Source organism: Euprymna scolopes, chromosome 10 (genome assembly GCF_053919585.1).
Source record: "Euprymna scolopes isolate OS-2025 chromosome 10, ASM5391958v1, whole genome shotgun sequence".
Lineage (NCBI taxonomy): Eukaryota > Metazoa > Mollusca > Cephalopoda > Sepiida > Sepiolidae > Euprymna > Euprymna scolopes.
Window position 1 is genome coordinate 67,409,874 of NC_136491.1, and position 136,925 is coordinate 67,546,798.

The 136,925-nt window shown below is 34.4% G+C and overlaps 1 protein-coding gene across 1 annotated transcript; it reads right to left on the reverse strand.

Moving 5' to 3' along the window:
* Positions 1-47,938: 47,938 nt before the first annotated feature.
* Positions 47,939-107,674, reverse strand: LOC145286044 (plancitoxin-1-like). Its single transcript, XM_080134674.1, has 8 exons — positions 107,252-107,674; positions 88,237-88,417; positions 76,424-76,496; positions 75,844-76,005; positions 65,457-65,663; positions 56,178-56,284; positions 52,787-52,927; positions 47,939-48,101 (listed from the first exon to the last, which is right to left on the reverse strand). Exons 1-8 carry the CDS (start codon positions 107,389-107,391, stop codon positions 48,003-48,005), a joined length of 1,110 nt encoding a protein of 369 aa, XP_079990800.1. The 5' UTR covers positions 107,392-107,674; the 3' UTR covers positions 47,939-48,002.
* Between the last annotated feature and the right edge of the window lie 29,251 nt (positions 107,675-136,925).

Genomic DNA, 136,925 nt, shown 5'->3' on the forward strand with positions numbered 1-136,925 from the left:
CCTGCACGTTATAACGAATGAACAATCCATCCTTCTCCACATGGCCACGCCATTCAAACCCTCTCCCTACCCCTCAACCTAAGAAGAAAACAAAAGGAACAACACCCTCCTTGACGGCGAGGTGGGGATGATGCGTGTAACCAAACCCCCACTACTGCCCTCTTTAGATAATTATCGTACAAAAGATTACTTTTACTGTAAGATGGCCGCTCAGTGATGTAGCTGTTTCACTTACCTCTGTGTCGTTCTCATTCCAATACTAACCTAATAAAGAAACGTTAATTCTGAAGTTTAACTGATTGTGCTAAGGAAGTTCGAATTGAATTGTTTTCTCTAACAATTCAGAAGTTTAACTAATTGTTCTTAGAGGGGTAATTATTTTACTTCGAGATTTGTTCATTTTTTTTCATACGATAATTTGGGGCGCTAAACTATTCGAGAAATTACAATTTCTCGAATAATTTAGCGTCAAAGAGAGATAAGACTATTTTTCTAATAAAAATATTTTCCCTTTGTTTTTTATTATTATTTTTTTATTTTTTGTTTTGTTTTTCAACTACTTTATTTTTATAACAAAGTTAATAACAAAAATATAAGCGTTAACATTACAAAAACGCAGGAAAATGTAACGATAATTGCTGGGAATTGTAAAAAGTTTTTTTCTTTCTTTTTTTTTGGGGGGGGGGCTTTGTAATGTCAAGTTAATGTTTTGGTAACAAATTAATAATAATGTTATAATAAATAGTTGGAAAAAACATTTTTTCTTACAAAATTCCAATATCGTTGCATTTTACATTTATATTAGTGTTATAAACTTTGTTACATTTAATAAATTAATTTTAAAAAAAAACATTTTGTCTGAAAAAAAAATAGTCGTATCTTTCTTTTCTTACAATTCCTCGGATGTTTTGGCGTCCCAAATTATCGTATGAAAAACTGAACGAATTTCTTAATAAAATAGTTACCTCCCTTAGAACAAACAATTATACTTCCGAATTACCAGAGGAAACAACACAATTCGAACTATCGCGATCAAAATCAGCCTTGTAATATCTACAATATATTATTATATTGCAAAAAAAATCGTAAAAAAAAATTATTTTCTTTATAAAAACAACTACTCGATAAATTTACGCGATGTTTTTAATATGAAATTTTCGTTTATTAATGGGCCCGTACATCATAAAGATCTGTATTTTTTAATAATTAGGTTGAACTCTGGGCTTGTACCGAATGTAACCCATTAAATCTATTATACTAGTTACGTTTATTAACTTTTAAAGCATTAAAATGAAAACTTAGCAAACTTCCTTTTACACGCTTAAAGTGCTAATGTTGATAATTGCTATTTATAAAACGCACACACTCCGAATGAAAATATTAATATAAAGTTCAGGGATAGGATCAGAAGTTTATTTGTTTCTTTCATTTTCCCGGACAACGCTAGTTTGTAAAAAATTAAAGAAGTCACTCATCTCTCACTATCTATTTCTCGTGTCCATCTCACTCTGTGTTTGCTCACCCACTCTCTAATATTCCGTAATATTTCTCAGAGCATTTACATAAAGAGTGACTCTTTTTTCAGTGCTGCAATCTAATTTACATATGCATGTTTGTACACACCACAAACACATATGTAAATTAAATGGCAAAATAATAAGTCGTTTTGCTTTTATATTATTCAGCAAGATAATATGAAAGTAAATATGTTTATTTTTCTAGTTTTGCAGGAAGAATGTCTGAACAGATATATCATAGTTTATGAATTTTGGAATGACATCAAAGGAATGATTGTGCCCCAACGGGTCATGGGTATCGCAATAATGTTGTTTTATCGACGCTTGGTAACAGAGACATCATTATATAATTAACTGGGCTGGGTGCCTGGTGTTGCCCGGGTGTTTGGAGGTGTGTGTTCGGCTAAATTGTCATGAAGGAACGATTTTTACTACCCCTCCCTGTAGAAAAGTGCCCAGTTGAGGATGAAGGAATCAATGTTTTTAGCCAATTTTTCGCGTCTGAATGGTCGAGCTTAAAAATGATACCGATCTTGTGAAAATCCATCGCTTTTGTGGAAAGTTTTAGGCATACATACATACATTCATACATACATTTAAGCAGATTTTTGTCCTTTATATTATAGACTAGCGGGGACGCCCGGTGTTGCCCGGGTGTTTGGAGGTGTAAAAGAAAAAAACGTTCTGATCTAGGTAGGTAGGTTCGAACTTGAACCCTTGAGGACAATAGCCTCATAACTTACCGTCACGCTACGCGAGCAGAGAACTGAGAATGGAAGACATTAAACGATTAAAGAGTTAATTGACAGGTGCGTAAATTTAATGAAGTCAAATATCACGCCATAGGGAATGAAATGCACTTAACTTTGGCTGCAAGCCAGTTTCTGTGTATGTTGTTTGTTTCGCCCAAGATGTTGGGGAAAACCAGCTCCCCATAAAATGGGAAGTGTCCAAATGAATAGCAATTGTCTGATATACGGGTGTTTTCTCCGCATTGATCAAACCTCATTGCTTTTCTGGACGTCTCTGCACGGAAGGCCGATAACTCGACTTTGCTTTCACAGTTTCGCTGTTTTATATGGAAAAGCCAAAGCAACATGCGGAGAGTAAAAAATATCGCGAAATTAAAGATACACACGAGTTCGTTTCGTAAATCTTAGTTATTATAATCTAGGCAGCATATAAAAAGTTCTACGAAACAGTAACCGGCCCGAGCGCCCCCTTAAAAATGCCTTTGTCGGACATACACAAAAAATGCACACACATTCAAACATACACACATTTTCGCTTTTATATTATAGAAGAAGATGATTTATTTAGCATATATATATATATATATATATATATATATATATATATATATATATATATATATATATATATAAAGAGGACACATGCGGACAAGTACAATCGTCCTGTTTTTCTCAACTCCATTTATTGTGTATATGAAAATAACTCCATGATATTACTACATCCCCCTGTTGAGATCGGAATTAGCGATCTGTAGAGAGCGTGTTCAATATTTCGTAGAGGCTGTTGTTTGGAAGGTCGTAGGTGGCCACTTGTTGAGATATGCGTTTTGCATGTTCCACAAAACCATCAACAATAAAGACCAAGTTTCCTGAGTACATTTAAAGAATTAAAAGAGAGGAGTTACAATATATACAAATAAGAAGTTTTATTTAACTTGAAATATGTAAGAACAATAAGGGAGTATATATATATATATATATATATATATATATATATATATATATATATATATATATATATATATATATATATGAGAGAGAGAGAGAGAGAGAAATAAATACCTGTTCACATATACTTTTCCATGATAAAGCTAGAACCCAGAATTAGATAGAATCGAGCAATTGCATCGACAACGGACAACACCAGACAAAAAGTGGGTTTCGATGTACTGCATCTCATCAGTGACGTGCTCCGACATAGGCGCGAACCCAGGTCGTTGCACGCATGAAGTGTGCAATACTTCTAAATGTTTTTCCTGTATTTATTTTATCTAAGATTTTCGTGATCATAGTGATATTTTTATCTATATTTTTCACTTGTGTCTACAACAGAGAAGTACCATAAATATTAATTATTTCAAAAGAAACCGATGACAGACACTGACAGGATCCAGACAGCGCCAACAAAATTACAGAAACTTTGTCCAGAGCATTTAAAATCTTTTAATAACCAAGTGTGAACTTCCTAAGCGAATACATGCAAAAAAGCTTACAAAGGGAATAAGAAAGTTAACTCTTAAATGTTTACTTTGTTTTCAGTAATGTGCAAGTAAAAGAAATAAATTACACTCTGAAAATCAATATTAAATCTGGGAATGAAAAATCGTGGCATAATTTTATGTTGTAAATGGAAGGCTTCTAATTAATAAATAAATTCGTACTTGTTTAATTGTTTTTAATTGGCAAGAAAAAATTTAAAGAATCGTTTTGGAATTGGAATTTTTTTCTGATTCCGATTATGATTCTGATTTCCCAAAAGTTTTAATTTTTCCGATTCTGATTGATCATCCCAACACATAAATATATATACAGGGTGGCGCAAACCTCACGCATTGGTTTGCTTAGGTGATAAAAGCTTGAACATTTACATTAATTTATTACTTATAAAAAATACATTTATCTGGTATTTTTTTACATTAGTTTTTTAAAATTATATCCTTTAAACGGCCGCCAATTTCGGCTTCACAACGGCGGGCATTTTCCATTACACTTTTTAAAATAACAGGTTCTAGTTTTCAGATTTCATGTCTGATGTTGTTTTGAAGTTCTTGAATTGTTCTTGGGTTCTTCACATAAACCCTTTCTTTAAGATAAACCCAAAGGAAAATGTCAAAGGCTATCAAATCCGGTAAACATGAAGGTCAGTTAAAATCAGAAAATCTGCTAATTAAACGTTTGCCAAACAATCTCCTTAGGAGCGCCTTACTTTGATGGTCAGTGTGAACAGTCGTTCCATCTTGTTGGAATCACATTTCCCGATTGTCCTGAATAGCTGGCCTTAAACAGTTTTCAATCATTTGTTGATAGTACTGTGCAGTTATCGTCATCACAACCCCTTCTTCGTCTTCGAAGAAATAAGAAGCTATCACTCTTTCCTAGGTTAAACCACACCATACGGTATATTTTATTGGATGCAATTCATGCTGATGAATGGCTCCTGGGGTTTCAATTGCTCATATTCAGCAGTTTTGCTTATTCACGAACCTGTTCAGATGAAAATGGGAATCGCTTATTGTCAGCTTATGAATGAACTCTGTGGATTGTAATGCTTATACCATTTGGATTTTGTATGGAAACAGGTGCAATTCCCTCAGAGTGGCCCGTCTTCTAGTTCATGAAAGATCAGTGACTGAGCCCTGCTGCCAAAACCGTTTTACAAAACGATCAATTGTGCTCTGATTGGAAACACGTCTGACATTATAATGCTGACAATAGACTCTTTGAGTCAAGATTATGGAACAACAATTTTCGAAATAAAATTCAATAATTTTGGTTCTTGATTAGTGCTAAATTTTTTCATGATCAATTGTCAATGTTTTATCTGCAAAATTCTGAAAAAAAATAGAAAAGTTATTAAATGTTGAAGTTATTACTGATTCAAAATAATGTGTGACTTATGGCAAGAGAAAAATAAAAATAAAAAATGACAATATAAAAATATATGCATATAAATTTAATTGTTGATTCAATAAGGAGAATTATTATTCAATTAAGGGTGTAGAATTCATATGCTCTTAGGTATTTTGAAGCTTAACGTTATCACATTAATCACTGTAGTTCTCCTATCTCCCTCCCTCCACATTTGCAATGTTTTACCCTCTTCTTCTCACATCCATTATTTCGTTCCTAATGTTGTGTATCGCTAGACGTCACATCTTTAATATGTTACCTAGCATCTTTTCTCCTCTTCTGATGAGAAGCATTAGGCCTCAAAATACCTAGGTATAAAAAACATATTCATCCTACACCCCTAATTGATGTAATTCTCCCTTTTGAATCAACGGCTAAATTTACATGCATTAGTATATATTTTTATATATTTTTCTCTTTTATATAAACTCCACCTCAATTGTTGAGATTTGCATTATCCCAATAAGTCTTTTTTAAATAATTTCTCCAATTCTTTTTAACATATACCTCATTTGATTCGCCTTTTATTCCCCTATAATTTTACCTCTTTATATTTGACTTTTAATTGAAGTATCCTAGTGTTCACGTCAATTTAAAAAATCAACTTCAAATCGAGAAGGTAAAAAGAAATACCGCAGCAAGAAATAAGCTTAAAACCAGCTTAAAATATCCCCCTTTTAGGCAACAAAGCATCTCTAATCGGAATTCTTGTTATTCCAGGTTATACAACGTGACATTTAGTTCATATGCCTCGACTTTCTCTTATTGATCTTATTGATCATCAGGCTCTCATTAATCTCCACCTGTCTAGTTTATCCAATTGAGAAATCGGCTACAGATTGAAATGTGATGAGAAAACGGTACGAATGACTGTGCAAAGGCACCAGAACAGCAGTAGTGTTCGTGATGCCCCTAAAGCTGGTCGTCCAAGAGTTACTTCCTACAGGGAAGACTAAATCCAACAATCTTATTAAAAAGTACTCTCTTTCTACAGGGAAGAATAGATTGAAGGAACTTAATTTGCAAGGCTGTCTTTCAAGATGCAAGGCAATGATTTCTGTAAAGACCAGAAAGTGCCATCTGACTTCATCAGATGCAATGAAGATCATGACTCTTCATATTCGTCAAAAATGATTTTTAGCAACGAAAGCAAGTTCAATAGACTAGGCACTGATGGTAGGTAGTACGTCTGTTGAACAAAGGACGAAAACTTTATTCCTAGGTGCGCAGTTTCAATGTTACAAGGTGGTGGAGGTTCAGTTTTGGTGAGGGTATTATTAGTGCCAATGTTCCAGGGCCTATAGTTTGCTTGCAAATTAATTCGACCAAGTACATTAATATGTTGACTGAGCATTTTCTACCCTACTTTGGCCAGAATTTGGATGATAATCCCATCCCATCTTCCCATGTTCTAAAGTTAAATTTAAATAACAATTTTCTATTGTGCAGAGTTTCTTTTTGCGTTCTCAATTAGAAGTTGATTTTTTAAATTGGCGTGAACACTGGGATACTTCAATTAAAAGTCAAATATGAACAGGTAAAATTATAGGGGAATAAAAGGCAAATCAAATGAGATATAGGTTATTTAAACAGTTAGATTAAATTTAGCTTAAATTTGTGGTTTTTGAAAAAATTACAAGTGCTGACTTTCTTTTTGGTGCCACTATATATATATATATATATATATATATATATATATATATATATATATATATATATATATATATGGCTTAACGTTCACAGGGAACATGAATTGGAGCAGATACATCGATAGCATTGCCAAGGCTGCTGCAAAGAAGGTGGGCTCTCTCTACCATGCTAGAAATACATACACCTGAAAGTATCCTGTTCATTTACAAGGTCACCATTCACCCATGTATGCAGTATTGTTGTCACATATGGGCTGGTACGTCTGCTACTAGTCTCTCACTTCTGGTCAAGGTTCAAAAGAGAGTCGTTAAACTGATATGTCCTGAACTGAGTTTATATTTTGGTGTAGTCTTCGATAAATGAGGCCATTTTCTTTCTCTTTATTTTCTTGTTTGCCAACTTCTTTTCCCTCCTCATCTACTGCTGTTGACATGTTCCCTTGGACAGCTTTTCATCAACAGATTTTTCTGGGTATAATAAAAATGTTCAGGGAAGGACCAACCCAGAAAGCGATGAATCTTTTGTTCCCTTTAAAAAACTCCTTGCCCCCCCACTTCTTCATACACTTAAAAATATATCTGAAATATTTTTCTCAAGCGCTTTCAGCTAAAATAGATTTGAATGAAATGGTATTTCCTAATGCTCGTGTGGGGGGAGGGAATTAAATTGGCCTTTAATATTCTAACTTGCTTACTAGTCATATGTGACACCTCCCCACTAAAAGAATGAAAAAAGATTGCTTGTAATTCTTTTACAAAATACTGGGAAATGGTTTAATATTCTAATTTGCCTATTTCTAATCTCATCATCATCATCATCATCATCATCATCATCATCATCATCGGCGGTCACTTGTGTCCGAGTAAGACTGTCCTCCGTTGTGGCTTCTGTGGGTCCTCAGGTGAGCATAGGGCCCAATCCTAGACCCAATTTGTCTTGTGCAATTTGGGCAGATAAAGGTAGTGGTGGTGGGGTGGGGTTGGGTGTGTCTGGTTAATAATCTGTCCTTTCTGTGCTTGCGTTTATCCTCAGCAGCTTGATTTAGGTCACTACTATAAAGCGCAGCACCTTTGTGGACAGCGCTTCTCCATGCCAACCTGTTCCCAGCCACGTCCTCCCATGTCTCAAGGTCCATGTGAAACCGCTTTAGATTTGCTTTGATGTTGTCCTTATACCTCATCTTTTGGCCACCCTGGGCACGCTTTCCCTCAACAAGCTGAGAGTAGAAAATCTGTTTTGGGAGGCGGAGATCCGGCATTCGGACAACATGACCAGTCCATCTGAGCTGGCGTTGAGCAACAGTAGCGGTGATAGTGGGAATGTCAGCCTCACTCAGGACGCTGGTGTTGGTGCGTCGGTCCTTCCAACTAATTCTGAGGATTTTTCGGAGGCATCTTTGGTGGTACGTCTCCAGGGTTTTTACGTGCCTCCTGTATGTGGTCCAGGTCTCCGATCCATAGAGAAGAGTGGGCAGCAAGACAGCTTTATATACCATGATTTTGGTCTTTGCCAGAAGGTCACGGTTCTCAAATACTCTCTTCCTTAGCCTTGAGAAAGCCCCACTGGCACAGCTAATCTATGTTTTTACTAAAAGGAATCCTATTCGGTCATATCTGGCATGAGATAAGTGGTCGGTACAGACTTGTCAGTGCCTCAGATATGTTGGATATCAAGGAATAGACAACCTCCACCTTAATTGCCTTCTGTTTTTCAATGTAGAAAAGTTGGAGGTTGTGGTCGGTGTATATAATGGTAAGTTGATGTAACAATGATAAATATACATCAAAGTGCTGTAGACTGAGGATAGGGGCTACGGTCGCCTTCACTGCAGTAGAGTAGTCCTTCTAACATGCATTGAATTTTCGAGAGAAATAACTGACATGGTGATCAATATCAGTTGTATCGGCTTGAATAAGGACTGAACTAATGCCATGGTCACTGGCTTCAACAGCTAAATGTAAAGTTTGATAAATTCAGGAGCTCTCAGGATAGGATTAGAGCATAACAGCGATCTGATCTGTTCAAAAGATTTTTGGCAAGAAGGGGTCCAAATAAATTTGGACTTTTTAGACAAAAGTCGGGTGAGGGGTGACACAACATCAGAAAAATTCCAGCAAAACTTTCGATAGTAGCCTACCATACTGAGGAATCATTTCAGGCTTCTAACACTGGTCGGGTCAGTAGTCTAATATGCTTTGGATCTTGCCATCTATAGGGGATATCTTTCTGTATCCAATAGTATGACCCTGATAGGTTACATCGATTTTCCCAAATTCACTTTTTGAAAAGTGGATAATAAGGTTAGCCTGTAAGAACCAGTCGAACAATTTTGATGTGATATGGTCGAGCCAATTGTCGTTATATATGACAATGCCGTCAATGTAGGTTTCCATGTAAGGTAAATCCTTCAAACAATTGTTCATCATCCCTTGGAATGTAGCTTGGAATTTTTCATATCAAACGGCATAACCCAATATTGATAAAGCCTTTGCATACTCGGTGAGGAGTACACACCAGTATCCTTTTAACTTGATGCACATTGCCCTGCCTACTCTATCAATCCTCGGAATAGGATAGGAATTTATCAAGCTGACGAAATGCACTTTAAAGTCATCTGTATAAAACTGGATTAAGCCGTAGATGACCAGCTATTTGGGCTCAATTCTATAATTCCATGGTCGAGCATGTACTCTTGGTATATCACTTCCGCCTTTTGTGGATTGATACGATAGGGACGCTGTACGATGGGGATAGTATTTTCAACATCCACGTCGTATTGAATGATGATTATTTGTTTAGGCGTATCTGGGAACAACTTGTCGAAATTCCAAATGTCATCTCTTCTTTCTTCTTGTGAGGTCGGCCAGAATTTCTGAATTCTGCAATCTCATAAGGTGGTTAGATTTTCCTACAGATTCTTCAGAGATATTTGTCTGGCTGTGCCCATAGTCATATCTAGTAGTAGTCAAGACACAGTTCCCCTCTTATCTTTTGTGGTAAAGCTTCATCGTATTTATGTGGCACATCTGTGTCGCTTTGCAGCAATCTTGCATTTTTATAACATAATTGAGATCACTAACTTTTTGCACAATCTCATACAGACTGTGGAATCTGGCTTTTAGAGGTTGACCAAGTATGAATAACAAAACTAAGATCTTGTCACCTTACTTCAAATGTTCAAGGGATGGTGACCTGATCATACTGCCTCTTCATCTTGCCTTGGATTGATTTGAGCTTTTCTTGAGCAACCTCACTCATTTTCTGCAATTATGTCTGGAAATGTGATACATAGTCGGGCAGAGATTTATCCTCATGACTCTCTTGCATTCATTTATCCTTCAGTAGAAACATAGTAGGGCCATGCACCAAATGACCAAAAACAATCTCAAATGGGCTCTTGGATAGAATTACATGTAGCAAACCTTAAACGCAAGGGATTTTATATAATGGTCGAAGCAATATGTCCGCACTATGTTTTTCAAGCGCAAATGAAAGTTTTATAGGACTTTCTGGGATTGGGGATGATATGCACTGGATTTTATGGTGAGGATACACAGATTGCTCATGGCTTGCAGGAACACTTTGGACATTTGCAATTTTTCAAGTCAGTATCTTCATAAGGGAAATCAGATTGATGCACACATAATTGTTAATACATTGTGTATCAAATTATTAATGAGTTTACATTTTTTAAATTATTTCAGGAACTAGTGAATAAAAATCCATGAAACTTTGAGAAAGTGCTTACAATACTATTCAGCTACTTCAGTCATAAAATATAATTATTTAAAGCAGTATTAGCGAAACTATGGCAGAAGATACGAGTTTATGTTGATTTCAGTGTGTTCAGTTATTAGCGAGGTTGAGAAAAAAACACAATACACCCATAACTTGTTTATTGAAATAATTTTCAAACATAAAATGAACTAGGAAAAATGCTTAGAACACAATAACTACATAGAAATTTCTACGTTGGCATAATTAGTAGGGGATATGAGATCCTTTTTTATAAATGACTTGTAAAAGACGTTGGTCCACAGAATTAGTCAAATTTGTGATTTTGTCAACAGTTATTCCTCGCGATACCTCTTGAAGAGCGTCCCACAACATCTTTGCTCTTAAATTGGCGTCTACTTGCATACAGGTGTCTCTTCATGATACTCCAAAGGTTCTCAATTGGGTTCAAATCTGGTGAATTCGCAAGCCACTCCATCTTCCGTAACCCAGAGAACCCCAGTTGTTGCAAATACTCTTTGCTTTTGTTTGTTGCATGCGAGGGAGCATTATCCTGCATAAAAATAATGGTTCTTCTGAATGTCAACCTTTGCTTCTTCAGCCATGGTTCAAAGTGCTCCTTCAGAAAAGCTATGTAAGCATTTGGCGTCATTTCTACGCCTTCTGGGATTCTCCATGGGCCAACTAAAGTACCTCCGATAATCCCAGTTCAAATCATTATCCCACTACCACCTTGTTGGCACCTTAAACGCTGATGACGACGTCGTTCATCTAGGACCCACCCATTGCTCCAGCAATCTGGGCCATCAAGAGTGACACACACTTCATTCGTGAACAAAACTTTGGAAAAATCCGTTTTCATGTTGTCCTCTGGCCATTTCAATCCGTTTTGTATGTGATGTTGCTTTAATGGAGGCTTTGTCACAAGCTTAACAGACTTTGCTACTTCTTTCAGAAGGCGAGTTTGAGTACTTTTTTAGACATTCTTCAATCTGGCTTATTCAAAGACTTCTCGACTTGTCTGCCCAAGGTTCTTAACAATTTCACGTTTAATTTGGAGTAGAGAACGGCATGAAACAACTCTAGATTTACTTTTACCAGCTCTCTTATGTACCTTTGTAGGGTTCTTGACAAAGTTCTTCATAGTTTGATGGTACCTTCCTATCATTTTCGATATTTCGAAGGTAGTTTTACCTTTTGCTAGCTGTTCCGTAATAGTACTCAAACCACCTTTACGGCCTATTTTATTAATGAAACAAACTGCCTTGTTAATAATTTGGCACACCTCAAATGCCGGGGATTCAGCAATTACGATGGCAAGTTGTTTACATTGTGTGGAACAGTACAAAATTTTGTAGTACACGCAGCTAAGCATTGCCAACATTTCTGAAGCTTTTGATACGAAACTACTGGCAAGTTTCTGAAACTGGTAAAAAAAATGTCATCTCATTAATAATTTTAAACGCAGTGTATGTGTTCATTCCCATGTTTAATATTTGGAAGTAGGCCAACACAACAACGAGGATCCAGCAGAATGGTTTCTCAAATGCAGGAACTGGATGGAGGATGCAATTGGGGATTCACTGATTTGACATGTATGGCAAGTTTTACAGTATTTCACCACACCCATACAAATTTATGGCCAATAGAAGTGTTTGGTAATCCAGTCATTCAGATACTCGTATGGCCACCCATGAGTGTCTTATGGGCTGTCCTTAATACTTCCTCCCTGTATCCAAAAGGTAAGACCAACTCGTGTATGGTTGACCAGTCCTCAAAGGCAGATGGATGTGAGGGTCTCCACTTTCTCACCAATGTACCATCTTTGACAAAATACACGAATGGCATTTTGTTCAGCTCCTTATCGTCCAGTGCTTCTCTGAAAAACGGGGTAATATTAGCGTTTTTTCTCTGCTCATGGGCGATTGATGTCTATGAGATTGAACTTGTTCTTCCCTACTGCTGGGATGTTTGTTTGGGGTGGTGGGTGGGTCTCTTTAAGTATAGGACCATAAGTGCTTATGACGTCATAACATTTCAAAATAAGCATTTTAAACAGTTTTAATTTAATACGCTTATATGACTTGCAAAAAGAGAGACGTGAAAAAGTTGACGCCTACAGAATAAATATTTTGTTCTAATTTTTACACATGCATCTGGGGCATTGCCATTTAAGATGGTACCAGTTTCGTGCCGGTCCGATGTGGATGACAAAAGTTTTTAGCAAACATACACACACTAACACACAGACATCTCTTCTTTATATATTAGATACTAGCATGGAAACCTGGCGTTGCCCAGGTCGACATGAAATTTCTTTTGGACAGAGCTGCTCTACTAAGGATATTGAGTACTTTCATCGTGGGCAACGTCGATACTCCCACAACAGTTTCAAAAATAAATGAGCAGGTAAAAACACGAAAATGTAATCATTCAAAAAAAAGAAGTACATGACAACCTCCCCAGTAGATATTTCGGCAGAAGGGATACGAAGAGAAGAAGCTATTCTCTGGATATTGAGCATTATTGTTGTCCGTGTGTTTGAAAAATATTACCCCCTCAAAAAAATAAATGAATCAAAACAACTTTTCTTTCAATCAAAATAGCAGGAAGTGCCTGTGCAACCATAAAAAAGAAAATGAGCCACGGTAGCCAGGCTTGAACGTGAAACACAAAAGAGAGGAAGAAAGCAAAAGTTACGCGCAAGCACTTTAGCCCACATGGCCACGAATGCTTATGACGTCATGACGTTGCAAAATAAGCTTTTTAAGCATAGTTTTAGTTAATTACGTGTGCATGACTTGCAAAAACAGCGACGCAAAAACGGGACCTCCCTTCCAAAATGTGATCCAGTTGACCACCACAGAATTGATTTTTTTTTTCACATATTATGCATCCGAGACATTATTCTTTCAGATGGTATCAGTTTCGACCTGGTCAGATGCGGATGACAAAAGGTTTTAGCAGAGATACAAACAAACACACAAAAAGACAGGTGAGACTTATATAATACATTGGAGAATCTTATATTTTTGTCAATGTGGGGAAATTGATTCTTACTGGCCAAGACAACGAATCAACAAGCAATATTCATCCTCAGTCATCAAATTTGTTATGTTCATTTAAGTGACAAACTTTCAAAAAGTTCCTCTTTAATAAATCATTTGCAACAGGTGGTTGTACTTTATCTTCAACTTCAATGGTTCATAATTTCTAACAAACAAATAACAAATCTAACAAATAACACTAAGTCATCTTTTTTTTCCATTCTTTTTTTTTCTAATGACCAAAGTTATTATGGATTCTTTATTGATGCAAAAGTTTTTGCCATTTTTTTTTTCCTTTCTGCACATTCTTAAATTACAGCACCATTATTTCCTATGACAAGTAGCAAAACAAATAAGAATAACAAGTTTTCTAAGTTTTCAAAACGTCCTCCTTATCTGTGACTTATCAAATTGCTGAATCATTAGTCATCGACAGATTCTAAAAACCAACAAAGAAATTTTCCATCATCTAAACTCTGTTCACTTTGAGATAATGAGGACATGTATGCAAATAGGATTTCTTCATTTGAAATTTGTAGAAAAAAAATCGATTTTAGTTTATTATCTTCTAAAAATACGATACTGGTACAGTTGCAACTTGTGCTGAAACTGACTTTCCGTTGAATTCTTCCGGCTGTTTATGTAAATAACTAGAAAATATACTGAAACTAATGTTAAAATTTATGTTTTTATATTTATTTAAAGTTAGAGGTCAGCGTGAAAAACCAATAGATTTTTACATTTCTTTAGTCCTCCGAGAAACTGAATCGCATGTCCTTTAGATTCTTGAAATTCATTATCGATTTAATCAATTGTCGTAACTTGTCTGCTGCAACCTGTTTTGCTAAGCACGTCAGCGTGGGTAACAAACTATACCAGCATCGAAAATACAATAAGAATGGTTAGTTTCTTAATTCTTTTTACAAATAAAATACATCAACAAAAAACAAAGAACTAAAAACTTACTTTTAAAATACTAGCACGGATATCTGGCGTTGCCTGGGGCCACAAAAAAACAAAAACAAATAGAAGCAATGACGTTGCGCTTGGACACACCTGCTATACGTAGGATATTGAGCACTTGTAAATTTTACGGCAGTTTTACCCCGTCCCCATCAGATTATAGAGAAGGTTTTTGGGGTGTTTTTAACTATTCTGTATTTGAATGTACCAATATACCAAAAATACGGTAAAAAAATGAATTCAACTAAACTGCAGAAGTACTAAACTGATAAAAACACGAAAATGTAATCGCCTTAAAAAAGCAAAATCTGCATTTTTAAGGGATAGCAGTAGAGCCCTCACCACCACCATTAATTATTTAAATGCTTTGTTTTTTAAAGCAGGAATAAACGCACATTGGATATTTTTTTTAAATACCTCTTCCTTCAAAAAAAAATATATATTATCAACTAAATTAACCCACCCATCACATACAAAATAAAATTTCGGTATTTACGGCTTTGTTTTATTTGTTTAGTATTAACTTTGTATTTATTTTAGCATGCTTCGCAAACTGCAGAAGTTTTTCTTTAACAATAATGAACGTTTTTAAGTATCCAAACATTTTATAGTCTTAAAAAGTAATAAAAAAAAATTCAAACTAATGACGTCAGCTGGGATAAAAACTAAAATTTCAAGGTCTTCAGTCTATTATGACTGTGCAGTCACACACACACACACACACACACACACACACACACACACACACACGTGCGCAAATAAACGAACCTTCTTTCAATTTTTCCCGCGCATTTTGTACAAAAAAATAGGGTTTTGTCAGCAACGGCACAAGTTCAAATACGCCTACACACTTTTCTCAAAACAACAAAAGTAAAATGAACATATTTTTGGCGGACGCAGTTGAAGACAGTATCATGTGACACAAGTAACCAATGAAAAAATTAAGAAGATTGATTTCTAATGCTTTTCCAAAAGCCAAAATATCAGCAGGAGTAATCGTGTTCTGGAGCCGACCAAAAATGTATAAAACGTATCAAACAGTCTTCTATGAAAAGTTCAGCTATTTTTTTTTTTTTTTTTTTTTTTACTTTCTTCTCGCTTCGACAACACAACGAGAACATGCCTCTCGTGTTCACAACATCGTCGCTGCCAACACCGCCAACACCATGATTACACACGCCACGCGGACACTCAAAAATCACTTATGCACACACGCATTCATTTCGCACATTTTTTAAATTAATAACAGCAAATCATTTTCTTCACGAATTACTTTCCTCATGGGACTTTTTAAGTAAGGCGAATTTCGCCAGATGAACACAAACTTAAAAATAATCTCATTATTTTCACACAGGACTTTAATCTTCAAAACTCATTAATTGCACGCAGGACTTTCATCTAACATTTTAATCATAATGACTTTGAAAGAACTTTCACCAATTGGACCTTTGCTTATTTACCTTATTGTTTTTGTTAAAAAAATAAATGCGGTGCATTTAAATCAGAAGGAGGTGTCGTTTTGTTTCATTCCTTTTTTTATTATTTTGTTTGGGGCAAGGAAATCTAATTTTACTTAAACTTCTGCGCCCCTACATGACCTAACTAGAACGATCATGAGAAGACGCTAGAAATTAATCTAGTTAAAGGAAGGAAAGTTTAAAACAACTACGCATGCGCAGATTATAAAGATACAATTATACCTGCTTCTTCCCTGTCAGATTCTGAATCAGTTCTATGCCAAGAAATTAACTAATTTTTCTCAATGTTAGATATTATTTGCCCTATTCAATTGGTGCTTAGACAATAAATAACATTATTTTACATTTTAGATATTATCCATCCGGGGCCACACCAATCAAGAATATACAAACTTTGTGCTTAGACAATAAATAACATTATTTTACATTTTAGATATTATCCATCCGGGGCCACACCAATCAAGAATATACAAACTTTGTGCTTAGACAATAAATAACATTATTTTACATTTTAGATATTATCCATCCGGGGCCACACCAATCAAGAATATACAAACTTTGTGCTTAGACAATAAATAACATTATTTTACATTTTAGATATTATCCATCCGGGGCCACACCAATCAAGAATATACAAACTTTGTGCTTAGACAATAAATAACATTATTTTACATTTTAGATATTATCCATCCGGGGCCACACCAATCAAGAATATACAAACTTTGTGCTTAGACAATAAATAACATTATTTTACATTTTAGATATTATCCATCCGGGGCCACACCAATCAAGAATATACAAACTTTGTGCTTAGACAATAAATAACATTATTTTACATTTTAGATATTATCCATCCGGGGCCACACCAATCAAGAATATACAAACTTTGTGCTTAGACAATAAATAACATTATTTTACATTTTAGATATTATCCATCCGGGGCCACACCAATCAAGAATATACAAACTTTGTGCTTAGACAATAAATAACATTATTTTACATTTTAGATATTATCCATCCGGGGCCACACCAATCAAGAATATACAAACTTTGTGGCTGTATGTTTTGTAGGGTTTTTTATTTTACTTTTATCTGGACATACAAACGCACATAAACACAAGCAACTGTTGTTTATATAATAGACTAGCACAGCCACCTGGCATTGCCCATGCAATATATAGCAAATAGAAGAAATGAAGTTGCATTTGAACACACCTACTATTCTTAGAATATTGAGCAACCAACAAAACACAGTGACATCGTTTGTAAAATGGATAACAGAATGTATTTGTGCTTACAAGTAATGCATTGAATATGTTAAAGTATTTTTTATATGAAAAGATAGACTGGCCAGGATGTTGACAGAATTTATCTGTTTTGGTGAGGAGACTAACCATATGTCACACAACTGGACGAAGTAGGACGATGTTATCACTTCATTAAATGGAAAAAGAGAAAGATAAGGTTCCTATTTACAATGCCTCCCCACGGGACAGAGTTAGACACCAGGGTCGTTTTTTCTCCTCCACTGACAGAGAATAAGAAATTGAAGGTTTGGTAAACATGTTGTCATCTTAATATTCAGACCAAAAAGGTAGAAAAGGGGAAGTAAGCTTCTGATTCACATTTATGAGCATGCAGCTAAATCAATGATTGATCTTGAACTTCACACGTTAGGGAAAAAAAATACCAAAAAACCGATTTCCAAACAAAATGAGCGGCATGTAACCATTTTCTATTACATTGAATTTTCATCTTAAACTTAAAGAATCAAATCAAATTCTGATCAGGAAAAAAAAACTCTACCATGAAAATTGTTTGTTGCTTTTTTATCAGTACATCAAGTTCGTCCGCTCTTACTTTTGTTCAGCTATTTGAACTGTTACTTCACAAACTGATGGGCAGAATATTTTTTTTTTTTTGATGGGTGTATGCCAGCCTTACTACATTCACTGATATCATAATTGCTGTGTCATACTTAAGAGATATTCACGCAGTAATAGATGTTCTTATACATTTACGTGTTCACTGTTTAAACATGACGCCTGCGGTTCTGGACCTTTTGAAACTAAGGTAGCTTGTTAGTTGTCTAAGTGAGTCCTGTTAACCTTTTTTAATTATTTTTTTGGTAATAGAATTCCTACCTGACGCCATCTCTCCACTTTTATTTTGGTCTTGACCTTCCCAATTGTTTCTTATCTTAGGACACTATCAACTATCAAACACAATATGATTTTGAAATGTTTGAACTGTGCGTAGGTAACGCGAGAATAACGTCAAGAACGAGCATGAAAAAGAAAAGAAACAAACAACACACTGAAGTTGGAGTCTACCTCGCCTCCAAGCTAAGAAAGCTAAGAAACTTTTCTGTTCGTAACTTTTGCAGCCAACTAATCTAAAAGCACTAACATGTCTAGTTTTTATTTTTTATTTTTCCTTATTATAGGTTTGACTTTAATCCTGAATATTTGTCTAGTTTTCTTATCTTTCTCCTAAATCTTTTTTATCAAAAATACTATTATTAACCAATACTTTTTCTTATATTTAAAACGAAAAAAAAAAAATAAAAAGTCTCCCATGAAATTGAACATTTCCCAAATTATATTTGCATATTATCTGAACTCAAAAACACGCGGCTTTTTTGTATTTTTTATTTTATTTTTATTTTTTCTGCATTACTTCTAGCTAAAGTTAATACATAACCTTAAAGGTATTACTTCTTAACCAGCTTTTTAAACGCGTTAAAAATAACCAGACTTTTTCAATTTGATAAAAGTTCCATTATAGCATATTTATTATGGGGTGGAGCTGGAACTGTTTAATATCCCAGCTCGACCTAGATAAAGACAAAAAGTATTCATGCATTAACATGGGAGGGAAGACTATCTTCAAGTACTATTCTAAGCCGTGAATGGGGCAACAGACTTATACTAAGTGGATATTAATAAGTCGTTCTCACCTTTTTTTAAATTTTATTTTAGTCTATTTATTTATTTATTTTCAATGGAGAGTAGATAATGCATGCGGATGTGCTATCGGCAGCTCCAGTAACTCTCACTTCTCCTTTTTTGTCCTTCTCATTTCCAATGAGTAATTTTTCTGACAAAGGGTGAAGAAAAAGCTGCTTTCCAGGTCGGTAGTACTTTGTAAAGAGCAGCCTGAGATGTCGGAAAATTTCTGTTTCTATGTCTATCCTTGTGGTCATGTCACTAGTAAGGGTGCTGGAGGTAAACGTTTCATATGGGCTGACGTTACCCGCCTGATAGTCAGGGACCCGAACCTAAGGAAGCTGTCCTATCAGCAGGTGCAAAGTACTGGGGCTGCTGTATTGCCATTTGGTGAATACCATACAGTAGTTTCTGGTACGGCTTCTCGATGCCATACTAGTGGGTAATTGTTACGGCTTTACCTTCTCATGTGCCACAAAAAAAAATTCTTGTCTTTTTCTCTCTTATTTTCCCTCTCTGTCCTGCTCCAACCAAGTCACCGACCTACTCCACAAACCCCAAAACCTCAATCATGACAAATCTCCAAAAAAGAAACACGAATAAACCTAGAACCCTATCCACGAACGTAGACCCCTACTACCAGGTCTCCTTCTCCAGCATCAGGGGTCTATGTTCCAACCTTCCAGAAGTTGAAATACAATTACAGGAGACGAAATCGGACATATTCTTTCTAAGTGAAACTGGCATAGGGCCAACCACTTCTCTAGATGAATTCATAATTAAAAGATACTCTAACTTAACGTCTAAATATGACCCCCAAGATCGCCATGGGCATGGAATATGTGCCTACATCAAATATGGCTTTCCATGTGGTAGGGATATCTCCAGAGAAGACCCTAATTTACCTTATATGTGCTTTCGGGTTGCACTAGCTTACACCACTGCATTTATATTTGCTTCTATCGCCCCCACAACAGTGGGGTTACTAGCTTTTAAGAGCATATCTCATTTTAACGGTTAATTAAAAAAAAAGTCTTTTGGGACGCTGATATTAAAGCTAAAAGTCTTCTCAAATCAGTTTGCACTCTGGAGACGAATGCGTGTTCGAAATAAGTGTATTTTAATTTTTATGTTTAATTTCAAATATTAATAACTACATTCTATTTCAGTACTTAATTTATATTTTTATCTCCTGATTGTTTTATTTAATGATAGCGTTTTCTCGTCATAAATGTTTATTATATCTACCAAGTTGATCTTAAGGATAGCATACTCAACCATTTTATATTTCTTTCAGACCCCCCCCCACTCAATTTCTGTTTTTTTTTGTTTTTTTTCATTTTATGTTGAATTTACTTATAACGGCACTAGTTGAATTTCAGGAGACCCCCCCCCCTCACTGTTCTCCTGTATCGCAATTTCTTAAACGCCACTCGCAAAAATTCAGAAAGCGATCACGTTTTTGTTTTAACGGTTAATTAAAAAAAAAAGTCTTTTGGGACGCTGATATTAAAGCTAAAAGTCTTCTCAAATCAGTTTGCACTCTGGAGAAGAATGCATGTTCAAGATAAGTGTATTTTAATTTTTATGTTTAATTTCTAATATTAATAACTACATTCTATTTCAGTATTTAATTTATATTTTTATCTCCTGATTGTTTTATTTAATGATAGCGTTTTCTCGTCATAAATGTTTATTATATCTACCATGTTGATTGCATGAACAGATTAGGAAATTGTATTCATTGTTAATTCGTGAGAGGTGAATCTATCACCATACGTTCCCTTTAAAAAAACCCGCCAGTTGGACTTTTATTAAGTACAATACTTAATAGATTTTTTTTTTTAAAGGAGAGTAGAGAACGTTTTGTGGAAGCGTTGTTGGCAGCTCCCGTTACTCTCGCTTCTCTTTATTTGTCACTCAGTCCTCATTTTTTTAATGAGTGATTTTTCTGACAAAGGGAGAAGAAAAAGTTGTATTCTAAGTTGGCAGTATTTTGCATGAACAGTCGACAGAGATGGCGGAAATTTCTGTTCTATGTCTATCCTTGTAGCCATGTCACTAGTAAGGGTGCTGGAGGTAAACGTTTTATCTGGGCTGATGTTATCCGCCTGATAGTCAGGGACCCGAACCTTGGATTAACCACTAAGGAGGCTGTCCTATCAGCAGGCGCAAAGTACTGGGGCTGCTGTATTGCCATTTGGTGAATGGATTCTGGACCATGCAGTAGTCTCTGGTGGGGCCTCTCGATGCCATACTAGTGGGTAATTGTTACGGCTTTACCTTATCATGTGCTACAAAAAAAAAAAAAATTCTTTGTTACTTTTCTCTCTTTGTTTCCCCTCTCTGTCCTGCTCTAAGCAAGTCTGACGACCTAGTCCACAAACTCCAAAATTCCATCATGACAAGTTTCAATAAAAAATACACGATTAAACCCGGATCTGAAACTACCATGTCTCCTTCTCCAACATCAGGGGTCTACGTTCTAACCTTCCAGAGGTTGAAGCCCAATTACAGGAGACTATTTATTTTTAAGCAAAACTGGAATTGGACAGACTATTTCCCTAAATGAGTTCGTAATTAAAGGATACTCTAACCTAACTCCCAAATCTGACCCACAAGATCGCCATGGGCATGGAATATGTGCCTATATAAAAGATGGCTTTCCATGTGGTAGGGACATCTCCAGAAAAGATTCTAACTTACCCTATATGTGCTTCCGAGTAGCACTAGCTCACACTACGGCATTAATATTTACTCTCTATCGCCCCCATAACAGCGGAGTTACTATCTTTAAAAGCATATCTGAGAAAATTGACCAAGTTCTATCAGCATATCCTTCAGCTAACATTCACGTATGTGGAGACTTCAATGTTCATAATGTGGAATGGTTGACCCACTCAAACAAGACCGATGATGAGGGGAGATTCTGTCATGATTTCTTCATTGCTTATGACCTCACTCAGATTGTTCACGAACCCACCCGTGTGCCCGACAATGACAGCCAGTATGCAAGTCTCCTAGACCTTTTTCTCACAACTTGCCTTGAACTATGTTCAGTTTCCGTTCTGTCTCCTCTTGGATCTTCCGACCACTCAGTTGTATCAATTAAGATGTAATAAGTCCTCAGACGTACCTCTCTATCATACAGTATATCGATACACTATGGCTGACTGGGATAGTTTCTGTACATTTATATCGGATCTTCCTCTGCGTTCAGTGTTTAAAAAGGATGTGTCGTCTATAGTATCAGACCTGACAGAATGGTTAATTGTAGGTATAGACAATTTCATACCCTCGAAAAAGTTTCAGCAAAAACCTAACAGCCAGCCATGGTTTTCTCCAGAATGTGCTGCTGCTATTGCGCACAGAAATCACTTTTTCCACTGCCTCCAATGTAATAGATGTATGGAAACTAAAGCCGCTTTCAGGACTGCCAGCAACCATTGTAAGAAAGTAATAAAGAACGCAAGAGAGTTGTATGCTCAGTCCGTCAAGTCCAAAGTAGCTGAGCAGCGGCTTGGTTCCCACCAGTTTTGGCAAATTGCAAACAGAATCGTGAACAGAAGCGTGTGCTCTATCCCAACTATCATCAATGGACCTGAGTTAATCTCGTCAGCATCAGACAAAGCCAAACTCTTTACCAAGAACTTTGCAGCTAATTCTACCCTTTGCGACAATGGCTGCCAACCCCCAATATTTACTCCTGTATCAGAAAACACACTGTGATATACAAATATCTGTATGTGATGTTGCCAAGCTAATCAAGAACCTTGATTCCAGTAAAGCAACCGGCCCTGACGGTATTCCAATTATAGTACTCAAAAAACTTCAACCAGAACTAGCACCCATACTTACAAAACTGTTTAAACGTTGTCTTAAGGAAAATTGCTTCCCATCACCCTGGAAAAACTCATCAGTATGCCCTGTATTTAAGAATTCAGGTGATCGTTCATCCCCCTCTCAGTACAGGCCAATAAGTCTCCTGTGCGTCATGAGTAAGTTGCTGGAATCTGTGTTAAATAGAGAAGTAATCAACCATCTCAGCAAAAATAACCTTCTTAGTGACACACAATATGGTTTCCATTCTGCTAGATCTACAGCAGATGTGCTTACAGTTATATCTCATAGGATTAGCGAATCTCTCGACAGAGGCAACCTTTCTAGGGCAATTGCTCTTGACATATCAAAGGCCTTTGATAGGGTATGGCATAAAGGTTTACTTCACAAGATCTCCAGCTATGGTATAGCTGGAAATGTCTTCTCAATTATTAAATCATTTCTCTCTGATAGGTTCATAAGAGTAGTAGTTGATGGGCAAAAATCAGAAGCTCACAGTATAAATGCTGGAGTCCCTCAGGGGTCCATCCTGGGCCCAACTCTCTTCCTGATCTACATTAATGATCTTCCAAATCACATCCTTACATCATTCGTAGACATTTTTGCTGACGACACTACCATCTATGGTAGCACATCTAAGAGAGTAAACGACCAAGGTCTCTCCGATTTTCTCTCCTCTGATCTTGATCATGTTGTACAATGGGGAAAGGAGTGGCTGGTTACTTTTAATGCATCTAAAACCAAGCTTCTATCTTTACATCATCAACGCTCTGATCCCCATCTGGCATCAATTAAAATGAATGGCTCTCGTCTTGGGGAGGCCTCAAGTTTTGACAAGCTTCTGGGCTTGACCTTTACTCCTAATTTTAAATGGAATACGTACATCAAATCTGTTGCCAAGGCCGCTGGAAAAATGATCAGATCCTTCTATCGATCCAGTAGATATCTCACTGCTGATGCAATTCTCTATCTATATAAGAGCCAGATACGTCCAAGGATGTAATACTGTTGCCACATATGGGCAGGAGTTGCTAGAAAAGACTTGTCCTGCCTTGATAGGGTTCAAAATAGACTTTGTGGCCTGGTGGGAGATGTCCTTTTCTCTTCGCTGCAATCTCTATCTCACAGAAGAGATGTTACGAGTTTGTCTCTGCTTTATCGTTACTTTCATGGAAAGTGTTCAACTGAGCTTCAATCTATGGTCCCCCCTCGCCAAACTTTCACAAGAAACACTAGACTAGCTGAAAACATTATCAATAATTTTCCCCACTCTTTATCTGTGCCTAAACCTAAACATAGATTCCATGATCAAAGCTTCTTTCTTAGAACTGCACGCCTGTAGAATTGTCTTCCGTTTTCCTGCTTTCCAGCTTTCTATAATATGGTTGTCTTCAAGTCCAACGTGAACAAGTTTCTGATGAGCCGTTCCACTTAAGTTAACAAATTTACCGAACTTCCATTACTATCGATTACTATATTGTCCATTTGACTACTCTACACTCTTTAACCCTTATCCTTGAGTGGCCTATCGGCCTTGATAAGTGGTGACGCTTATATAAAAAAAAAAAAAATCTGAGAAAATTGACCACATCCTGTCTGCTCATCCTTCGGCTAACATTCACATTTGCGGTGACTTCAATGTCCATAATGTGAAATGGCTGACTCACTCAAATAAAACTGATGACGAGGGGATGTTTTGTCATGATTTTGCCATTGCCTATGACCTCACTCAGATTGTTCACGAACCCACCCATGTGCCCGATACACTCGGTCAATATGCAAGCCTTCTAGACCTTTTCCTCACAACTTCCCCTGAGCTGTGTTCATGTTCTGTTCTATCTCCTCTAGGATCCTCCGACCACTCTGTTGTAGCAGTTAAGATAAAAATGAAATGTAATAAGTCTTCAGACGTACCTCTCCACCGTACTGTATATCGATACTCTATGGCTGACTGGGATAGCTTCTGTACATTCATATCTGACCTACCTCTGCATTCCATGTTTAAAAAGGATGTGTCCTCTATAGTATCAGACCTGACCAAATGGTTAATTGTAGGTATAGACCGATTCATACCATCGAAAAAATTCCAACAAAAACCTAACAGCCAGCCATGGTTCTTCCCTGAATGTGCTGCTGCCATCGCGTACAGAAATCACTTTTTCCACAGCTACCAACGTAATAGATGTACTGAGACTAAAGCTGCTTTCAGGACTGCCCGCAACTACTGTAAAATAGTAATAAAACATGCAAGAGAGCTATATGCTCAGTCTGTTAAATCCAAAGTAGCTGAGCAGCGGCTTGGTTCCCACTAGTTTTGGCAAATAGCAAACAGGATCTTGAACAGAAGCGTGTGTACTATTCCAACTATTATCAATGGACCTGAGTTAATCTCGTCAGCATCAGACAAGGCCAGACTATTTGCCAAGAACTTTGCAGCTAATTCTACCCTATGCGACAATGACTATCAACTCCCTGTATTTCCTCCTATAACAGACAACACGCTATGCAACATACAAATATCTGTGCATGAGTTTGCCAAGCTAATCAAGAACCTTGATTCCAGTAAAGCCACTGGCCCTAATGGCATTCCAGTTATAGTGCTGAAAAAGCTCCAACCAGAACTTGCCCCCATACTTACAAAACTGTTTAAGCGTTGCCTTAAGGAGAAGTGCTTCCCAACACCCTGGAAAACCTCATCAGTATGCCCTGTATTTAAGAATTCAGGTGAAAAGTCATCTCCCTCTCCAGTACAGACCAATAAGTCTCCTGTGTGTCATGAGTAAGTTGTTGGAATCTACAATAAATAGAGAAGTAGTCAACCACGTCAACAGAAACAACCTTCTTAGTGACATGCAATATGGTTTCCGCTCTGCAAGATCTACAGCAGATGTGCTAAAGGTTATATCTCATAGGATTAGTGATAGGATTTCCAGGGCAATTGCTCTTGACATATTGAAGGCCTTCGATAAGGTATGGCATAAGGGCCTACTTCACAAGATTTCCAGCTACGGTATTACTGGAAATGTTTTCTCAATCATTAAATCATTTCTCTCTGATAGGTTCATAAGAGTAGTGGTTGATGGGCAGAAATCAGAGGCCCACAGTATTAATGCTGGAGTCCCCCAGGGGTCCATCCTGGGTCCAACTCTCTTCCTGATCTACATCAATGATCTCCCAAAACACATACTTAAATCATTCGTTGACATCTATGCTGATGACACGACCATCTATGGCAACACATCAAAGGCTGTAAATAACAAAGTTCTCTCTAATTCTCTCTCCTCTGATCTTGAGCATGTGGTACAATGGGGGAAGAGGTGGCTGGTCACTTTTAATGCATCCAAAACCAAGCTTCTATCTTTACATCATCAACGCTCTGATCCCCATCTGGCATTAATTGAAATGAATGGCTCTCGTCTTGGGGAAGCTCAATGTTTTGACAAGCTTCTGGGTTTGACCTTTCCTCCTCATATGAAATGGAACACGTACATCAAATCTGTTGCCAGGGACACTGGGAAAATGGTGGGATTCTTCTACCGTTCCAGAAGATATCTCACTACTAATGCAATTCTCTATCTGTATAAAAGCCAAGTACGTCCAAGGATGGAGTACTGCTGCCACATCTGGGCAGGAGCTGCTAAAAACAGCCTATCCTGCCTTGACAAAGTACAAAATAGACTTCGTGGTTTAGTGGGGGATGCCCTTTTCTCTTCCCTGCAGCCTCTCTCCCACAGAAGAGACGTTTCGAGCCTGTCTTTGTTTTATCATTATTTCCATGGCAGGTGCTCGTCTGAGCTCCAATCCCTCATCCCCCCTTGCCAATCTTTCATGAGAAACACCCGTCTGGCTTAAACTACTGTCAATAATTTTCCCCACTCTTTATCTGTGCCTAAATCCAAACGTAAATTCCATGAGCAAAGCTCCTTTCTTAGAACTGCACGCCAGTGGAACTCTCTGCCGCTTGACTGTTTCCCACCTGACTACAACTTGGACGTCTTCAAGTCCAACATGAACAAACTCCTGACAAACCGCCCCTTAAGTAAGACACTCTATCAAAACCCCCAATACTAATGATTACTACAATACTATCTCATTGATTACTGTACATGCAATAACCCTTATCCCTGAGTGGCCGTCGGGCCTTGATAAGTGGTGATTCCCATGTAAAAGAAAAAAAAAATTTGTGATAAATTTCAAACAAGTAAAATATTTGTTTATTTTTTAATATTACGTTGTGATTTGGTTTCAAGTGCACTTGATGCATATTTTATTTTATACAATATGATTTTATTTTCTTCCACTCCCATTTATAGAACGTGCTTGTTTTTTATTCTCAACAAACCAGAAAACTGTGAGGAGTCTATTTTGAGGAAGGGTTACCAACTCTTTTTTTTTTTTTGTCTCATTCCCGTTTTTATTCTAATGAGCCTAATTTGTAAAATCTCACTCGTTTAATTTTTGCAAATAAATAATTCAAAGTGTAGTATCTGTTCTTACCCATGTTACTGCACCCCAAAACAGTTTTATGTCATCTGCATATTTAAGTACTGTGCCACTTAAGTGGGCATTTATAAAAAGAATGGAGTTAGCGAAAAAAGGAGTTCATTATGGCACACAGTGAGTGAAAAATGTGGTCTTGAAACTTCTTTTCAACAAAGAATGAAGAATTTCAATCAATTAAAAAGATCATTTTCCATGCAGAGAATTTTGCACCAAGTCTTTTGTGTGACACAGAATTAAAATTCTTAGCAATGTCAAAGTAAACAACATCTTCAGAGTTATGTCCTCAAGAAACTTGAGAAGCTGATTACGAAAACTGAAGTTATGAATAAATCTGAATTCTGAAAGTGATATGAGGCTATGAGAGCTCCAAAAGTTCTACAGTGTTTCTCTGACACAGAATTCCATCAGTTTAACAATGTTTTAATTATATGGTAACTAGCGTTTGATGATTAACTCTTTGACTAGAGGCTCATCATCTTCAATGAATGTGCACCAACAACAGGGCAGACTCACTTGCACTGATCACATCAAGCAGCGCAGACTCGCTCACATCACTAATTCCGTGAATGGTGTGCACACACTTGCACGATCACTTCAACCAGCAGATTCGCTTAAAAATCACTCACAAACACTAATTTTGTAGGACTGCTTACAAAAAGACTCACCTGGTAAAAATGGTCCACTGCAACTAACATGACATACTTGCTTGTAAAAGAAATAAACACGACCAATTTTGCAAATGTGCTTTTAAAACTTGGACCAGCTTTATAAGTTCGTTTTGAACACCTTTGTCTATTAAATTGCAAATAACTTGCAAAAGCATAAACACATATGCATACATGCATATGTGTTTATGTCCAATTTCTCTGTATGGTTTTCCAATTGATATATTCGATTGTTTAGAAGGAGGGCATTATCCTAAGGTGTTTAAAATCGGTATTTCCATGGTAGCAAACCAGATATTCTTAATTGTGATGACCTTCATTTCTTATTTCTGGTTGACTCATGGAGGGTGTCAACTTAATAAAGTATAAATTCAACAACAACAAAAATAGAAAAATACCTGCATGTCACCCTACAAAGGCAGAGGTGGACATTAGTTCGGTTTTTAATGCAAGGAAAACTCAAGCTTGAAAAAAACAGGTCTACTCTAGATTGAGACAGACATTAAAATTGCCTCAATCTAGAAGTATTTCTCCTTTATTGACCTGATGACAGAAAAGAGAGACTGTGCTATCAAAACAGATACTATACTTTGCCACAAGCCAAAAAGTTTCTCCAAAGTTGTTAAATGTTACAAAATTTATCGATTAAAAGTGTGCATTCTATAAATATTTTTCTATTTTATTTGTACATAAATAGTGAATATTGCAAGTAATTTCTCTTCATCTGGAAAATTCCTAAATTTACTGTTGTGAATAAGTGAAGAAAATTTTTACCCGTGGACGGTATTTCTTTTCAGCTTGATACCTGCAATAAAGAAAAAAGAATAGGAACAAAACCAACTTGAAAGAAATGATTTTTATGAAAGTGAAAATCCTGATAGGAAAAAGTCTGTAATCTATTGGCTGCCAAGAAGAGTTGTCCATTTTCCTTACAAGTGAAATCCTTGTATCGTAACATTTTCGAAAGGGCGGATAAGGGAGAGACGGAAAGAGAGAGAAAGAGAGAGAGAAAGAGAGAGAGAGAGAGAGAAGAGAGAGAGAGAGAGAGAGAGAGAGAGAGAGAGAGAAAGGGGATTTACTTACTGAAGTCAATTCAAAGTTCATATAAATCCTTTTTAGAATGTGTATTAGTATCTTTTTTTTATTATTCTGCGTCCTCTTTAGAATAATCCTTGTTTTAAATGGTAATCCTTTCTTCAATAAAACTGTGTTTGCTTTTTTTTTTGCCAAAGTTTTTTGCAGGAGGTATTTTAATGCACCCAACAACAACACATCCAAGTGATCCTGGCTAAGGTAACGCCGACCAAATGACGAATAATCATTTTTTAATCTTCTCCTCATAGAAGAAAGTCCGAAACAGGCTTTCTGGTAACTTAGAAACTGCCACAACGAATTCTGTGTTTTCTCTTTATCCTTGGATAATTAATATCTTCATAATTCGTCGCATATTTCCAACTATTTTAATGTCTAATTAAGACAGGGAAGCTGTTTCCCTCACAATTTTCCTGGTTTCAAATCCGCCTGAAACTCGTTCCAACATGTCAGGTAAATTTGACAGAGAGGTCCTTTATCTTTCAGAGGTAAATCAGCAATTCCTTTCTTTTCAACTATTTTAATGTCTAGTTAAGAATGAGAAGCTATTCATGAAGTTTTCAAGTCTCTTTTTCCTTGCCTGAAATCTCGACATAATATGTCAAATAACTTGGACATCTTTAATCAGTTTTATCGGTAAAACAACCTATCAGCATCGCTCCTTTCTTCGTGGAATAGAATCAGCAACTGATATTTCTCTTTCAAAAATGTCCCACGTGGAAAATTTAGATGTACAAAGAGAGGCTCGCTCAATCAGTTAGCAGAATGGAATCATGTGACGTAGAAGAGGAGGAGAAAGAACGAGACAAAGAGAGGGGGGAGGAAGAAGAAAAAAATAGTGAAAATAGTTTTTCACACTCTCCCAAAAAGAAAAGAAAAAAGAGAAAATCCTCAAAAAACAAATCAGACAAATATTGGATTTCTTTCAGTTGATGATTTAATAGACTTTACAGGTCTAGATCTAACATTTTCCCTTTCAAGCAGCGAAAATTATCTGCCTCATCATCGTCATCATCATCATCAGAAGAAGAAGAAGAAGAAGCCTGATATGAGTGGGCTATCAAAAACTCCATAGGGCACAAAATCTTCAGAGAATGTTCCTGAGTGCTGCCATGACTCTTTCGTATCAAGGCAGATCAAACCATGCCATCCAATCCAGAGGTTAGGTTAACCACCCTTCCCAGCGACCAATAAGGATGCAGCTTTATGGGATTTTTTATTAAAACAACATCTCCCAACTGTATAGTATTTTCAAAATCAGACTAAAAATAATCCTGAGACAATTCTCTTAAACTTCAAAAATATTACTCATACCACAGCCTATTAAAACAATTCAGGAATTCATCTTTATTCCAAACTCTCTACAAGATCTTCCCTGCTAAGGGGATTATCCTAGAAACAATCATTTTCCAAATTCAAAAACACAGAGTTCTTATGGAAAGGACGCACAAATGCATTTGGGGTAATCACCTCCAAACATGAATTATCAGAGCAAAGATAAGTCATGGGCTAATCATTAACAGATCCCTGTATATCTGACAAAACTATTAAGAGTTTGAAATAATTCAACTTCTTACATCCTATAATCTTGAAACCATACCAAGCCGAATACAAAGGTATTGTCTGGTATTTAATTAGATGAATATCAAAACTTCCCTTAAATTTATCAAAGAAATAAACTTGTTTAACAATATCGAAACTTGCAACAAAGGGCAGCGCATTATCTGAATAAATGTGAGATGGAACTTCATAGACATTGAAAAATCTCACAAATGCTAAAACCACAGACTGAGTGGTCATATCAGACAAAAGTTCCAAGTGTATAGCTCTCACACTAAAACAAGTGAAGATATACATTTTTTATTTTTATTTTACTTCATCACCCTCATGCACCCACAAATGACCAGTAAAATCAATCCCGGTATGCAGGAAGGGTTTTACAAGATTAATACAATGTTTAGGTAAATTTGTAACCTTGGGATATTTAAAGGAAAAAGAGTTGTATTTTTTGCAAATGACACAATTAGATATTACCGTTTTAATAGCTTGTCTAGCTTTGGGTATCCAAAATCCCCAAATGCTGAATTTGCTAAGGGTAGCAGCAATTCCCAGGTGTTTATACTTAACATGATAATCCATTATCATTAAACAGGTAACATGCCAAGACTTAAGAAGCAGAATAGGATGAAGGACGTCGTCAGAAAAATAAGTAGATTTATCAATTCAACCTCACAATTGAATTGATCCCTCTTTTTCCAAAACCAAATTAAATTTAGAAACCAAAGGGAGGATCTCACCACCATTAGATTCTAATAAATAATCCTTTCCTGAGTTTGCATCATTCTGAGCAAATACAATCTTGTCTTAAGACCAGAGTCGATATCAACACCTTAACTTTGATATAATCAGAAAACTACTGTTAAAATTCCAACAAGCTTATTCAACAAAGAGAATATCTACTTCGATTATAGAACTACCTTGAATAATAGATTCACAATCAATCAACATCTTACTAGCAGTATTAAGGCAATTCAAATTATAATTAGGCCAGGCCAGATTATCTCCCCCTCATCCATTCCGGTCCAAATAACCATCGCTCGAAACCTGTTTTACATTTGTTCAAGGATATATATCTTGTGATAAGCTCAGCAGAATTATCTCTTATGTTGATATATTTAAACTTTACAGTAAAACCTTTATCACAAAAACTTTGGACCATCGTTTTTATGTCCATTAAATAGTTACGAGTGAACTAACATTTTGTGTTGATAGAGTCCTATAAGACCCAAGACAAGACTATTTGGGCATCAACTGCGATAATCCCAGAATCGAGCATTTTTAAAGGAAATATTTTCACCAAAAACGGAAATATGCTTTATACACAAATGCAAAGCTAACAGCTCCAAGGTAGGCAAAATCCTCTTAACAGGAGGTACCACTTTTGCTTTAGCAAATATCAACCTGGCTTCAGCAGACTGATATAAATTACCGCTATTCCATCAGCCAGGTTTGCGGCATCACAAAAACTATCAAGGTGGCCAAAGAATCAGAATCCACTGAAAATCGGTCAAATGCAAAATCACCAATATTGATTAAATTCTTATACAACTTATTCAAAATATCAGGAATGATACTTTTAACTTCCACAATTTAATAAGGATTCTACCTTTAATAGTAACAGCAAAAGTCAATCCAAGGGGATAAAAGACAGGAATTCAGAGACAAAATATCTCTTTTAGAAGATACAAATCTTCCCTCAATACAAGGACTTACTTGCATTTTATGTGTATAGGGCTTGTATAAATAACCCAACACTTTCTCCACGTGTGAACCGTGAGAAGAAAGGTTGTCATCTTGCAACATGCGTTTAGCAAGCATATCATTGTTGCTACAGTAATTCTTCAACAAAAATCCAGTCTCTCCCATGACGGAAACAGCATCCAAATACAACTGCAACAGAATATTGGCAGATTTAGTTGTTTTATCAAATTGTCCACGTAAAAGTTGCCAAGTAGCATCTCCTTGCAAGGACTAGGAGGATATTTTCCCACATGATACCGAATTATGTAACTCAGTATGAAAGGACTTGACACAAACCCAAATATCAGAATATTGTGTCTAAAATATATCAACTCATCATCCAGCTTTAAAAAGAAGCAGGATTGATTTTTATCACATTCATCATTCAATCGAATCATCAGAAAGGCTTTTCGGATATCAGCCAGTAGAACATATGGGTCCATCCAGAACCAAAAAAGTCATTTCAGTGTACATATCAGTGTACAGATTAACACCTCAATCTACGTAATTATTTAATAAAGGCTTTCCACCGGTTCTCAATTGAACCAGTCTGATCTTGGTGGTATATTGCAAATCTTGTTTGAGGACAGGTCGATGAGGAGTCCCTAGGTAGTTGCCAAAATCAGGAGGATTAACGAGAATTCTCTCAATTATTCCTTCTCTTTCCTGGTCTAAGAAGACCTGACAATAATCATCATATAACCCTGTTCAGTCAGCTTCTTTTATACATGATTCAAGACTGACAACAAAACCTGATTATTAGAAGGCACCGATTTCAATTTATCATCATTCCAAGGTAAACTAACATAACTGTTATTTACGAAGCGGATTGAGAAACAGAAAGATTCTATCTTATGTTTATCAAAATCACTGAATTCTTTCTCAACAATACTGATAGTTTCCAAATTATAGTTTTTTTACAGTTCTTTCACCGAAAACTCCTCAAAACAACTCAATCGATCTGTACATACCGACTTAGAATCCAGTACAAAGTATACATGCGTGAAGTCGCAAGCAGAATGTTTATTAATGACTTGGGCATAATTTAACCCCAGCTTTTCTGTTTTGTTTATGGCTTGAGGAGACATAAAATCTGATATGTACCCCAAATAGGACAATTCCTTGAGGAAACTCCCACACCTGGCCTTCCCTAAAAGTATTTAGGTTCTTAGATCCCAGAAATCAAAGCAAATCCACACCTAATAGACCATACACTGGCAACGTGTCATTTCTCAATTCAGAGAAATTAGCTGCCAATTTGACATTTTGATTCATTAGATCACCGATCACAGAATCCATCAACCTGAAAAGAAAGGTCCATGCAATCATCCACCAAAAATCGCACAAAATGATAGGAATCTGAAAATCTCACTCGAAGGTTTACTTCAAGTGTTTTATTTCTTTCCCCCGAAATAGTTTTGATGAAGAATTTACAATCTCTCATGGGAACATTAAGACTTGAAAATCTATCTAACATTTCACTAGATAAATAAGACCGTTCACTGCCAGTGTCGATTAGGCAGTTGGAGGACACTTTCACCAGATCCAGTGTTGACTGTAACCGCGATTACAAGAAGTAGTGACGAGCTGTTCAAATGCCAACAAGCATTAGAAGCTGTCTTGCAGAGCCCTCTCTTGTTACACAGCCAACACATGCCAAATATTATTTAATTGGAATTCATTATTGAGATGAGTATTATTTAATGAATTTATTTATTATGGCCGAAACGTTGTGAAACAACAACTAAGAAAGATGAGGATAATAAATAAATAACATGCTAAATTCTTTATTATTACAGTAACAGGTATTTTCTTTATGAAATGGACTCGTGCATTTACTACATGACCCAATCTCCTTGCACCTTCTCAGCCAATCTGCATGAAAAGGAAAGGATTTACACAAATAACATTTGTGATTATTGTTTCTGCAAAAATTATACTTATAAACAACCTTAGAAGGCTTAACATAGAAGTTTTCCAGGGGAGAAAGTTCCTTAACTTAGACGAATGCTTAAACTTCAAAGAAAATGTTTACTTAGGAATGCTTACCACTTCCGGAGGGAGTCATGTTTTGATATATACTGAGTATGTGGTTGGACATCCTTTTTTTTTTCTCTTTAAGTAAATAATTTTTTGGATGTATACTTTACTTTCCTGATGTATGCTACACCCATTCATCTATGTTTTTAGAATTGCGTTTCATGCTTAAAACCCTTTAGCAATCATTTGCAAGTCTCTGTAGAGTGAGATTAGTTCACTTTCAAGTTTTGCTAGTACTTTTTGTCGGTTGCGTGACACTGCTGTCCGAACTTTCACTTTCTGGTCACCACTTGACGCGTCTTCTCTCCACTCCAAAACGAACTTCTGCAACTTTAGCTTTTCTCTCCCCGAATCCGACTTTTCTCTTCTACAAATACAACTTCTCTGCTCGCAATCTAACTTCAGAATGCCTTCCTTCCCCAAATCACTCCTCTTTTATCTCCAATCAGGAGCATCTCATTTGCATACCTCGTGGTCACCCTGTAGGCATATAAAGAAACAGGGCAGCCATTTTTGTTTCTTTCTTCTTCATTATGAACACGAGGTAAGCCACACAACAACGCGGTCGGTCGTTCTTGTTTCTTTTTTCTTCATTTACACCACACGCCCCCCTGATCTTCGAGATCAATAGGATACTTCGTAATCCTCCATCCAAGCAGGCCGCCTCCTCTCACGTCGAGGCCTCTGGGGGACAACTTCTCGGGGTTAACGTTTTCAGGTTCACTACAACGCGGGCCTAAGTCAGGTTGAGCAGCATCATTTGCTTCTCGGTGGCCCTCGATTTCCTCTTCTTCACTGCCCTCACTGCATACCGGCAATGTCACGCGACGCAGGTCTAAGATATGCCGGGGAACGCCATTAACCATCACATTGTTCTTCGACTGCAATCCTGTTATGACCCCTCTTTTCCAACGAGTGGTACACTGTGCATTGGGGGGTTTCACCCACACCTCTTCACCTACTTTGATAGTGGCTTCTTCACTCTCAATTCCTGCTGTTTTGTTGCACGGATGCCGCCACTTATATGTGAAAACGGCCCTATAAGGCACAGTTGTCTCATCTTGTTTGGTCTTCGGCGAGATGTTATACCAAAACACCGCCTCTATGGGTGATACGTTGCTTTTTTCCGCAGCGGCTTTAATGGTGCGATGATTCCTCTCCACTATTCCGTTGCCACTCAGCCGATACACTGCTCTGAAAAATTGCCTTACTCCCCACTTATCGCACACGCCTTTAAAGGCTTCTGATCGGAAAGCGGGGCCATTGTCCATTAAGAGTTCCTCAACCGGCCCTCTCTCCAAAAATATCTCCTCGATGACCCCTCCGATCGCCCATGCAGCTTCTGCCCTGATCTCTCTCCAGATGGCAAACCTTCCCGGTCCACAGTCGACCATCGACAGATACAATTTGTGGCGATAGTGTGTCACATCAATGGCCAATCGCTTCCAGTCCTCCGCAACGTGTAGCTCTCCTGCTTCGTGTCTGGACGGTCCAGGGTCAATTGATTGGCACTCTCGACAGTTCTCCACCACCTCCCTAACCTCCTCCTCGGTGGTCTCCGGGTAAACCTCTCTGGCTAGGAATAACGTTCGTTCTCGACCAAAGTGGTGCATTTCGTGTGACTCTTTGACTTCTTCCCCTGCACAGCATACCGAGGAGACCTCCTTTCCCTCCTGCAGCCAGGCCTTCTTCACGCGTGTCATTGAACGCCTTGTTTTTTTCTGACGGGACCAACACAACAGATACTCTCAACTGGAATTCCGCTATCAGGTCGGTGAGCGCTCCGAGTCTGCGCTTGATCAGCATTTCCGCAGCACCCCTGGTCTTAACTCTCTTATCGCCAGTTACTGCCGACCGAATCCACGACGCTACCGTTGCCGAATCGGTTTTGACTTCAATTATTTTCAATCCCCATTTCAGGGCCAGATTGATTCCTTTTATAGCGGCATCTAGTTCTGCTACGTTGATATGGGAGAAGTCGTTGTTTTTTCTTAGCCACGCCGCATCCTCCACAGTTACACCTCCTATCTCTAGTACGACGCCCAACGCCAGGTTACTGGCATCGCACCAAACCACACCTGCATCTTCGCCGCTGACATACCATTTCCCTTTCACTGGGTCCTCATTCCTCACTCTCGCAATGACTTCTTGCAGCATGTTCATGACCTCCTTCGTCACACGGCCCTCCCAGCCATCAGTGCCTGTTTGTCGTTTAATGAAGCTGCATGCTATCCTAAGCCAGCCAGCGATAGGATAGTGCCCGACCAGCCTCCCGCAGACTGAGAAGAGTTCTCGCCTCGTCGGCTCAGATCCGACTTCGGGTATTGCAGTCCCTCGTTCGAAGACAAGGCTTTCTTTTCCATCTCGCCTTAGTTTCAACCCCAGCACCGCTCCTCCATCTAGGGCCTCCGCCGGTTTTGCAGTTAACCCATACTTCTCGACATAGCTTCTTACTTTCTCTGCTGTCACCTCCGCCTCCTCCACCAGGATGTCGTCAATGTACGAACTAGTGGCCTCCTCCACTGTACAGTCTTTGCTCAGCACTGTCTTCAGCACAGCAGTCATAATTTGGGGGGCTGAACTCAGCCCAAAGCCTGACCTCGTCAGACAATACACCCGCCCCTTGTACCGGACCAGTTGGTACTGCCAGAGTTTTTCATCTACATGGATCTGCAGATATGCCGATTTCAGATCGACAATCTTAGTGGCCCGCCCCATTCTTCTCCATTTCCTCATGACCTCCTCACATACGTCGATCCCCGTTCCAGTGTGGCAGGCTACGTGTCTGTTCAATTCCCTAAAATCCAGCACAGGCCTAATCTTGTTTTTGGTAGGCTGAACAACCGCCAGTAGTGGCAACACTCCTTTTTCTTCCCCTGTCCACGGTTTCAGAATTCCTTCTTTTATCCACCTCTCCACTTCTTCCTCGAATCCTTTTCTTATTTCTCCTCGCAGGGTGTTTTCGTAGCAGCCCACCTTATTCTGTAGTTCTGGGGGCCCGGAGATCCATTTCCATTCCACCGTCCACCTCACGCCATCAAACTTCGCCAGGAAATCTTTGTCCTCAATGCAGCAAACCTCCAGTTTTGGGGTTCTGACGGTTCTATCACCTTCCACTCCTGCCATCCCCACTGCGCCGAGACGTCCAAACGTCACTTGGCCCCCTCTTAACGTAGCGCCCCCCAGTCGGTTAATTGCACTCATACCTATAATCACGTCGACACCACCGACCAGATGATTCAACACTAGGGCTTGCAGGCCAATGGGCACCCCTTGCACCATTACTTCCGCTGTCGTCTCTCCTAGGCATTTCACATCCCTGCCATCCATGGTCCTAATAATCCTGGTTCCGCTCCATGACCTCGCGACATTCCTTGCTAACAACGTTGTAGTGTAGCCTGTGTCGACAAGGGCTATGGCTCTCTTCCCATTGACTACCACCGGTAACCGAGGCAATGTTCCATCATGCGCCATTTCCACACAGAAGGGGTAACCACTGGCGCAATAGCTCCCCTTCACTCGTTTCCCTGGTCCCGTGCAGCAACACAATAGCGGCTAATATGCTCCACTTGTCCATATCGGTAGCACGTGATCCCCGGTCTCGGCTCTTTGCAGTCCTTGATCAGATGAGGACCCTGGCACCGGAAACACTTGATGGCAGGTCTCCCCTCCTGTCGCCTCGCTGGCTGCCTCTCATTCAAGTGAGGCCTCATGCACATATTTCCACTCACAGCTGCAGCCACGATTGGGCTTTTAACATTTTTCACTAGGACTCTGGCGTGGACCAAGAGATCGTTCACTTCCATAGAATGGATCCCCGTGATTCTCTGCATGTTCGCAGAGATGTCCTCTGGGAAGCCGTTCACTAGGTACAGCTTTACCGTCATCTCCAGGCTCCTCCCCACATAACCAACCAACCCTGCCAGTCTCCTGATCTCTGCCGCAAAGACGTCAATGGACTCGCCGGTCCACCTCAAACTTGACAGCTTGCCAAGTGCTTCAAATGGGCCCTCAGCGAAGGCCAATTTCAGCCTTTGCTCCACTAAGGCAAGGTCTTCCTTGTCTTCATCTCGCATCTGCTGGTAAATCGTGAGGGCTTCCCCCTCTAAGTATAGCGGCAGCAGGGTGACCACATCTTCTATCTTTTGCAGCTTCGCCACCATTTTTAATTTCTCCAGCCACTTAATCAGGTCACCCTCCCCAGTAAAGGGTCTCAATATCTGAGTGCTCAGTCTCCACTCAGCCATGTTAATTTGCTTGATGTGCCGAAATAGCTTGTCGGTTGCGTGACACTGCTGTCCGAACTTTCACTTTCTGGTCACCACTTGACGCATCTTCTCTCCACTCCAAAACGAACTTCTGCAACTTTAGCTTTTCTCTCCCCGAATCCGACTTTTCTCTTCTACAAATACAACTTCTCTGCTCGCAATCTAACTTCAGAATGCCTTCCTTCCCCTGATCACTCCTCTTTTATCTCCAATCAGGAGCATCTCATTTGCATACCTCGTGGTCACCCTGTAGGCATATAAAGAAACAGGGCAGCCATTTTTGTTTCTTTCTTCTTCATTATGAACACGAGGTAAGCCACACAAAAACGCGGTCGGTCGTTCTTGTTTCTTTTTTCTTCATTTACACCACATTTGTCAAATTTTAGCAGTCTTCACCAACACTAGTCCTTGAGTGAAAATAAGACATTCAAAATCATCTGCCGATAATTCTGCTAATGTAGTTTCAGTACTTGTTTATGATTGATACGAATGCTAAATAATTTTCGTAGCCAAATTAAAACATGTTTACTTATTTGGGAACAGTGAAGTATTGCTGCTGAAAAGTTTGATAATAACTACGGGGTTTCTACAAACTCCAAATCTATGATTATTTTTAGGTAGAATATAGTCTCTGAATCTGCTGTGTTTGTAGTTCCTAACTTTTGTAAAAGTAATCAAACTTTTTTTGCAATCAACATTGACAAGTTCTTTATTTTAAAAAAAAAGGAAGGTATTGAATGTTTTGTTATCATTGGGAAAATAGGTAAAGGTTTTTATAGTGTTGCACAAAAACACTGTGTTTCTCTCAATAGGCTGTTTATTTTTCAGATTTCTTAGAATTCTTAGTTTTTCTGTAGTTGCTCTTCCATTTTTTTGTTGCTCCTGTTGACGTTATTCTATGTTTTTGTATTGTTGGATCAACCTTTCTTCAGTTTTCTGTTGTTGAATGCGCTGCTTTTGTAGTTCTTATTGTTTTTGGAACCACCTTTTTTGTTTTCTGCTGGTGATCAATTTGAGCTTTCATCATCTGAGCTCCTCCATCCTCCATCTACAGATTTTTTTTATTTTTACAACAACATTTACTTACTTGAAAAAAAAAAAACTTTATTTTCCTTTTTGACTAATAGCCACTGCAATTTTATTAATTATAGCTTAATGCTCTATGTTGAACAAAGTTTACTTTCTTTTCTCTGAGGGGGAGAAAAAACTATCTGCTTCGAGAAAATCTTACAAATTTATCATCTTAGTTTTAATTGAAATGTTTTTCAAGTACAATTTTGAGAACTTTTTTATCTGGTGTCCAACAAAAGCGATTTCTTTTTAAAGTTTAGGAAAGGTATATTTGTATTTACAACGGGACAAAATACATAGAGAACAAGAGTTGTAGCACTTAATGCCAATATGGCATACTACAAGTGACATCGCTTGGCATGTTTATACCGTTAGGAGAGTTCATATATTGAGTATGGGTAAGTCCCCACAACACTCTGAGGTATTTTTAAAGAACGAGACAAAAGACTATCTTGTTAGTTGTGTATGTCACTTCATTATCAGATATTTTCGATGTTAGTAAAAATACTAGATTATCTTTTTTGTTTGATGTTGGTAGTAATGCTATGGTGTAGGTATCCCTTTTATGAATTTGAGTTCCTTGTCACTAGATTTATTATGGCCTGAAAAAAATCACTGAGAAAGACTCAGACACAGATATAGTTTAGAAAAGTTATTTATATTTACAACAAAACTAAATACATAGAGAACCAGAGGTGTAGTACGTAATACCAGTATGGCATATTACGAGTGACCCTCTATAGTGGTAACTCTCAGTATCTTTATACTGTTAGGAGAATTCATATATTGGATATGGGTGAGTCCCCACAATAGATTCCTAATTTTATTGAACAATGGCTGAGAAATAACTCTAGCAATGAAAATGTATTTAAGAAGTAAAACAACATTTAAACACAGCTCTAAAAATAATGAGTACAATCAAAATAAAATATCAGCTACAGGACACCAATAATTATAATAAATTTGAAAATAGAAGAAAAGGAAATATAATCTGGTATACACCACCTTATAATCAGTTGATAAAAACTAAATTTAGCAAAAATTATCCTAAATCTCATCAAAAACACTTTTCAGTAACCAATCCTTTGCACAAAATATTTAACAAAAATAACCTAAAACTGTGCTATGGTGACTGTGAAAATTATAATTAAAGCCTGTGAAAACAAAATACTAAATGAGAGCAGTAGAGAAAAAAATAAGAAAATGTGTAAAAAAGTGACCAATATATTAACAATAAAAAGAAATAATAAATCCTAATAATCGTAAATAGAAATAAGAAAGTTAATATCAAACAGGAAAGCTGTAACTGTACATGTATGCAGAATAAATGTCTAATGGAAAGCATTATCAAGCTACAATATTAGTTGAAGAAGTAGTACATGAGTATTGTTAAGTTGTCTCCCTTTACATTGGCATTAATATGCATATAATTTGTTAAGTTATCTCCCTTATAAAAAGGCAGAGTTAACGAACTTTTCTTTTCAATATGGCGTCATAATGTTTATGTGTTTGTTAACCGTTAAACTCTAATCGTGAGTGTGTTGCATATTTATTCAATTAATGTATTAGCTGCCGTAATAAATTATATATATAGTGTTTATATATATACCGTCGGTGTTGGATTATTTTACTGGTTTTTCATGGTAGCAGAGCGTAGTTGCGAGCGAAAATGATCTACAGAACAATAATTGAAGTTTTTTTTAACGAACGACCACAAAGAGGAAATCGCCGTTAACTACAAAAATCCTCCCCCTAGATTTGATGAGAACGACTACCCATGTTGGAAAAATGAAATAAAGATTTGGACAATGATGATGGATTTACCAAAGAACGAACAGGCATTGGCTGTTAGCCTTTCACTTAACAGAAATGCAAAACGGGCAGCTATGGGAATTGAAGTGGAAGAACTCAACACAGACGAAGGTATGTCGAATCTTATTAATGTATTAGACAATTTGTTTTTAAAGGATTCTCTAGACTCTATGTACGAGGCTTACCAAAACTTTGATGAATTCCAGCGGCCTGAAAACATGAGTATCTCTGAATATATTATAGAATTCGACCAGAGATATCTCAAAAGTACCAAGTTTGAAATGACTTTGCCGGATGCCGTCCTAGCTTTTAAACTATTAGATAAGTCAGGCCTGGATTATCAAAGCGCCAACTCGCATTGACAGCGTGTGCTTTGTCAGAATTGAAATATAAAAACATGAAGTTCGCATTTAAACGTATATTTGGAGAATCAAATGTTATACCTTCTAATGAGGAGCCTATTGTAAAGCAGGAAACCGCTTTATATGCAACAACATCAAGGAAACAAAAATCCTGTAACTTTCCTAGATCAGATACGGGAAAATCTAATAGATTTAGAAACGGGAACCCTACTAACTAGTTACTAAATGTTCTATTTGCCAGAGCGTTTTGCATTAGTGGAGAGAGTGCCCCCACAAAAGTGAAGCTGTTAGGTTAACCGAAACAGACGAATTGGAGCATAAAGAAACAGAAATGGAAGAGTGTAACATCACACTTCTCTCACACGATGAATATTCTCCAAGTAAAATTTTTTTAGTTGAATCATTGAACATGGCAGTGATTGACACAGCTTGTACTCGGACCGTTTGTGGCCAAAGATGGTTGGATGAATATAAAAAGAATATTAACCAAGAAGATATTATTAATAAGGGAAGTAATAGACCCTTCCGATTTGGCGACGGAAAAATTATAAACTCCTCTACCCAGGTAACTCTACCGGCGATAATAGGTTCCGCTAGGTGTAATATAAGTGCTGAGGTAATTCAAGCTGATATTCCTCTGCTTTTGAGTAAAGCTTCGTTGAATAGGGCTGGAGCTGTTCTGGATCTTAATTCAGACAAAGCTGTCATGTTTGGGAAGCCAGTGGACCTACAATTCACATCTAGTGGAGATTACTGTGTAGATATTCTTGGTAGTGGTCATCATACAAGAAACTCCCATTCCGATGTGCTAATTGTTGATAACATGACCAATAAAGAAAAAATAAAAAGTTTAGAAAAACTGCACAGGCAGTTTGGACATGCCTCAGCTGAGAAATTAAAACTGCTATTAAAGTCTGCTGGCTCAGATGTTGTGGAGGTCACTAAAATTTTGGAAAAAATTGTAGCCAATTGTGAAATATGTAGGAAGTATAGAAAACCTGCACCAAGACCAGTTGTTGGTTTTTCCTTAGCTAATGACTACAACCATATTGTAGCCATGGATCTTCATCAACTCGAACCTAACCTATGGTATTTGCATATCATAGATGAATTTTCCCGATTCAGTGCGGGTTGCATCACTAACACTAAACAGTCATCTAAAATTGTAAAAAAATTCATTCAATGCTGGATTAGTATCCATGGAGCACCTAAACGAATGTTCAGTGATCTGGGAGGTGAGTTCGACAATGCTGAAATGAAAGATATGGCTGAAAATTTTAACATAGACATCTCTACCACTGCTGCATATTCACCCTGGAGTAATGGTCTATTGGAACGACACAATCAGATACTAACTGAAATATTATTGAAGTTGAGGTCCGGCTACACTCTGGATTGGGAAACGGCACTAAATTAGGCCATTATGGCAAAGAATTCGTTACAAAACGTACATGGATATAGCCCTTATCAGATAGTTTTTGGAAGAAATCCAAACATTCCCACGATCCTTATTGATAAATCACCTGCACTAGAAGGGACCACCACAAGTGAAGTTGTAAAAAAACAACATAAATGGATTGCATGCTGCAAGACAGGCTTTTATCAAAGCCGAATCATCTGAGAAAATTAGGAGGGCCTTAAGGAAACAAACGTGCCCCACACCTGATCTCTGCTCACCGGGGATAAAGTTTATTACAAAAGACCAGACAATCAAGAATGGAAGGGTCCAGGTGTTGTCATTGGTCAGGATGGTCCTGTGGTATTTGTCAGACACGGTGGAATGCTTGTGAGAGTACATAAATGCAGATTGCGTTTGTGTAACTCACTACTTGCGGATGCAAACTCTAATGAAATTTCAGTAGCATCAAAACCCTCTGATAGCCAGGACTATAATTATGAAAAATCTGATGAGGAATATACTGAAACAGCTGAGGTTGGGACAAAAAAAGACCCGCAACCCGATCTTATAGCCAAGATAAAGCCTAGTAACATCATCACATACAACCAAAGGGAAGCAATGGGCAAATACAGGCGGAAATAATAAGTTGGGCTGGAAAAGCCACCGGCAGAATCAAACATTGGTTTAATGTGAAAATCCAAAGGCCAGTAAACTTGGAGAATGAAGAGATGTTGGTAGATTTAAGTAAAGTCACGGATCTTAATGTGGCAGAACCACTGATAGGACCCACAGAAGGAGACACTATAATTATGGTGGCAGGTAGAGAATTCGATGAGGCCAAGAAAAGAACTTGACAGCTGGAAACAAAACAATGATTTTACTGAAATAGATGATGCAGGACAGAAATGCATATCTACGCACTGGGTGTGTAGTTTAAAAAACACACCTAATGGGGTTATGCAAAAAGCAAGGCTGGTCGCTAGAGATTTTGAAGAACCCAAGAATGACATTCAAAAGGATTCACCAACCTGTGCTCATGAATCCTTAAGACTTATTATGGCATTAACAGCCCAAAATCAATGGAGTCTACACTCCATAAACATAAAAACTGCCTTTTTGCAGGGTCACACTATGGATAGGGAAGTATACATCAGACCACCCAAAGAAGCTTTCAGTGACAAGATATGGCGGCTAAATAAGTGCGTCTATGGACTGAGTGATGCTTCTCTGCAGTGGTATAATAAAGTGAAATCAGTTATGATTGAAAATGGCGGTGTAATGTCCCAAATGGACCCTACAGTTTTCTACTGTATTAGTAAATCTGGTAACCTAGCGGGAGTTTTGGCGTGTCATGTAGATGACTTCATTTGGTCAGGGGACCAGATATTCAACAATACCATCAGCAAAATACGCAGTGCATTTAAAATTGGAAAAGAGGATAGTAAGGCCTTCAAATACTGTGGAATTGAGCTTAATTGCTACGGTCCAGAAATATTAATAAACCAAAACAAATATACCGACAGTATATCATCCATTCCAATAGATTGTTCAAGGACCATGGAAAAAGAATCACCGCTAACAGAAATTGAGATAAATTCACTCAGATCCAAGCCAACCGGACTTATTATTTGATGGCTGTAGTCTAGTGACTAATATTAACCATAGCACCATAAAGGACCTGATAACTGCCAACAAGATTATTGGAAAAGCTAAGGCATCCAAGCTATCATTGAAGTATCAACATCTTGGTGACAATGATCAGTTACGTTTGATGATATTTAGTGATGCCGCTTTGAGAAATCTTCCTGATGGTGGAAGTCAGGGGGGTTATGTCATATTCCTCACTGGGACATCTGGGAAAGTCTCACCAATCTAGTGGAACTCAAAGAAAATCAGACGGATTGTCCACAGTACCTTAGCTGCAGAAACAATTTCAATGTCTGAAGCTATTGATATGGCTCTCTTCATCTCCACCCTGTTTGGTGAATTGACAACAGGAAGAACAAATCCCAAGAGTCTACCTATAAGATGTGTCACTGATTGTAAATCTCTCTATGAAGCGGTCAAATCAACAAAATCTCTCAAAGAAAAACGATTACGATTGAAATCAGTGGTATTAAGGAACTTGTGGAAAATGGACAGATTGAAGAGTTCCAAAGGCAAGAGACAGGAAGACAATTGGCAGACTGCCTCACTAAACGGGGTGCATCCCCTTGGTTATTGAGAAGCGTCTTACAACAAGGCAGTTTGAATGATTGAAATTAAAAAACAAAAAAGAAAAAAAAACTTTTAAAGATGAATTTGTTAAGTTGTCTCCCTTTACATTGGCATTAATATGCATATAATTTGTTAAGTTATCTCCCTTATAAAAAGGCAGAGTTAACGAACTTTTCTTTTCAATATGGCGTCGTAATGTTTATGTGTTTGTTAACCGTTAAACTCTAATCGTGAGTGCGTTGCATATTTATTCAATTAATGTATTAGCTGCCATAATAAATTATATATATAGTGTTTATATATATACCGTCAGAGTTGAATTATTTTACTGGTTTTTCAGTATGACTTCCCTAAGTTTAAAACCAGATAATTCAACCATAAAAGCACATTAGATAACAAAAAATGCTGAATAAAAATTTATTACTGGGGAATAAAAGAAAGTGAAACAAATAAGAAAATTTCATCAATATTATGCCATGTTTTTCATCCATGTGGGGAAAAATGAACAAAAAAAAGTCACATAACATCATCTTTGTGAGCATGTGGATGAAAATAATAAAAACCAAATAAACAAAAAAACAACGCTGAACATTTAAAAGCAATGCCGCAAAACAATACTCTCAAATCACCAGAACAAACAAATCAAATTTGAATTATTAATAGCAACTAATATTTTTCTTTGTTCATGTGTACAGAAAAAGTTTCATTTTTATATTTTCGCAAAATTCAGTAATTTCATTTTTTGTAGATTTTCTCAATTTTGATATGGTTGATGCAACAGTATTCTTTTTTTGTTTCGGTTCTCTGAAAAAAGGAGGGTGGACCTGTAAATTCACCCTTGTCCATTTGTCTGTTCGTCTGTCTGCACTTTTCTCAATAACTACACCTTGGAATTTTTTGAAATTTTGCACAAACATTAAACATGATATGAGTAAAAAAGTAACAGAACGGATTTTCCGGTAAAACTCCGGTTGCCCCCCTCCCCCCAGGGGTGCCTTTCAGGTTAAAATGGCTAAATTGACACTTTTGTGTTTATTACAAAAAAATTTATATCTTGGATTTTTATAAAACTTTCTAAAAAGTTGCAACTAACTGATTTCTATATAATTTTGTGTGTCTATACTTTGCAATAACTCTTGGATGTGCCCCAGGGGTTCTTTTAGGGCTAATAAAAACACTTCATTTTGGCGACTATTTTACCATATTTGTCCAAAATTTTCTGTGTATGTCTAATTAGCAGTTTTGCATGGTGTTAAACTCAAATTTCAATATGTTAAGGCCTTGGGGACTTTTGGAGCTAAATGAGAGGGGGGGGCAAATGATAGGCTTAATCATTTCTTTTTTTGCATAGTGCAGAACTCAAATTTATGTATGTTAAGGCATAAAATTGCACCGTTTGTTCATTTCACCAGGATTTGATGTCCCCTGGGAACTTTTGGGGTTAGCTGAGGGGTAAATGCAAATGCTGAACTTAGTCATTTTTTTATGACTCGTTCGCTGTGGACTCAAGGGGGACCATCATGCTTCGATTGTTTCTTCTTTGAAATAATAAAGAATTTGTCTGGTCTTTTGAAAACTTTAGCATTGTAACATGGTTGAAGTGATGTTTTTTCTTGTGTCTTAACAATATATTGAGATGAAGAAGTAAATAAGTTAAAAGCAAAATGTACCTGCATTGTTGAAAGAAAGAAACTTTTATCAGTTGTTTCAAAGACCAAAATTTAAAGATAAAGATTTTAACATTCTTCTTTTTGCTGATGGCATTAAGATAATTGTTCCCAAAAGTGACTACTTGAAGATTTCCATAAACGTTTACATCATGTCTATGAGATTTATCTCTTTATTTCTCAATGTCAACAAAGACAACCACCTGTCAGTCAGTTTTTCACCAATATGGCATTTGACTAATAACCTGACCACTTGATTTTGGCTAAGACAACACAGTCCAGGGACTTGGATGTTCTAGTTGATTCTTCCTTTACTCTCACTGCTCATTGGATTCAAACATTATTCCACAAGGAATTCAAGGCTAACACTAATAGTTAAGCAGTCATGAGTAATCAGAAAAAAATCAACAGTTGAGAGAAAGAAAAACAAACAATAACTTGATTTTTATGAAAATTAACAGATGGGATACACTTTTGAAAAGTAAACTTATTTCATGTACTCTCACCACTACACCACCACCACCACCACCACCACCACTACCACCACAGATGTGTTTATTGAATAAATACAGTGTTGATGCTGAATTCAAACACAAATGTTGGTAATGCAAATTTGCAAAATATCAGAAAATTTGATGTAGATTTGTGTTTTATCTCTAAATTTTTATTTCTAGAATAAGAAGGGAATATAAAACCAGAAAAAAAGAGTCAAAATTGTTTATTTTCTAAAAATAATATCCAAATATAAAACTGAAGTGCTATTTTTCTAACAATTTTCATATTTTGTAATAATCTTATTAAACTCTTCCCAAACCGCCTCATTTTGGAAACAAACAGTGCCTCCTGCACGATACATCTGGTGCTCCTGAAATAAAAAATAAAAACGAATAAAAATATGTAAAACTTTTAGTCCAAAAAGATTTTGATCATATCTGAATATATATATATATTTATAATATATCCTAGTAAGAAAGTGCATCTTTGTTTTGGTATTATTCTCAAAGCTTAAACTTTATCCCAACAAAAATATCTTAAGAAAAGATTAAAAAATTACAAAAACAGACACACAAAACAGGTATTTTAAGTTACAGATGATATTTTTTTTTAATTATTGTCACTCCAGACAAGACATATTGCCACTGGAACCTAAATTAGGGGCAAGATTCATTCGAGCATCCTCATTCGGGAATTATGCAACAAGATATTTGTTCACATTATATTTAAATTTCTGCATGATGGTACAGTTAAGGAAACAAGGAGCAAGGAAGCAATTCCAAAGGAAAGTAGTTCAAGAAAAGAAGCTTTTAGAGTAGAAAGCTTTTCAGCATGTAAATGGAGTGGAATTTTGCTGATTGTCAGGTTGACCGAGGGTATTACGCTAATAGCTGTAATGAAGACAAAACACTCCAAAAAACATCAAATTTTAAACTCCAATGCTCTCTCTCTCTCTCACTCTCTCTCTCTCTCTCTCTCTCTCTCTCTCTCTCTCTCTCTCTCTCTCAGCTGTCCAAAATTCAATTCATTGTTTTTCACTAATTCTTAAAATTATTAATGTAATTGTTCTCTACATATGCCAATTAATGCTACTATATAAAAAATTTGCAACTATGAACAAAAGTTTGTTTGTTTGGGGGTTTTTTTTTTCAGTAAAAAATGAGTGCTTGATATGAGAAACAACCTTCATTTTTGACTTTGTTGTTACAGTAAGTAATATTTTATTCTTTTTAATTTTTACATTAAGTAATATTTTATTCTTTTTAATTTTTACAGTAAGTAATATTTTATTCTTTTTAATTTTTACAGTAATATTTTATTCTTTTTAATTTTTACAGTAAGTAATATTTTATTCTTTTTAATTTTTACAGTAAGTAATATTTTATTCTTTTTAATTTTTACAGTAAGTAATATTTTATTCTTTTTAATTTTTACAGTAAGTAATATTTTATTCTTTTTAATTTTTACAGTAAGTAATATTTTATTCTTTTTAATTTTTACAGTAAGTAATATTTTATTCTTTTTAATTTTTACAGTAAGTAATATTTTATTCTTTTTAATTTTTACAGTAAGTAATATTTTATTCTTTTTAATTTTTACAGTAAGTAATATTTTATTCTTTTTAATTTTTACAGTAAGTAATATTTTATTCTTTTTAATTTTTACAGTAAGTAATATTTTATTCTTTTTAATTTTTACAGTAAGTAATATTTTATTCTTTTTAATTTTTACAGTAAGTAATATTTTATTCTTTTTAATTTTTACAGTAAGTAATATTTTATTCTTTTTAATTTTTACAGTAAGTAATATTTTATTCTTTTTAATTTTTACAGTAATATTTTATTCTTTTTAATTTTTACAGTAAGTAATATTTTATTCTTTTTAATTTTTACAGTAAGTAATATTTTATTCTTTTTAATTTTTACAGTAAGTAATATTTTATTCTTTTTAATTTTTACAGTAAGTAATATTTTATTCTTTTTAATTTTTACAGTAAGTAATATTTTATTCTTTTTAATTTTCAACCAACAATGTTAATCAGAAAGGATTTATGCTTTGTGATCTTTTGATTTTAACAAAATTGCTTCATTGCTTTTATGATTGAATTTGCATAAAATTATGTATTCAGCTGTGTTTTTCATATTACTGTTCATATGAATATCAAATTATATGTAGAAAAATGAGCTGAATTTTCCAGGTAATCTCTGAATTTATCTTCTAAGAGGAACTAAAATCTCCCAGACAACAAATCTGAAGCAAACATGTAAAATTCCTATTATTATTAGATTTTGCTCAAAAGTTAGAATTAATGGTTATACAAACGCATAAAATAATGGTGACCCGCAGGAAAACAATAGTTTGCCATTTAGGAGGATTCAAAATGCTTTCTTGGTAAAAACTGAACTTTGTCACAAACATGTAAAATGATGCTTATTAAATGTGTGGTTGATTTTATTCAAGTATTGGTAACTCTCAGCAAAAATTACAATTTCTTCCAATTCTATAAAAAGATCTTCCACAAAATTCACAAAAATAAATTGTAATCAATATCACATAAATATAAATATATAAAGAAGAGTCCATTTAATTGTCATAGTTAGATTGCTAAAACATTGCATCTGACAAATCGAGATAATTTTACATAATACTTTATCTGTTACACCACAGGTCCTTGCAGACAGATGTCCACAAGGATCCGTGGCATAATGGATAAGTTAAATTCAATTCTAAGTAACACTCTGTTCATCCTCATTGCAGGTGATACTTAGAATACAAGTGCAAATTACTGAAGATTTCTACCCAATTATGGCTGATAGAATGAGAGCATGAGACCTCCATGAATCAAATAAAAGGTTCCGTTCGAAAATCCATGCAGATTCCTGAGTTTGACATTGGCTGAAACATTGCAAGAATAATGCTCAAGATGAGAGCAGCAGATTGAATAATCCAAATTACGAAATCTCATCTGAAAATCTGACAAACATAATATGGTGCGTATTTATTCAGATCTTTTTATTTACATTATGTCTTTATGTTTTAAGAATGAATTTTGAATACTTATTATATATATACTTATATATATATTATATATAATTTAGTTGTTTACAATTTCCTTATTCCCTGATAGAAATAATATAAACCTACATGCATATATGGATTGCTACAGTCTTCTTAAACAAAAGAATTATTTCATGTATAATCTTTAATAATTAATAAACAAATAAACAATGATATTTGTATAGTTATTTAATTCATTAAAATTAACATTTGCAAAAGGAGATAAAGACAACAGACAATTTGAAGAATGGTAGCCATCTTGATCTTGATTTTTTTTATACTTGCTCGACCAGATATTGTGTGTATGTGTATAAATACATATATTAACTATTGATTACTAAATAATTGATTTAAAAAAAAACTTCATTTAAAACTAAAATGTCATGAATATATTTCAGTTTGAACATCAGATTTAATAAAAAAAAATCTACAAGAATGAGATATAGTGAAATGAGAGTTTCAATTTGTTTATAAAACCATATTAGTTTATATCACTAGAGAGATGTTTTGGGATGTTCAAGGTAATTTGTTCATCAATTACCTTAAGCATTATTGATACACTTGAAAAAGAAATTGCCAAATATACAATCACAAACAAATAGCTCTCTCTCACCAAGAAAATGCACCAAATTACAAGTTGATCACAACAATGTCAAAAGTACATCAATTTCACTTTGAATTACTACCACACTCATCTTATTCACCAGATGTGGCCCCTAGTGATTACTGGTTATTTGCAGACCTAAAAATGCTCCAGAGAAAGAGATTTGAAGAAGTGATATAAAAAATTAAAATATCAAAATGACATTGAAATGTTAGAGAAGGATACTATTGATGAATAAAGTTGAATTTTGCCTATAAGTTGTTTTATTAGTTAGGTTTGAGACTTATTATGTTAAAATAGATATATTTATGTATGAAAAGAAGTCACTGAGTTACGTACCTGGGTAGCAACATAGGTTCCATGGACAGAGATATCAAAATTTGTATCTCAAAAGTATGGGATGCATTAGGGAAGCTGCAGTCAGTATGGACTTCAAGGTTAACTGACAAATTGAAAAGGCAGTTCTTCAGAGCAGTGGTGGAATCTGTCCTTGTTTACGGTACTACAACCTGAACACTCGCCAAAAGATTGGAAAAAAGCTAGACGTCATGTACACCCATATGCTGTGAACAGTGTTAAATATATCTTGGCAAGATGTCTACGGTTTGCCAGTCGCTGCCAAAGGAGCAATCAAGAGCTGGTGAGAAATACATTGTTGTGGACTCCACAACATGGGTGCACGAGCATAAGATTCACGTACATCCAACAAATTGCACATTTGCCAACTTGTGATTCTGAAGATCTGAGGCAGCTGATGGAAGACAGAGAAATCTGGAGAAAGAGAGTCACATTGGGCCGGGCAAGGAGTCCGACCAGATAGATAGATAGATGGCTAGATTCTGTCAAACATTTGATAAAGCCTTTTCCACTACACATACATATAGACTCTGGATTTGATAAACTACTGCCAATTTGTAATAATAAAGAAGTCAATTTTACTCAAGCCATTGTACAGTGTTGACTTGCTTTACAATGCTCTTGATATCATTAGAACTCACAAAAAGATGATGATAAGAATTGGATATCTACCCGATTCATAAATGATATCATTCTTCATTATAATTATGACACTGAACTTTATATAGGAATACATTTTATTTGTACTGAAAAGGAATTAAAATAGCTAAGAATCGATTTTTATAGATTTTTATAATTTGGTAGATTTGCATTTCATTGATAATTTAAAAAACAAAAAACAATGAAATTCATCTTGTCTAAATGGCATCCTCACTACCACTTGACAAGTGGGAAACGAAACTTCATACATGCTGTAAGAAGTAAACCAATGATTCTTGCATTTTTGGGGTTTTGGTTGGCAAGTGGACCAATCACTCAGCAGCAGACCTCTCTATTTACAACAAAGGAAAATCGTACATGCGTTCGCTACAACTTACTTGTCTGTTGATGTCTCCAATGCACACCCATTTATTTTCACTTTGATAAGTGATGGCCCATTTCGAATGGTCTCTTGTTTCTTTGAAACTCATTTTAATTTGATTCTCAGAAGGCATATTTATATATTTCACATTGTACACCTGTGATAAAAAAAGAAAATTTCACAGATTAGCATTATTTTAAATGTCATAAACTATAAGAAATTTTCAAAAATATTTACATATTTTTCTTTAAAAAAACAAAATAACATTTTGTATTTTTATTGATTTTTTTTTTTTCCAGAAAATACTGGTAGATTTTTCAATGCATTAAAAGGTTTTCCTTGACCTTAGGGAATAATCAAAAGTCACAGGCAACAAGGTCTAGACTATAGAGAGGGTGAGAAACTGTGTCTAAGGATGGAGTTGTGGACTGGTACATTTGTGCAAATCTTCCGCATCTTCAGTTCCTCACGAATAATTGTGTATACAGTTCCCACACTGACATCAAACTGTGCACTTATTGTATCTATAGACACATGATGGTCATTATCCATGAAATACTTTCTTTGGCCAATCAACTGGTGTTCTGATATCCTTACTCCTTTCACACCTTTCATCATCCCTCGCATCCTACCCTCCTTGAATCTCTTATACAACTACAAAACTGATGCTCAATTTGTGCAAAGAAATCTGAAACATTGCATACATTTCTGTGGAATTTTTCCCAAGTTTTAAACAGAATTTTATTTCATATCATTTTTCTAAAGCGTCCTTACATCTAAATTGCATTTTTGAAATTCACCAGCAGTGACAATCAGGCTTTAGTAGAGTGTATTCCAATTCCTGTTGTAGCTGTTCATTTGAACATAAGTCATAAAAATTGGCCAGTCATCTCATAAGATGTATAGCAATAACATACTGAATTTTCCAAAGTCTATGACAATTTTAAATGCCTGTATAAAAATGTCTGGAAACTTACTGAAGGCACTTTGTATTTTTGTAATGTTTTATGCACAATTTTATATGCTTAATAACTGATAATCTTGTGCACTATATAATTTAACGTTAATGTTTTATGCACAATTTTATATGCTATAATCTTGTGCACTATATAATTTAACGTTACCATTTCATTTTTTTTCTTTACTATTTTCATTGTGAACTTAAAAAAATATATTTTATCAGATTTTCAGTCAAACTCAAATAGCAATGCATCTGATATATCACTATCTGGTTCAATAAATCATAATTAATGGATGGATCATATATAAATTCAGATTGGGTTGGAAAAGAAAAAACTATAACTACAGAGCTCCAGTTTTTGTACACAACTCTTTGGTTTTACTCATTGGAGAGCTTTAAATGTAATCATCTTTTATAGAATATTTAAACTGGTTAATGGGATAAGTGATAATCTTGTGCACTATATAATTTAAAATTTCATAAAGATAAATTAAAAATGCTTTATTTCAAAAGTTTCATTTTTCTGTGGATGAGTCCACAGTAATTTTCATTTTTGTTATATATAAATTAACAAAATGTTTTTGATTTTCTTTGGGAAAAACGGTTGTCTTAACTAATGAATTGAGCATTATGAATTTTAGAACACAACTGCTAGGTATAAGGGGTTCATATATGTAGTATATTTAGCTTAATTTGATTTCATACAAACAAGATCAAAGTCTTTTGTGAAAATTCAGATATCTCTGATTTTTGTGAAAATTTTAAAATAGATATTAGAGATCAATTTCTCCAAATTTCAGGGGGTTTTTTATCTAAAGAGTATAATAATCTCCCATTTGAATATTCAAATTAATCAGATCTGCATTACATTTGATCTACAGTCATACAATGCCAATTAAGCAAGACTTTTTGAATTTCAATTTTTTTAAACTCCTTGAAACTTAAGCCTTATATTTTAGACATTTTCTAGAATCAAAATCATGTAATTGATTTTGATCAAAATTAGAATAAGGATTCTAAACATAAGGTTTAGTATGATTATATGTTGATTTTAATTGTCATACAGAGACATAAGAGTGGTACAAAACTGTTCTGTTTGGGGTAATTTATTTTATCTATATTTATATAATTTATTTATATTTATATTATTTTATGGAGATTCTTCTAATATATGAAAACCGATTGTGCATTATATTGTAAAAATAAAAAAAAAATGATGATTTCAATTCAATTAAAACTTTCTAACCAATTTTAATACTAAAGTTGGTTATTTTGTAAGATGAAGAATTGTTTGTTCCTCTACTGTAGGAATTCATATGAGTTCTTACACTAATGAAAAGATGTAAAAATCGAAAAATACTGATGCAATATTAAAAATTATTCATTCAGCATTGTTATTTTCAAAACATATTCTCAAAGCATTTGTATCATTAATAGCATTATAAAAAGTAGTAAAATGTTTTGAAAGCCATTGATTCAGATTATTAATAGATTTGCCTTTGAATAAGTAAATTCTTTTGGAATATTTCATATAAAAAATACAGTTCCAGAAATGACCAAAACTAACAATGAAACTTGAATGAGATAGTAATATCTTAAATATTCTCCCAGAACATGATTGTTAAAATCTGAAATATTTTCCCACAACATAATTGTCAATATTTTAAATATTCTCCAGCAAGTTGATTGTCAATATTTTAAATATTCTCCAGCAAGTTGATTGTCAATATTTTAAATATTCTCCAGCAAGTTGATTGTCAATATTTTAAACATTCTCCAGCAAGTTGATTGTCAATATTTTAAATATTCTCCCACAACATGATTGTTAATATTTTAAATAGTTTTGCAAATTTAAGGTTGAGGAATTCTCTACCTATACAAGAGCCAAATACATCTTAAGCTAGAGCACTGTTGCTCCATTTGGGGAGGAGCTGCTAACAGTATCCTTTCTTGTCTTGACAGGGTATAAAACACTCTTTGTGCCTCCTTATTTTATTTTTCTCACAGAGGGGACGCTGCAGACCTATCTCTGCTCTATCATTATTTTCATTGTAAGTGCTCAAATGGTAAGAGCTGAAATCTATGCCCCCCTCCCCATAAAACATTCGCAAAAATACTTGTCTAGCTCCAACAACTGTCAACAACTTCCCTCACTCTTTATCTGTCTAAAACTAATGGAAATTTCCATGAGCAAAGTTTCTTTCCTATATCTGTCTGTAGAACAAAATACCATGGGGCTGCTTCTCAACTGACTATAACATTGTCGTTTTCAAGTCAAATGTAAATAAGTTCTAGGCTGAGCCGTCCTCTTATATAATTAAACCCTACCCAAGTTCCACCATTACTGATCATCATAATGTTGTCTCACGATCTACCTAACACTCATTCACCTTGAGTGACATCCGGGCCTTGATAAGCAATGAACACCAAATAAAAAAAAACTCACTGAATAACTTCCTGAACAATTGGAGTACAATTTATGGGCGCCATTTTGCCAAGTCTCTGTCAAAAGGTTGCTGCCTAAATCTGATGCGATCCAATCATGGTAAAGATCTGAAAATAAAAGAACAATCCGCAAGATTGAACGATTGATTTTAAAGACCGACAAATAACTAGTTTCAGTTAATCAGAAGTTTAGATTTGGAATATTTTTCCTTAACCTGAGATTTTTTGCTCTTTATTGTGACAATTGTCATTGAAGTTTACCGGTTTAAATGTAACTTATTTCTTACTATTTATATACTATAATATATTGAGATGAGGTTGAAAGCAGAAAGTAAACGAAAATGTGAAATTCACCCCAAAACTGAACACTATCAAGGATGAAAAATCCTTGTTTCTATTTCTGGAATGATGTCAATGAAGAGTTCTAATAAAGAGGGATAAATTATATGTAACTATCACATACACTACTTACAAAATTCAATCCGGTGAATGGGTGACAAATTACTAAAACAACAACACAACTAAATGCAAATTAAACTCAACATGATATTTTCAGGCTAATTTTTGTTAAAACATAGTTAAATTATTCTGAACGTTTTTATAATCATATCTTTCATCAAGCATTAAGTATAATAATGAATATTTAACACATTTAATTTTTAGTATTTCTATTTACAATGGATTTTTAGAGTTTGTAACTATGTGAAAGTTGAAATTATCAAACATTCTCATAGCCAAAGTAGTACCAAACATATGAATTGTGTATCAACTTCTGATATTAAAAAATGTTATTCAATTTTATAAACCATCCATGTATATACTATTAACATGTTTTGGAATTTAGTCTGTACACAAATAGTAATATGAGTGGTTGATAAAAAAGAATACATTACTACGGAATTAGTTTTCTGATGTCATTAGAGACGAATCTCATATATCTGTGTACATGTTTTATAAATTTAAAGAAATTAACATAGATTAACATAAGATTAAAAAGGAGTTTAAGTGTTAAGGAGTTTCCTTGGCCTTTAGTATCTGTTCTGATGCTACACTTCACCTTTTCTGTCCTCAGTCAGTGGAGGAGAAATCCTTCATGACTGAGACAATTTTAATTTTTGTTCATATCCAGAGTGCCCCTTTTTACAGAACTGTATTTTTCCCACATTAAAAACCCACCTTGTGTCTAACTCGCCCTCGTGGGGAAGCAAGTAAATCGGAATATAAGATTAAAAAATATATATTTTTAAAAAAGTAAGTGAGCTTTTTTATGTTAAAAATCTGTCAAAAACGTGGACATAAACGGAATTGCTTCAACATGAATTATTTTTGATTAAAACAATTTTCAATGTTTTTTTATTAAAACAATATGTAAAATACATTAATCATAGTTACTTACTCTCTTATGCAGATACTAACGAACATTGTTTTTTAATCAAGTGGTATACAAAATGTGTTTTAGTTGGTATAAAATCATTTCAAATATTGTGTAATTTGTGCCAGCTGGTATATTAATCAGATGATGTAATTTATGCAAGTCCAATATATTAAAACAATATAGATGCAGCATTCTCCTTAGATACCAGTGCCCAAGTACATGTATTTGGTGACTTTAATGTCCACCACAGTAATTGGTTTGGTTTCTGTAGTTACAGGCACAGCTGGTAGCATCATACATAATTTTTCTATATCTCATTCTCTAGCAGAGACAGTAACGTTTCCAACAGATCGACAGGAAACTTCACTTCTTGACCTATTTCTAACCATAAGTCCAGTACAAATAGACAAAAGCATACAGAAATTAGAAATAATCGTAAGAGCAAAATAGCTGTAGCTAAGAGAAGATATACCAAAACCATCAGAAAACACATTGAGTCACAGAAATTAGGAATTCGTGATTTCTGGAAATTTTATAGCAGTGTAATAAATAATGGACAATCAAAAATTTCCCCACTATCCAACAATCTTGAGGTTGTTTGCATGGCAACCAGGAAGGTTAACTTGCTTACCAGACGGTTTGCCTCCAACTCTACTTTGGATCTAGCAATTTTCCAGATTTTGTGCACATAAACCACACTCGATGATCTGAAAATCACCCCTTTCCTAAGTTCTTGATATAAAAATCCTCAAAGACTTGATCTCATCTCAACTATAATATTAAAAAAATGCTCCATTGAGGTTGCCTCAGTTCTTTCCAAACTCTTCAACAAATGCTTTACTGAATCTTGCATTTCTGACTGCTGGAAAATTGCTTCTATTGTACCAGTTTACAAGAATTATGGTGAAATCAGTTAGCCTCCTCCCTCTCTTTGCCAAAATCTTTGAGTCCTTAATTAATCAAGCACTAATTCGCCACCTCACAGATAATAACCTTCTTTCTGACCAACGGTATGGATTTAGGCAAGCCTGTTTGACTGCAAATATCCTAACTGTAATCTCTGAACATATATACCATGCATTAGATAAAGCAGGGGGGGCTAGATATATCTAGAGCCTTTGACAAGGTATGGTACGATGGCCTTCTCATGAAAATTAGATCCTATGGTATTACTTGACGAATACTTAACATAATTAAATCTTTCTTAAATAAGAAAAGAATCCAAGTTGCCCTCAATGGTCGTATGTCAAAACAATATCATATAAATAGAGGTGTACCTCAGAGGTCGGTCCTTGGACCTTTATTATTCCTGATATTCATAAATAACTGAAAAACGACACACAAAGCTGATGAAAATGGATATTTTTTTTTTTTTAATTACATTTTCACCCCAAACAAGGCATATTGCCACTTTGGTGTAGGGGGCTACTATCAGGGGAAACATCTACTGGGGTACTATGTAGGGATTAGGGCAGCGAGATGTTGGTTCACGTTGCACTTGAACATGCATGTCAGTACAGTTGGGGAAGCAGTGACCTGGAATGGAATTCCAAAGTCTAGCAGTTCTGGGGAAGAAACTACTGGAGTAGAAAGATCTTTTACATCTAGGGATCTCTACAGTGTGGGGGTGGGATTTTGCAGCTTGTCGGGTCTGTCGAGGGTGTTCACGTCGTGGGGGCACAAGTGCTTGCAGTTCTTCAGAGCATTCACCATTATAATACTTGTAGAACAGGCAGAGGGATGCAACGTTTCGACGATGGGACAGAGGCTGAAGTTTAGATGCCAGTTTAGGGCCTATCAGATTTGCGACTCTCTTTTGAACCCTGTCAAGGAGCGAGAGACTAGTAGCCGATGCACCGGCCCAAATATGACAGCAATACTCCATACATGGGCGAATAGTGGCCTTATAGAGGTACAGGATACTTTCGGGTGTTAGAAGTTTTCTAGCACGGTAGAGAGAGCCCACCTTCCTTGCAGCGGCCCTGGCAATGCCCTCGATGTAATTGTTCCAACTCATGTTTCCTGTGAACGTTAGGCCAAGGAGCTTGAGAGACGTACTCTCAGATAAAGAGTCGTTGGCCATTGCTATAGGTGGTAGAGAAGGTTTCTTGTAATTATTGAATGAAACCAGTTTTGTCTTGGTGGCATTGAATGTTACCATCCATTTTTGTCCCCATTCCACTACTGATTGGAGGTCATCCTCTTGTGTTTCTGCCATTACTTTAGATACATGTTCGTTTGTTTCCCTGTCGTGCCTGCTATAGAGTGTGGTGTCATCAGCATATATACCCATCTCAGAGGCAATCTTGTCGGGGAGGTCATTTATGAATATCAGGAACAGCAGAGGTCCAAGGATAGATCCTTGGGGCACTCCCGCATTTATATCATATTGTTTAGATGTATGACCGTCGAGGACAACCTGGATTTTTCTCTTATCTAAGAAGGATTTAATTATGTTAAGTATTCTACCAGTGATGCCGTAAGATCTAATCCTCCTGAGGAGACCCTCATGCCATACCCTGTCAAAAGCCTTAGATATATCTAGAGCTACCGCTCTGCCCTCTCCCGCTTTGTCCAATGAATGGTATATGCGTTCAGAGATTACAGTGAGGATGTCTGCCGTGGAACGGGCTTGTCTAAATCCATATTGATGGTCGGTCAGAAGTTTAGCATCTGTAAGGTGCTGGACTAGAGCATGGTTAATTAAGGTCTCAAATATTTTGGCAAAAAGAGGGAAGACGCTAATAGGGCGATAATTTAATGGGTCAGTTCTTTCGCCAGAATTCTTGAATACTGGTACTACAGAAGCAGTTTTCCAACAGCTCGGAAAGCAAGCTTCATTAAGGCATTTGTTGTAGAGTTTGGAGAGAACTGGAGCTACTTCAGCTTAGCACTTTTTTAATAGCACAGCTGGGATGAGGTCGGGTCCATATGCTTTGGAAGTGTCAAGGTTTTTTATGATAGCATGCACCTGAGCAGGGGTGATTTTCAGATCGATATAAAATTGATACTTTATTCAGCACGTGTGGCCGGTAAGAAAACTATCAATAACAACCAAAACAAAGATGGCTGACTGATATTTATACTGCAAAAATGAAGTCTCGTAAAGTCTCATAAAATCACGTTATCAAAGGGAGGCAACTTAATTTGATCGGTCTAAGGGTTATAACTCTATTTAATCTTAACAAATCTCATAAGTATTTTTTTTTTTTTTTTAATTAATAGAATAAAGTATCGTTTTAAAATTTAAGTCACAGGGTTAATTGTTCTTGTATATTGATCATACCTTCCTGCAGCACATTCCTTAGAAGAAAGAGTGATGTGCCCCTCTTTGTTAGGCAGTCCGCCAATTGTGCTTTCACTGGAATTCTTTTATTAATCTATTTGACATCATTTCCTTGATTCCACTAATTTCAATTCTGAGTCGTTTCTCTTTAACTGATTTTACAAGTTGATTTTACAGCGTCAAAGAGAGATTTGCAGTCTGTGACACATATTATAGGTAGCTCATGTGGATTGGACTTACCTGTAGTGAGTTCAGAAAATAATGTAGCAATAAAAATTGCCATGTCAATTCCTTCAGACATAGCAATAGTTTCAGCAGCCAAGGTGCTATGTACAATGCGTCAAATCTTTTTTGAACTCCACCAAATTGGGGAGAATTTAACAGATTCACCCACAAGTAGGATTATATAGCCACCCTAACTACCACCATCTGGTAGATTACCCATAGCAGCATCACTAAATACCATCAAGTGTAGTCCTTCATCTCTTCCAAGGGGTTGAAATTTTAGTGATAGCTTAGATGATTTGGCTCTGGTAATGATTCTGTTTACCTGTAGTAGATCAGACACAGTGCCATTTTTAATGTTTGTTGCTAATATACAAGTATCGAACAGCAAGTCTGGCCGACTCTGGTGTGCCAACCATAACAGCTGTCCTACTTTTGATCGCAACGATTTTCTTTCATTTTCTGAGAGTTGAGAGTCTTTCTGCATAGCTCTCAGAGAATCCACAACAACTGGTGATATTTCTTTGGAGTAATTCTCCTGGATCAAATGTATTGTATCATTAATACAGCTAAGATCAATTCCACAATACTTAAAGATTTCACTGTCCTCCTTTCCAACATTGAAGACCTTCCGCACTTTATCCATGATGTTATTAAATTGTTGATCACCTGACCGAACGAAGTCATCAACATGGCAAGCCAGTATACCAGTCATATGACCAGTCAGAGATCCAATAGAAAACTGTGGGGTCCATTTTTGACATAACCCCATCATTCTCGATCATGACAGATTTCACCTTGTTATACCAGTGGAGAGAGGCATCACTCAACCCATAGACACATTTATTCAACCATCATATTTTATTACATTCGGCTTCTTTGGACGGTATTATGTATACCTCCCTGTCCATAGTTTGTCCCTGAAGAAATGCAGTCTTGATATCCATAGAATGTAACTTCCATTGACGTTGAGCTGACACTGTCATTATTAGTCTTACAGATTCATGAGCACAAGTAGGAGAATCGTTTTGTATATCCTGTATTTCTTCAAATCCCTGTGCAACCAATCTTGCTTTGAGTATTATACCGTCCATGGTCGATTTCAAGGTACAGACCCACCGAGTGGATAGGCATTTTTGTCCATTGTCATTTACCTCTGTGTAGACCTTGTTTTACTTCCAACTGTCGAGCTCTTTCATTTTTGCTTCAAAGAACTGAGTGTTGTCTACGACCATGACATTATTATCATCAGCAGGCGCTCTGGTGGTTACATTCTTATTGAGATTACTGACTTGGCCTAAGTCTACAGATAATTCCTCACCTGTCAGGTCAGCTGGTTCCATAATTTTTATGTTATACCAGTTTTTATTTTTTCCATTAGCCTTTCCTGCTTGGCTAATTACCTTAGCCTGAATTTGCTGTAAACTCTTCTTGTGAGTGTAACTTATGGTGTGACCTGGTTTTATGTGAATCTTATCCTGTATTGTCTCATTGTCATCGTGTGAAGTTGGTGAGGTCTGGGTGTATTGCTCATCATCAGAATTCTCTGATGCATCAAAAGTTTTGCTCGGTTTGCTCTTTGGTCCTTTGACTGCTTGGTGTATCCGACCGTAGGTCGGAGTTTCCATTTTCATCCGTGGGGTGGACCAGTCGTAGTCTACATTTATGCACCCTCACTAATATCCCTCCATGTCGGACAAACACTACAAGCCCATCTTGGCCAATCACCACACCAGGTCCCCTCCATTCTTTATTATCTGGTCTCTTATAGTAGACCTTGTCACCAGCCATACAAGCATCTGGTGTGGGTCGTACTTGCTTACGTAGGGCTCTTCTGATTTTTTCACATGATTCGGCTTTGACGAAGGCCTGTCTCGCAGAGTATAACGCATTTATGTGGTTTTTCACCACTTCACTGGTGGTGGTGCCTTCCAAAGCTGGTGGTTCATCGGTGAGTGCTGATGGAATATTTGGATTCCTCCCAAAGACCAGTTGATATGGACTATATCCATGTACATTGTGTAGGGAATTTTTTGCCATCAGTGCCCAGTTCAAAGCCGTTTCCCAGTCAAGATTCTGTTCATATTTAATTTTTAATAAAATTTCTGTCAATGTTTGGTTGTGTCTTTCTAATAAGCCATTACTCCAAGGCGAATAACCAGCAGTAGTGATTACAAATATGATGAAGTTCTCAGCCATGTCTCATACTTCTGCACTGTCAAATTCACCGCCAAGATCACTGAGAAGTTGCTGTGGTGTCCCATGAATGTTTATCCAGTATTTTATAAAATTCTGAACAGACATAGATGATTGTTTGTTATTTGTTATGCACCCAGCACTGAACCGAGAGAATTCGTCAATTATATGCAGGTACCAAAGGTTAGTGTCCAACTGATGCAGATCCACTGCTACTGTTTGGTTGTGATCATTAGCCCAAGAAAAACCAACAATAGGTTTGGTTGTGATCGTTAGCACAAGAAAAACCAACAATAGGTTTGGTTGTGATCGTTAGCCCAAGAAAAACCAACAATAGGTTTGGTTGTGATCGTTAGCCCAAGAAAAACCAACAATAGGTTTGGTTGTGATCGTTAGCCCAAGAAAAACCAACAATAGGTTTGGTTGTGATCGTTAGCCCAAGAAAAACCAACAATAGGTTTGGTTGTGATCGTTAGCCCAAGAAAAACCAACAATAGGTTTGGTTGTGATCGTTAGCCCAAGAAAAACCAACAATAGGTTTGGTTGTGATCGTTAGCCCAAGAAAAACCAACAATAGGTTTGGTTGTGATCGTTAGCCCAAGAAAAACCAACAATAGGTTTGGTTGTGATCGTTAGCCCAAGAAAAACCAACAATAGGTTTGGTTGTGATCGTTAGCCCAAGAAAAACCAACAATAGGTTTGGTTGTGATCGTTAGCCCAAGAAAAACCAACAATAGGTTTGGTTGTGATCGTTAGCCCAAGAAAAACCAACAATAGGTTTGGTTGTGATCGTTAGCCCAAGAAAAACCAACAATAGGTTTGGTTGTGATCGTTAGCCCAAGAAAAACCAACAATAGGTTTGGTTGTGATCATTAGCCCAAGAAAAACCAACAATAGGTTTGGTTGTGATCGTTAGCCCAAGAAAAACCAACAATAGGTTTGGTTGTGATCGTTAGCCCAAGAAAAACCAACAATAGGTTTGGTTGTGATCGTTAGCCCAAGAAAAACCAACAATAGGTTTGGTTGTGATCGTTAGCCCAAGAAAAACCAACAATAGGTTTGGTTGTGATCGTTAGCCCAAGAAAAACCAACAATAGGTTTGGGTGATGGTTAAGCATGTTTTCTGCATGTGTCACATTTTAATACAACATCTTCCAATTTGCTGATAATCTTAGAGTCATCTTTACCTGCAGATTTCAGTAGTTGTTTAAGTTTCTCTGCAGATGCATGTCCAAATTGTTGGTGCAGTATAGTGAGCCTCTTAAATTTAGTGCTGCCATCCAGGTTTTCATTTATCATTAACACTTTAGAAACAGAATTGTCAGTGATGTCAATGCAGTAGTGGCCAGTAGATGTAAATTGTAATTCTACTAGGCTTCCAAACATCTCAGCCCTGTCAGAATTCAAGTCCAGGATAGTTCTCTCCTTTTTCAATGAAGTTTTACTTAATAGAAGTGGAATATCTACATCGACAACTTCTACCTCTATTTTACATCTTGTGTTACCTATTTTGGCTGGTAAGATAACTTTTTTGAATGAGTTTATAATCCTACCGTCACCAAAACGAAAAGGCTTGTGACTTTTTGTCTCTGAGATGGGTATACTTCCTGACAACACCACGCTCTATAACAGGTATGAGAGGGAAACAAATAAACAAAGATAATAGCAGCAACACTAGAGGAAGACCATGTATGGAGTATTGTTCCTACATTTGAGCTGGTGTATCTGTTACTATTCTCTCCCTATTAGACAGGGTTCAAAAGAGAGTTGCCTACCCAATAGGTTTTGAACTATCAACTAGACTTCAATCGCTGTTCCATCGATGAAATGTTACTTTTTTACAAGTATTTTAATGGTAGGTGCTCCGACATACAACAAGCCCTTGTTCCTCCTCGACATAAACCCGAAAAGCAGCAAAATCCCACCCCTACACAGTAGAAATCCCTAATAGTTTTTTTCGCTAGGACTGCTAGACTTTGACATTCCCTTCTGGGTTCCTGCTTCCCTGACTGTACTAACATACAGGAGTTCAAGTATAATACAAATGGACATCTTGCTGTTCAACTTCCTACATAGTATCCCTGAAAACTATGTCCCAGAGAATAGCTCCCTGCATCAAAGTGGCAATGTGCCTTGCTGGGGTGAAAATGTAATTGAAAAATATATATATAGTGAAAAATATTGTGAGAAAAAAGTACCTTTTCCAAACTTGCTAAATTTAGCATAGCTGACAAATTTGTTGCCAGCTTCAGACACAAGAGTCAATTTGTTAAACCAAGGGGGACTTTGAATAAGTGGGTCATCACCATGTTGCATTACATCAGCCATATTAGGACTTTTGCAAGCCATTCCATCGGGAAAATTCTTATCGTAGATTTGTGGAAAATTGTACTTCAATTGTTTTCCTGAAAAGAAATGAAATGTTAATTAAAAACAGATATAAAATGCTTTATGTTTTCGGTCTTTGGAGACCAATTTTCAAATGAGTACATTGTAATGGCATTCCTTTCAGGTAGAGATGGCAGAGCAGGTTCCAAATAAGTTCACTGCATCCCACATCAAGGTGGTCCACCCTATATACTTCAGTTATTCGTTGTTCCAGTGACGAATACTAGCTCCGTCACCATTTTAATCCCTGTCATCAGTTGGATGCCTTTGTGCTTTTCCCAGCCAACAGGTACAATTGGGACCATCACGTTGTAGGTGAAAGGCATCAAAGAAAGTGTCCAAATGAGCAAAAATTTTCATTTCAGAATAGTCTCTGTGATGTTGCAACTTGCACAGATGATGCTGTTTGGGATTTGATAAGAAACGTGGATGCATAGGATGAATCATAGGCGATACATGTCAAAAACATGGAGTGTGGGAAGATCTTTTTGCAAGGACCAGGTCTTACAGCTATACAACAGTATTGTGCATATACATGCTTGGTATATTCTCAATATTATCGAGAATTTCATATAGGTAATTGTTAGCAACTTTGAATGTCAACAATAATCCAAACCATCTGTCATATGTCAGGAGCACAAGTAAATAAAGAAATTAAAAATATATACACTTAAAAAAAATATCTGAACAATAAAGAAAAAATTGCTAAGAATAAATTAATGAAACAAACAATTATAAATAAGTATAGTAAGTATATATAAAAAAAATACTGAAAAAATATTTAAGCTTTTAGCAACACGTATTGGAGAAGAGACTGCAACATGAGCACCATCATTTTGTGGGTTGTGTTTTCTAGAGTATATATAGAGTCAATATAAAAAGATGAAAAAGGAAAAAGTAAAGGAATGGTTGCACTTACACACACACATACACATTACATATATATATATATATATATATATATATATATATATATATATATATATATATATATTCCTTTTCGTCTTGTTTCTTCTTTTTTCTCAAGTAATGAATAATTGAATATTACTTGAAACTCTGAAAATGAAAATATTTGTCTCCTAACCTAATAATATATATTTCCCCAAAACTTGTTGCTTTGATGGAGGGGAGATTAAAACTTGCTATTATGGTTTCAAATGATTTGAAATAACAGCAAGGGAAGACTTGATTCCAAATATTTCTCATATGTTATATCTCCTCTCTTTTGGAAATTAGGGTACGATTATGAAGATCTCCAGTATCAAATAATCCTTATACACTGTGAAACTTACTTTATGTATGAAAACCAAAGAGGGGAGATATAAAACATATGAGAAATATTTGGAATCAAGACTCCCCTTGCTGTTATTTCAGATCATTTGAAACCATAACAGAAAGTTTTAGTTTCTTGTCCATCAACGCCAGAGGTTTTGGGGAAATATTGTAATTCATATGCAAAACTATGAAAACAAATGACTATGATTGAAACATTTTATAGGCTCTGGATGATGGATGATCCCCTTAATGTGTGACGTAAAGGACAACTATCACATAACCAACTACACAATTCAGGTCATTATCTTTCCAACGAGGCTTCATTTGTTAAATTCTGATGAATAGTCGCTGAGATTTGGAACTTATAAAATTGCAAAAAGAGGTGGTATATATCATTCAAACACGGTAGTATTTGAATATATGGTTAAGTGGCAGTTTTAGTCATTTAGAACTGCTTTAAAGCTTCATCGCTCACTCATTTTTCGACCAAATTTCAAACAATTATCACAGTTTATAGATCACCTTCTCAGCTATATTGTGAAAAAAAAATGTTCAATTTTCGTTCAGTAAAACAAAAGTTATGATAAATTTTCTGGTGTCAAAATCATAAAAACATGTAAGGAGGTAAGCGATGCTTTTTATTACTGGTTTCCATAGCAACCACATCGCTTCAGCGACTACTGTTGCTACTAATTCACTGCTGTCTTGAAAAGCAAAGTAACAAGTGAAACAGAGACAATGAAAGCATGAAAGGGAGATAATTGGGGGGGATTTTATTGAAAGGAGACGAGTGCTGTACATTATTATTTATGTTTGTGGGGCAAAAACTTAGACTGAAATTAAACAAAAAACAACTGAATTTATTGGAAGCCTGGAAAAATCATGGATTACAATAGAAAAATGCGAGCATGAAAAGTAATATGATTAAGCTTAAACATGGAAAAGTAAAGGACTAGTTGTTAAAACTAGAAAAGAAAAGGACAAGATATTCTAGTAAAAAATATAATAAATTTATAACTTAAAATATTGCAACATTAAGATTTTTTTTTAATTCAATTTATAACATTATATAATCAATTCTTAATGCTGCAATATTTTAAGTTATAAATTTATTAAAATACCTTGTCCTTTTCTTTTCCAGTTTTAACAACTAGTCCTTTACTTTTCCATGTTTAAGCTCGCATTTTTCTATAGCCAAATTGAATATTGAAATGCTCATATCTTTGGTTCTATGAAACAAAACTACATGAAAATTTGTAGGTTTTTTGAAAATTATAATACTATTCTATGATTAAAATTTTATGACAATTGATTAAAAAGAAACTATATTTTCAAACCAATAAAATATGCCCAAATTTGCCTACATTTGTATATATGTAGTGATATGGTGTCCTGACAAGCCAGCTTTATTTTTTCTGCTTTGGGATGACCTTTGCTTAGGATTTTTTACTTCGCTGTCTTCCCCTGTGGCCTTGCCAGTCCACTAGTATATATATATATATATATATAAATAAATGTGAATGTGTCTGTGAGTCTGTCTGTATGTCTGTGTACATTTCTCTACGCAATAACTCTGTCAATTTTTAGTCTACAGACTCGAAATTTGATATACAGGGTACTGAGATTTGGGAAAATCTATGTGATCGGTTTCCGGCCAGAAATTTGGCTGTTAAGGGGTCAAAGTTCAACAATTTGACCTTTGAGAACTCTACCAAACTCCTCCGACAATTTTCAAGCTAAACACTTGAAATTTTAGATATAGATTCCTTGGAGATGGATCTAACTTAATAACTTGATTTGAGCCCAAAACAATAAATGTTAAGGGGTCATGATAGGGGTCAAATTTAAAAAAATTGACCTTTTTTTTTTTTTTTGCTCAGCATACACCTCCAAACACCCGGCCAACGCCGGGCACCCATGCTAGTATATATATATACAGATAACTAAAAGTGAACGTGTCTGTGTATCTATATGTACATTTTCCTACACAATAACTCTGTCAATTTAAAGTCTACAGACTCGAAATTTGATATACAGGGTACTGAGATTTAGGAAAATCTTTGTAATCCGTTTTCGGCCAAAAATTTGGCTGTTAAGGTTCAACGATTTGACCTTTGAGAACTCTACCAAACTCCTCTGCCAATTTTGGGTATAAACACTAGAAATTTTAGATATAGGTTCCTTGGACAGATCTAACTTAATAACTTGATTTTAGCCCAAAAAATAAATGTTAAGGGGTAATAATAGGGGTCAAAGTTAAAAAAAAAAAATTGACCTCTGCGGTCTCTACTAAATTACTCAGACAATTTCTGGTCTAATCTTTTTAAATTTTACATAAAGGATATTCAGAGATAGGGCAGGCTTTTTAATCGGCTTGAGTCGAAAATGTTTAGTTTCCAATATATAAATGTATGTATGTATGCATGTTTGCATGTCTGCCTAAAACTTTCGACAGAGGTAAGGGATTTTTACAAGATCAGTATCGTTTTGAAGTTTGACCTTTCCGAGGACAAACATCAAAAAAATTGGCTAAAAACATTAATATCTTAACCTTCAACTAGGCACTTTTCTACAGGGGGGAAGCGGCGCTTTTTTCGCCGATATTTTTGAAAGTCATCCTCTCCTTTCAATTGTCTAGCCTTAATTTAAATATGTCATTTCCGGTTTGCCTGTGGTCGTTCTTTTCCTCCTTCGTGGTACGGGTTCGAGCCTGCCTTCATACTACCACTTTTTTTTTTTTTTTTGCTCAACGCCGGCTGAAATACTAGTATATATATATATATATATATATATACATATATATATATATATATATATATGTATGTATATTTATATATGTATATATATACTTTTTATTAGTTTTACATAAGCATTTATATGTTGCTATACATTCATGTTTCGGTCAGCCAGTTACAAGTAACTAGATCCCTCTTCAGTAATCTTATGGACTTTACTTTTTTTATAAGCAGCGTCGCTTGAAGATGTCTCTAGTGACTAGTATATGGCTGAGCGAAACAATTCATGAATCTGTAGCAACATATAAATGCTTATGTAATACAAATAAAAAGTATATCTTGCCCTCCTTTGCATGAACTCGTTAAATTCATTGGTTGTTTCAGCTCTGAAAAATATTTACCTGGTATAATTTACACACACGGATATATTTATATATATATATATATATAAGCCTGACGAATTCTAACGTGAATGAAACGCGGAATATTCCGTGTAGCTTAATTGCCATATATATTTTTATAAGTTACTATATATCTATCTATGCGCCTATAAATTCGTTTTTCTTTTGTGTGTATTGATATTCATATTAAAAACCCTCTTTTCTATTCATTTAAAAAGAAAATACAATGTTGTTATATATGGGTTGTGGCAATGCATTCACTAGCAAAAGATCTAGCTAATTTACATATTCTTTTAAACATTCATTTTAATTAATTCCCTATTAGTTTTTTCGATTTGCTTATGGGATGATCATCTTTAGTTAACTATTACGTGTAATTATATTCATGCAGATATTCTACATGATTTATACTTGCATAATATTTGCGTAAAAAGTTTATAGTAAACAAAAAATTATTTCCATATATATTTATGTATATGTATATATTTTTGTTTAATCTATTAATCTGTCTATCTATCTATCTATCTATCTATCTACCTATCTATCCATAAAAGTGAACGTGTCTGTGTGTCTGTCTGTGTATCTGTCTGTGTACATTTCCCTACGCAATAACTCTGTCAATTTTTCAAAATTCGACTCGAAATTTGATATACAGGGTACTGAGATTTGGGAAAATCTTTGCGATCAGTTTTCGCCCAAAAATTTGGCTGTTAAGGAGTCAAAGTTCAACGACTGGACCTTTGAGAACTCTACCAAATTCCTCCAATAATTTTGTCTCTAAACACTTGAAATTTTAGGTATAGGTTCCTTGGACATGGATCTAACTTAATAACTTTATTTGAGCCCAAAACAATAAATTTTAAGGGGTCATAATAGGGGTCAAATTTTAAAAAATTTACCGTTTTTCTTTTTTTGCTCCACATACATCTCCAAACACCCAGGCAACGCTGGGCACCCATGCTAGTATATCTATCAAACTGAACATGTCTGTGTGTCTGTTTGTATACATTTCCCTATGCAATAACTCTGTCATTTTTTAGTCTACAGACTCGAAATTTGATATACGGGATACTGAGATTTGGGAAAATCTTTGTAATCCGTTTTCGGCCAGGAATTTGGCTTTTAAGTGGTCAAAGTTTAACAATTTGACCTTTGAGAACTCTACCAAACTCCTCCGCCAATTTTGGGTATAAACACTAGAAATTTTAGATATAGGTTCCTTGGACATGGATCTAACTTAATAACTCTATTTGAGCCTAAAACAATAGATGTTAAGGGGTCAGAATAAGAGTCAAAGTTTTAAAAAATTTGACCTCTGCGGTCTCTACTAAATTACTCAGACAATTTCTGGTCTAAACATTTGAAATTTTACATAAAGGGCATTCAGAGATACGGCAAGCTTTTTAATCGGTTTGAGTTGAAAATTTTTAGTCACCAATATATAAATGTATGTATGTTTGCATGTTTGCCTAAAACTTTCGACAGAGGCGACGGATTTTTACAAGATCAGTATCGTTTTGAAGTTTGACCTTTCCGATGACAAACATTGAAAAATTGGCTAAAAACATTAATATCTTAACTTTCAACTGGGCACTTTTCTACAGGGGGGAAGCGGCGCCTTTTTCGCCGATATTTTTGAAAGTCATCCTCTCCTTTCGATTGTCTAGCCTTAATTTAAACATAAGTCACTTCCGGTTTGGCGGTGGTCGTAACAGTAAAGACGTCAGGGTTTTTCCCCGTTCTTTTCCTCCTTTGCAGTACGGGTCCGAGCCTGCCTTCATACTACCACTTTTTTTTTTCTTTGCTCAACATACACATCCAAACACCCGGGCAACGCCGCTAGTATATATATATATATATATATATATATTTTAACTACATTTTTTAATATACAGAGAGAGAGAGCGAATATCTGGTCTGGTGGAGTATCTATTTAAGTGCTGTTACTAGTGGTAACATCACTTTAGAGAAAATGAATCACTCCTCATGTATAGCCATATCAAGAGTGATATTATTTTCTGCTTCAAACACTATGTTATTTTATATTTTGGGTCAGGGTTTACTTGTAGGAGGAAGTAATCTCATGCCAATTTATCTTGATAAATCCCTTTTATAGGGAAACCTTAGACACTCAAACTCATTGCCTAGTAGGCATTCAAATTTTACCAAATTTATTTATGTGCTTGTGTGTATGAGTGTGTGTAAAATGTTGATGGTTTTCTTTCTCATTTGAAGAGATTGAATAAAAATTTGTTTGAGAAATGTAGATGCATTAAAACTTTGTTAATGTTGACTTTTTTCAACTTGTATATGTAATGATGAATATTTCATAATTTTGTATTTTTCTAAGTTTTTATATAAAATCTCTGGTTGACCTAAAATTTAATATCTGCAGTTTTGATTTACTTCATCTTTCATCCATATAATTTTGAAGTGTTGTTTTCTTTGTCTAGTTAGCATACTATCCATCATTTTACTTTAATTATCTATCTCATACATATATATATATATATATATATATATATATATATATATATATATATATGTATATATATATATATCTCACAGACAAAGTTTTTCAAAGACATTATATATATATATATATATATATATATATATATATATATATATATATATATATATAGAGAGAGAGAGAGAGAGAGAGAGAGAAATAAAAAGGAACAAACCGTATTATGTGTTCATCAACGTTTCGTCTTTATTTCGAGACTTCCTCTGGACGAAATAAAGACGAAACGTTGATGAACACATAATACGGTTTGTTCCTTTTTATTTCTCTATTTTGTCGGAATACTATTTCCATTATTTTCATCATATATATATATATATATATATATATATATATATATATATATCACAGGCAAGGTTTTTCAAAGACATTGTAAAATAAAAAATATGATTTACTTTAGGGAATATATTTGCAACCAGTAAATAAAAAGGATGTGCAAAGACGATAACTGTGACCAGAATAAAGGATGTCTAACAGGAACTGTGTCAGAATCATGAAAACGTTTAACTAACTTTAAAGCCAGTTAAGAAAGAAGCTGAATTTGGTTTCTAAATATCCAACATAGGGGTAGAATTTAATTTGATTTATTGAAACTTAAAGAGTCTATTCTCTTAGTGACAAACAATAATCAAGGAAGATACGTTAGATCTGGTCCAAGGGAGATAATCCTGAATATTCTAGGCCAACACTATTATCTATTACTTATCTCAATAGAAACACATGCACAAGTCTGAAAATCCTATATAAAGCTCCAAACACGTTATGTCAATCACATGACTATTGTTCATTCCGTTTTATAGAAACTCCCAAAGAAATCTGAGGTTTTCTCAGTGACATCTTTGTGGAGATTTGATAACTTAACTGCAACTGCAACAAAAGTATTTAACCATATTTTCTCACACTTCAAATACAAAATATTGTTTGAGTTAAACCATTCTTCTCTTTGTTAACCACTGTGGCCTCCAAGGATTTCTCTTTCTATATATTTCTACTGTCTCTGGATTCTACTTGCATTTGCTTAAGTGGACATGTGTGATTTGTCTTTCTTTAGAGATAAACCACTGTAATGGGAATGGAAACTTGACAATAATTCAATGTTTAACATTACAGACAACATTCTTCTCCATCAAACCGTGTGATCCAACTCTGGACACATACTACAAACTAAAGTTCTCCAAGTACTTCGATCTAAGACGAACTTCTCCAACTGTTACCATGTCTGATTGATCTACTTTACACTTGTCTCGAATTGCTTTTTTTGTAATGCTTCTTTGCTCATCTTCTAAATTCAACTGATTATTTATCAGAGTCAAAGGCAACATTGAAATCAACAAAGTAGTAAAGATACTTTAAATTATACTTTAATAGCATCAGAATTTTGTTTTCTTACTTAAAATTTTGTTATTTGATAAATTATATACATTTATATCTGAAAATTGTTTTATCACGCTTTCTTCAGTAAGCTATGCCATTCAAATTTGCCACAAACTAAGGTTCTCTAAGCACTTTGGTTATGGCTAAGCGAATCTATGTCTTATCAGTCCTTTTCACATCTGTATCTAGTTCATAATCTGCTAGATGTTTCTTGGTTTGCCTCGCTTTTCTTTTCCTGTGTGGGTTAGGGTTAGGTACTAAAAGAAAGAAGATCTTAGTGAAGGCAATTTTTCTTCATGTTTCTGCTCTATAAAAACAATTGATTTTATTGTTGCATTTTCCCATATGTTTGTAAGAAATATATTCCTTATCAATTTAAATTAAAAATCATGTTTTCATTATATAAAAAATTTATTTATATAAAAAAGATTGATATTGACTGCCAATATTGATTCACTAAAATTTATTATAGAAGTAACGGCAGATGATGCTTATGATTTTATGATTTTATCAATGAACTTATCAGTAGCAACAAGTTCCCATGATCTCTATCGTTATTTAGAGAGGAGAAAGGATGAAGATTCAACAATAAAGAAATCTAGAACCAATGACTTTCTCAGTATATGCATGGGCCAGTGGGTAGAACTGTCAATTATAAACACATTGGTTGTAGGTTTAATCCTCGGCTAGGGAAAGGTGCTAGTCTAGCCACACTGATGAGTTGTGATACAACGAAACAGTACTGTATATGGATGAGTATATATTGCATATGCTATATAATAAATATCAAAGTGCAATACAATGAAATTTCTTTTAAAATATATATCTCTGCATTGCCAAATAATTAGATGTGAGAGCTAAGCAAATAATAGATATGAAGTCTGAGCAACTAATTAAATGTGTGATGTGCGCAAATAACTAAATTTAAGATGTGTACAAATAATGTAAGATGTGTACAAATAATGTGAGATGTGTACAAATAATGTAAGATGTGTACAAATAATGTGAGATGTACAAATAATGTGAGATATACAAATAATGTGAGACGTGTACAAATAATGTGAGATATACAAATAATGTGAGACATGTACAAATAATCTGAGATGTACAAATAATGTGAGACGTGTACAAATAATGTGAGATGTAAAAATAATGTGAGGCGTGTACAAATAATCTGAGATGTACAAATAATGTGAGACGTGTACAAATAATGTGAGATGTACAAATAATGTGAGATGTGTACAAATAATGTGAGACGTGTACAAATGTGAGATATACAAATAATGTGAGACATGTACAAATAATCTGAGATGTACAAATAATGTGAGACGTGTACAAATAATGTGAGATGTAAAAATAATGTGAGGCATGTACAAATAATCTGAGATGTACAAATAATGTGAGACGTGTACAAATAATGTGAGATGTACAAATAATGTGAGATGTGTACAAATAATGTGAGATGTACAAATAATCTGAGATGTGTACAAATAATCTGAGATGTGTACAAATAATGTGAGACATGTACAAATAATCTGAGATGTACAAATAATGTGAGGTGTACAAATAATGTGAGACGTGTACAAATAATCTGAGATGTACAAATAATGTGAGACGTGTACAAATAATCTTGGACGTGCAGAATTAATCTGAGATGTGTACAAATAATCTGAAATGTGTACAAAGAATCTGAGACGTGTACAAAGAATCTGAGATGTGTACAAATAATATGAGATGTACAAATAATATGAGACGTGTACGAATAATCTGAGATGTGTACAAATAATCTGAGACGTGTACAAATAATGTGAGACGTGTACAAATAATCGGAGACGTGTACAAGTAATGTTTAATCATTATCCAAAAAATAAGTGAACAAAGTTACCAATGTCATCCATTGCCGAATAAGGGAAAGAAATGCAGAGGAAAGATTGGCCATACGTATGTCCAGTTTTAGGCCAATTGTAGCCCTGACTGCGGTCAAAAGTGAAATGTGGTGTGCTATGGATCAACCAGAATCCATGCTCATAATCAAAAGACACAACACCTGCAAAAGATAAAGATTAGATGAATTTGAAATTGTAATAAAAAAGATAAAAGAAAGTAAAGAGAAACAAAAGAAAACAATAAGAATTAATGAAACAAAGAATATGGATGACAAAAGTAAAATGAATAAAAGAGTGAAGAAATGAAAGGCAAATTCTTTGGTGGCGATTGAAACAAAAATATAGAAAAAAAAAAGTGCAACAAAACTATAAAGGGATTTATGAAAAGAGAACTGTATAATAAATAAGGGTGAGAAAGAAAGAGAGAGAATAAGTAATCAGAAAGAGAAGAGGAGAAAAAATGAATAAGAAAATAGTAAGGAGATAAAAGAAATGAAAAGTAATTGAGAAAAAAAATGAGAAAATAAGAAAAGTGTAACTATGTCTCAAAATCAGAAACTAAAAGGTGAGTATTCATACCTTTTGTGTGTCCATAATATTCAGTCGTACTGCCACCAGGAATTTCGTCATTATACATTAAATACATGAAATCCTGTTCCAAAAGAAAATGAATAAAAATTTTAGGAAAAAATACAACATAAAATGATCAGTTTTATAGAGAACTAGAATTCCTGTCCCAGGACAAGTAAAATTAATTCCCTGACTTGCATAATTTTATGAAGATTAAAATCAATATATTATGTCTAGAATTATTGAATTATTATTACTCGATTTTGATTCTAGAAAATGTTTAAAATTTAAGGCATAAACTTAAGAAGTTTTAATAAGAAATTGAAATTCAGGAAATCTTGTTTAATTGGTGTCTTTTTTTTTTTTTTTTACTAGCAATTCAGCCCGGCTTTGCTCGGGCCCTATGTACCATACATAACTTTATGTGCATATGTGTATATATATTAAAATATGTGTATATATATTAAAATATGTGTATATATATTAAAAAGTTTGACTCATGTCTAGGTAATCTACATCTAAAATTTCAAGTGTTTAGATCAAAAATTAGCAGAGGAGTTTGGTAAAGTCTGCAAAGGTCAACTCTTTCAACTTTGACCTCTTGGCAGCCAAATTTTCGGCCAACAACTGATTAAAAAGCTTGCTGCATGTCTGATTACCCTTTATGTAAAATTTCAAATGCTTAGACCAAAAATTGGCTGAATAGTTTGCTAGAAACCGCAAAGGTCAAATCTTTTGAATTTTTTACCTCTTGGCAGCCAAATTTTCATCCAAAAACCGATTAAAAAGCTTGCCCTATGTCTGAATACATTTTCTGTAAAATTTCAAATGTTTATATCAAAAATTGGCTGAGTAATTTGATATAAAACGCAGAGGTTACATTTTTGTTAACTTTGACCCCAATTTTGACGCCTTAGCATTTACTGTTTTGGGCTCAAATCAAATTAAAAAGTTTGATCCATGTCCAAGTAACCTAAATCTAAAATTTTAAGTTTTTAGACCCAAAATTGGCAGAGGAGTTTGGTAGAGTTTTCAAAGGTCAAATCGTTGAACTTTGACCCCTTGATAACCAAATTTCTGGCCAAAAGCCAATTAAAAAGATTTCCCCAGATCTCAATACCCCTTATGTCAAATCTCGAGTCTGTAGACTGAAAATTGACAGAGTAGTTTGGTAGAGAAATGTACACACACGCACATAAACAGACAGACAATTTTACTTTTATAGATATACTAGCATTTCGGTCCGGTGTTGCCCGGGTGTTTGAAGGTGTATGCTGAGCCAAAAAAAGGGTCAATTTTTTAAAATTTGACCCCTATTATTACCCCTTAACATTTATTGTTTTGGGCTCAAATCAAGTTAAGTTAGCTCCATGTCCAAGGAACCTATACCTAAAATATCAAGTGTTTAGACCCAAAATTGTTGGAGGAGTTTGGTAGAGTTCTCAAAGGTCAAATCGTTGAACTTTGACTCCTTAACAGCCAAATTTCCGGCCGAAAACCGAACACATCGATTTTCCCAAATCTCAGTACCCTATATATCAAATTTCGAGTCTGTAGACTAAAAATTGACAGAGTTATTGCGTAGGGAAATGTACACAGACACGCAGACAGACACAAACACAGACATACAGACACGTTCACTTTTATAGATATATAAATAGAATTAATGAGTACCATAATGGAAATTTGACAATTTATTTTAGCAGATAGCTTTTCAAGAACTTGTTCCCATTGGACTTGAAAACAACCATGTCAGAGTCTGTTGAGAAGCTCATGGTATTGTGTTCCACAGATGGGTAGTTCCATGAAAAAATTCAACTCATAGAATTTTTGCTTAGATTTAGACGCAGACATAGAGTAAGAGCAATTACTGACAGTTGTTGCAGCTAGTTGGGTGTTTGTTGCAAAAGACTTATTGAGAAGAACCATAGAGTGGAGCTCAGTCAAGCACCTGCCATGAAAATGTAATGTCTCTTCTATGAGAAAGAGAATGCAGTGAGAAGAATATTTCAAAGTTGTTTTGTACCCTGTTGAGGCAGGATAGGATGCTCTGAGCAGCTCCTCCCCAAATGTGGCAACTTATATTTGCCTCTTATACAATTAGAAGATTGCATTAACAGTGAGATGCAGTAGGATTTATTTTTTCTGCCAATCTTGGTAATAGATTTGATGTGTGTGTTCCATTTCAGATCAAGAGAGAAGGTCAGTTCCAGAAGCTTGTCAAGACATTCATTCTCTAAGACAAGACATCTATTTCAGTTAGGGTTAGACGGAGGTCAGAGTACCGATGATGGAAAGAGAGAAGCTTCATTTTAAATGCATTAAAATTAATCAGTCACCTCTTTCCCCATTGTACCATGTGCTAAAGGTCAGATGAAAGAGAATCAGAAAGATTTTGGTCATTGCCAGAGATGGTAGTGTCGTCCGCATTAATGTCTACAAATGATCTAAGAATGTGATTTGGGAGATCATTGATGAAGATCAGGAAGAGAGTTGGACCCAGGATGAAACCGTGAAGGATGCCAACATTGATACTGTGAGCTTCTGATTTCTGCCCATCGACTACTACTCTAATAAACCTATCAGAGAGAAATGATTTTAATAATTGAGAGAATATTTCCAGCTATCCCATAGCTGGAAATATTGTGAAGTAGACCTTTATGCCATACCCTAAACAAAAGCCTTTGATATGTCTAGAAATGAAGCTCCTGTCAAGAGATTCACTAATCCTGTGTGATCTTACAGTTAACACATCAGCTGTAGATCTAGCAGGATGGAAACCATATTGCATGTCACTGAATAAATTATTTTTGCTGAGGTGGTTGACCACTTCTCTAATTATCACAGATTCCAGCAACTCATGACACACAGGAGACTGATTAGTCTGTACTGAGAGGCAGATGACTAATCTCCAGAATTTTTTATTGCAGGGAAGACTGAAGTTTTCCAAGGTGTTGGGAAGCATTTCTCCTTAAGGCAATGTTTAAATAGCTGTGTAAGTATGGGAGCTGGTTCTGATTGAATCTTGGTTGAAATGCTGTCAGGATAAGTTGCTTTACTGGAATCGAGGTTTTTGATACGGTTGGAACATCACACAGATATTTGTCTGTTGCATAGTTTGTTCTCAGTTACAGGAGGAAATACAAGATGTAAGAGGCCCTAATTGCAAAGGATAGAATTTGCTGGAAAGTTCTTAACAAAAGGTTTGGCTTTGTCAGATGCAGACGAAATTAACGCAGATCCAATAATGATGGTTGGGATAGAGGACACACCTTTGTTCAGGATCTTGTTTATTATTCACCAAAACTCATGGGAACCAAGCCACTGCTCAATTACTTTAGTCTTGACGGACTAAGCATATGACTCTAACATTCTTTATTACTCTTTTGCCTTTGTTGCTGTCAGTCTTAAAGGCAGCTTTATTTCAGAAATCTATTTCGATGACAGCCCACCCACCCCTCCAAATTGTTAAAATTATCTTGATTTCAGCTTTTTCTTACTACTGGCCATTCACATCTCTGTAAGTTAGAAAAAAAATTAAAAAGTCGTTTCATTTAATGTCAGTACTAATTGATGATTTGGTCATTTCTGATCTGTTTTATAAATCATAATCAGAAATATTTGTGCCAATATGAATCCCCAGATGGAGAAATGTCAATGGCCCAAAACTAGTTGATATACCATAAAGTAATACAACCAAACCAAACTAACCAAATAAAAAGAGTATGTTGTAACTTTTTTGGCCTTTTGGCAACAAAGTTATTATGGGTGAAACTATTTCAGAAATAATAGATTTACTCACAAACTACAAATATAGTTACATCTAACACATCATAGAGTAGTGATTCATACCATTCATTTGGTGTCAGATTGCACTTGTGATTGCTTTAGTTCTGACCTCAACAATGAGTTTGGTAGCCATTTATCTGTCAGGCTGAGGCATTCGTTATGGACAGAATAAGTTTATGGCTTACTGCCTAAGGCACCCTGACTGAAGAATGCCAATGAGGCTGCCCAGGCAATTTTTAAAAAGCTAGAGTGCTCCTCATTTAGAGGTGCTGACAAAATTCCCCACTTTCTGATCTTGTGTCACATCTTCTTGCAGTGGAACGGAAGTAAATACCAGTAACGATTTGTGGCAGTTATGGTCCTCAAAATCGTGATGTGTACTTCTGCAACATACTTCTGCAACATACTTCTGCAACATACTTCTGCAACATACTTCTGCAACATACTTCTGCAACATACTTCTGCAACATACTTCTGCAACATACTTCTGCAACATACTTCTGCAACATACTTCTGCAACATACTTCTGCAACATACTTCTGCAACATACTTCTGCAACATACTTCTGCAACATACTTCTGCAACATACTTCTGCAACATACTTCTGCAACATACTTCTGCAACATACTTCTGCAACATACTTCTGCAACATACTTCTGCAACATACTTCTGCAACATACTTCTGCAACATACTTCTGCAACATACTTCTGCAACATACTTCTGCAACATACTTCTGCAACATACTTCTGCAACATACTTCTGCAACATACTTCTGCAACATACTTCTGCAACATACTTCTGCAACATACTTCTGCAACATACTTCTGCAACATACTTCTGCAACATACTTCTGCAACATACTTCTGCAACATACTTCTGCAACATACTTCTGCAACATACTTCTGCAACATACTTCTGCAACATACTTCTGCAACATACTTCTGCAACATACTTCTGCAACATACTTCTGCAACATACTTCTGCAACATACTTCTGCAACATACTTCTGCAACATACTTCTGCAACATACTTCTGCAACATACTTCTGCAACATACTTCTGCAACATACTTCTGCAACATACTTCTGCAACATACTTCTGCAACATACTTCTGCAACATACTTCTGCAACATACTTCTGCAACATACTTCTGCAACATACTTCTGCAACATACTTCTGCAACATACTTCTGCAACATACTTCTGCAACATACTTCTGCAACATACTTCTGCAACATACTTCTGCAACATACTTCTGCAACATACTTCTGCAACATACTTCTGCAACATACTTCTGCAACATACTTCTGCAACATACTTCTGCAACATACTTCTGCAACATACTTCTGCAACATACTTCTGCAACATACTTCTGCAACATACTTCTGCAACATACTTCTGCAACATACTTCTGCAACATACTTCTGCAACATACTTCTGCAACATACTTCTGCAACATACTTCTGCAACATACTTCTGCAACATACTTCTGCAACATACTTCTGCAACATACTTCTGCAACATACTTCTGCAACATACTTCTGCAACATACTTCTGCAACATACTTCTGCAACATACTTCTGCAACATACTTCTGCAACATACTTCTGCAACATACTTCTGCAACATACTTCTGCAACATACTTCTGCAACATACTTCTGCAACATACTTCTGCAACATACTTCTGCAACATACTTCTGCAACATACTTCTGCAACATACTTCTGCAACATACTTCTGCAACATACTTCTGCAACATACTTCTGCAACATACTTCTGCAACATACTTCTGCAACATACTTCTGCAACATACTTCTGCAACATACTTCTGCAACATACTTCTGCAACATACTTCTGCAACATACTTCTGCAACATACTTCTGCAACATACTTCTGCAACATACTTCTGCAACATACTTCTGCAACATACTTCTGCAACATACTTCTGCAACATACTTCTGCAACATACTTCTGCAACATACTTCTGCAACATACTTCTGCAACATACTTCTGCAACATACTTCTGCAACATACTTCTGCAACATACTTCTGCAACATACTTCTGCAACATACTTCTGCAACATACTTCTGCAACATACTTCTGCAACATACTTCTGCAACATACTTCTGCAACATACTTCTGCAACATACTTCTGCAACATACTTCTGCAACATACTTCTGCAACATACTTCTGCAACATACTTCTGCAACATACTTCTGCAACATACTTCTGCAACATACTTCTGCAACATACTTCTGCAACATACTTCTGCAACATACTTCTGCAACATACTTCTGCAACATACTTCTGCAACATACTTCTGCAACATACTTCTGCAACATACTTCTGCAACATACTTCTGCAACATACTTCTGCAACATACTTCTGCAACATACTTCTGCAACATACTTCTGCAACATACTTCTGCAACATACTTCTGCAACATACTTCTGCAACATACTTCTGCAACATACTTCTGCAACATACTTCTGCAACATACTTCTGCAACATACTTCTGCAACATACTTCTGCAACATACTTCTGCAACATACTTCTGCAACATACTTCTGCAACATACTTCTGCAACATACTTCTGCAACATACTTCTGCAACATACTTCTGCAACATACTTCTGCAACATACACATTTTTGTTAATGTCATTGTGTTGATTATTACCAGCCTGAGTAAGACTGCAACAAAAATGTAGTATCTGTTTTAATACAACACACCACATCTTTTCTGTCTTCAGTCAGTGAATGAAAAATCCTTCTGGACTGAAGCAAGTTTTATTTTTGTCCCAATCCAGAATGCTCCCCTCCACCTACACACATTAAAAGCCGATCTTGTGTTTATTTAATTTTCTCCCTGTTGGAAGGCAAGTGAATAGGGACTGTTACTTTAAAAACAGATTTTTTGCTAAGAATCCAATTTCTACCAGTGGTTATTATTATATAAACTCAATTTAAGGATTATTGAAATATAACAGATGCAATAAAGAGTTTTTCATGCACAGAAAAAAATTTCCTTTTTTCATTGTATAATTTTCAAAAATAATTTTAAGGCATGTCAACATTCGAAGCATCTGCCTCAAAATTTAAAAAAGGATGTAGCAATTTATCTTTTGTTATTTGTGTGCTCTGCAACATCAAACAATGATTAGCAGAGTTTTGTTTCTAGATCTTCTGCTGCTGATGAGAAGTTTATGATTGTCGATTTTATTGATATTATTAGTATTGATATCATTTTATTGCTATTATTAGTATTGATATCATTTTATTGATATTATTAGTTTGATATCATTTTATTGATATTATTAGTATTGATATCATTTTATTGATATTATTAGTATTGATATCATTTTATTGCTATTATTAGTATTGATATCATTTTATTGATATTATTAGTTTGATATCATTTTATTGATATTATTAGTATCGATATCATTTTATTGATATTATTAGTATTGATATCATTTTATTGATATTATTAGTATCGATATCATTTTATTGATATTATTAGTATCGATATCATTTTATTGATATTATTAGTATTGATATCATTTTATTGATATTATTAGTATTGATATCATTTTATTGATATTATTAGTATCGATATCATTTTATTGATATTATTAGTATTGATATCATTTTATTGATATTATTAGTATTGATATCATTTTATTGATATTATTAGTATTGATATCATTTTATTGATATTATTAGTATCGATATCATTTTATTGATATTATTAGTATTGATATCATTTTATTGATATTATTAGTATTGATATCATTTTATTGCTATTATTAGTATTGATATCATTTTATTGATATTATTAGTATCGATATCATTTGATTGATATTATTAGTATTGATATCATTTTATTGATATTATTAGTATTGATATCATTTTATTGATATTATTAGTATCGATATCATTTTATTGATATTATTAGTATTGATATCATTTTATTGATATTATTAGTATCGATATCATTTTATTGATATTATTAGTATCGATATCATTTTATTGATATTATTAGTATTGATATCATTTTATTGATATTATTAGTATCGATATCATTTTATTGATATTATTAGTATCGATATCATTTTATTGATATTATTAGTATGGTAGTTTGAAATGTCTGTAAAAAGAGAAGAAGAATTATCGACATGAATACTATATTTTACAAACTGAAACCTTTTGGCCAGGATCAAAATCTATTATCTGTTCGATCTCAGGAGGCTATTTTCCCAAGCATTACCTCTCCTTTCGAAGATAACAAAAGGTTTAATTGCTGAGAGGCCCTCATTCATGAAGGAGTGTAGCTGGAACTGTAAAAGCATTTTTTTGTTCCCAATTCAAAGTGACCTTTTTTAGGGAATTGAATTTTTTCACATTAAAACCTGGCCTTGTTTCTAAATTTTTCCCGTCATGAAAGGAGAAATAAAAATGGGATACGAGATGAACAAAATAAAAATAAAGGCAGGAATTAGGCAAAAATAAAACGATTTAACAATGACTCCTTTCTCATGAAACATCTTTGAGATATGAAGTATAAAACTGATATCTTTATCAAACAAAACTCAAAATCCCCTCTTTTTCACTTTGCCCCTCCCCCATGAAACGAATTAAACTAAATCATCTAACTTTAGTTTTATCTCTCTCTTAACTATTCACCCATAAGACATCACACTTCATCTCGTTACCCAATAAATACTCCTTCCTATTCATTAGTCTTTTCCTTTCTTTTTGTTTATACAAAAGTAGAGTCCATACATGTACTTTTGTATAAGCAGTATCACCTGAAGAGGTCTCTAATTATTTGTAACTGGCTGACCGAAACATGCTCATGAATATGTAGTGACATATAAATGCTTATGTAAAACAAAAAGTATATCTTGCCCTATTTTTGTACTGAGCACTCTTGCATTAACTTTGTTAAAATTTCATTGGTTGCTTCACCTCTGGAAAATATTAACCTGGAATTATATATATATATATATATATATATATATATATATATAATACAAGAGTGGTCAATACAAAAATAGGGCCAGGTATATTTTTTATTTGTTTTACATAAACATTTATATGTCACTACGTATTCATGAGCATGTTTCAGTCAGCCAGTTACAACTAAGTAGAGACCTCTTCAGATGACATTGCTTATATATATATATATATATATATATATATATATATATATATATATATATATAGTAAGTCATAAAAATATATATTGCAATTAATCTATACAAAATATTCCACGTTCCATCCACGCTAGGATTCGTCAGCCTTATGCATAAGCCTGATGAATCCTAGCATGGATGAAACGTAGATGCTTATGCATAATCCTGACGAATCCTAGCATGGATGAAACCCAGAATAGTCTGTGTAGCTTAATTGCCATATATATTTTTATAACTTACTATCGAGCGCTACCTATGTATTAAGCACTGTTGAAGTAAATACTTAAAGTTTACACATAAAATTATACTTTCATATATTAATTTATGTGATTAAATGAAGTAGTCTTATATATATATATATATATATATATATATATATATATAATTAGATGTGAGTGATAATTGAAAAATGAGAACTATGTGGTATCAACATATAAAATTGTGTTTGATTACTTATGGAGTGATTTATAACAAGAATTATTTAAATTCTTGCAGCACCCCTTTTTCAAATTGTATTAGATAACAATTAATCTTTGAAAAGCAAAAGCAAAAAAAACTCCAGCTGAAGATACTGTCATATTTCCCACAATTATGAAAGATAGAAAGATTATGTTACGCAATCATTAGAATTATTGATAAAGAATATAAATGGCAGAATTTTAGAAATTAATTTCTCTTTAAAAAATCAACATTTTTTTTTTCTATTTTAACTCTTGGCCAAGATAAAAAAAAAAAACGATTTTAAAGAGATTAATAAATTTTCAAAATCTTGTTTCATATATTTATTTTTAATAATTATAATAATTTAAGCAACACATTCCTTCTATCTCCATTCCAATCTTTTGTAACTGCACTGAAATTGAAAGTTAAACTTATAACACAAATTTATTATTTAAGGAAAAACAAATGAGCGTATTTCTCTTTTTTTAGACAAGGTTAGCTTAGTTTAACATAGGACTGCTGTGAACAGAAGGAAAGTATTATATTGCTAGTTTCTCTCTATTTTCTTGTTATTTTCATAGAAGGTGCTCGACTGAACTCAGATCTTTGGTTTCACTTTGTCAGACATTCACAACAAAATCTTAACTTATTACCACAATGGCAAAAGATCTTTCTTACTACCTTTTATGTGTCTAACATCAAGTAGAGCTTCTTTGCAAGGGTTTCCCATCTGTAGAACATATTACTACAGTACTGTTTCCCTACAGATTATAACATAGTCGTCTTTAAATCCAACATCAATAAATACTTATCATAAAACAACCTGTTATGTAATCAGATTTCTCCACTTAAATTCCACTCAAATTCTTCCTCGTCTTTCAAATCTCTCTCATCCTTATCCTGGAGTGGCTCTTAGCCTTGATAATTGGTGCTTCAATAGTAAATAAAACAAAAAAATAAGAAAGACCAATTTTACATTTTACTTCATTCTACAACTGGTAGATCGGTGGAAGCAGCACTAAATTTGTCTACCAGATATCAAAAATGAAAAACTGCTGAAATAGCTTGAAATCAAATGAATTTCTTCAATAATGAAAAGCAACAACGCCAGTTAACAATCACTTTAAAACTCACAGTTTCTCATATTTTTGTATACTCGATCAATTCACTATGAGAAGTGTGAAAAATCAACTTTCTTACAATCTGTTATTATGACACATCGCAGTTGACTAAGCAATCAATGCATATGGCGTTCTTTACAAGTAAAAACCGGATTATTTTCACCTGATTTTAGAAAAAAGCTGTTGCCTTATATTGTGTATTCTAATGAAAAAAAAAACGTTTTGTTTTTTTCAGTGCATTTTACAATAGACACAAGACACTCTAACGTGTTTTAAATCCGGAGGCAATTCTGCCAACTAAATTTTTAAATTGTATTTAAAATATTTTTCAATTTTACATTCTTGGGATTATAAAATAGTGTATGGTAAAACATATTGTTTGATGAGGAAGTCTTACAAACATAAGTCGATCAAGTAATTTAAAAAAAAGGGTCCCATGACATTCACCTCCTCTTTTTATGATTTTAATTGTTAATCATTTACAGTTACAAATCTTTGGGCTTTCTTGTCCTACTTATATAAGGCATAATCATGTTGATACACCAGTTCCCGTTAAATCACCAGAGTTAAGCAACATTGAGCCTGGTCAGTACTAAAGTGGGTGACCATTTGGGAATCCCAGATGCTGTATGTGCTCTCTGCTTATCTTGGCATTGTTTCCAGTTGTCTAGCACTTCTACTTGCCACTGGACTCAAGCAGTGCTGATTCAGGAAAGGTGTGGTTGGAGACTGCGCAACCCTTGTCTCACAATTACTCATGCAGCTACCCATACAGGGGGTATCCTTTGTCTTTCGAGACTGAATGGAGGCATCAACATGGAAATGTCTTAAAATGGACACTATGCATTGCTTATCAAATGAAATCTACTTTTAACAAATCCATATACAAATTCATGTGACTATTTTGATTGCCATCTAGATAAGGTGAAGCTGAATTAAGAGACCTGAACAAAACTGAATTATGAGGCAAAGCAAACCCACTATAATATATTTTAATATTTATTGATTAATTTGTCTTTTAGGTAAGATTTTATATAATTACTAAATTCTTTTTAAACCATATAACAAGTAACTCCACAGCCGACAAAGTACCAGGTCAGAGTAGACAGCATTTGTGTAGTTCATAAAGTTGGGAAATAAGGTAGACAGAAAAAAAAATGTGATTTAAAATTATTAAAATGTACAAAAGAAAAGTGAATTTCAGGTGAGGATGAACACCTTGTCCACGGCAGATTGATATTAAGATAGGAATAATAATTTAAAAAGATGAACTCACACTATCATTTCGGTTGTAAATTTGTTGCATTGTGTAATAAACAGCCTGACCAGGTTTGCCAATTGAATGCTCAGCAGAAGTCGTCCATGATGGATTATTGCTGTCCAAGTAATACAGACCAAGTCCTTGTTCATAAACAGCTGGAACCTTACGAAGCTTTGGAATTTTGTAGACAACAAACCTTTCAAAAGAAAATTACTTTTTTATAATAATTCATTGAAGTTTTTAATAAATAACATTAAATCAAAAGTTTTACAACTTTGCCATTGTGCAAGCTGCAACTTTAATATACATTTTAACTATCAAGTTTTTAATGCTTTGAATATGGATAATAGATGAGTTTTAATTCTACTGTATTATTATTATTATTATTATTATTATTATTATTATTATTATTATTATTATTATTAAAAATATATATATATATATAAATTTAAAAGATTTGCTTAAAAATGCAGTCCAATAGGAATTGTAGCATGTAAACATTTTTTAAAATTAAAAATAAATATTAAATTAATTTCTTTAAACTTTTGATAGATGATGACATGAAAATATAAAAAGAAAAATAGTTTCTGTGGATCTGACGTGAATGAATATAAAACATTGGATAAACTACTCTCTTTCTTTTTTCCATCCATTTAAATTCTTTCCTTTTTGCCCCCCCCCTCCCCAAATTTCAATTTAACATAAATTTATGAACTCAAAGTTTTTGATGAATGAAAATGATTCTTTCTCATTCAAAATGCTAAATTTAACAAGCCAATGTGGAATGTGTTGCAATATATTGAACTTGTAATAGAGTATGATCCCACACAGTCGGACGATCCTATTTATAAACGATGCTGTTAGGAACTGACGAATCGAATTAATTCACGTTCTGCTACCAACCAATCAGAAACCAGAATTGCTTCATAAATATTAAACCTTTTCTGGAGCAATTTCACATTTTTTTTTCCATCTCGACATGGTAAGAATATTTTGCTCTGTGGAACTGTTTACTGCAAGCAAGTCACCTCTCAGGACTTGTGTGTAACAACGAACCATCGGAAACTGTTCTGTCTACTGCAAACCAGTCACCTCTCAAGACTTGTTTAGAACAACGAACCATCTGAAACGTTTCTGAAACTAAATATGGCTTACACTTCTAGAGGTTATGGGCCCAGTAGAGAGAACAGTTTCCGATGGTTCGTTGTTCTAAACAAGTTTTGAGAGTTGACTGGTTTGCAGTAGACAGAACAGTTTCCGATGGTTCATTGTTCTAAACAAGTCTTGAGAGGTGACTGGTTTGCAGTAGACAGAACAGTTTCCGTTGGTTCGTTGTTACACACAAGTCCTGAGAGGTGACTTGTTTGCAGTAGACAGTTCCACAGAGCAAAATATTCTTACTGTGTCGAGATGGAAAAAAACATGTGAAATTGCTCCAGAAAAGGTTTAATATTTATGAAACAATTCTGGTTTCTGATTGGTTGGTAGCAGAACGTGAATTAATTCGATTTGTCAGTTCCTAGCAGCATTGTTTATAAATATAAAGAGTGTCCATGATGATGATGATAAAGTCGAAAGATTTCCCAAAAGAAATAGAAGGCGACCCGATTTTTTTGTGGTCAACATTATAAAAGATTATCAAATCGACTATTGCTATTCAATGGAAAATGCGCCAAAAACTTTAACGAAGCAATTAATTCAGAACATTGTGATGAATGGAAAATTGCCATGAAAAAAGAAATAGATGCCTTAACCGAAAATGATACCTATACGGTAGTGCCTCTCCCAAAAGATAAACATGGCTTACACTTCTAGAGAATGCCAAATCCTAATTTTTTTTATATAGAAATCTATCAAGACAAGGCATGAAGCCACTTGACGTAAGGAGCTAATAAGAACGAAAGATGATTATTGCAAAGACAGGAGATGCTTATTTGCCTTAGTCTTGAAAAGGCTGTAGGTAGAAGGAAAACAGTGAGCAGGAAGAGAGTTCCACAACCTTGTACTCATTGGAAAGAAGCTACTGGAATAAGAAGCTGTACTACGATGAGGTATTAAAACAATGAATTGATGGATACCTCTAGATCAATGAATCAAACAAGCTGAAACAAAGGAAGCAGGAAATAGATCAGACAATTTTGATGAACACATGCCATAATAGTATTTGTAGAAAAGACTGAAACTAGAAACATCACGTCTGCAGTGAAGAATACACATACATTTCTGCAATTTATTAAGAATCTTGAAATTGGTCACAAATTCATCATCAATAGATTTGTAGAGATAGAGAATAGCCTCAAGTGTGAGAAATCACTTAGAGAGAACTGATTTTACAAGAAGCAGAAAGAGCAATGGATTTAATATATGGACAAAAAGTTTCAGAGTCGATTTCTCCTCAAGAGCAAAGCCATCCATAAAAATCTCACAAAGAAAATGGATACACCTGCGATTGAAGGACAATAGCTGAGTCTTAACAGGTTAAACAAAATAACTCAACCCCTAATAGAACCTTCAAGATCAACTGCTTATTTCAACTGACCCAAGAAACATGAGTGAGAAGCAATACCAGAATAGAGGATGGTATCATCAGCATAAATGTTGATTCTCTGAATAATATTCTCTGGAAGGTTATTAATATAGAGAAGAAAGAGTGTTGGACCTAGAATAGAGTCCCGAGGAACACTAGTATTAATAGGAAATGAAAATGAAGATACTCTATCATGAGTTACTCACAAGCTTTGTTCAGAAAGAAAAGACCAAACAATATCAAGAACTTTACCATCAATACTTAACCCCAAAGTTTATGTAGAAGACCAGGATGCCACACTTTATCAAACGACTTTGAAATGTAAAATGCAATGACCCTACACTCAGATGGATTACCCATAAACCGACAGATCAGTTCAGTTGAACGAAAACCACGAAAGCCATACTAAACGTCACTAAAGAGGCCCAGACTTTCCAGAAAAATAAACAAGACTACTGTTAACTCAAAAACTTTGCTAATAACGGAGAGAAAACTAACAGGATGATATTTAGTTAGATCAGATCGATCGCCAGTATTTTTAAAGATAGGGACAACAGATGACTCCTTCCAACAAGAGAAACAGAACTGAGACAAACAGAGATTGAATAATTTTGAGAGGATAGAAGAAAGTTCAGATGCACATTTGAGAACAACAATAGGAATCAAATCAGGACCAGAAGCTTTACATTGATCAAGATCAGAAAGACTTCTAGCAACTATCTTTGGAGTGATAAGTATGGAATCAAGAGTCTGATCAGTTTTCAAAGGTAAATCCAGAAGAACAGCACCAGAATCATCGATAGAAGAATTATCAGCAAAAACACAAGCAAAGAGATCAGCCTGATCCTTAAATGAAATGACTTGGAGATTATTAAAAATAGGAGGAATAGCACACTTGCCACTTAATAACACTTGAGATAGTCACAAATTCTTTGAGAATAGCTAAACTTAGTCTCAGAAATTGCTCTCAATCTCAGAAATTGCTAGTTCTTCTGTAGGATTAGAATCATCCCGATGATACTGATTGAAAAATGATTATGATGGGCAATGGCAGAAGCACAAATAAATGAAAACCAGTGAAGAATGAGGTTTAGTTTGAAACTGGCGATGAGGAATGAAGGTGCCAATTCCAACAAGAAGCCAGTCAGTAATCTCCTAAGCAGCATTTGGAGACATACCAAAAATATGACCTCATGGAACGTCACATAGGAAGCTGCGAACCCATCTCAATCAGCCTTTCAGTAGTTAAACTTCTTCCTTTGGAAAGGACAATCAAATGAAGACTTAACAGCAAAATTAATCTCAACATCAACAACAGCATGATCAGAAGAATGTAATGGAGGAAAATAAGAAACAGAATAAGATTCAAGAACAGACGTGAGAAAACGATCAAGTAAAGATGAAGTTGATGAAGGTTATTATCAGGAAAACATGCAGGGAAGATGACAATTTGGAACAAGTCATGAGACAAAGAAAAGTTAAGACAGATTTCACCAACAAGATCTGCACGATTACAGCGAGAAAGCCAGTTAGGATGGTGAACATTAAAGTCACCAAAGACAAAGATAGAGCTTGACGGATGAAGTTGTAATGCATTATCAATATTGTTGGATGTAGCATCAACAACAGAATAGTCACTGTCAGAAAGGGAACGGTATAACAAGATCAAATAACAAGTGGAGTGTAGCAAAAATACCTCAAACAGTTAAAAAGATATCCATGGTATCCTAGATGGGGGCACATAAAATGGGGAGATCCTTGCGAAGAAAAACAGCAAGACCATGCAAATGCATGGAAGAGTCTAAATGGACAAGAGGCAAATAACCCTCCACGTGTAGATTGTTGCTATCTTTCTCTTTATATGTTTGTAATGTTGTCACATGACATGCAAATGAGATGCTTCTGGTTGAATATAAAAAACTTGACTTTTCAGTGACAGGATCATTATTGATTTGGATGCCAGAGGAGCAAGTTTTGATAGCAGAGCGTCGTGATTTGGAGTTGAGTTTTGACAGCAGAATGTTGAGATTCGGAGTAGTGCAGTTTTGGCAGCAGTATATTAGTTAACATTCTTTATCCATGCAATTAAAGAAAAGAAAAGGAGGCATTATCTCCTCTTTCATTTATTAATCACTTATGACAAGAGTTCTTTCCATCAAGGAAATGTTTTTTTAAAAAGAACCCTGAGCAATGTTTATCAAAAAAACATATTTTTAACATTCAGATATGAATTTATACCCATGAGCATTTTGACTGCCATCAAATCTGTACATAAGGTGAAGCCAAATTTAGGAACCTAAATATAACTAAATTATGAAGCAAGATCAAATTCAATATTTTAACAACCACTAAATTATGTGGTGACACCGAATTTAGGGTCTTCACCTCGATCCATACAATCTCGATTGCCACACCTGACTTAAGGTTAGTGCTTGGATTAATGAGAGTCACATTTTTGTTTTCATATTGTCAAGTAAATTTAAGTGGCAGAACCTCAATTATCTTTTTGTTATTCAAATTTTTTACATTGCCAAAACATGAATTCTATGAACTCCAGTCTGACAAATTTCTTTAGTAGAGAAAGATCTTCTGAATGTTAAGAAAAGTTAGGCAGGGAAAAACAGCGATCATTGGTTATTGGTACATGTCATAGGTAAATATGGAAATAACTTTTTTTTCAGAATGTTTTCATCCTTTCTGCTTTCATTGTGTACAAAGATTTTGATGGTAAAATTAAGTGTTATGCATCTTTCAAAAGCTTATTTCTATAAATTAAGATAAGAATTAAAAAAAGAAAAAGTTTAATTATTTGTTAATACAGAAGTTAAAAATCAGTGAAAACAATTTGTTTAACCTGTCAGATCACCACTTTCCTCCAAAAGTGGAAGTCGACATATCGAAGATCCAAGTCAAATACAGATAAAATGCAATACCTATTACAATTAAAAATGCACAAGTAGCCTCAAAACTAATCAAATCATTTGGTGCCTATTTCACGTTTGAGAATGTTTCATAATGATGATTGTATAATAAGGTGAACCAAATTCTCTTTATATATATCTTTATCCATCTATCTATCTATCTATCTATCTGTCTATCTATCTATCTATATTTGTTTATCCTGACATACAGATTTCCCCATCTATCGTTTTTAAAACTCTAATATAACAACATCACCTTCATCATCACGATTGCAACCAACAATGAAATCAATACTGTAAGACTATGAGTTTATTAACTAACCTGTGTCACTGTTTATCTCAAAATGATTATTCATTTTGTGGAGTAACCGTCCTTTTTGGATGGAGGTTTTTGTTGCCAGAACAAGCCTATTATAGCATTGTCAGTTAAAATTATTCAACAAAAGATCTTAATTTTGCATAACAATTTTTGTGAGATATTATTTGTCTATTAAAAGTGCCTCTTCATACCATCAAATGAAAAATACTTTTCATAATTTTTTTCATAATGAATCCATTGTTTTCTTTGAATATAATGTTCATTAAAGATACAATTTTTGTCAAATTCTTTGTTTTGAACCTGAACTGTTTTATTATTATGTGTAAAGATGAAATAAAGTCTTGTTTTACATATGAATGTGTTTTTTTTCTGTTGATACAAATATTCTGAGATTGCCTTTACTTGAACTTAGCTACTTATGAATAATTTTGTTTGGGTAAAAATGGTTGGAAATAGATTAGCCTCATTTAGATGGTGGGGGGAATGTAGCACTGACCATGTTGTTAGTAAACATTAGTGTTTGGTTCTTTGGACTATTATTTTTATTTTGAGTGTTCTATTCATAACTTTTCGGCGAAGGTAATCTCCGACCATCTTCAGGTGTGCTATTTCAAAATTAATAATCTAATAGTGAAACTTGACAATTTTTATGTCAACCCTATATTTAATTTCAAACTGAACACTTTATTTAATCATCAGGGATAGATTATTTTCATTCTATCAGCTATGACAGAGTAGAACTGTGCCTGATCAATTGCAAGATGCAGTAATTTTATCAAGGCCCTAAAAGACTTCTTCAGACTCTTTGGGAAATCACATCAGTCAGTAGAGAGTTTCCTGGAAGCCATGAGTAAAAATGCCCCCTTTCCCTCTCTTCCTTTATCTTCTGGATTGCCAAGCACCGACTATGTTTGCCTAAAAATAGACTTTTTGCAATCATCTGAACTTTCTTACTTTTTTTGACTTAGACACTGTCCTAAATTCGTCAACACACATAAATAACTACTTGTTCATTGTTTGTTTGTTTTTTATAAAAAGGTTTAGTTTCCCTTTCATGTGATATTTTTGTTGTAAATATTATAAGATTTGGTTTTAAAAATCTGTGCCAACATCAGCAATTACAGAAATGTTAATTATTAATTATTGCCTGTAGTAAGAATTGATCCTTCAAGACTGTTATTTAAATCTGATTGTCACGAAACATGTCTATGTAGATAGTAGAACAATTTGGGAATGTTAAACATAATTTTCTCTAGATGTGTAGGATTACGATGTATTACTAATATATATATATATATATATATATATATATATATATATATATATATATACACACACACACACACACACACACAGTGCCGCCCAAAAGAAAGTCCACACTTGTCATTTTTTCAAAAACCGCAAATTTAAGCTAAATTGAATGTAACTGTTTAAACAACCTATACCTCATTTAATTCGCCTTTTATTCCTCTATAATTTTACATGTTCATATTTGACTGTTAACTGAAGTATCCTAGTGTTCACATCAATTTAAAAAATTAACTTCAAATCAAGAAGGCAAAAAGAAAGTCTGCACAATGAAAATTGTTATTTAACTTTAGAATATTAATGTAACAAAAATACAACAGGAACACAATGAACTAGTTAATATTTAGTAGCATGGGCCTTATGCAATTTGACAGCCTGCAAATTTTGAGGCATTCTCTTGAATTAGTCTGCAGCAATACTCCAGTGAAAGGGAATCCCACTTTTCCTTAATTTTTTGTCTAAAGTTCTTCTAGATTTGAAATTTTATCATTGCATAGCTGTTGCTTGATGTAATGGCATACGTTTTCAATAGGATTGAGATCTGGAGATTGTGCAGGCCAATCCAAACTCTTCAAGGAACCTCTTGACATTGCCAACTGTGTGAATGGGAGCATTCCTACATGAAGATTCCGACCAAAGTAGGGTAGAAAATGCTCAGTCAACATATTAATGTACTTGGTCGAATTAATTCGATCTTGCAAGCGATTTATAGGCCCTGGACCATTGGTACTAATAATGCCCCACACCAAAACTGAACCTCCACCACCTTGCAGCGTTGAAACTGTGCACCTAGGATTAAATTCTTTGTCCTTCCTGCGATGGATGTACTGTCTACCATCACTGCCTAGCCTATCAAACTTGCTTTCATTGCGAAAAATCACTTTCAACCAATATGAAGAGTCATGATCTTCATTGCATCTGACGAAGTCCAGACGGCGCTTTCTGTTCTTTACAGAAATCATTGGCTTGTGTCTTGGAACATAGCTTTGCAAATTAAATTCCTTCAATCTGTTCTTAATTGTCGAAAGAGAACACTTTTTTACAAGATTAGACTGTTATTGGATTTTGGGAGCTATTTCAAATCTGTTTCTGAGGTGACAGATCTGGATAGCATTGTCTTCTCTGTAAGAAGTAACTCTAGGACAACCAAATCTAGGGGCATCACAAACATTGCTGGTGTTTTGGTGCTTTTGCACAGTCATTCATACCATTTTCTCATTACATTTCAATCTGCGGCCAATTTCTTGATTGGATAAACCAGAAAGGAGGAGATTAATGAGCTCCTGGCGATCACTAAGAGACTATGGACTAAATGTTATGCTGCATAATCTAGGAATAACAATTACAATTAGAGATGCTAAAAGGTGGATATTTTAAGCTGGTTTTAAGCTCATTTGTTGTTGCAGAGTTTCTTTTTGCCTTCTTGCTGTGAAGCTAATTTTTTAAATTGACGTGAACACTAGAATACTTCAATTAAAAGTCAAATATGAACGGGTAAAATTATAGAGAAATAAAGGGCAAATCAAATAAGGTATAACTTGTTTAAACAATTACGTTCGATTTAGCTTAAATTTGCGGTTTTTGAAAAGATGACAAGTGCGGACTTTCTTCTTAGCGGCACTGTATATATATATATCATCATCATCATCATCATCATCATCATCATCATCATCATCATCATCATCATGCACTGTATATATCATCATCATCATCATCATCATCATTATGCACTGTATATATATATCATCATCATCATCATCATCATCATACACTGTATATATCATCATCATCATCATCATCATCATCATGCACTGTATATATATACATATATATATATCATCATCATCATCATGCACTGTATATATATATATATATATATATATATATATATATATATATATATCATCATCATCATCATCATGCACTGTATATATATATATATATATATATATATATATATATATATATCATCATCATCATCATCATCATCATGCAGCCCGTCAGTCTGGACGATGACTAGTCGGGACCTCAGTGCTTTATCCCTCAGTGTTGGTGTAGTTTCACTCCATCACCACAGGACTTTCCACCTTGGCTCCAAACTTGCTTGTGCAGTTTAGGTGCAGTATCTGTTGTGCATCAGATAGGCACCCTCTGAATCTCCAATGCTCATGTCCAGTGGAGTGAACCTGTGATGACTGGCAGCAGAGGAGGCCGCAGTTTCTGGCCGAAAGTAATCTCAGTGAGGTAAACAGTCACCCTATCGTGTCCACTACTTCGCCTTTTCTTTCTGGATGAGGTTCCATAGCCTTTTAAGGAAAACTGCAAGGCAGCAATAGAATTTGAAGTCAGAGTTCCTATCTCTTAGCCTTTTGCTGTGATAACGCCCACAAGGCAGTGGTGTTTGATTTTGGGGTTGGTTCCCCTAGTCTTCGCCCAACCAAGGGCACCCAACAGAAAGTGCGGTAGGGGTTGTCCACACATCGGTGGGCCATAACGTACTACCTCTGGGGTCCCTACTACTCCGAAATCTCCTACAAGTTTAGCCTGGGGCCGCAAGGCACCCAGTTACCGTGTGTGGCCAACATGGAGGCACTGTAGGAGTCTTGATGATGGAGAGGGTATGTACTGGCAGGGAAGGCTTATGCATAGCTGCTCCCTTTTCACCACGAGGTTAGCCAGCGGTGTTAGCTGGAAGCAAGAAGGCATGCAAGCATGAACTTAACACTAACTTGTACCTAACACACTAGACGCATCACATCCCCCTGCCGGATTAAGAATCCAAACGCACACACACACACACACACACACACACAACCACACACACATATATATAAGTGAAAGTGTCTGTCTGTCTGACTGTCTGTGTACATTTCCCGACACAATAACTCTGTCAATGTTCAGTCTACAGACACGAAATTTGATATAAAGGGTATGGAGATTTGGGAAAATCTTTGTAATCAGTTTTCGGTCAGAAATTTTGCTGTTAAGAGGTCAAAGTTCAACGATTTGACCTTTGAGAACTCTACCAAACTCCACCGCCAATTTTGGGTATAAACACTTGAAATTTTAGATATAGGTTCCTTGGACATGGATCTAACTTAATAACTTTATTTGAGCCCAAACAATAAATGTTAAGGGGTCATAATAGGGATCAAAGTTTAAAAAATATTTGACCTCTGCAGTCTCTACCAAATTACTCAGACAATTGCTGGTCTAAACATTTGAAATTTTACATAAAGGGTATTCAGAGATAGGATAAGCTTTTTAATCGGTTTGGGTCAAAAATTTGAGCTACCAATATATAAATGTATGTATGTACGTTTGCATGTCTGCCTAAAACTTTCGACAGAGGCGACGACTTTTCACAAGATCAGTATCGTTTTGAAGCTCGACCCTTCAGATGACAAATACCAAAAAATTGGCTAAAAACATTAATTTCTTCACTCTCAACTAGGCAATTTTCTACAGGGAGAGATCGCTTTTTTCACTGATATTTTCGAAAGTCATCCCCTCTTTTCGATTGTCTAGCTTTAATTTAAACCTACATCACTTCCGGTTTGATGGTGGTCAAAACAGCAAAGATGTCACGTTTTTTCCCCCGTTCTTTTCCTCCTTCGCGGTACAGGTTCGGGGCTGCCTTTCTACTACCACTTTTTTTTTTTTTGCTTTTTTGCTCAACACACACCTCCAAACACCCAGGCAATGCCGGGCACTCATGCTAGTGTGTGTGTGTGTGTGTGTGTGTGTGTGTGTGTGTGTGTGTGTGTGTGTGTGTGTGTGTGTGTGTGTGTGTGCTTGTACATTTCCCTACCAAATTACTCTGTCAATTTTCAGTCTACAGACTCAAGATTTGACACAAGGGGTATTGAGATTTGGAAAATCTTTTTAATCGGTTTTCTGCCAAAAATTTGGCTGTCAGGGGCTCAAAGTTCAACGATTTGACTTTTGAAAACTCTACAAAACTCGTCTACCAATTTTGGGTCTAAATACTTGAAATTTTAGATGTAGGTTACTTGGACATGGATCAAACTTTTTGATTTGATTTGAGCCCAAAACAATAAATGTTAGGGATCAAAGTTTTAAAAAATTTGACCTCCAATTTTTCGTCTAAACATTTGGAATTTTACATAAAGTGTATTCAGACATAGAGCAGGCTTTTTAATTGCTTTTTGGCCACAAATTTGGCTGCCAAGGGGAGAAAGTTCAATAGATTTTACTTTTACGGTCTCTAGCAAACTATTCAGCGAATTTGGAGTGTAAACATTTGAAATTTTACATAAAGGATATTCAGACATGCAGCAAGCTTTTTTAATCAGTTTTTAGGCGACAGTTTGGCTGCCAAGAAGTCAAAGTTGAAAGACTTTGCAGACTCTATCGAACTTCTCTGCCAATTTGGGGCGTAAACACTTGAAATTTTAGATGTAGGTTACCTGGACATGAGTCAAGCCTTTTAATATATATATATATATATATATATATATATATATATATATATATATATATATACACACACACACATACCTAAAGTTATGAACAGCATATAGGACCTGAGCAAAGCCAGGCTGAACTGCTAGTATATATATATATATATATATATATATATATATATATATATATATATATATATATTATATACTGATGTTCTAATCAAGTAGTTATCACTGTTAGTTCCCATATAGTATTCAGTCCCATATTAGGTGTACCTAGAAGCCCATTGTCAGCCAACATATATGTTGCCTCTTTGAGATGTCTTATTCTCTACCATTCTTGTCTATAATTTTTGCTCTGTCCACAAAGATAAATGGTTTTCAGTAAAAGGTTTCTCTTGGCTTTTCCATCTCCTCTTGATTATTGTTGTTACTATATATTGCATCTGCTATTGCATCTATATATTATATCTATATATTGTATCTATATATTATATCTATATATTGTATTTATATATTATATCTATATATTGCATCTATATATTATATCTATATATTGTATCTATATATTATATCTATATATTGTATTTATATATTATATCTATATATTATATCTATATATTATATCTAGATATTATATCTATATATTATATCTATATATTATATCTATATATTATATCTATATATTGCATCTATATATTATATCTATATATTATATCTATATATTATATCTATATATTGTATTTATATATTGCATCTATATATTATATCTATATATTATATCTATATATTATATCTATATATTGTATTTATATATTGCATCTATATATTATATCTATATATTGTATTTATATATTGCATCTATATATTGTATCTATATATTATATCTATATATTGTATCTATATATTATATCTATATATTATATCTATATATTGCATCTATATATTATATCTATATATTATATATATATATTATATCTATATATTGTATTTATATATTGTATCTATATATTGTATCTATATATTATATCTATATATTGTATCTATATATTGTATCTATATATTATATCTATATATTGTATCTATATATTGTATCTATATATTATATCTAGATATTATATCTATATATTATATCTATATATTATATCTATATATTATATCTATATATTGCATCTATATATTATATCTATATATTATATCTATATATTGTATCTATATATTGTATCTATATATTATATCTATATATTGTATCTATATATTGTATCTATATATTATATCTATATATTATATCTATATATTGCATCTATATATTATATCTATATATTATATCTATATATTATATCTATATATTGTATTTATATATTGTATCTATATACTGTATCTATATATTATATCTATATATTGTATGTATATATTGTATCTATATATTATATCTATATATTGTATTTATATATTATATCTATATATTATATCTATATATTATATCTAGATATTATATCTATATATTATATCTATATATTATATCTATATATTGCATCTATATATTATATCTATATATTATATCTATATATTATATCTATATATTGTATCTATATATTATATCTATATATTGTATCTATATATTGTATCTATATATTATATCTATATATTATATCTATATATTGCATCTATATATTATATCTATATATTGTACTTATATATTGCATCTATATATTGTATCTATATATCTATATATTGTATCTATATATTGTATCTATATATTATATCTATATATTGTATCTATATATTGTATCTATATATTATATCTATATATTGTATCTATATATTGCATCTATATATTGTATCTATATATTGTATTTATATATTATATCTATATATTATATCTATATATTGCATCTATATATTATATCTATATATTATATCTATATATTATATCTATATATTATATCTATATATTGTATCTATATATTGCATCTATATATTGTATCTATATATTATATCTATATATTGTATCTATATATTGTATCTATATATTGTATCTATATATTATATCTATATATTGTATCTATATATTGTATTTATATATTATATCTATATATTATATCTATATATTGCATCTATATATTATATCTATATATTATATCTATATATTATATCTATATATTATATCTATATATTGTATCTATATATTGTATCTATATATTGTATCTATATATTATATCTATATATTGTATCTATATATTATATCTATATATTATATCTATATATTGTATCTATATATTATATCTATATATTGCATCTATATATTATATCTATATATTGTATTTATATATTATATCTATATATTATATCTATATATTATATCTATATATTGTATTTATATATTATATCTATATATTGTATCTATATATTATATCTATATATTGCATCTATATATTATATCTAGATATTATATCTATATATTATATCTATATATTATATCTATATATTATATCTATATATTGCATCTATATAATGTACACAGACACACAGACAGACACTTTCACTTTTATATATATATATATACTAGCATGAGTGCCCGGCGTTGCCCGGGTGTTTGGAGGTGTGTGCTGAGCAAAAAAAAAAAAAAAACGATCAATTTTTTAAACTTTGACCCCTATTATGACTCCTTAACATTTATTGTTTGGGCTCAAATTAAGTTATTAAGTTAGATCCATGTCCAATGAACCTATACCTAAAATTTCAAGTGTTTAGACCTCAAATTGTCGGAGGAGTTTGGTAGACTTCTCAAAGGTCAAATCGTTGAACTTTGACCCCTTAACAGCTAAATTTCTGGCCAAAACCGATCACATCGATTTTCCCAAATCTCAGTACCTTGTATATCAAATTTCGTATCTAGACTAAAAATTGACAGAGTTATTGCATAGGGAAATGTACACAAACACACAGACAGACAGACACACAGGCACGTTCACTTTTATAGATATATATATATTGTATCTATATATTGCATCTATATATTGTATCTATATATTGCATCGATATATTGTATCTGCTCTATGATGCAGACAATAGATGGCCCCTTTCTTTACATTGTATGAATGGTGACAGTTGAAATTGGGTTATTGTTCAGTGAAAATTGGCTTTTAAAATATAGATGACCTGAACTCTTATTTAGTGGGAGTTATCAATACATCAGGAATAAATAAAGTTTTGTTTGGATTCTTTGTGTTAAAGTGGCTTGGAAAGATTAAAGTGTAGGTCAGGAAATGTTTGTTTAGCCCTAGATTGGTTGTGTCTTATTTTGATAACATAGGCTTGTTCAATTCAACTACTTTATCGTTTTTGTTTAAAAAAAAAAGGAAAAAAAATGCCTTTCTGATTGTTTTTTGACACTCCCTGGCCGCATCCCCTCTAAAAATAATCCTATTCCTTGTTCCTAGCTTGATTCAATGGAGGGTGGTCGGGAAATAAAAATAAATGAGTTGAATGTCATATTTTCTATGTTTATCTGTTTGAGATGCAATTGAAAACAAAGCACTATACCAAAGTCAAATACAAATTTTATTAAGTAAAATTTTAGGAAGAATTCAATGGTTGTATTAATTTTACATTTCTTTTTCTTTTTTTTTTTTTTTTTAACAATTTTATCACCAGATTGACATTTTTGCAATAATTTATTTTATATGATTTTTAAACTTGGAAAGTGCAAATTCAAAAAATAAGAATAAACATGAGAATATGTGGTTCAGGGCTGGGAGCAGGAATGCACAGTGGTCCTCAATAATCCTCAGGTAACTATAATGTGTCTTATGTCTGTTTCAATATATAAATAAAAGGATCAACAAGGTTTCAAGAACGTCAGGAAAAATAAATCTTTCCATATATCCAAAATCGACTTTGTGATGAATAAACAATTTGAGTTTATTATTTGTTTGTTTACAGATGTCGTGTGTGTCAAATATCAACCGGTCTCTTTCATTTTGCTGATTTTTAAGGGTCGTTAAAACCTAATTGATCAAAATAAAATATTTTGATTTTGATTTAGCAATGCTATCGTTAATTAAAATTACTTTTTGAGATACGTCAGTTCATCTTCAAACAAATCTGTGTACTTCCAATAAAAGATCCCAGTCTAAAAATATCAATTTCAGTCAGTCGTGCACTGAAATCTAAAAGTATTTGGTTACTGGAGAATTTGATCTCAAATCTTTTCACCTTGAGGAGTTTGATCAAATTATGTTTAGGGGGAAAATTTTTAGGGGGAAAAATCAATATTTTTCAACACTTAAAGTTTGGGCCAAATATTTTTATGTGAAATTGTAGGACTGGATATTCAGATATGTTTATTGACAATTTATTGATATTTTGTGACAATCTTAGCGAACATAATCTTTAAATATGCACAATCGATTTTTTGTTTGTTACACACAAAGTAAATTTAGGAGAATACCTCACATCACACCTGAGATGGAGTCAATAATTTAGCTCTACAAGAAAAAGGCAGTTCAAAGAATGCTCCTGCATACTACCATCAGATTTCTTAATCAATACAGATCTCACATGTGTATCATCTCAAAGATAAGTGATTACTTGGGCCAGAGATCAATAAAGCCAAGCTTTAGGTGAGTTCTTAATGGGCACAGAAGATTGAATTAATCAGTTTAGGGAGGCTGCATCTTTTGACAAGTTTCTGGGTCTGAACTTTACTCCTGATCTGAAATGGAGTATGTCAATCTGGTGATAAAATTGGTTGCCAAGGCTGCTGGAAAAATGGTGAGATCATTCTACCGTTCCAGTAGATATCTCACTGCTGATGCAATTCTCTACTTGTATAAGAGCCAAGTACGTCCAAGGATGGAGTACTGTTGCCACATCTGGACAAGAAGCTGCTAGAAGCAGCTTATCTTGCCTTGACAGAGTTCAAAATAGACTTTGTTACCCAGTGGGGGATGCCTTTTTCTCTTCCTTACAACCTCTTTCCCACAGAAGAGACGTTGCAAGCCTGTTTCTGTGTTATTATTATTTTCATGGCAAGTGCTCGTTTGAGCTCCAATCTATGGTCCCCGCTGTCCTGACTTTCACGAAAAACACTCATCTAGCTGAAACCACTATCAATAATTTCTCCCACTCTTTATCTGTGTCCAAACCTAAAGATAGATTCCATGAACAAAGCTTCTTTCTTAGAACTGCACGTTGCTTTCAAACTGACTACAATATGGTTGTCTTCAAGTCCAACGTGCACAAATTCTTGATGAGTCATCCCTTTATGTAATCCAATTTACCAAATTTCCACTACTAAAGATGACCACGACGTGTTCCTCTTGACCACTGTACACTCATTAACCCTTATCCTCGAGTAGCCTCCGGGCCTTGATAAGTGGTGACTCCTTTGTAATAAAAAAAAAGTTTAATGTAAAATGATCACTCGCATTTCGGCCAGATAGCGTTTGAATGATATCTAATCATTCTAGATGTAAAGTATTCTTTTTTTTTTTTTTGGAGGGGGGGGAGCACCTGAATTTAATGTTAATGATAGGATTAAGGGAGAGATTGGTGAGGTATTGAAAAAAAAGACAATCGACCTGAAATGACTGATAAATTTACGTTAGATTTATATGCAAAATTAATCCCTTACTCTAAATTCTGAAATATTTTTTTCCAACACGTAATCACCTAAAAAAAGAAGAATCTCATTTTGGGTGAGTGGAATTTAGCCAAGGGTACTGATCTACAAATTTCTCAGCAATTATTTAAAGATAATATTTTCAAATAGTTTTTAAAGTCCTCTACTTCGCTTTAAAATATTTAAACTATAGAAGTGTAACATTTATTTCCCCCAAAAAGCTAAGGAAATAATACGAAACTAATAAAATTTGGGAGTTAACATCTTCAATATAGCCTAAAGTTAACCTTTTCAACATAGCCATTTTTCTTTATATTAATAATGAAAAATTTTATTTAACCTTTTATATTTTTGTTTGTCGCCCCACCCCAAAGTGTGATTTCAGTTTTCAATTTTCTGTTCCTGAAATAAGTTAAGTTTTAAAGATACTTCCCTTCTTATCGGATGAATGTGTCCTCCTCCTCCTCATAAGCAGGAGACGAATAACAATCAGATCCGTTACTCTTGAATTGATCATTTTTATCATCTTGAATTACATAAACTTTTGTACATAAATTACTCAAAAAGTGAAGATTCGAGTCAATCAATTACAAACACGCACATGCAAATAACGTAAAGTTGAACATTTATAAAAAGACAATGAAAGAAGAAGAAAAAACGTATAGATGTCAATAACGTTAAAAAAAAATAAATAAATAACTAAAACTTTGTTTTGTAATACCAACAAATGAAATCTTACACATGGATTTAATTTCGGTAAATTTTATAAGAGAAAAACAAGTTTTTAAAAACGGAAATTCGTGTTTCTGTGTTAATTTTTAACAATAAAAAATAAAGCATTTATAAATAAATAAATAAATAAATAAAAGCAAATTCCAATGACAAAGTTGTCAAAAAGACTTTCAAAATGTATTAATAAATGGAAATGACAATTTTATTTTATTTTTTTTTAAATATCGAATTACGGGTGTAAGAGAATAGTTAACATAATCTCCGCGATAAGAAATGGCTTTTTAATTGATAACTTTACTGCATAATATTTAGAAACTGATTTTTAACGTGAGGAAAACAGAGGTACTTGTTAACTATTCTGTACGTTTACCGAAATTCGTTATATTCGCTCTTCGTATTTGTTCTGATACTACATTTCATCTTTTCTGTCTTAGGTCACGGTCAGTGAAAAAGACATCCCTCTGGACTGAGGCAATTTTTTTTTTTTTTTTTTTTTTTTTTTTACAACCCAGAGTACAGAGTAACCCTGTTTAGGGAGCTGAATTTTTACCCATATTAAAACCGACCTCGTGATAGAAACACGAAAGAAAAAAAACTCAAGTGAAAAAGAAACTTTCAACTCCTTTCAAACTTTGTTTACATTTTTACGTCATCTATTATATTAGACTAAAACTGAGTGACTCAACATTCGTTTCCTAAAAGCTTTTTTTCTGATATACTTAAATGACACAAAATACATGTCAAAATATTTTTTAGTTCTGGGATTGAGTTATATTCGGAAATTTTCTAATTAACCGCAATTAATAATCAACTAAACAAATCAGCCATCTCTCACTACGTACTCCTCTTGATTCAATTACTTTAATATTCTTCATAAGTCTCTGTGATCATTTAAGAGAACTGCGTTATTTTACCATCTCATTTACATGGTGTGTTCGTACACATAAGAACGTACATATCATAACAACATAGTATGCCTCTTTACTTATGTATATAAGAATAATATAGAAGTAATGAGACTTGTGGAATAAATAGTACTAGTGGTAGTGACCCAATGGGTGGGTCTGGGTCACTGGGTCACTCGTATCTTTTTTTTAAATTGTCATTAATATTGTCATATAGCTCCCGTGAAATGTGATCGAAGAGAAAGAGAAATAATATGAAACTCACCAATCAACTGATTTCCCTTCCATATCAAGGCAACCCATAGATTGTTTGGCAGCAAAGACAGGATTATTGTTTAAAAAACAAACAATAATACTTAAAATAATGAACAGAGTCGTAATAGAAAACATCTTCAAAGTCGACATTGTGTCAAGTGTCACAAAAATAGATGTTACTCTGCTTTATATATAGGAGGAAAGCGAAAGAAAGAGTCACAATCAATTACGACCATAATTTCATATGCGAGAGACGGAGGAAGGGGTTATAATCCAGATTGCACGGAAAAATTCTCGGTAATTGTGTACTTTAAAATTCTCGGCTGAATGAATCACCTTTCCTTTCCCCCATAAATAAAATTCTACTTCTTTTTAAAGATGATAATGTGTGAATATCGTGAAAAGCCTGGTGGAAATAAGAAATTTTTTTTTTAATTTAGAGTGGAAGCAGTTTCATACATAAATGTAACATAAAATGATCCGATTCTGGGCGATTTTAGCTTTTTAGGCCAGTTAACCGATTTGTTTCTCCTAAGTCCACCTGGTGTGGCCATAAAACCATAAAAAAATTTCACACGCAAAAAAAAAAAAAAAAAAAAAAAATATCGCACAGGATTTAGATCCCACACCCAAAATTTTTTTTTTTAATTGGTTAACTGCCTGAAAATGAAAGATAGTTTTACATCAAATATATATACACGAAACCGATGTCCTACTCTAAATTCTAAAATATTATTTTGTCTTTTTTCCACTAAGTTTCCAGTGTGTTCACACAATCGCCTAAAGAAAACATATATTGGGGAGGTGATTAATCTACAATAATACCAAAAAGAATAACATGTTCTATAATGACAGTTTATTTTAGTTTAAGTTCTTGTTTTATTTATAGTACATTTTCATCAATGAATATCTGTTTGTTTGTTTTTTGTTTTTTTTTAGAAATCGCTCGAGATAAGGCATGAAACCACTTGATGTAAGGAGCTAACAAGAATAAAAGACGATTATTGCAAAGACAGAAGATGCCTATTGATCTTAGTCTTGAAAAGACCAAGGCTGTAGGTAGAAGTTTAAAGCTATTAAAACTATAATAATTGTTACGGTTCTAGCAGAAGAAGAATGCAAAAAAAAAAATAATAATAATATTGATAAATAACAGTATCCACCCACGCAAATTCTGTAGAAGTTCGCGCGGGCGTAGGACAAGGCAATACTACGTGACAGGGTGTCGACACCGTACATGCATATAAAAAAATACACTAAAAAATTATGTTTCCTTCAATAAATTTCTATATTAAATGTTGAAACCGGTCTTCATATTACTAATTACTGACACCTTTTAGTTATTTTATTTTTTATTTTTTTCTGTTAAGGGTTGGGAGAAATTTACCTAGGCTCGCGCCACGGCTGTGATAGCAGGCATCGGTGAATATCAATCAATCCCCTACACTTTTAATTAAAAATTTTTTTTTTTTTTTTTTTTACAGAACTACTAGTGTGTGTGTGTTTGGTAATTGAGGGGGGGCATAAAAATGATTGTCTTGGTGTTAGCTATATATCTATAAAAGTGAGAATGCGTATGAGGACACTTCCCAACCTATATACGCAACAAATTTTTGATCTACAGACTTCAAATATGGTATGTAGGGTATTCAAACACGTGAAAAACTTTGGTATTTTTTTATGACCTGCCCCAGCGTAGTATAAACACTCCTACCCACCTCATGTTAAGAACAGCTTTCGGAATAAACATCCCCCTACCAACCTCTCCATGTTAAGAACGGCTTTCGAGTTGGGGGAAATTCCGAAAACCGTGGTTGGGGGTGTTTATAATACGCTGGGGAGTGGGGCAGGGGCACGTCGTAAAAAATTACCAAAACTTTTTAATCAGTTTTTATCAGGAAAAAAGGGCTTAGGGTTAGGGGTGCAAATTGAAAAATTGGTACAAATGAGGCAGCATCAATTATTTGTTAGTATATAACAAAATTATTTCCAATTATTTGTTAGTATATAACAAAATTATTTCCAATTATTTGTTAGTATATAATAAAATTATTTCCAATTATTTGTTAGTATATAATAAAATTATTTCCAATTATTTGTTAGTATATAATAAAATTATTTCCAATTATTTGTTAGTATATAACAAAATTATTTCCAATTATTTGTTAGTATATAACAAAATTATTTCCAATTATTTGTTAGTATATAATAAAATTATTTCCAATTATTTGTTAGTATATAACAAAATTATTTCCAATTATTTGTTAGTATACAATAAAATTATTTCCAATTATTTGTTAGTATATAACAAAATTATTTCCAATTATTTGTTAGTATATAACAAAATTATTTCCAATTATTTGTTAGTATACAATAAAATTATTTCCAATTATTTGTTAGTATATAACAAAATTATTTCCAATTATTTGTTAGTATATAACAAAATTATTTCCAATTATTTGTTAGTATACAATAAAATTATTTCCAATTATTTGTTAGTATATAACAAAATTATTTCCAATTATTTGTTAGTATATAACAAAATTATTTCCAATTATTTGTTAGTATATAACAAAATTATTTCCAATTATTTGTTAGTATATAACAAAATTATTTCCAATTATTTGTTAGTATACAATAAAATTATTTCCAATTATTTGTTAGTATATAACAAAATTATTTCCAATTATTTGTTAGTATATAACAAAATTATTTCCAATTATTTGTTAGTATACAATAAAATTATTTCCAATTATTTGTTAGTATATAACAAAATTATTTCCAATTATTTGTTAGTATATAACAAAATTATTTCCAATTATTTGTTAGTATATAACAAAATTATTTCCAATTATTTGTTAGTATATAACAAAATTATTTCCAATTATTTGTTAGTATACAATAAAATTATTTCCAATTATTTGTTAGTATATAACAAAATTATTTCCAATTATTTGTTAGTATATAACAAAATTATTTCCAATTATTTGTTAGTATATAACAAAATTATTTCCAATTATTTGTTAGTATATAACAAAATTATTTCCAATTATTTGTTAGTATATAACAAAATTATTTCCAATTATTTGTTAGTATATAACAAAATTATTTCCAATTATTTGTTAGTATATAACAAAATTATTTCCAATTATTTGTTAGTATATAACAAAATTATTTCCAATTATTTGTTAGTATATAACAAAATTATTTCCAATTATTTGTTAGTATATAACAAAATTATTTCCAATTATTTGTTAGTATATAACAAAATTATTTCCAATTATTTGTTAGTATATAATAAAATTATTTCCAATTATTTGTTAGTATATAACAAAATTATTTCCAATTATTTGTTAGTATATAACAAAATTATTTCCAATTATTTGTTAGTATATAACAAAATTATTTCCAATTATTTGTTAGTATATAATAAAATTATTTCCAATTATTTGTTAGTATATAACAAAATTATTTCCAATTATTTGTTAGTATATAACAAAATTATTTCCAATTATTTGTTAGTATATAACAAAATTATTTCCAATTATTTGTTAGTATATAGCAAAATTATTTCCAATTATTTGTTAGTATATAACAAAATTATTTCCAATTATTTTTTAGTATATAATAAAATTTTTTTCCAATTATTTGTTAGTATATAATAAAATTATTTCCAATTATTTGTTAATATATAATAAAATTATTTCCAATTATTTGTTAGTATATAATAAAATTATTTCCAATTATTTGTTAGTATATAATAAAATTATTTCCAATTATTTGTTAGTATATAACAAAATTATTTCCAATTATTTGTTAGTATATAACAAAATTATTTCCAATTATTTGTTAGTATATAACAAAATTATTTCCAATTATTTGTTAGTATATAACAAAATTATTTCCAATTATTTGTTAGTATATAACAAAATTATTTCCAATTATTTGTTAGTATATAACAAAATTATTTCCAATTATTTGTTAGTATATAATAAAATTATTTCCAATTATTTGTTAGTATATAACAAAATTATTTCCAATTATTTGTTAGTATATAATAAAATTATTTCCAATTATTTGTTAGTATATAATAAAATTATTTCCAATTATTTGTTAGTATATAACAAAATTATTTCCAATTATTTGTTAGTATATAACAAAATTATTTCCAATTATTTGTTAGTATATAACAAAATTATTTCCAATTATTTGTTAGTATATAATAAAATTATTTCCAATTATTTGTTAGTATATAACAAAATTATTTCCAATTATTTGTTAGTATATAATAAAATTATTTCCAATTATTTGTTAGTATATAATAAAATTATTTCCAATTATTTGTTAGTATATAATAAAATTATTTCCAATTATTTGTTAGTATATAACAAAATTATTTCCAATTATTTGTTAGTATATAATAAAATTATTTCCAATTATTTGTTAGTATATAATAAAATTATTTCCAATTATTTGTTAGTATATAATAAAATTATTTCCAATTATTTGTTAGTATATAACAAAATTATTTCCAATTATTTGTTAGTATACAATAAAATTATTTCCAATTATTTGTTAGTATATAATAAAATTATTTCCAATTATTTTTTAGTATATAACAAAATTATTTCCAATTATTTGTTAGTATATAACAAAATTATTTCCAATTATTTGTTAGTATATAACAAAATTATTTCCAATTATTTGTTAGTATATAACAAAATTATTTCCAATTATTTTTTAGTATATAACAAAATTGTGAAATCATTTATAAATGAATCCTACAGAATATAAATCTATTAAACACTGTTTAAGAAATAAATGACTTTGTTTTCGAAGTATATTTTTAAATATTTTATTGTATCATTGAATTAAGTAAAACTAAAGTGTTTCGATATAAATATACAAAAACGTTCCAAAAAGTAATGCCTCCTATTTTTTTATTCTGCCCGAATGGATCAGAGGGGATTTTTTTTTTTTAAATAGGCATCACCACTTATCAAGGCCAAGAGGCCACTCAAGGATAAGGGTTAAAGAGTGTACAGTAGAAATTGGACAATATAGTAATCATTAGTAATGGAAATTTGGTAAATTTGATAACTTATATAGAACGGCTCATCAAGAACTTATTTACGTTAGACTTGAAGACAACCATATTGTAGTCAGCCGGAAAGCAGGAAAACGGAAGACAATTCCACAGGCGTGCAGTTCTAAGAAAGAAGCTTTGTTCATGGAATCTACGTTTAGGTTTAGGCACAGATAAAGAGTGGGGAGAATTATTGATAGTGTGTACAGCTAGACGAGTGTCTCTTGTGAAAGTTTGGCGAGGGGGGACCATAGATTGAAGCTCAGTTGAACACCTTCCATGAAAATAACGATACATCAGAGACAAACTCGCAACATTTCTTCTGTGAGATAGAGGTTGCAAGGAAGAGAAAAGGACATCTCCTACGAGGCTACGAAGTCTATTTTGAACTCTATCAAGGCAGAACAAGTCCTTTCTAGCAGCTCCTGCCCATATGTGGCAACAATATTCCATCCTTGGACGTACCTGGCTCTTATATAGATAGAGAATAGCATCAGCTGTGAGATATTTACCGGATCGATAGAAAGATCCCACCATTTTTCCAGCGGCCTTGGCAACAGATTTGATGTACAAGTTCCATTTAAGATCAGGAGTAAAGGTCAAGCCCAGAAGCTTGTCAAAACTTGAGGCCTCCTGAAGACGAGAGCCATTCATTTCAATTGATGCCAAATGTGGATCAGAATGCTGATGATGTAAAGAGAGAAGCTTGGTTTTAGATGCATTAAAAGTAACCAGCCACTCCTCTCCCCATTGTACTACGTGCTCAAGATCAGAGGAGAGAGAATGGGAGAGAACTTGGTCGTTTACTGTCTTAGACGTGCTACCATAAATGGTAGTGTCGTCAGCATAAATGTCTAGAAATGATGTAAGGATGTGATTTGGAAGATCATTAATGTAGATCAGGAAAAGAGTTGGGCCCAGGATGCATTGTTATGATGATTGAATTTATACATTTATAACCTGAAAGTTTCATCTCTTTGTTGCAGATATTGAATGTGTGAAATTCTAAAAAAGCAACTGCTGTCATGGACATGCATCAGAAGTAGACATGCATCACTGAATTCCTGACAAAAGTGAATTAAGAATGTTGGTGACTATGTGGAAAATAAATTTTGAAGCATAGAAGGTCGATTGTTTTAATGGTATCACTCCTGTCTTCATAGCTCTTCAACTTTTTGAGTTAATAGAAGGCTTTACTTATGGAACAACACTTGTATGATAAAACATGCTCTGGACATCCACGTACAGCCACCATTCATCACTGGCAAAAGTGAATTGAGAATGACTATGTGGAAAAATAAATTCAGAGGAACAAAACATATCAATTGATTTTAATGGCACCACTCCTGTATCTGTAGCTTTTCAACTTTTTAAGTTAAAAACAAAAAATAGGAGGCTTTACTTTTGGAATAACTCATAGTTTGGATGAATGAAAAAAACTTTCGCATTTATTTAGTTGGAAGACAAAAAAAGGAATTTATTCTTTTTTTTTTCTGTTTTTTTTTTTTGTAATTTAGTTGTCGTCATGACAGAATGGTTAATTATAGAATTATAGGTATAGACCGCTTCATATCCTCAAAAAAATTCCAGCAAAAAGCTAACAGCCAGCCATGGTTCTCACCAGAATGTGCGTACAGAAATCACTTTTTCCATTGCTTCAAATGTAAGAGATGTACTGAGACTAAAATAGCTTTCAGGACTGCCAGCAACCACTGTAAAAAAGTAATAAAAAACACGAGAGTTGTCTGCTCAGTCCGTTAAGTCCAAAGTAGCTGAGCAGCAGCTTGGTTCCCACCAGTTTTGGCAAATAGCAAACAGAATCCTGAACAGAATTATGTGCTCTATCCCAACCATCATCAATGGGCCTGAGGTAATCTCGTCAGCATCAGACAAAGCCAAACTCTTTGCCAAGAACTTTGCAGCTAATTCTACCCTATGTGACTAAGGCCGTCAACCCCTCATATTTCTTTCTGTATCAGAAAACATGTTATGCGACATACAAATATCTGTACATGTTATGCTAAGCTAATAAAAAATCTTGATTCCAGTAAAGCAACAGTCCCTGATGGCATTCCAATTATAGTGTTGAAAAGCTTCTACCAGAACTAGCTTCCATGCTTACAAAGTTGTTTAAGCGTTGTCTTAAGGAAAATTGCTTCCCAACACCCTGGAAAACCTCATCAGTATGCCCGGTATTTAAGAATTCAGGTAATCGCTCATCTTCCTCTCAGTACAAACCAATAAGTCTGCAGTGTGTCATGAGTAAGTTGCTGGAATCTGTGTTAAATAAAGAAGTAGTCAACCACCTCAGCAAAAATAACCTTTTTAGTGACATGCAATATTGTTTCCGTTCTGCTAGATCTACAGCAGATGTGCAAACAGTTATATTCTATAGGATTAGCGAATTTCTTGATGGAGGCTTCTTTTCTGGGGCAATTGATCTTGACATATCAAAGGCCTTTGATAGGGTATGGCATAAGGGTCTACTTCACAAGATCTCCAGCTACGGCATAGCTGGAAATGTCTTCTCAATTATTAAATCATTTCTCTTTGATAGGTTCATAAGTGTAGTGATTGATGGGCAAAAATCAGAAGCTCAGAGTATTAATGCTGGAGTCCCTGAGGGGTCCATCCTGGGCCCAACTCTTCCTGATCTACATCATGATATCCCAAATTACATCCTAAGATCATTCTTAAATATTTATGCTGATGACACTGCTATCTATGGTAGCACATCAAAGACTGTAAACAACTAAGTTCTCTCTGATTCTCTCTCCTCTGAGCATGTGGTACAATGGGGAAAGAGGTGGCTGGTTATTTTTAACCAAACTTCTATCTTTACATCATCAACGCTCTGATCCCTATCTGGCATCAATTGAAATGAATGGTTCTTATCTTGGGGGAGGTTCCATGTTTTGACTAGCTTCTGGGCTTAACCATTACTCCTGATCTGAAATGGAACACATACATCAAATCTGTTGCTAAAATTGCTGGAAAAATGGTAGGATCCTTCTACCACTCCAGTAGATATCTCACTCCTGATGCAATTCTCTATCTATATAAAAACCAGGTACATCCAAGGATAGAGTACTATTACCACATCTTGGCAGGAGCTGCTAGAAAGACTTTATCCTGCCTTGACAGAGTTTAAAATAGACTTTGTAACCTAGTGAGGGATGCCCTTTTCTCTTTCTTGCAACCTCTTTCCCACAGAAGAGACGTTGCAAGCCTGTCTCTGCTTTATAATTGTTTTCTTGGTGAATGCTCATCTGAGCTCCAATCTATGGTCCCCCTTCGCTAAAGATTCACGTGAAACACTCATCTAGCTGAAACCACTATCAATAATTTCCCTCATTCTTTATCTGTGTCTAAACCATTAACGTAGATCCTATGAACAAAGCTTCTTTCTTAAAACTGCACACTTGTGGAACTCTCTTCCGATTGCCTGTTTTCTAGCTGACTACAATTTGGTAGTCTTCAAGTCCAACATAAACAAATTCTTGATGAACCGTCCTCTTGTCATTCAATTTATCAAATTTCTACTTCTAACAATTACTACGATAATATCCCATTGCCTACTGTACACTCAATACCCCTTATTCTGGTGTGGCCTCCGGGCCTTGATAAGTGGTTACTCCTCTGTAAAAAAAAAAAAAAGAAAATCATCATGATCCTCATCATCCTTATCACAACAACAGCATAAATTTAGTTTTAAAAATAAGATTAGATATACTGAGATGACTAGAAATCATATTGTATCTCAGAAAAAAAAATTTATGATTCCTAGAACGTTCATAGTAGTGTGATAAAAAATGGGCAATCAACGATTCCTCCGCTATCCAATCATCATGAAGTTGTTTCCATAGATACAACTGAACTACTTGTGCAGTGGTTCACACAAAACTCCACTCTGAATGCCACAAATCAACCCCTTCTCAATTTTCCACGATGGACAGAACCCCCATCCCTGCACTAGATGATCTTCCCATGTTTTGGCTATCATAAAAACCCTTGACATTTTCAATCAGAGTTTATCCTTGCCCTTTCAAGACAATTTCTCTTTTAGTCTGACAATCTGTTTTCAACATCAGTGAAACCTCCATATTTAAACTATCAATATAAAGAAATAAGCCAACCAGGAACTTAACATCAACTTTCCTGTGATACAGGAAATTGAACAGTTTGTATATTATACCTTTTTGGCCAAAAAAACCCTATAATTTTTATATAAAACTCCTGCGTTTGTCATTATTCTTTGCCCATTGTCATAATATTGTTGGATCTGCAAGTCATTAAACAATTCCAAACAAGTGTAAATGCAACAACAAATTAAATAAAACAAAAAACCCTGACCACAAACAACCAACTTTGTCTCTTTTAAAGAAAATCTTTAGGCTAGCACTAAATAGAAATAATATAAAATAAATATAGATATGCTTGTCAGCAATAACTGCATATGTATCGATTGCCAACCATTTGTAATGCATATGACAATTTTAAGCATATTTTGGTATTTTCTCTATTCTTTCTTTCTATCTATCTTCTATCTCTATCTTCTTCTATCTATCTATCTTCTATCTATCTATCTTCTTCTTTTATCTATCTATCTATCTATCTATATATCTATATAAATAAAATGAACTCTTTTTTCTCATGTTAGTTTGACCTTAATAGGATTAAAAATCAAGAGATTTCATGCAGATGTGATATGCACAAACTGCGCCACATTATCTGAGGTGTGCTCTACACTTGCTTGATAATCGTCCATTCCTATATTTGTTCTGGTGAGAGTCCACTGCCAAAATCGGTTAGATTTAATGGAAGTTATAAAATCTTTTCTCTCTATTAAATTCCTCCTTTTCCCGCTCCCCATTTACACTGCTGCTTGATCGTTCACGAGGAACTTTTACGGACGCCCACCAGGTTTATTAGTTGCTTACAAAAACTGCTTCCTATTGGGAAAAACGCACCACTCTTATTTATACGTTGTTCACATTTATACACTAGGAAATATAAATACATTACTTACATGTTTTACACATTTTTACACTGATACACACAAATTACAAACAGATTCTTTCCATTTTAATTTTTATTTATTTTTGTTTATAACATATAATACATGATTTCCATGATATTTCATTCCGTTCAGTTCTATTTTTCTGTTTACATTTTTCCTGTCTTTCTGGAAAGTTTGACATCGTTATTTTTTCCATTTTTTTGTACCATTTACTAATTCATTTCTGTTTTATTTTGTTTCGTTACGTTCTATTTTTCTTTTTTCTGTTTACATTTTTCCGAGCGTTCTAGAAAGTTTGACATCGTTATTCCCTTTTCTTTTTTTTTTGGGGGGGGGCAAAGTTTCCAATTTTAACATTGTTATTTTTTGTTTTTTGTTTTTTTTGGGGGGGGTACCAACAGTTAAACATTTATTTTCCGGTCAAAATAATTATACCATCGTGATTATCGCATTTAAGACATGTAAAATATCAAATTTTCACGAAAATCGATTTGGAACAAATCAAACTATCATATATTTACCGACGGAGATCATAATTACTCGATTTCAAAATGTAAACAATGCACACGAAATGTGAACGGATTTGCTGACTTTCTTCTATTAATATAAGGAGGCTGTGCTGAAATAAAAACATTTGAAAACATTGTTATTTACAATGCTATTCTTAATATTTGCAGAGGATCTTTTTTAAATCAAAGGTCATTATCAGATGATAACTACTTAAGGCTCGAAATACCAAATACTACATAGCCATTAAAAATTCCCTTCTACTAATATTAACAAATAGATTCAAAATCAAATTAGATTTTCTCATTGTTTATACGATCCCGAGCAATACCGGGTAGCCCCGCTAGTATTATATATTATTATTTTTTTTTTTTTTTTTAATCCTTTGAGATAAGATTTCATAATTTGTGTATCTTCATTTTCATAGTTATTGTTTCACACACTCATCCTCTGACCTTCTTCAGATGGTTAACCGTGATGGGATAGGGATGCTGAGTTTTGTAACTGTATCCCCAGTACAACAACTATAAAGATGAGGATAACAGTCAGCATAAAAATGAATACACAATTTTTGCAGCTTCATCTCAAAGGATTCCAAAAAATTTATAAAATATATATATATATATATATATATATATATATATATATATATATATATATATATATATATATATATATAGTGTTATAGAATAGATCTATAAGAGCAAGGAGTGTTGCAGTTATGAAAAGCTCCCCACCCATCCACGGGGAGACGATATCCGGAAATATTTTAATTATTTCCGGATGCTTTTATTTTTATTTGTAAATATCGAGTAAATAAAAGAATATTGTCTCTGAAACGATTGTACATGAAAAAATTGGATTTTGTTATGTTTCCTCCTATGTAAACTTGATAATTTCACAATTATTAACCCCTCACAGTTTATATATATATATATATATATATATATATATATATATATATATATATACAAAACCATATATATATATATATATATATATATATATATATATATATATATATATATATATATATACACACACACACACACGATTCGATACAGACCCGGCAATGGAAGACCAGATAGGAACACAAAAGTGACAACAATACTCCATACATGGGCGAATGGTGGCTTTATAGAAGTACAGGACTCTTTCAGATGTAAGTAGCTTTCTAGCACGGTAGAGAGCCCACCTTTCTTGCAGCAGCCCAGTGTACGATGGACAAATTTATGGTATAGGAGTCCCCAAGATCCTTTAGAGAGGTCGTGAAAGACAGGGCTTCTAGTAACATTACTAGGTGTTTCTCAACCCATTTTCTTTGGGATTCATAATTCAAGTTGAAATTGATTGCATCACACTTATTTTTAATTGGAAAAATTAATTCAAGAATCCAACTCTGTGATGCTGACAAAGCTTCTTAAGTGCTTCATGAATCTAAATATAATTTCTCTAATGAGAAAAGATTTAATAATTGAGAGGACCTTTCCAATTTTTCCGTAGCTGCAAATCTTGTGAAATAAACTTGTATGCCATACCCTATCAAAAGCCTTTGATATGTCAAGAGCAATTGCTTTAGAAACAAAATCCCTATCAAGAGATTCACTAATCCTGTGTTATATTACAGTTAGCATATCAGCTGTAGATCTAACAGAACAGAAACCATATTACATGATATTAATGAGTTGTTTTTGTTGACCGCTTCTCTATTTATCACAGATTTCAGCAACTTACTCATGACACACAGGAGACTGATTGGTCTGTATTGAGAGATAGATGACCGATCTCCAGAATTTTGAAATATGAGGCATACTGATGAAGTTTTCCAAGATGTTGGGAAGCATTTCTTCTTAAAACAACTTTTAAACAGCTTTGTAAGTATGGGAGCTAGTAATAAAATAATTTACAATCTATTTTTAAAATAATAAGATTATTTGGAATAGTTGCATGCTATGGCAGCCTTTGGTCAGAAATGTCTGCATTTATCGACATGGAAATCCACCATGTTTTGTTTCTTTTTACTCATTTCAAAGGTTCAACAAAAAAATGGCATAAACTAATCATCTAATTCCACAATTAATGTCCATTTTTTATTCATGACCCTGTGAATAAGTCTATCAGTTTGCTTTGAAAGGATAATATAATAAGAATATAATAATAGTAATGAGGTATGTTAATTACTAAGAATAGACAATTAGGGACCCTTTTATGAGGAGTGGAGGGATATTACCCTTCCTGCTCCCTAGAAATTACTTTTCCAGTAGAATTTTTGGTATTTTTTTTATAATTTTAGATGAAAGGAATGTTTACCCAAACAATGTTCATGATAAAAAATATTATCACTGTAAAGATTACGTTTATTATGGTAAAAAATAGGATTTTATTATGTGTTAAACTTTGAATGTTAATGCAACGTTAATATTTGTTAAAATTGAATTTTTTTCAAATAAAATTAGAACCTTTAAAAATGCTAACAAATTTGATAAAAAAAAATCTTATTAATTTTATTTAAAATGCAATTTTTTTACGATATCTTTAAACTTGTAGAATAACTGAAAGCAGAACATTTGATTTGTGTGTAAAAATAGGCAAAGTCAAAAGTAATGACAAATTTTATTCATATAAAATATATCGACTTTACATCTTGTTGAACAACCAAAAGTAAAGAGTTAAGAAATGTTGAAAGGGTCAAGATGAAGAAAGTGTTGTTTTGTTAAGAAGAGTTTAAAGGGGCATAATCTAAACTATGTTCATGCATCAATGCGATCAAATAAGTAACCAAAACTGAACCAATAACCGAAATGGAAAAGTTTGTTGCAGAGGAAGAAGAGGCATGAAGATGCCAATCGATCATACAACTAATAATGTAGACACAAGACAAAGAATTAACAGCAATAGCAAAGAAGGGTGACAAACACAGATGTCTGGTTAAAAACGATATGTTTCATGTTGTATTTACCAAGAAATAAATGGTAAAATGTATGGCAATGGATCCAGGATCAGCCAGAGCAAAAACTGGCATCTTGCAGGGTTGAGATTCTGAGTCCATGAGGTAGGAAGTGAGCCCTGGAACAGATAGCTGGACGTCAGTAGACACTGGTATGGGTAGCTAGATGTCAGTGGGCACTGGAATGGGTAGCTGGACATTGGTGGGCACTGGTACAGGTAGCTGGTCATTGGTGGACACTGGTACAGGTAGCTGGTTATCAGTGGGCACTAAAATGGGTAGCTGGACGTCAGTGGGCCACAGGAGCTGGTGGCAGGAAGCATTAGAGCGACAAGGGTGAACTGGAGTTGCTGCAGGAGTATACTGGAGTTGCTGAAAACTGATGTGGCAGGCTGTAAGAGGGACTTCCAGAGCAGCAGCTGTATAGAGTAGAATGTGTATGCCTTATGTATCGCATAATTAGTTTGTTGAGTAGCCCTGAGAAGAGCTGTTTCTGTCCCTGATTCCCACGGCAACTGGCTTTCGGGCTATGTGGAAGATTTTTGCTGTAAAAGTCACTAGCTTTAGGAAGCTGTTCGTGCTATAGGCTCCACAGCCAGTGATGGTGTTGTTAAACAACAAATGACTATAATTAATTTCACACCATATTACTTACAGTTAAAAGTGTCTTTGGTTTTTTAACTGTATTTGTTTTAATCTAGGTTTGAAATAAATGTTTTTGTTTAGTTTGTGAAAGATGAAGTTTTTGTGTTTTCTCTTTGTTGTTTGAAAACGATCGTCACTGATTTTAGCACGTATGGTTGTGGCATATTACCAGGTGTGTTAAGTTTCAGGTGATGGCATGTTTTGTTTACAAATATGAAAGTGATTATTTGGCAAACCACAACAAGTTATACAGTTAAAAGTGTCTTACAATTTAAGGTGAGACAGTGAAAGTATTGTTCTGTTCACATGAGTAGTGAATGAGTTCCTAAAACTGTAAAGTTCTCATTATATTTGGGAATTTGTTAACGACAATGACTTGTGCTGTTTTGCTGAGGTGCCAGTAGCAAGTGTCTATGGCCAAAGTTCGATTTCACACCAACATTGTGTCGCCGTTAATGGTGAACTTTGATTGTTTGGGATGAAAGTCAGGATGAAAACAGCCATTTGGTCAAGTCTGCTGTGTCGATGCATTTGACTTGAATGAAATATTAGATTAAAAAAAGGGTCGCCATCTTTCAAAGACAACATCAACATCAACATCAACATCTCCACTAAACTATAAATCAGTATTTTTTTTTTTCAAAGCACACACCGGAATATAAAGAGAGAGTTGTTTGGTAAACTGTTTTTTATTTTTGTTTGTTTTTTTTTTGTTTTTGTTTTTTTGTAAAACAAACAATATGGTATTCTGAAGTTTCATTTTATCTTCTGCTTCTGGTGAAGGATGAAAACGGGTTATGATGCCTTGTTGTCATGTTTTATCAAGAACAGAATCATTTTTGGTACTAGATATTTTCAGAATGAATTGGAAGTGTTCTCTCGCCGATACAGTTACATAAGTCTGGCCATCACTGCGCAATCACAAAGTCAAACTACAACTCAACATAATGCAATATATTAATCATTGCTATATAAGCAATAAACATTGAATATTTTACGGAGATCATTTCTATCTTGCTGTTGCTACTACTACTGGAACAGAGTTCCAGAATAGTTCCTTTCATGAGTCGAGTTTCACATTTTTTTTACTTATTCTGCTCATGCACCACTAGCACTTTCATTAATAAAAAGGTCAAGGTTATATAAAGCAAGGTGACAAAGTGAATGCTTATCTGACAATGATATGACACATTCGTAAGTTTGATTAAAAAGTATGAATTATCAATATCTCCAATAAGGTTGAACCATAACAGAGCAGATGCTATAACAATAAGTTGATACCGAAAGCCACTTTTGTGCTGCATTCATAAACATGTTCGGCTTTGCTTAAGTAATGGCTATTCATCAACAAAGTGGTCATCTTGGTTGCATTTGTTTTTTGTCAAGATGACAATGATCATTGTCCATTATAATTAATGCAATGCTAGGCTGTAACAGAAAGTTTATCTGACTCTAAAAGTTAATTAACAACATTAAAGTTTCAAATGAAAATACCTTTTATTTATCTGAAAAAATAATGTAACTGGTTGGTATTACTGGCTCCAACTAGCGTGATGGGGAATGAAATTATGTGAGTGCTGTACAGAGAAATCTGACAATTTGCGTTTCTACATCAGAGATTGTTTTTATTAAATCGCTTCAGACAAGGCATGAAGCCACTTCATGTAAGAAGCTAAAGATAAAAATGCTACTTCAAGGCAAAAAAAGCTATCAGGAAAGATATCCTAAAAACGTACAAAAGAGTGACTCTGAAAGTCAACGGTCCTAGGGATGAACTCATTATTGGAGCTATTAATAAGAATGATGCTTTTCCGTCTATAAACATTACTCCCCCTCCTCTCTTTTTTCACCTTTCTCAATGTACAACTCTTATTGCCACCAAATTACACTGTCACACCATTGCTGACAACAAATTCATAACCCTAACCCCTTTTCGTCTCCTTGGCGAGCTTAAGTTCTAGTAACCTCTAATGAAAATCACAAAAAAAAGAATTGCCGTTAACTACAGCGATGCCATAAATAGATTTACGGAACTGGATGCTTATCCTATGCCTAACATCAATAAAATGATTGACGACATAGTGCAGTATAGTATCTTTACTACACTCGACCTGAAGATAGCCTATCACCAAATATTGATAAGTCACATTGATCGGTAATACACAATCTTTGAAATAAGTGGAAAACTTTACCAGTTCACTTGTCCCCATTTTGGCATTACTAATGGTGTCAGTGTGTTCCAAAGACATATCGATGACATCATAGATAAGGAAAACCTAACAGATACTTTTGTGTATGTAGACAACGTCACAATATGTGGAAGAAATTAAAAAAGAAAAGCATGACCACAATCTTCAAAGATTCTATGATGTATCGAAAAGATATAACATCACACTAAATGAAAGTAAGCGCGTCATTTCGGTTACTACAATCACTCTACTTAGATACCCTATACAAAACAACCAAATTGTTCTTGAATACCAAAGACTGAGACCACTTCTTGAAATGCCACCCCCTCTAAATCTCGCACCTTAAAAACGAATAGTTGAAACGTTTCCATACTATAGCAAATTTATTCAAAACTTCTCCAATAAAATACTATTGCTCAACTACAACATGGAATTTCCACTGCCTCCATTTGTCTTAAACTCTTTTCAAACATTGAAAAATTACTTAAAAAAACGCTACTCTAATAACGGTTGACCATGATAAAGAATTTGAAGTAGAGACAGATAAAAGTAATTACTGCATAGCCGCTATACTAAATAAACAAGATCGACCCATTGCATTCCTTTCATGGACGCTGAACCTGAAGGAAATCAAACATCATGCTGTTGAAAAGGAAATGGCTGTAATTGTCAAAGCTCTTCGAAAATTGTGCCACTTCCTACTTAGCAAACATTTCAAAGTCATTACAGATCAAAAGAGCATCAGTTTTAGGTTCAACAACAGTAGAAAATCTAAAATTAAAAATTACAAAATATGTTGTTGGCACATTCAAATGTCACAGTTCAGTATCGTCTATCTTCCAGGAATAGCTGCTGACACATTCTCTCGTGTCTCAGCTCTCACTCACACTTTGCAAGACCTTTGTGATTTGCATATTTGATTATATCATCTTGATCTTACACAGCTCTGAATCTACCATTCTCTTTAGACCAAATAAAAAGCATAACCAACTCCTGCTCCTCCTGCAAGTATCTGAAGCCCAAATTTGTCAGTAGTAACAAGAAAACACTCATAAAGGCCATACTACCTTTCCAGCGGTTGAACATTAACTTCAAAGGCCCCATTACCAACTTTTATACATAGTAACAAATACCTCTTGATTATAATTGATGAATATTCTTGCTTTCCCTTTGCTTTTCCCAAGTAAAACCATCATCCGCTGTTTGAACCAGATATTTTCAATTTTTGAGATGCCTGATATGATACATACTGACAGGGCTGCTGTCTTCCTTGTGTGAGAAATTAGACTTCTTACATGAAAAAGGTATTGCTACCCCTAAAACAAGTAGATACCACCCTGAAGGTTATGGACAAGTTGAAAAACTTAATGGCACTTTATGGAAGGCCATTCAAATAACTTTACACACTAGCAACATGAAACTGCCCTGTTGGGAAGACATGCTTTCTGATGCTCTTGACTCATGTGACTGCCACTAATGTGACTCCACATGACGAACTATTCAAATAGTCGTAAATCCACCTTCAGGATTTCAATTCCTTCTTGGGCAAAACCGAGCCCTACAGATGTCAGAAATCACACTAAAATTAGTAAGCTCGACCCTCCTATAACTCCAACTACTCTGTTAGACATCAACCCTTACTAAGCTCATGGTGCTGAAACTACTGTCAATGTGCAAGACATAGCTACTAACTCCTCAAATGAAGAATTCATTCATAATGAAAACAACCCTGCAAGTCCCGAGGCCTCTAAAGAACTACCTACTGATGAAGGCATGAGGAGGAAAAGAATTCTTTGCCCATCCCTGAAGAAATCAACAATACTGTTATATTATGAAATACAAGACCTCCATCGACTCTATAATAACAACATAAACAAAACACAATTGCATCAGCAGGAGCAACAAACATCAGGAGCAGCTATTGATACTAATAACGGCAACATATAAGTTAAAATGGTGCCGACCTGTGTTTAAAATATCTATAAAAGGTCTACAAGTGACAAACTTAAACTAAACTTCATTTACAGTCACACCAAGTTAAATGGAAATAAGAAAATGTGGACTTTGCGGACCAAACATCTTCTAACAATAAAAGATAATCAAGACAATAAAACACAATGGCAAATAAAATATCTCCTCTGATCACAGCACAGTGCAGACCTGAAATCCAAACTATGTCTGCGCATGCAATATATAAAGGTTTACGTCATTAGTTGTCACCAGCAGTTGGTGGTGAGGTCGTCCAATGTCTTGCATGGATTTCTTTCTCTCATTTCTAACAGTAGCAGCAGCAGCTAACATGAACGTCTTCCCCCCTTTCTCATCCTACAACACTTCTCTAATCTTTCATGATGCATGTTTTTACTACTAATTTTAAGGAGACAAATAATCCATCATGACTACAGACTATAACTTAAGCATGAACTCTTCTCTCCTTCAACAGGCTTGTCTAATTATTCATCACTGTTTAGACACAAGCATACACAAACACTTCTCTTCTTATTCCTGTGTGAAGATGTCTAAAGATTAGATAGGTCTGTTGAAAGCAACAGGCCTATCTAATCTTTAATGTACATCTTAGACAAGATCAAAGTGTAGTATCTGTTCTTCAGATGCTGCACTTCCATTTCTTGTTCTCTTTCAGTGGAGGAGCAGTCCTTCACGACTGAGACAATTTTTTATTTTTGTACCTTTTCTCCACGTTAAAAAAACGACCCTGTTGTCTAACTCTGTCCTGTGGGGAGGCATTGTAAATAGGTACATCTTCACACAGGAATACTTTTCACGGCTAACACGTTTCCTTATTCTTATTAATGAAGATAATCAATAAAGTTGGTTTGAAATGTTACATTTTGGCGACTCCCAACGTCATGGCGAACATACAATGTTTGTCGACATCTTATTCTACACTTTTAATACAAACAAGTGAAGCATGCATGGTCCCCCTTGAGTACACAGTGAACGAGGCATAAAAAAATGTCCAAATTCAGCATTTGCCCCCCACCCTATCTAGCCCCAAAAGTCCCCAGAGGACGTCTAATCCTGGTAAAAATGAACAAGGTGCAGTTCTAGGCCTTAACATATTTAAATTTGAGTTCTGCACCATGCAATAAAAGAAATGACTAAGTCCATCATTTGCCCCTCCCTCCCATTTAGCCCCAAAAGTTCCCAAGGCCTTAACATATTTAAATTTGAGTTCTAAGTAGACATACACAGAAAATTTTGGACAAACATGGTAAAATAGTCCCCAAAAATGAAGTGTTTTTATTAGCCCTAAAAAAGCCCCTGGGGCACACCCGAGAGTTATAACGAAACAAAATTATGTAGAACTCAGTTAGTTACAATGTTTCAGAAAGTTTTATAAAAATCCACGGCATCAATTTTTTTTTAATAAACACAAAAGTGTCAATTTTAGCCATTTTAACCCGAAAGGCACCCTTAGGGAGGCAAACAGAGTTTTCCCGGAAAATCCGTTCTGTTACTTTTTTACTCATATCATGTTTAATGTTTGTGCAAAATTTTTAAAAATTCCAAGGCGTAGTTATTGAGAAAAGGATGAACAGACGAATGGACAAGGGTGAATATAAAGGTCCACCCTTCTTTTGTCGGCTGACCAAAAGGTATAAATTGAATTTAATGAATATTTAAAAAAAGAAATAAAGAAGGTAAAGCACTTATCATAACGCCACGGTTGAGACGTTTTCTACCTTTATTGATTTTTGATATCATAAACTACAGATATCTCCAAGATATAAATGATGAATAATAATGTGAAAAATTGTATTTATTTTTACGAGAACAGACTGAGAAAAAAATCGCATGTAAAAACTTATTTAACAGGTTTCAAAATTTTTAGTCTTCATTTTTAGTTTTCTGACCAAAATCCACTTTTCTAGATCCTCATAAGAAAATATACAGTCAAAAGGAAAATAATTCAACATTATGTTTGCTGTATTAACACGAAAACGGATTGCAAAAAAGTCTTATTAAAAATTATTTGAAAACTGGTACATTTTTAATCTAAATTTAAGCCATGCGTGAATTAGTAATTGAATACACATTTAACAAATATAAAACTTCATAGTATTTTCCCATCCAAAAATTACTTCTTTTCAATTGCATGTGTTCAAATTTGTTTGTTTTTTTGTTTTTTTAAAATAAAATACAATCATTTTTGGATCAGTTTTATGGAACCTTTGGCAATTTCCTTTATAATTGAAACAGAAAATGACAATCCTTCATAATAGTCAGTATCATGGGTCCGTTATGCTTTACCCTATGACGTCAGTAGGTAATGTCACTTTTAAGTGACATGGCCTTCTATTTACATCAGTCATGGGCATGGAATATGGGCCTACATTAAGGATGGCTTCCCGTGTGGCAGGGATATCTCTAGAGAAGATCCTAATTTACCCTATATGTGCTTCAAGGTTGCACTTGCTAACACCACTGCATTTATATTTGCCCTCTATAGGCCCCACAACAGCGGAGTTACTATCTTTAAGAGCATATCTGAGAAAATAGACCACATACTGTCTTCACATCCCTCGGCTAACATCCACATCTGTGGTGACCCATTCAAATAAGACAGATGATGAGGGGAGGTTTTGTCATGATTTTGCCATTGCTTATGACCTCACTCAGATTGTTCGCGAACCCACCCGTGTGCCCGATACACCCGGTCAATATGCAAGCCTCCTAGACCTTTTTCTCTCAACTTCCCCTGAGCTATGTTCGTGTTCCATTCATTCTCCTCTAGGATCCTCCGACCACTCCGTCGTATCAGTTAAGATAAAAATGAAATGTAAGAAGCCCCCAGACGTACCCCTCCACCATACTGTATACCGATACTCTATGGCTGACTGGGATAGCTTCCGTACATTCATATCTGATCTACCTCTGCACTCCATGTTTAAAAAGGAAGTGTCCTCTATAGTATCAGATCTGACCAAATGGTTAATTGTAGGCATAGATCATTCCATACCATCTAAAAAATTTCAACAAAAACCTAACAGCCAGCCATGGTTCTCCCCAGAATGTGCTGCTGCTATCGCGCACAGAAATCACTTTTTCCATAGCTACCAACGTAATAGATGCACTGAGACTAAAGCTGCTTTCAGGACTGCCAGCAACCACTGTAAAAGAGTAATAAAAAATGCAAGAGAGCTATATGCCCAGTCTGTTAAATCCAAGGTAGCTGATCAGCGGCTTGGTTCCCACCAGTTTTGGCAAATAACAAATAGGATCCTGAATAGAAGTGTGTGTTCTATCCCAACCATTATCAATGGACCAGAGGTCATCTCGTCAGCGTCAGACAAGGCCAAACTATTTGCAAAGAACTTTGCAGCTAATTCTACCCTATGCGACAAAGGCCATCAACTCCCCATATTTCCTCCTATAACACAGAACAAGCTAGGTAACATACAAATATCCGTTCATGAGGTCGCCAAGCTGATCTAGAACCTTGATTCCAGTAAAGCAACTGGCCCTGATGGCATCCCAATTATAGTGTTAAAAAAGCTTCAACCAGAACTTGCTCCCATACTTACGAAACTATTTAAGCGCTGCCTTAAGGGGAAGTGCTTTCCGACTCCCTGGAAGACCTCATCAGTTTGCCCTGTATTTAAGAATTCAGGTGATAAGTCATCTCCCTCTCAGTACAGACCAATAAGTCTCCTGTGTGTTATGAGTAAGTTGCTGGAATCCATATTAAATAGAGAAATAGTCAACCACCTCAGCAGGAATAACCTTCTTAGTGACACACAATATGGTTTCTGCTCTGCAAGATCTACCGCAGATGTGCTGACGGTTATATCCCACAGGATTAGTGAATCTCTTGACAAAGGCTTCCTTTCTAGGGCAATTGCTCTTGACATATCAAAGGCCTTCGACAAGGTATGGCATAAGGGTCTACTTCACAAGATTTCCAGCTACGGTATAACTGGAAATGTTTTCTCAATCATTAAATCATTTCTCTCCGATAGGCTCATAAGAGTAGTGGTAGATGGACAAAAATCAGAGGCCTGCAATATAAATGCTGGAGTCCCTCAGGGGTCAATCCTGGGCCCAACTCTCTTCCTGATCTACATCAATGACCTCCCTAAACACATACTTAAATCATTCGTTGACATCTATGCTGATGACACGACCATCTACGGCAACACATCAAAGGCTGTAAATGAAAAAGTTCTCTCTGATTCTCTCTCCTCTGATCTCGAGCGCGTGGTTCAGTGGGGGAAGATGTGACTGGTTACCTTTAATGCATCCAAAACTAAACTCCTATCCTTACATCATCAACGCTCTGATCCCCATCTGGCATCAATTGTGATGGATGGCTCTCGTCTGGGTGAGGCCCCGTGTTTTGACAAGCTTCTGGGTTTGACCTTTACTCCTGATCTGAAATGGAACAAGTACATCAAGTCTGTTGCCAAGGTCGCTGGAAAGATGATGGGATCCTTCTACCGCTCCAGAAGATATCTCACTACTGATGCAATTCTCTATCTATATAAAAGCCAAGTACATCCAAGGATGGAATACTGCTACAATATCTGGGCAGGAGCTGCTAAAAACAGCCTATCCTGCCTTGACAGAGTACAAAATAGACTTCGTGGCTTGATGGGGGATGCCCTTTTCTCTACCCTGCAACCTCTCTCCCACAGAAGAGATGTTGCGAGCCTATCCTTGTTTTATCTTTATTTCCATGGCAGGTGCTCGTCTGAACTCCAATCTCTGGTCCCCCCTTTCCAATCTTTCACGAAAAACACCCGTCTAGCTGAATCCACTGTGAAAAATTTCCCCCACTCTATATCTGTGCCTAAATCAAAACGCGGATTCCATGAACAAAGCTTCTTTCTTAGAACTGCACGCCTGTGGAACTCTGTTCCGTCTGCCTGCTTCCCACCAGACTACAACTTGGATGTCTTCAAGTCCAATGTTAACAAATTCCTAATGAACCGCCCCCTTAAGTAAACACTTCGTCAAATCTCCACACTAACGTAATGTACTTGCAATAACCCTTATCCCTGAGTGGCTTCCGGGCATTAATAAGTTGTGATCACTGTGTTAAAAAAAAAAAAAAAAATGATGAAACCCACTGCATAGGTGGAAATTATTTGCCATTGATTGACTGTACTACTAAATTTTTGTGGCTCTTGTTTTCTTGTTTGTTTGTCTCTACCCTCTCTGCACATTGGATGATGTCACAAAGGCATGGTGGCATAAATGATGGTATCACTAAATGATAACGTCATCCAACAAATGATAGAGAGGGGAAAGAGATCATTTATGACATCTTATCTAGGTGAACCATGACCCCAAGTAATGGGTCATCTACTAAACAAATATCTAAACCCCTGGTTTATTAAATTATTATTAAATATAAAATTTCTAAGCTTTGACATTGTTGGATAAAGCAGCAGCACTAGCAGCCATGCATCACTGACAAATATACGTAATATGATTGCTGATGCTGCTTGTTTGTTAAGTCAGATTTCTGCATGAAGATCGTACCCCCGGATTGTTTAGGTTGCATGAAGTCATCCTCATTTGTTAACACACAGGATTGCATGTTTTTACCCTCAACACAAGGAGCAGCTAAGTTCAACAGTTGCATATGAAGTTGAGAAAGGTTTTTCCCAGAACACGTAAGGGAATCGTGCAATACGGATTTGCAGTGCCTGAAAGGTTTTTGTATAACATATGCAGAGGTAGATACGATCAGAGGACGATGCATTCCGATGATACTTGTGCTTGGATTTTCACTAGAACTCTTTTAGCAGCATTACTGTTTGGTGTAAAATCTGTTTGGAACCATGTCTCCTATGATGAGCAAGGGTTGAACTTTATGGAAAATACTGCTTTCAAATAAACACAATGTCTACAACTTTTGACAACTACCATTCATTGCTTATGACATCACACTGATTTTGGATTTTGTAAAGAAATATACATATTTAATTTTTGATACATTGTTCTTGGCCTTTGAGCAAAGCTCATAGTGTAGTATCTGTTCTGATGCTGCACATCACCTTTTCTGTCCTTATGCCTAACTCCACCCTCGTGGGAAGGCAAGTAAATAGGAATAATCTTGAAGTGAGAATTAAACAAGATCCACAGGAAGATAAATTCATTTGAATTTTATCTTTGAGAAAATAACTTTTACACACATATGTTTGCTATGTTGTGATTAAATTAAGTTTTATTTTACTTCAGTCGTAGTTCTCAGAAATCAAGGATTCATACCGTCCACAAAATTCCAACAAAAACCTAACAGCCAGCCATGGTTCTCCCCAGAATGTGCTGCTACCATCACGCACAGAAATCACTTTTTCCATAGCTACCAACGTAATAGATGTACTGAGACTAAAGCTGCTTTCAGGACTGCCAACAACCACTGTAAAAGAGTAATAAAAAATGCAAGAGAGCTATATGCTCAGTCCATTAAATCCAAAGTAGCTGAGCAGCAGCTTGGTTCCCATGGTATGAATTGGATACATGCAGATACATAGATATTCGAATGTTCCATTAAAGTTCTTTATCTCTCAAATACTGAGTTAGTAAAGAAATTGAGAAAATAAGTTTCCTCTCCAAATTAATCATTTGCATATGTTGTAATATATCTTTCGTTTTGATCTCTTGGTCTTACTGGATTCCAGGACAAGAATTCATCTAGTCTGGTGGAGTCTCCAGCTTTGTGCTGTTACTTGAGGTAACATCATTTGGAGAAGGTGCACCATTCCTTGTAAAAGCTAATCTGAGTTAGCCATAGTGAAAAGATCTTATTTGGGCATCGAATACTAGTAGAGGTGTGTTGATTAAAACATTTTTAATCATTTAACAGGTCAATAATTGTCGTGGTTGGTGAAATGAAGTGAGTATTTGAAGATCTTGTGAAGCCTTTCCTTCCTCAGGTAATGGAGATATACCATCAAGGCTGATAACAAGAAAACCAGCAAGGAGCTCCAAAAATATTTACCAGCTATTGCTGAAACTACGTGAACAGTAGGTGGAGATAAGTGAAACACTTGCCATAAAGGCAAAATCAAGATTTCACACTATTTAAACGTAGAAAAGTATTAGCAACATTTTAAAACCTGAAAGCTGTAGTCAGAAATTTGAATGCTCCAGATAGAGTTGTTTCTACAGTTTTTGGTATGTCAACTGGATTTTTGGGGTTTTGATGGTAAGCCTTAACCAAATCTAGTTTGGAGAAGATTTTAAACTACACAACAACAAAGCAAAATCTTGTATATGTGAGATTAGCTAACAATCAAGTTCTGTCATGGTAAGATCAAGAAAACTTGGTAAGTGGCAATCTCATTTACCATGTCCTATATTCGAGGAAGAGGATAAGCATTGACGAGAGTGAATCTTTATGGCTTGAAAGCAATCAACAACAAGTCTCTTCTTTTGATTCTTAGGTGATATTACAAGCGTTTGAGATTGAGAGGGCTTTATAATACCTTCCTTTAGCATACAGGATATGTAAGACTGAATAAATTTTGCATCCGGTAGCCAATAGGGTATGTCTCCCTGATTTAACTGCTATTGAGTAAAAGTCAGGTGTTAAATTTGTAAACAGAAGAGTAAGAGACGTTTTTAATGGTGGTCAAACAGTGAGAGGTGGAAGGGATCCTCCTAAAAGATACTTCTACTTAAGAATGTTGGCTTAAAAATTTATGCCCAAGAATATCACTGCATAGGTCGGCCATAATCGATAGCTGCATATTATTATACTACCTTCCATTTAGACTTTAGACAACACGATGTCTGAGAGTAGAGGATGAGAACTATTAGCCATCAAAATTCTCTCAGAACTTGGTGCGATAAGTCTTTTTCCATTATTCAGGAAGGATGAAATTTTCAGAGTTCCCAGTATCGGTGAGTATCTGCATAGGCTGCCCCTTAATTTTTCCCCATAATGACAAACAAGATAAACTCTCCAAGAAAGCACATGAAGGAACTAAAGTAGCAAGAGCAGCTGTCATCAGTGATCTGCAGACTCATGCAAAATGACCTTTCTTCTTACGGTTCTTACAAATTGAATTTTTGGCAGAGTATCTTGCTCTGTCATGTTTTGGGTTTTCACAAAAAAAAATAATTTAAACATTTTAGTCTGGAGCAGGTCATTACTGCAAGTTGCTCAGTGCACACCACTTGGTTGACCCCTACTTTCTCTGTTTTTGCTGAAAACAGAGGCAATCAGGGAGTCCAATTTGGTGTATGAAATTAGCTGCTTCTGGGCTGTTTCTAGTGTGAGATCCTGATCGTATGCCATGTATAAATCAAGTGTTCTGCTTTCAAGAAGCCTTTTTCTGATGTGGGATAATAAAATCCATTTATAAATGCATTCGTGATGCATTTATTCATCTCTTGCCTGTGTTGCTGTCATGGCCTGAAAATCACAGTCCTTGGCGAGTTCTTTCAAAGACTGAAAATATTCGTCCACATTCTCATTTGTGCATTGCTGATGTGTCACGAATAAATGTCAACAGTAAAAGTTATTTTCTGCTGGATGAAAACCTTGAGAATGTTAATAGCTGCTTGACAATCATTCACATCTGAAATTCATTTGTAAATAGTTGGAGAAATGGAGAAGATAAATCAATAAATTGAGTTTTAATTCAATTTTGTGGGGTCCAAATCCAGTCGATTGGGTCTTAGGTATTTCTCCATTGTTCTTAGTTAAATAAATTGTAGAGAGAAAATCGAAATCATACAAGTTTGAAAATCTTTATTTAACAAAGAACATCAAAGGGATTTCACACATGCTGGCAATAATAAAAGTTTTGAATAATGATGAAGTGAAGTAATTCACTTCCAGAGAGCACAAATAGATCAAGAAGAGTTCTCTTTTTCCACTCTTAGAACATCCTTTAAAATTACCACTAACATTTAAAATTCCAGGAAGCAAGTAGTTTCCAAGATATGAAGATATGAAGAAATACACCCACTTTATGGCCACCTTTTTGGGGGGAGGAGCCTGCTGGTTTATGTTTTTCATTCTTTTTTTGGAGAGGGGTGTATAGTTTTTAACAGGCACTTCCGCAATTTAATTAACTGATTTTCCGTAAGTAATGCGCCGACATTAACTGATCAGAAGAACCGTTTCCGTAAGTAACGCACCAACATCAACCGGTCATGGCTGCCATTTTTTTTTAATTTGTTTTTTTTTTTTTCTTAGTACAAATGAGTATAATTATGAAACGATGAAGGTTCGGACTTGTTTGTTTCATTATTTGGTCCATGTATTTTTTAATGACATTAATGCTTCTATAGAGTTTGAACTGTATCAAGCAAACTCTTGCTGAAGTAAATCTAAATTCTGGGTTAGGGTTAAAAAAATGGTTTAGTTCAGATTCTGTAGAAGTACCAAGAAAGTTTATGCTCTTTACATGTCTTTATATATGCTTATGTTATTTGATGAATATTCCTACACTGCCCATTTGGAACAAAGATTCAAGCTATGGGTTCCGTGATTTAAAAAATTGTTTTTGTTGTTGTTGGGAGTATGTGGAAAAAATAAGGGAAGTACCAATGCCAGGAAGAGGGTGGATATCCGAGAAGGTCAGTTCTACCTTGGGGCGTCTTTGACTCGGCCATTTTACGTTGTTACTGGGAGTAGTTGGCCCTTGGATATATATCGAACATGCCTTGGGCCAAAGGATGTTGGTCATTGGTGCATGCCACTTCAGTCGATGGAGTTTTGAGGAGTACCGACATGGTTTGTGTTCGCTGTCTGCCCAGTAGTTTTCTTATATTGCGTCTATTCATGTTATGTGACGAGGTAGGTTGCTAGCAGTACCCCGGAGAGCACTTTATCTGTTTCCAGTTGCTTACCGACGTACATACCGACGTACATACACCTTTCTGGGCGTGGTATGAAGTATGCTGTGGATGGGGGCCTCTGCGGGATGCGAGTGTCATTGGCTCTTTTCGGAGCTCGTCCAACATTTCATCAGAGAGTTAAGGAGTCGTATTTCTTCAACTAGCGGTTATCTGACTCCCGAAGTAGGGTCGCAAAATAATGATCATTTATTAAATCAATGTATTCAAACGGTCCTTTGGAAAAGAAATATGTAAAATAAAGTGGTGCATGGTGCTATTTTTTTTAAACCCGTATTTTTTAACCCGTATTTTTTAACCTGTATTTTTTAACCCGTATTTTTTAACCCGTATTTTCAAGTTAAATTGAAGTTTTACGATATCTTTTTGTTTATTAAATTGTTAGGTGAAAGTACGGAATAGTTACAATACACGCGTCAGCACTGGCATAGCTCAGGGGGCGGGCGGTCCGCCCCGGGCGGCACACCTGAGGGGGCGGCATTTTGAGAGGGTAAAAATAGAAAGTAGAAAAAATAAATAAAAATAAACAAAAGTTAACAAAAAATATGAAATTTTATACCAAAAAGGTTGTAAAAAATCGGAATTTTGGGGGGAATCGGAATCAGAAAAAATGTGTCCCTATTTTCTGAGCGTCAGGGGGGGGGGCGGCATGGGGGCGGCATTTTGAGATGGTAAAAGGGGAAAATCGAAAAAAATGCTAACAAAAAATCTGAAATTTTATATCGAAAAGGTTGTAAAAAATGGGAACTTTTGTAATTATTGGAATCGCAAAAAGGTGTCCCTATTTTGCGAGCGACATATGTCAGGGGGCGGCATTTTGAGGGAGTAAAAATAGAAAGTAGAAAAAAAAAATAAATAAAAAAAATCTAACAAAAAATCTGACATTTTATACTGAAAAAGTTGTAAAAAATCGGAAATTTTTGAGGTATCAGAATCAGAAAAATGTGTCTCTTATTTACGAGCAGCACATGTCAGGGGCGGCATTTTGAGAGGATAAAAATAGAAAATAGAAAAATATATAAAAGCTAACAAAAAATCTGAAATTTTATACCGAAAGTTTGTAAAAATCTGAAGTATTGGAGGTATCGGAAGCGGAAAAATCTATCCCTATTTTACGATTCCAAAACCGATTCTTTTAAATTTTTAATTTAATTTTTCATTATTGGTACTAATTATAAATATTTATTATTTTTAAATTATCACTAAAACTAAAATGAGAATAACCTCAAAATACGATGTAAATTTATTCTATTTGTAAAACAATTTTTTTAAATTGCATAAATTCTCTATGTAACCTTTCAAAGAAAGCAGTTGCTTTACATGTTCTGAAAAATGTTGAAAAATTAAACAGCAACAGTCTTTGCAGCCCGCGGCGATCATAAGATTTGCTGAATTTTCCCCACATTAAAAACCGGCCTTGTGTCTAACTCTGCCCTCGTGGAGAGG

Excerpts from the sequence above, each read along its gene's own strand:
- LOC145286044 (XM_080134674.1), bottom strand. The coding sequence starts at position 107,391 with ATGTCGACTTTGAAGATGTTTTCTATTACGACTCTGTTCATTATTTTA. Across the intron at positions 65,664-75,843 it reads TTCGGCAATGGATGACATTG|GAAAACAATTGAAGTACAAT; the intron begins GTAACTTTGTTC and ends ATTTCTTTTCAG. Across the intron at positions 56,285-65,456 it reads ATTTAGCAAGTTTGGAAAAG|ATCTTTACCATGATTGGATC; the intron begins GTACTTTTTTCT and ends TTTTATTTTCAG.